Here is a 144179-nt window from a genome sequence, read left to right as displayed (position 1 = left end):
TTTGATTAATACACGTCAGATTTTCTGTTGCAATATGTGTGAGATTCACCCCTTTTCTCTTCACCAAATGCCAATAGAATTAAAAAATATATTTCTGTATATGCACTGTGATGCATCCTATATAGTTTCTGGTTCATTGGGGACAGTGTTGTGTGGACATCAGACAAGAAAACATGCATAAACCTTTTTCTTTTACATAGGCAAAAATTGGAAATTGGTATACTTTATCTGCATTTTTCATTACTTTCCACCACTGGGATTTTGGGGGACTTTTGATATGTTATAAAGAACATATGTATGACACTAAAACAGTTGAAATAATTTCTGTTGCAATTTTTTCCATATTGACCCCTTTTGTCTCATAAAATGCCTGGACTACTGGGCTAGTGAAGCCATTGCTAGCCTCTACCCACAAGCCTCCATTACATTGATCATAAGCCTACTAAGAGAATACCAAGCGGAGTCTTGGTAAGGCTTTTATCATCATGATTTATTAAGTCTTTCAAGATACATGATTTGCATTAAAAAATATAATCTCTCTCACACACAGTCATGTAATCCAGTAAATCTAACTCCATAACAAATTGCATTAGGCCTACGTAACTAGCAAGCTAACTATAGCGAACGAAGTCAATGTAGATAGCTGGCTACGTTATTAATTAGCTTAGCTAGCTACGTAACTAGAAAATGTAAATAGCTAGCGAACTAGCTATAGCGTCATTTCTACCACGCCCTTAGAGAAAGGCGATTCGCCAAATAAAAAGTGATTGACAACCGTTTCAGGCGAAATGAGTTTTTGATTGACAAGACGATTGTCAGCCGGCGATTGGCCAAAGTAAAGATTGATTGACAGTTGACCCGCCCCCTCCAAGTATCCGGCCTGCAGAGATACACACTTGAAAACCAGTCGGAAGAACGGCAAAAACGTATTTTCCACCGATAAACTCAAACTAGTGCATACTACTGTTGTTGTTTAATTGTTGTGGTTAAGTCTATTTCTGCAATAACTGCACTTATAGCTGTATTTATTCTTCTAACGTTAACGATACCACTCTTTGCTTCGGGAGCCGACATGTTTGTTTAGCGAGCGGCAGGGACACGAACCAATCAGGGGCTGCTTTCCACTGTGGGGGCGGGACAGCAGTTAAAACGCAGTCCCTGATTGGCCCGGTATGGTCTGGATTTTGGGATATTCGCTCTGGAGGAGGCGAAGGCCTACGGAAGAGCATTAGGGCCAACAACTGAGTTTATTATTTTTTAAGCTTCTGAGTTTAAAGCCAGAATTTCTGATTTCCAAAAATCGTTTACATGTGCTGCCAGACAGCTCAAGTTTGGATACATTTAGTTGCTGTGTGTATCAGTATCTGCTCTGCTGTTTTAGCTAATGTTTGGTAACGTAACGAATAACATTACAGCTAAAACTTATGAACTATTTGCTAGCCAGCTAGCTAACTGATTTAGCAGGGTGAGTGGGAGACCTCCAACTGACACTCAGATCCGACTTGAGAAGATAACTTTACGCTGCCCGTTTTGTGTTCTCTGCAGGTAGATGGGCAAAAGCTTCCCTTTCTAGGCTAACGGTAAAGCTAGGCTAACGCGAGCTTCTTGTCTTTGAAATTGAGAGTTTAACATGTTTTTGAAAGATTTTTCACGGTGCCCACCCACATCCATTGTATGACCAAAACGGTGGTAGAACAATTATCAGACTTTCTCAAAATTGCTAGTTTTGTCAACTTTTTGATCTGAACCATTGTTACTATGGATGTATTAATAGAACCACAGTTGATCATCCAGGATCACACCCCTGATTCCTCGCTGTCCAAGTTGGTGTCACCACGGTATCGTCAATCAGTAAAATGGTGATGGACAGGTCTCGATGCCTAGGCTACCTTCCCCCGGGAAGAACAGTCAGGTTGAGCTTCAAGGTGTGTCGCCATCCACTCCGAGATGTCAGCCAAACACGCAGCAATGCTTATTGTTGTTTCTGCCTCATATGCTAGGCTAGGGGTGTGTAGGGGTGGGTCGTAGCCTATACCCACCTCCCTTGTTCTCTGTAAAGCACGTTGTGTTGCCTCTGGGTATGAAATGCGCTATACAAATAAAACTTTGATTGATTGATTGATTGATAGGCATTAAGAGGATAAGTAAGCTATACAGTAAGTAAGCCATAACCCCAGGGAAACTCACCTTTTAGTGCTGCTGTCCCTGATGGACCAGCTCTATGCTGCTGTTTCTCAGTAACCATGGAGATGGCATGGATGTCTAGGAGGATAGTACCTGACTGGTTGCTTGACTCCAGATACACACAACACAGACTGACCACAAGCCGCCTGAGAAAACAGTGTGTGGCCATGGAGTAGGTGTACATCACACAGAATCAACCAGATATCTCACAATTCCCTGGTAGAGGAGCACATGGCTGTAACCTATTCAATAATGTTAGATCAAGTTTCATGAAAGGATTTGAGATATCAAACGGGTTCATATCCTTATCGGTGTCTGATGTTCTGTCGCCACCTGGTGGAGATTTAGAGGCTGCTAGAAGTATGAATTCAGGCGTTTTGTAGTCAGGATTTATAGATCTAAATCTCAGCTATCAACTTTTGTTCAAAGCTGATATGACGCTGTGGAGGCCCCCCTGAATTTTCATGGTCACTATTGGAGTTGAGTGTTAAACTAATTTGTGTTGTCAGACCACCGTCTTATTTCGACGTTCCACCCAGTTACTAGCTTATGTAAATTGGCATTAATATTTCAATAGACTCGATCAAATTTGTAGTAGCTCATCTCTGACTAGGCTACATCTGGCAAATATCACACTGCTAATTCTTTCATGGTTTTCGTGAGCTGGTTGAGTAAGAAAAGGACTGAGCCTGACTATTCGTGAGCTGTGTAACCCCCCCCCCCCCCCCACTCAATAATGAAGTGAAACGAAATGGCGAGTCAGTCTGAGTGTCAGGCTAATTGAATATCAGTTTAGCTGGCTTGTCATGCACAATTGTACAATTGCAGTGATTTGGTTTTAAAAGCTGATGTATAATGCTGACCAGATGTACACTCCTAGAACTACCCCCTGTTGACCACTCACTCATCAGTTGCCTGTTATCATTCCTCTTTCTGAAGTGTTAATTTGTCTCCTCAGGTTGGATCCTGCTCATGCAGGGGCAAGGGACTCCAGTCAGACTGGTCTGCCCCACATCTCCAGCTTACCAGAAGCCCATACCCACCCCTGCTACAGACCCCCCAATGCTCCCACTACCCCCAAGCCTGAGACCACCACCCCCAAGCCTGAGACCACCACCCCCAAGCTGTGGAACAGCCTGCCGCCACAAATTCAGTCTGCCCAGACCCTAGACATGTTTAAATCACAGCTAAAGACTCACCTGTTTTCACTGGCTTTCTAAGGCTAGTTAAGCCATACATCCCTGGCCCTCGTATGACTGTGTTGTTTTTAAATGGTGCATTGTTTGTATGTATTGTCTGTTTTTATTTTATTTATACTGTAAAGCACTTTGGTGCAACTTCGGTTGATTTTAAATGTGCTATATAAATAAAGTTGCAAATGAGAAATACAAGACTCCCGCACACACTTTTTCTCTGCTTTAATCTTTTTAACAACGTTTCGGTGTTGCCACCTTCATCAGGACAGATTTTTGATTTTTTCACTTATATAAATAATGTTGACCTTGACCTATCTAGCTCTAACTCTAAATCTTTTTTTCACTCAGTTCAGTTCACTGAGCACAGCCGTGGGAGCGGTGCTTATTAGCGCGTCAGGATACAACGGAGACCCAAACAAAGGCCAAGAATGTTCACAGACTTTATTCTCAAATTAAATGAACATCCAAAACATACATGTAACAACAATTGTCATCTCAAGAGCCTGAGTTGTCACCGTGGCCTCGACATGAGGTTGGTAGGTAGGAAGGCAGATAGGTGAGTGGGTGGCTAAATCGGTGTTGGTGGATTGGTAATCAAGGGGTTATTTGTTATGTCTTGTGTCTCTTCCGTGGCTAGGGTTGGGTGGAACTGGAGTCTGGCTCCTCAGACCTTTCCTGAGGGGCTCAAACGTTGGCCCCACCTGTCTGTCAGAGAGGGCTGGCTGGTCCCGGTCACTTGAGGATGGTGGTTTGGCAGATGGTGCTGCCATCTTCAAAAGAGAATCCGAGCTGGAAGAGGCCATTCCAGGAAAGACTCCTTCCCACTGATCGCGAAAGTGCCTCCGATGGAGAGCCAGCTTCAGGTCCTGCTTCCATTGGTCGTCAGGCGATTGTGGAACCTTCATCTCAGATTTTCCCTTTGAACCTTCACTCTTGTGAGTAGAGGCAGATGCGCTGACACCACTAGACGTCATGCCGGTGGACAGGTGGGTAGACTTTATCGTGGCGGGGCCGTTTCTCCGTGGTGGTTTGGAAGAAAGGGCTGTGCCAGCTGCCCTCTGCATCAGACAGTCCGAGGTAGAAGTGGCCTTTCCAGGAAAGACTCTTTCCCAGTGATCGCGAAAGCGCCTCCGATGGAGTGCCAGCTCCAGGTCCTGCTTCCACTGGGAGTCAGGCGATTGTGGGCGAACCTTCATCTCAGATTGTCCCTTTGGACCTTCACCCTTGTGTGCAGAGGCAGATGCGCCGACACCACTAGATGACACAGCGGTGGAGAGGTGGGTCGATGTTATCGGGGCGCGGTCGTGTCGTGGTGGTTTCGAAAAAGGGACTGTTTCAGCCGCCTTCTGCACTAGACAGTTCGAGCAGGAATCGGCCTTTCCATGAAAAACTCCTTCCCACTTCTTGCGAAAGAGCTGAGGTTGGGGTGGTAGATGAGGAGGACGAGCAGATCTGTATCATGTCACAAGAATGGTTGTGGAACGAGAATGATGGGAGGCTTGTCCCTGTCCAGACGGACTTACCACCAGCTCCACAAGAACTTCTTAAGGTCTTCAGATGCACCTGCAAGACAGACTGCAGCAGCCTGAGGTGCACATGCAAGAAACATGGCCTTGAGTGTTCTGTTGCATGTAGCAGCTGTAAAGGATCAGGGTGTGCAAATTCACATCAGGCGGCATGTGATGATGAAGATGATGATGAATGCAAGTTATTATTATTATTATTATCATCCTGCTCATGTTCTCTTCTCTCCTGAAGTGGACCCTCTAATCGTGTGTGTGTGTGTGTGCGTGTGTGCGCGCGCACGCGCGTGGGATTTTCTCCCACAGGTATCTGAAGTGGACCCTCTAGCACCTGGCTGCTCTGCTATGGACGGTTCTACGTCTCAGACTGTCCTCTCCAGGGTTCTACTGTTCTCTACAGGGCTGTAGACTGTTCTCCAGGGTTGTAGACTGTCCTCTCCAGGGTTCTACTGTTCTCTACAGGGCTGTAGACTGTTCTCCAGGGTTGTAGACTGTCTTCTCCAGGTTTCTACTGTTCTCTACAGGGCTGTAGACTGTTCTACAGGGTTCTACTGTTCTCTACAGGGTTGTAGACTGTGTTCTCCAGGGTTGTAGACTGTTCTCTCCAGGGTTCTAGACTCTTGAGCTATTTGATTAATACACGTCAGATTTTCTGTTGCAATATGATTGAGATTCACCCCTTTTCTCTTCACCAAATGCCAATAGAATTAAAAATATATTTCTGTATATGCACTGTGATGCATCCTATATAGTTTCTGGTTGATTGGGGACAGTGTTGTGTGGACATCAGATAAGAAAACATGCATAAACCTTTTTCTTTTACATAGGCGGAAATTGGAAATTGGTATATTTGTCACATACCTTCCATCTGCATTTTTCATTACTTTCCACCACTGGGATTTTGGGGGACTAACTTATATGTTATAAAGAACATATGTATGACACTACAACAGTTGAAATAATTTCTGTTGCAATTTGTTCAAGGTTATGTCATAAAATGCCTGGACTACAGGGGCAGGGGAGCATCACTACTGATCCATAGCCAGGACTGGGATGTCCTCAGTGGAGGTCCCAAGTCAGTCTTCCAGTCATTCAGCCAGCCTGTCAGTAGATGTGCTCTACTTGTATTGATTTGTTCATACACTAGTATTCCAGCACAGGTTATGTTCTTGAATGCTTCTGGTGACTAGCAGTTCTCTTAGCAACCTAATTTAATCCCTATCACCATTTTCAGATCCACATAGGGGAAACATATGGCTGAGAGATGTGTGGAGGAAAATCAACAGCACCCCACACACACACTTACATAATCAACCAAGCAAGTTCTACCTTTCTATACCACAAATATAAGTTTGAGAACCTAGGATACATGCAGCCCGCCTAAGGGGGTTCTAATGTACTGACCTCCCGGCACAGGCCTGACCCTGCTGGCAAGCTGCCTTGGGCCTAGCCAAGGAACAAGCGTTTCAGCTTCCGCTCACCTGTATGCAGCTTATACCATGCTGACTGGCCTGGACTAGTCACCACATCCACAGTCTAGCCAAGTTAGAGATACCCTTGTGCATTTGACAAAACATGTGTCATACAATTAAGGTTATCATTTGTGCAGCATGTGTGCTATAAGTGTAAAGACAAGATACAGATCATTTTCTCCAGGTTTTATTGAATAGCTTGTAGACCACACTGAAACACTGGGCTGACAGTTCAGTTGTTCAAGGCGGACCTGGGAGACCATTCAGGACACCTTGTTTGGGTCGAGGCTCTGCTTAGTCTACTGGCCCAGGTGAACCATCAAACTGATGTACTGACGCTGAGAATGGAGACACACACGACACAGCTGGCCGACACTTCCTGCACTCTAAGAGGTTAGGGTTAGGGCTAGACTGAATGTAGGTTGGCATAAAATAATACATATTTATTTTTAAATGGATGGAAAGATGCTGCCCATGCCTAGATCTTTATGTCTATTCAGCATGTCTGTTCTCACCCACTGAGGTCCCATCACCAAACGTGAAGCCTCAGATACAATAATAAAACAGAACAGGGGCAGACAATGAAAGATAGAGATGGACAGACAGACATGTAGACAGATAGGTTAAAAAATTAGATTAGAACTCTTAGTTAAAAAATTAGATTAGAACTCTTAGTGTTGTGATCAGACGGTACAACCAAAATGTCACCACAGTGTAGTGATGCAGACAGAGTTATGAACACCTGCTCCTTGATTAGAAGAGGTTATCATCTGCCCTCTGAAACATTCAGGACCAGGGCTGTACGCAGGATTTTTGTAATACCGAGGTCATTTAGTTGTGGTGCTTCAATCTGGTGCACTTTGAGAGCAAAATGAAGAGGCTAGATCTAGAAAGAACAACACGCATCATATTGGATTAATATCATCTTTAACTGAGAGCAGTGGAGGTCATCCAGAGAGGACACAACTTAAGTGAATGTTGATGAGAACACACCATCTATTAGAAACATGAGACTAGCTCCTCCTGTCACCTTTTTCCCAGCCTGGCCTCCTCCACTCTGATGTCCATGTTGGTCTCCTCCTGTCACCTCTCTTCCACTGTGGTGTCCATTTTCATCTCCTGTCCACAAATTAACAAAACATAAACATAAGCTATAAACACACACACACCCACCCACATACCCACCCATCCATCCATCCATCCACATTATTTTTTAAACTTGCCAGGATCTAATTAATGTAGTGTCTCTTTGGCTAACATCAGGTATCTCACCTCTCATCTCTATGTCCTCTCCTCCTGTCCCCCCTCTTCCACTCTCTTGTACCTCTTGGTTTCCTGTCAACAAATTATATATTTTTAACAGAACATAATCATGCATACTGTGTATATACACACCTACCTGTCTATTTGTTTATCTATATAAGCGGCACACCTGATTAATAACTTCCATCCAATGGTATGGGACAGGAAATAAGGATGCCTGTAGAATTTCAGGAAGTAGTGGAGCTTGTGCAAAGAGCCTAATTGCTTGGCAACACCAAACGCCCAGTGTTTACATGAGAAAATAAATATGATAGATTTCTTTGTAGAAGCACTGCTCTGTTTGTGCATGTGCGCAGGTACACCGCCTTGCTAATGTTAACTTGGGTCAAGAACAGCCTACACCTAGCTAGCCACGTTGTGACGGCTAGGATCATGGATGTATTCACTAACTTAGCTATTTAGATAACGTTAGCAGGGGCGGGGTGGCCATCGGGAGGTTGGGGACGACTCCCGAACGGCCGACCCATCCAGGCCGAACCGGCTGGGGAAAAAAAATAAAAAATACATCTTTTTTTGGGGGGGGGGGGCGGCCGGCCGTATGACCTGCTTTGGGAGGAAGAAAAAAAAAAAGACTATCTCTGATAAAGTTGTTATTTATCAATTTCTCGTGTTAGTATTGGTATAATGGGCCGGCCAGCCTGGCCCTCGCAGACACAGAGCACAGAGCAAAGCGGCCTGTCAGACAGGGCCTGGGCAAATGGAATACTTTCAATATTGAGGGGGGATACAAGCGGCCCCTCCCAATTTGGACCGATCCTCGTTTTGGTTGAAACCTGATTGGCTCAGTCATTTTTTCCATCAGTGAACTTAAGTTTTTAGCCAAAATGGCGAAAAGAAAGAGAGACGACAAAGAAATGGGTGGCGCACAAAAAAATAAAAGATACAAAACGAAAGAAGTTACTGCAAGATGCAGCTAAATGCGCCAAACTGACGGCCCTTTTCCGTGGAGGCTTCAAGGTTGCTGTGGCTGAGCCTGAGGGCACTGATGAGGCAGGAGTCGCGGCTGCGGGACCCAGCCATGATGACACGACAGGGGAGCAATGCATGGTTCAATCTTGTGGGCATAGTAGGCTAGAAAGAAGAGAGCTAGCTAGTTTAGCTACCAGGCCCAGGGTGCGTTGGTAAATAGACACTCCGAGCGCCACAAACTGGACCAGCGTTAATCCGAACCAGAATCGACAGCAACATGTTGTTAAAGTAACCGCTAACCCACCGCTAACCCACCGGTGACCCACCGCCGAATCACCGCTCACTGGGCGCGGTGGGTTTAACATGTCCCGGTTGGGTTCGGATTCATTATTTTTAATCTTTGTAGAGCGTTAGATTGGATTTACGAACGCACCCTAGTTAAAGGCAGAATATGCAGCATTGTATAAAAACAATGTAGGCTATAGACTCATAAACTATAATCCCTCAAAATCGTCATTTATGACCCACGACTTGGCAGTATTTATCTGCAGAGACCCTGCCCTCAGCCTGTATTTTCTTATTGTTTTGGTTGTCTTGAATCTAATGTTTTGATGTCAAATCTGTTTGGCTTTTCTCATGTTGATTAAATTATGTCCTTGTTCTTATGTTGATTTACTGTAATGTTGTCTTTGTGTTTTAATACTTTGCAAACTGATGTACTGCTATATAAATCAAGTTTATTATTATTATTAGTCAAGGCCAGTGTCAGCAGCGGGCGTGATGCTGAGGGACAGGATGACCCCAGTCATGGTGGTGATGGTGAGGAGGAGAATGGAGCAGGAGCAGGAACCAGCAAAAAAACTGACAGGTACAGGTAGGTGCAGTGCTGGGTAGGCAATCGTATTATGCATATAATCTATAATTGGATGGAGTCATATGTTTATGCTCCAAGTTCATACAGACATTAGGAGCCTATCCACTAGTGCCTTTATTTTAATGGCCTGCTGAATTATATATCTCTGTTCCTTTCCAATGATAAAATGAGTTACTGGTAATCTTATTGATTACTGATGTTCTTCTCATGCAGATGTAGCAGTGCAGTCTGCACAGGCAGAGGCAGGGTCCAGCACAGGGGAAGCTGAGCCAGGGATACTCACAGTCACAGATGAAGGCTTTGGTTTTTATGCACGCCCGGCCCCCAAAGATTTCGGTCTATTTTTTTCTCACCACCCTCAACAACCCCCCAGAAAAGGCATGAGTATCTATCAAACCAAAGACGGTATTAAGAGAAAGTGGCTCACATACTGTAAGAAAGAAAACTCACTGTACTGCACAGTATGTTTGGCATATGCAAAGCCATCTGCAAGTGACAACGCTTTCATTAAGGGGGGGATGACAGCCTGGAAGCATGTACACCAAAGATTAGAAGAGCATGAAAGAAACCAAGTCCACAGAGAGAGTGCAGAGGCGTATTTTATGAAGGCCAGCCAAGCAGACATAGCAAGCCTACTCGGTGGAAAACAACTCTCTCTTCACCGTGACCAGGTCAGGAAGAAACGGCAAGTCATGGACCGTGTCATAGAAGTGATAAAAGTCATCGGAAAGTGTGGACTTAGCTATAGAGGCACTAAATATGAAGCTGCATACACCTGGGAGAACATTGCTGTTGATCATGGAAACTTCTTGGAGATGATCATCCTGCTGAGCAAATTTGATGTCTCTCTGCAAGAACACGTCAATGAATGTGTACAAAAAAGCAAAAGCCTACACGAGACTGGGGCTAAAGGCAGAGGATCCTTTGTTACACTGCTCTCTAATACATCTATCAACAAGGTAATTGACGTAATCAGCCACTTAGTCAAAGAAAGCATTTCTAGGGAAGTAAGGGAGGCAGGAATGTTTTCTGTGCAGATCGACACCACACAGGACATTACCTCCACAGACCAGTGTGCTGTTATCCTCAGATATGTAACTGATGTGGTCCATGAGAAGCTCATAGGTGTGGTGGAATGTGAGTACTCAACCGGAGAGTATTTTGTGAGCCTACTTAAAAAAACTCTGGCAGAGGTGGACATTGATATTCGGAATTGTGTTGGCAACTCAACAGATGGAGCCGCAAACATGCAAGGCCAATACAAGGGGTTTTCCACTTTGCTGTCATCAGAGTCACCTGACCAAGTGCACATCTGGTGCTATGCACATGTGCTTAATCTCGTTCTGGGAGACACCACAGGTGTTCTGATAGAAAGTGCCTCCCTTTTCTCCATCGTGAATGATGTTGCTGTATTTATCAAGGACTCTTACAAGCGTATGAATCTGTGGGAGAAAGTGAGTGATGACAAGCGTCACAGGCGGCTGTCTCCAATCGGGGAGACTAGGTGGTGGGCAAAGGACCAGGCTCTAAGCAAGATATTTGGCTGTTTTGGTAACCCAGACAATGCCTTGTTTGTTGATTTAATCATAACACTCAAAAGGATACAGGAAGATAGGGCAATGAAAGCAGATGTCAGAGCAAGAGCAAAGGGGTACATGGAGTCCCTACTGAAGCATGAGACAGTGCTGACAGCACAGATATTCTTGCGGGTCTTTGAGATCACCTCACCACTCTCCAGATACCTCCAGACTAGTGGCATGGACTTAATCACAGCTCATCGGCTAGTAATGGGTGCCCAAGACAGCCTAAACAAATGCACTAGGGACATGGATGCTGTCACGAAAGCTGCTAATGTCTTTGTTCAGTGGGCTAACAATGAGCTGGAGGAGAACGGATCCGAAGAGGTGGTTCAGGCGGCTCTACCTGAAATAAAAATCAGAAAGAAGAAGACCATGCCAGGCGAGGTAGCTGAGGAAAAGCAGTCGTTGAGTGCAGAGGGTCAAGGTACACAATGTCATTTTGGACACAGTGACCCAGAGCATTCAGACCCGCTATTCAGCAAATGGAGCGCTTTATGATGATTTTGCGTGCCTCGACCCAAGGAACTTTGGTACACTGAGAGATAGGGAGCTTCCATCTGAATGTCTCGGACAACTCAGTAAATGCCTCCTTAAGTTTGATGACGGAGCCACACCTGAAAGGCTCAAGGCTGAGCTCTGCAGTCTGGCCAACCAGTGGGAGAGACTTAAGATGCCCCATTTGGAGTCATACACTGTCCGGACTGCAGAAGAGACAGAGGTTGGAGAAGACATGGAGATGACTGACACCAGCTGCACCTCCTGTAAAAACTGTGCAGTTTGCGTTTATCATATCCTCTCCAAATACAACCTACTGACTGATGCCTATCATGTAATTGGATTAGCCTACAAGTTCCTGCTGACACTCACTTTCAGTCAAGTGGCCTGTGAGAGGACCTTCTCCACACTCAAGTTTGTAAAGAACAGACTGAGGAGCACCCTGACACAGGAGCGTCTTGAGGCATTCATGCTAATGTGCACAGAGAAAGAGATCCTGATGACTTTAGACAACGATGGAATCATAGACAGAGTCGCAGAGACTAGTGGACTGCTCCGACGCTTGCTGGTGATGTGAGGTAGGACTACTAGGACAGTCTCCACTTGTTTAGGGGTTTTGAGAAGTTATAGTGTGAATGAATTTCAAGTCTCAACAAAGTGTTCTGTTTTCCCCCTTGACTGTTGTTCTAAACTTTGTAGTTCGTCCTCATTGATCAGTCTGTTAGAACTACAAATTCCTCCCTGTGTGACATCACTTCCCTGTCCTCTTCCCCCTGAAACTATGTCACTTCCTTTTTCACTGTATAACCTAACGACCCCGTCCTCACGTGAACTCACACGAGCCCGGATTCACTTCCTGTGCTCTTGTCCGACTCTGCAGAATCGTAACATAGAATAAACTATTGCCTTTGTTTAAAACCAGCTTGATCGACCACTCAGCGTGTTCTTTGACAATCTAACTAAACCAAGGATAAAAATCCTTAACAATAGGCTTGTATACCTTGGCTTGGAGATTGGATGTTTCTGTCTCCAAAATAGACCTATTTGCTTTGATTTTGATAAGCTGCTTGTTTTTATTTATTATCATTATTATTACACACACACACACACTCAGTGGAGACATCACTAGTGTCATTCAGTCCATGTCAGTTTGATAAAGAGGCTTGTTTTTACTTTTTCTTTCCACAGGAGCGGAGGTAGAGAAGGTCGGTGGTGGAGCTACAGAATTCCGCTACCCCATGTCCAGCACATTATGGGGTGAGTTATGAGTTTTGTGATTTGGTTGAAGGTAAAGTTGAACGAGCAGCAGAATAATAACATTTGCCTCTAGACAGTTGAAAATCTAGAAACCGCAAGGCCAACAAATTGTCCATGATCCCTCTGTCACTCTGCCTTTTCCACAGGGACATTTTCTCATTGGGCTTCAGGCCATTTCGCTGGGTGTGTACCTCTGGTGACCCCCTTCTTTTCAGCGTGCTTCTCTGACAAAGTGCTGCGTGTTTGTGCTTCCATATATCCTGGTGCCCGTGCAAATAGCCTACAACAAGACATGTTAACTGTTAGTGTACCAAATACATTCACTTGATGGACAACAGTGGTTATATGTTTGAATTTTTAGATAAATAAAACATTTTATTCATGTCTTCTGCATGGCTCTGGGTGTGTGAGTCACAGGCAGACAGGTGACAGGCTGTTACTGTCCTTTGTCCAAGATGATGGCCCATTGTGACAGATCATGGGGTGTGGTAGGGGTGTGGTCTGGGTAATGAATATTCTGATTGGCTGCTAATTAGCCTGCTAAATTTGGGAACTGTTGTGACTAAACTTTTTTTTTGGAGCTATTTAGATCTAGGATGTTCTAAATATTTTTTACATCATTGCATAACCAAGACTTTGATGAACAACTTTCATTTTGACAAAACAATTCATCACTATCATTTAGGGGGTGTTTTAACAACATTTGTGAGGGCAGAAAAAAATAGTCTTTATAACTTTTGTGTTTGTAGATCTATTTATAAGCTGAATGGTAGTGACCCAACTATTGATGGCAAATGTAGCTGCGATTGTCCTTCAACTAAAAATATAAATCATTCGGAGTAAGTGTGCGTTAAGTTGAGGAAATTTAAATTAAGTGTAGTCCAGTTTAAAAATGCATTCAAGGCAAGGCAAGTTTATTTATATAGCACATTTCAGCCACAGGGCAATTCAAGGTGCTTTACATGAGACATTAAAAGCATTAAAACAAAAAGCAAGACATTATAGACATTTAAAACAAAAGGCAGGACAAATTAAAAGCATTAAAACAAAAAGCAAGACATTATAGACATTTAAAACAAAAGGCAGGACAAATTAAAAGCATTAAAACAAAAAGCAAGTCATTATAGACATTTAAAACAAAAAGCAGGACAAATAGAATACAGGAATAAAAGTTACAGTGCAGTATACTGATAAACATTAAAACACATTAAATAATTAATTTGCGCCATACTTTACAAATTTGACAAGGTACACACAAACGGCTGATGTGACTGTGAAGGACACTTGTTGTGTGTTTAACTGGACTGTGTGTTTAACTGGACTGTGTGTTTAACTGGACTGTGTGTTCCTCCGTGCAGGTCAGCGGGCATCTGGCCATGTTCTACGCGTCGGTCTACGCTCACTATGTGGACAAAGGAGACCCGGCGATGGCCGTCACGCTGACCATCTTCCACAATACGGTGAACGCACGCACACACACACACACACACACTCACTCACGCACTCGCTCGCTCGCACGCACGCACACACACACTCGCACACGCACACACACCCACGCACGCACTCGCACGCACTCACGCACGCACGCACTCGCACGCACTCACGCACGCACTCTCACGCACGCACTCACTCACTCACACACACACACACTCGCACGCACTCACTCACTCACTCACTCACTCACTCACGCACGCACGCACTCACGCATTCACTCACTCACTCACTCACTCACTCTCTCTCTCTTTTTCTCTCTCTTTCTCTCTCTCTTTCTATCTCTCTTTCTCTCTCTCTCTGTCTATCTCTCTCTTTATCTCTCTGTCTCTCTCTCTGTCTCTTGTGTTATAGCTGCGGTGCTGTGGACTGGTGGGTGCGTTGGACATCCTAGTGAAAAAGACGTGTCCTAACCCTAGCTTTCTGGAGACCTTCACCATGCCTGTGAGTATACTAATATGACCTCACTTCACCATGCCTGTGAGTATACTAATATGACCTCACTATACCTGTGAGTATACTAATATGACCTCACTTCACCATGCCTGTGAGTATACTAATATGACCTCACTATACCTGTGAGTATAATAATATAAACTCACTTCACTATACCTGTGAGTATAATAATATAATAATATGACCTCACTTCACTATACCTGTGAGTATAATAATATAATAATATGACCTCACTTCACTATACCTGTGAGTATAATAATATAAACTCACTTCACTATACCTGTGAGTATAATAATATAATAATATGACCTCACTTCACTATACCTGTGAGTATAATAATATAAACTCACTTCACTATACCTGTGAGTATAATAATATAATAATATGACCTCACTTCACTATACCTGTGAGTATAATAATATAATAATATGACCTTACTTCACTATACCTGTGAGTATAATAATATAATAATATGACCTCACTTCACTATACCTATGAGTATAATAATATAAACTCACTTCACTATACCTGTGAGTATAATAATATAAACTCACTTCACTATACCTGTGAGTATAATAATATAAACTCTCTTCACTATACCTGTGAGTATAATAATATAAACTCTCTTCACTGTACCTGTGAGTATAATAATATAAACTCACTTCACTATACCTGTGAGTATAATAATATAAACTCTCTTCACTATACCTGTGAGTATACTAATATAAACTCACTTCACTATACCTGTGAGTATAATAATATAAACTCTCTTCACTATACCTGTGAGTATAATAATATGAACTGTCAGCCAACTACTCTCAAGGATTTATACTCAGAATGACTGTAGCTGTATTAGTCACACTTAACTACAGTAGGTCTGTCTTCTCTATACCACATAAGACAACAAAATGGATGACCAAAGATGCCTTCAGTTGTGATTAAATATCTATTTCTCTAAATGGTTCACCAGATATAGATGAAAAAACTCTCAATTCTAACTCTCAGAGTAAACAGACTGCACCTTAATTATTATTATATCAATTAAAATTCAACATGGAAGATTACAGAATAACTGTCCTAATACTCTCCTGTCCTGTCCTGTCCTGTCCTGTCCTGTCCTGTCCTGTCCTCTCCTCTCCTCTCCTCTCCTCTCCTCTCCTCTCCTCTCCTCTCCTCTCCTCTCCTCTCCTCTCCTCTCCTCTCCTCTCCTCTCCTGTCCTCTCTCCTCCTCTCCTCTCCTCTAGGCCTGTCCCACGGTCATCATGAACCTGTTCCAGGAGAAAGCCCCCCTGGTGATGGGTCTGTTCCTGGGCACGGCTGCCCTGCTGGTGGGCCCACTTCCATACTATACACTACGCACTTCCATACTATACACTACGCACTATACTAGTGTAGTAGCACAATAGAACACACACACGCACACACGCGCACACACAAACACACAGTAGCTCAGGAGGTAGAGCAGCCGTCTGCTGAGTGGAAGGTTCCCGGTTCGATGGCAGCTCCCAGCAGCATGTCGGAGTGTCCTTGAGCGTGCCCACTGCTCCTAGCTTCCTTGAGCGTGCCCACTTCTCCTAGCTTCCTTGAGCCTGCCCACTGCTCCTAGCTTCCTTGAGCCTGCCCACGGCTCCTAGCTTCCTTGGGTCAATCACAGAGGACCCATTCCACCGGTGACACTGCTGTACTTTACTGCCCCCTGGTGGCAACCGAACACCCAGCACCGTACTGCACACTATAAACACCCAGCACCGTACTGCACACTATAAACCACTCCACACTGTCTGTTAGAGCCACGGTACAACACACAGCTCTGAGAACTACTGACCTGTTCACTATGAACTACTGACCTGTTCACTATGAACTACTGACCTGTTCACTATGAACTACTGACCTGTTCACTATGAACTACTGACCTGTTCACTATGAACTACTGACCTGTTCACTATGGAGCAGATGGAGGAGAGAGGGAGAGAGAGAGGGAGGGAAAGAGAGAGACAGAGGGAGGGAGAGAGAGAGGGGGAGAGAGAGAGAGGGAGGAAGAGAGGGGGAAAGAGAGATAGAGGGAGGGAGAGAGAGAGATAGAGGGAGAGAGAGAGAGATAGAGGGAGAGAGAGAGAGATAGAGGGAGGGAGAGAGAGAGATAGAGGGAGAGAGAGAAAGAGAGGGAAAGTCAGTTTGGAAGGCACCAGGTGGTTAAATAACGGTAAATGGTGTAAAGAACCAGTGAGGAGCAGAGCAGATGGAAATGCTAAATGGACGGCACTTTTACCCAAAGCGCTTTACAGCGAAGGCCTCTCATTCACCCACTCACACACACATCAATGGCGGCAGCTGCAAGATGCAAGGTGCCAGCCTGCTCACTGGGAGCAATTTGGGGTTCAAAAGGGCACTTCGACATGTGGTCAGGAGGAGCCGGGATTCGAACCGCCGACCCTACGATCACCGGGTGACCCGCTCTGCCTCCTGAGCTACAGCCGCCCGGACGAGAGACATCAACTCCAAACCTCAAGATTGTTAACATCTCTTTGTTCCCCCTTCTCCTCTCCTCTGCTGTGTGCTGACCCCTACCTACCTGTGTGTGATGACCTGTGACCCCTACCTACCTGTGTGTGATGACCTGTGACCCCTACCTAACTGTGTGTGATGACCCGTGACCCCTACCTACCTGTGTGTGATGACCCCTACCTACCTGTGTGTGATGACCCCTACCTACCTGTGTGTGATGACCTGTGACCCCTACCTACCTGTGTGTGATGACCCCTACCTACCTGTGTGTGATGACCTGTGACCCCTACCTACCTGTGTGTGATGACCCCTACCTACCTGTGTGTGATGACCTGTGACCCCTACCTACCCATGTGTGATGACCCCTACCTACCTGTGTGTGATGACCTGTGACCCCTACCTACCCATGTGTGATGACCCCTACCTACCTGTGTGTCGCTTACATCTCACCTCCTCATCTAATGACTTTCTTCCCTCGCTCCCTTTCTGTCTCCCTCCTTGCCTCTTTCCCCCTCCATCTCTCTCTCTCTCCATCTCTCTCTCTCTCCATCTCTCTCTCCCTCCATCTCTCTCTCTCTCCTTGCTCTTTCTGTCCGTCTCCTCCTCCTCCGTTCTGTTCTCTCTCCCTCCATCTCTCTCCTCTCGCTCTCTCTGTCCATCACCTCTATCTCCTATCCCTTTGTCCTCTCTCCATCAATCAATCTCTCCTTGCTCTCTCTGTCTGTCACCTCCTCTTCCTCCTCCTCCCCCTTGCTCTCTCTGTCTGTCTGTCACCTCCTCCTCTTCCTCCTCCCCCCACCCCTCCTGTCCTCCTCAATGACCCTCCGTCTCACTCCCTCCCCCCCCCCACCCCTCCTCTCCTCCTCCATGACCCTCCGTCTCTCTCCCTCCTCCCCCCATCCCTCCTCTCCTCCTCCCTGACCCTCCGTCTCTCTCCCCCCCCCATCCCTCCTCTCCTCCTCCATGACCCTCCGTCTCTCTCCCTCCCCCCCATCCCTCCTCTCCTCCTCCATGACCCTCCGTCTCTCTCCCTCCTCCCCCCATCCCTCCTCTCCTCCTCCATGACCCTCCGTCTCTCTCCCTCCCCCCCCATCCCTCCTCTCCTCCTCCATGACCCTCCGTCTCCCCCCCCCCCCCATCCCTCCTCTCCTCCTCCCTGATCCTCCGTCTCTCTCCCTCCTCCCCCCACCCCTCCTCTCCTCCTCCATGACCCTCCGTCTCTCTCCCTCCCCCCCCACCCCTCCTCTCCTCCTCCATGACCCTCCGTCTCTCTCCCTCCCCCCCCCACCCCTCCTCTCCTCCTCCATGACCCTCCGTCTCTCTCCCTCCCCCCCAGGTCGCAGCCATCGTGTTGAGCTCAATCCTCAGGAAGGAGATCTGGCGCTCCCACTCCTCCTCCTCCTCCGCCACCTACGTGCTCCTCTCCCCCCCCGCCACCCCCTTCTCCCCCCCCGCCCCCTTCTCCCCCCCCCAGCCCGACCCTTACCAGGACCCCGTGGTCTTCACCCCTCTGACCGTCTCCATGACCACTGCCTCCGCTTGCATCTAACCCCTCTGTCTGCAGACCTGGGGGCAGTTTCATTAGTCTAGGGGCAGTTTCATTAGTCTAGGGGCAGTTTCATTAGTCTAGGGGCAGTTTCATTAGTCTAGGGGCATTTCAGTAGTATTTGTAAATAATACAATACCCAGGTCTGATTTCCCATATCGCACACTACCGGCTTTGTTTGCCTCTGTGTTCAGCTCAATCCTCTGTGTTCAGCTCAATCCTCTGTGTTCAGCTCAATCCTCTGTGTTCAGCTCAATCCTCTGTGTTCAGCTCAATCCTCTGTGTTCAGCTCAATCCTCTGTGTTCAGCTCAATCCTCTGGCTTCTTTTCACTGTTTAGTGACTGGATAATGTTTTCATTCTGTCCTTGGCTTGGGTGAGGGTTTCAGACTGTAGTAGGTGAGGGTTAGGGTTAGGGTGAGGGTTAGGGTTAGGGTTATAGGGTTAGGGTTAGGGTTATAGGGTTAGGGTTATAGGGTTATAGGGTTAGGGTTAGGGTTATAGGGTTAGGGTTAGGGTTATAGGGTTAGGGTGAGGGTTATAGGGTTAGGGTTATAGGGTTAGGTTTAGGGTTATAGGGTTAGGGTTAGGGTTATAGGGTTAGGGTTATAGGGTGAGGGTTATAGGGTTAGGGTTATAGGGTTAGGGCTTGGGTGAGGGTTTCAGACTGTAGTAGGCTGAGCAACTACTCACACTCTCCTGCACCACCATGACCTTCACACCATGACCTTCACACCATGACCTTCACACCATGACCTTTACACCATGACCTTCACACCATGACCTTCACACCATGACCTTCACACCATGACCTTCACACCATGACCTTCACACCATGACCTTCACACCATGACCTTTACACCATGACCTGCACTCCATGACCTTCACACCATGACCTTCACACCATGACCTTCACACCATGACCTTCACACCATGACCTTCACTCCAGAGAATCTCCATTACTTAAAGGAAAATGCTCGTTTTTGACAACCTGGACCTTATTTACGACATATTATAAGAAGTTTGACTCACCGAGATCACTTTTGTGTTGTTCGGAGGCCTGTAGAAGAAATTTTAAATCCAGCGCGAGCCAGTATATCCATGTAATCGCGTCGGACGGGGCACTGAGAATGCAGTTTCTCAAAATCCATTGCTCCAGCACGCATGCGCACAGGCCAGCGCGCAGACTGGCTATTCTCCGGCTCACATTCTCTGCGCTACGATCGTAGTTGGTGTCGAGAATATTGTCGTCGTCATTCGTCAGCAACAATCCGATCGTAGCGCAGAGAATGTGAGGGAGAATAGCCAGTCTGCGCGCTGGCCTGTGCGCATGCGTGCTGGAGCAAGTGGGGGAGAGGCGTGTTAAGATCATATTACAGAGGCTAAAGACCTCGTATTTGAAAACCACTACAATGCCTAGCGTTGAGGAATCTCAACTGTAGATTCTTCCAATCTGATTGATGAAAACAACCGTTTAGCGGCCGAAAATGGATTTTGAGAAACTGCATTCTCAGTGCCCCGTCCGACGCGATTACATGGATATACTGGCTCGCGCTGGATTTTAAATTTCTTCTACAGGCCTCCGAACAACACAAAAGTGATCTCGGTGAGTCAAACTTCTTATAATATGTCGTAAATAAGGTCCAGGTTGTCAAAAACGAGCATTTTCCTTTAACCCTCTCTCTGTCTCCTCCTAGTCCTGAAAGTGTTCAGGGTCAAAGTTCCCGCACCTCCTGGTCCCCTCCCACTCTGCTTAACCCCCCGACCTTGCCCCCCCTCCTCCCCCTCCCCCTCCCGTAGGTCACAGCGTCGGCGTGCGCCGCCGTCCTCATGAAGGAGATAAAGAGGAGCGAGCGAGGGGTGCCGGTCCACTACAGCCAGCCCATCTGCTGAGGGGTGTGGAGGAGGGCCAACCAGTGCAGCCACTGGCAACGTTTAATGCAAACTTGAATGGAGGTCCCCCGCCCGCGTTTCTTCTTCTCCTGCTGCTTTCACTGCTGCTTCACACAGGAAGTGTGGACCCACAAGGGATGTTTACTGTTAAGTAGTTGAGTGTGATTTGCATGGTCAGCTGGTGTGAACCAGAATAGTCTCAGGACTGTGTTCCATGTTCGTACCAGAAGGGCATCGTGTTTCTATGAATCCATTCCACAGGGGTCAGTAAATTGGCTGGCTTTGTGCATTTTACCTTCAATCATTTATTTTTGTATTGTATAGCCTAGCATGCTAGCTTCACTATGACGTTGTCATAACATCTTCTGATGGCCACATAAAGAAGTGAACCTAGTTGTATTATGCAAATAAAAATGCATTTATTTCAGCCTTCCGGGAGTCCGTTTCTAAGAAGGGCCCGGCCCTGTGTCTACTGAGAAGGGCCAGGGTGTCGTTACACTGAGAGAATCCCCTTCCTGCTCCCCAGAATGGCTGTTGAGTGAAGCGACAGGCCGGCAGCCTGTGGTAATAATCAAGGCTTTGGCTGCACAAGCAGTTGATCCCGAGGACCTCGAGTGCAGACAGCTGCTTTTCTAGTGACCAAATGATGCCGAGAGACTCGCCAGTTTGTGTCATCTGACAAAAATAGCCGGTAGAGATTTTTCCAAACGCTTGTTTGTACGTTTGTTACACTGTAATCCAAGTATTTCCGTCCTGTTACAAATGGCTGTATTCTAATGTTGTTCTACTGAGTATCTTGGCCAGTTGTTGAAAAAATAAACATTCTTAAGTGCTTCTTTTCTTTAACGCCGGCTCCTGTCTGTCTGTGATTGAATGAGTGCTTGAGGATAAACATCACAGACCAATGTTGTGGATATACTTTATTTGTAATATTTTTTTTTTTATTGTGCTCATGTATAGAAAAAAAGGCAAGGCAGATGGAGTATTATATGTACATTGATTAACCGAGTAACAAAAAGACGATGTGTACACCATGCAGTCCCAGGATGAGAAGGTCAGAGGTCAGGTGTGTGATGAAGCAGTGATGCAGTCCCAGGATGAGAAGGTCAGAGGTCAGGTGTGTGATGAAGCAGTGATGCAGTCCCAGGATGAGAAGGTCAGAGGTCAGGTGTGTGATGTAGCAGTGATGCAGTCCCAGGATGAGAAGGTCAGAGGTCAGGTGTGTGATGTAGCAGTGATGCAGTCCCAGGATGAGAAGGTCAGAGGTCAGGTGTGTGATGTAGCAGTGATGCAGGCCCTCTTGGCAGGAGAGCACAGGAAGTACACCTGAAGAACACAACACACTGTCCAGAGAGCACCTGATGAGATGCATCACTATACCATACAATAGTGTTTATAGATTAGGACTGAGATGTATTATCTGAGAGGGTGTTGGTTGGAACCCCGGCTCTTCAATGAGCTTTGAGTTGAAGACGAGAGCTCCACAGAGGGCAGTTTGGCCTGGCAGGATGGAAGGGTGTAGCCAAACCAAGCCCTCCTCTCCAGCCTACACAACCTGGCAGCCCTCCTCACCAGTCTACACCACCTGACAGCCCTCCTCTCCAGCCTGGCAGTCCTCCTTCAGTCTACACCACCTGGCACCTCTGTGACAAGCTGACTGCTTTGAAAACAGTCTTTAATTGTGGCCTGTTCCCAACCATCTGATCAACTATAGAAGTTTGTGCCTAAAGCCTAGTTTTCTCAATCCATGCTCAAAACATACACGGCTGGTATACTTCCATCCACTCCCGTCTCTTCCTGGGCGCAGCACAGCAGGAATGAGAAAGAGGGGGGAATGGGGGAATTAATTTGAGTGTGACGCCCTCTAGTGGTGAGAATTGTGAGTCACATACTGAGAACCTAGGTCAAGTACACACACTGTACATTTGACTTGAGGTGCATTAGATTTATCTCTGAGTTTGAGGCCCAAGTATGAGAGAGCTAACCGTCTTTTATCCATATCTGGGCAACATAACGCATGAAAGAAACATGAGACAACTTTAAAGGTTATGTACATTTATACAGTTTCACAAATACAGTACGTCATTAACAGTAATGTCACATGACACACAGACATTCAGATATGGAGCAACATAGAACCATTTGGGGGAGTCGATCGCCTCGTTGAGAGGGGTCAGGGAAGAATTTTTACAGCTCACTTATCTGGCCACCGGGTGATTACTGTTTTTTTGCTTCCCTATGGAATATGTAGAGGTGGGTCGTATGCCCACCTCCCTTGTTCTCTGTAAAGCGCATTGTGTTGTCTCTGGGTATGAAATGTGCTATACAGATAAAGCTTTGATGGAGCAAGCTCCTGGAGTATGTTTGTCTACCAGCTAAGAACATTTATAAAGCAATAAATTACATTTTCAGAGTAAGAGAAGCTAAAAACGACATAGGAGAGACATGGCAAATACTGGTGTGTGTTTGCTATGGCCCAGGCCTAAAGCCGGAAGTGGGCTGGTGTATGTCTGTGTGTACGTGTGTGTGACAGGAAGTCCAGGTAGCTCACTGAGCACAGTCGTGGGATACAGTGGAGATAGGACCCAAACACAGGCAGAGAATGTTCAGAGACTTTATTCATGAATGACATCAGTACAAGCACAAGACATAACAAGTAACCCCAAACTGAACAAACCAAATGTTGAGGCCCATGGGGTAGATGGTGATGGTCTAGATCAGTGATTTTCAACCAGTGTGCCGCGGCACACTAGTGTGCCGTGAGAGATCGTCAGGTGTGCCGTGGGAAATTATCTGTCATCGTGGGGTTATTTGTTATGTATTGTGTCTTGAACGTCTTGTTTCCGGCCAGGCTGTTAGCAGGATGTGACCTTGGATTTTTCCTGGTTCAGAGCCGGTAGCCCACGTTCAAAGACTGCAAGCTTTCTTTTGAACGCTTGAACAAAGGGGCAACTCGCTCTGACAAGCGGGTCTTGGACACAATCAGGTGACATGTGCTGACGGGACTCTTCACTGCGAGCCACCTCCTTCAGCCTGTCCGGCAGCAGCATCCCAATGATGCGGACCATCAGGATGGCTCGTCTCCACAGCCCACGGATGCGCCTTCGACGGAGAGTCAGATCCGGACATGGCCTCCAGTGGGGCTTGGGTGATCGTGAAACGTCCGCGTCAGATTGTCCCTTTACCAGCACCCCACTAGACACCATGGGGGTGGTGATCGCGAATGGTGGTCTAACAGATGGAGCTGTGATAGAAGGGACTGGGTCCGATGGACCTGTGACAGACGGGGCTGTATCAGGTACCCTCTTCATCAGAGAGTCCGAAGTAGAAGTGGTCGCTCCTTCACAGACTTCTTCCCACTCCTTACAAATGAGCCTCCGACGCCGAGAGAGCTCCAGATCTCGTCTCCAGTGGGGCTCGGGTGATCGTGGAGTGTCCGGCTCAGATTGTCCCTTTAGCGCCACCCCACTAGATGCCATGGGGGTGGATAAGGCGCTAGCGGGGCTGTCTCCTGTACTGGTCCTGGTCATGGAAAGTGGTGGACTGACAGATGGCGCTGTGTCAGATGGAGCTGTGTCAGGAGCCCTCTTAACCATAGAGTCCGAGGTGGAAATGGCCGCCCCTTGAAAGACTCCCTCCCACTTCTTGCGAAAGAGTCTCTGACGCAGAGAGAGCTCCAGATCTCGTCTCCAGTGGGGCTCGGGTGATCGTGGAACGTCCGGGTTAGATTGGTCCTTTACCAGCACACCACTACACACCTTGTTCGTGGATAGGTGGCTAGCGGGGCTGTGTCCTCTACTGGTCCTAGTCATGGAGAGTGGTGGACTGACAGATGGACCTGTTACAGACAGGGCTGTATCAGGTACCCTCTTCATAAGAGAGTCCGAGGTAGAAGTGGTCGCTCCTTCACAGACTTCTTCCCACTCCTTACAAATGAGCCTCTGACGCCGAGAGAGCTCCAGATCTCGTCTCCAGTGGGGCTCGGGTGATCGTGGAACGTTTAGCTCAGATTGGTCCTTTACCAGCACACCACTAGACGCCATGGGGGTGGATAAGGCGCTAGCGGGGCTGTGTCCTCTACTGGTCCTGGTCATGGAGAGTGTTCTACTGACAGATGGAGCTGTGACAGAAGGGACTGGGTCAGATGGGGCTTTGTCAGGTGCCCTCTTCATCAGAGAGTCGGAGGTGGAAATGGCCGCCCCTTGATAGACTCCCTCCCACTTCTTGCGAAAGAGCCTCCGACGCAGAGAGAACTTGGAGGAGGACGGGGCCGTGTCAAATGAACCCGTGACAAATGGGGCTGTTTCAAATGAGCCGGTGACAGACGAGGCCTTGTCAAATGAACCAGTGACAGACGGGGCTGTGACAAATGAACCGGTGACAGACGGGGCTGTGTCAAATGAACTGGTGACAGATGGGGCTGTGTGAAATGAACTCATCTCAGACACCATGTCTTGTCCACAGCCCCCCGGATCATAGGAGTCAGAACCTGGATCATCTTGTCCTGGACAGTCCCAATAGCTCGCATGCATCTTCGCATGCAGTCCCAATGGCTCGCATGCATGCATGCACCGGGCTGTCACACTGTCCCGCTGGGCCCTTTTGAGATACAATAAAATAAAATGACTTTTGATGATTTCAGTATACTTGTACAATCAAAATGCATCATACCAGACATTTTACACATAAACACACACATCTCACACATGGATGCACACGCGCACGCACAAACAAACACACATACATACACACACACACACACACATACATAGACACACACATACACACACACACACATACACACACACACACATGGTTGGATACACTGAAAAAAACATTCAACAATCAACTTACCAATCAATGTCTTCAAGGTTTTCATCCTAATTTATAAAGGAAATACAAGATGGATGTTGAGTTCATTAAGGCTTCAGAAAGACAGAGCAGCTTCTGTAATTGTTTGAATTGTAAATGATTAAAGTACAATGAAACTTTGATTACCAACCTTAATGTTTCTTTGGCGATTTCTCCATTTATATAATAGCCAAAGCAAGTTCAGGATCACATAGAGCGCAATAAAAACTCCCGTGCAGAGGAGTTTCACATCAAGATCCAGGAACGGGGTCTGAAAGGGCGTCGCCTCAGGACCTTGGTTTACAGGTCTACTTGAAAATGGCACCCTCTCTCGGGTTCTAAAAAGATCAGTTATTACACTAGCGAACATATTGGCCAAGATAGATCTTTAGCAGCATGTTCCTCTCATCACAAACACCGCACTGAGGCTTGTCCACTTGTTACAGCAGGATATGTACCTTGCCGCTGTGACGTGTACACGTTACGCCGTAGTGCCCGTGATGTCACAGACCGGATATAATTCTATCCGGTCTGTGACATCACGGGCACTACGGCGTAACGTGTACACGTCACAGCGGCAACACTGACTTGACGGCTAGTCCAGGCGGCCAGCTAATTTAAATAAATGTATACTAGATTTAAATAGATTTAAGCTATTTTCTTTTTGCTTGAGACCCAACGATACCCCTTATTTAATACACCCCCACATTCAGAATTAAAAAGGTGCGCTTAAAAGGCTGGTCGGAATCAGTCCGTTAAATCCAGTCGTTAATTGTCCACGTTTTCGATAGAGATGGATAGGCATTATTGGCGAAATTAAATAAAGGTAATCGCTCTCTATGAATCATTCATATTCAAGGGCGTTTTGTTATTTTGAAGACTACTCGTAGGCCAGTAGGATTTGAAAGGAGCCCAAGACAGAGGCGCGCATGCGCTCCTGACCCCCGAGTGCACAGCCCATGATCCCATGAGAGAGAGCGGTGTCGTGTGGCCGATTAAAGCCCCCGGGTCCTGTTATTCTGTTCATAAAGTAGCCTACTTTGAGACACAACCTCAAAGTGCTGACGAAACGGTTTGGCTACTCGTTCCGTTAATATTAGGCCTATCAGTCCCTGAATAGCCGCGAACCCAACCAAAACATAGTTTTGATGAAGACCGTTTGGAGACCAGTGCTATGGATGTAGGAGCACCCTACTGTATACTATTGAAAATTACCCATTTCTCATTCATGTTGTAAATAACCCTTAGTGAGGACTATTTATTAAGTAGTTACTTCCTGCAAGCCTTTATTTTTCTTAGTGCTGTTGTTTGTTGTGTGATTTGTTTCGATCTAACTGTTAAGAAGTATTTAATTCAATTGATGCATTTCTACCTCAATGGCGCTGATGTTACTCCTGATGTTAGATGGAGTTGAAATGAATGGCTGTAACGCGACGGTAATGCGAGCTTTCTTATACACCAATTGATATGGTCTGTTTAAGTTTGTATGTTGAGCTCATTTTATTTCCATCATCTCTCCTGTAGCTCTTACGGTGTTTCTTGAGGAAACTGCAAGGAAGGCATTGTTTGTTTGTTTGTTTATTAGGATCTCTTTTAGCCATCGGCTAGTCTTCCAAGAGTCCTCAACTAAAACATACAGTACAATACAATAATGCAGAAAATACTACAATTCATAAATAGAATTCAAGAAAAAATAGGAAAAGAAAGAAACATGATAGTGAATACAATAATAACAGTAAAATACAATAGTTCAAAAACACAGCTACTTACGAAATCACACATCTAAAATTATTGTAACAAAATATTGTAAAATTGTTCTCCAAAGAAGTTCAAAGAAGGAAAATACAGCACTATGGTCAGTGCAATGAATTCCACATGATCACCATCCTATATATAAAAGTCCGTCTGCCCATTTCCGTCTGTATCCTTGGTTGGGTGAATTTGTCCTTCAGTCTATTCCGCGTATTAACTGCATGTAGATTTCTAATCCGTTGTAGTTCGTTGAATATATCTGCAGGTGTCTTAAGGGCAATAATTCGTTTGAAAAGTGCTAATGACTGCTCTGAAATGAGTTGACTAACTGTTGGCCACCCTGTTGCATTGTGTTCAATATAAGGACGGCTGAACAATAAAAGGCTTCTGGAAACATCAGTGCGCTTCACCGCATTATCTAGTAGGGTTCTACACTAAGAAGGATTTCTGAAGTGTATTTCACTCACAAAAGTATGGAACATGACTTGGAGAACACAATCCTGAGACATGCGGGCCTCATTACAGAAACCTGCTGTCTTATCTCAGTTTAGGAGCACATTTAGGATGTTTGCTATTACAGAAACCTGTTTACAATAACAATGTGCCCAATAGCAATGTTTATCATAGCTAAGCAACCTCATACCAGCTGATAGTGAAGCACAGGTGCAACAGAAAGCTAGCAGCTAACTTCATTAACTAACACTACTACCAGGGGCCGGGTGGCCATCGGGAGGTTGGGGACGACTCCCGAACGGCCGACCCATCCAGGCCGAACCGGCTGGGGAAAAAAAATAAAAAATACATCTTTTTTTGGGGGGGGGGGGCGGCCGGCCGTATGACCTGCTTTGGGAGGAAGAAAAAAAAAAAGACTATCTCTGATAAAGTTGTTATTTATCAATTTCTCGTGTTAGTATTGGTATAATGGGCCGGCCAGCCTGGCCCTCGCAGACACAGAGCACAGAGCAAAACGCGGCCTGTCAGACAGGGCCTGGGCAAATGGAATACTTTCAATATTGAGGGGGGATACAAGCGGCCCCTCCCAATTTGGACCGATCCTCGTTTTGGTTGAAACCTGATTGGCTCAGTCATTTTTTCCATCAGTGAACTTAAGTTCTACATCGTGGAGCTACGCCCCATAGGGGGGCGCTAGCACTCCTATTGGTAACCCATGTTGGCATGCCAACAACCAATCTGAAGATAAACATGTACTCTTATCGTCCTAACCAATCACAGACCCCCCACCTACTATAAAGGTGGCTAAACCCCAGCAATCTCCTCTCCCATTTTCAGACGAGCTTTCAAGCAGCTGAAGGAAGCCTTTCTGAAGAAATGAAGAAAACGAAGAAGAGCAAGAAGAGCGGCGGCGACCTACCTCTGAGGGACTCCGGCGCTGGATCCCCTATGGACGTCCCCGCCCCTCCTCTTCTGGAAGAAGATGCCCCGCGGGTCGAGGACTGTGGCTGTGGTGCCTTGGACCCGGAGGACCGCCACGACCGGTGTGTGGCGTGCCTGGGGAAGAGCCACGCCGAAGAGGGAGTCTCTCCCAACCCGCCGTGCTCCCAGTGTGCGCTGCTGCCCTCTCAATTCAGGCGTGCCCGCCTGGACTTCTGGCGCGCACGGAGTGCCGTCCCCTGTCCTCTCCCCTCCTGCGAGTCCGAGCCTTCCGACGACGACTCTGGGGATAGTAGTGACTCGGAGGACAGTGGGGAGTTGCCCGCCTCTCAGGGCCCCTCCCCACGCACGGGCTCATCTGTGTCTGGTTCCGAGCCCCCCGCCGGTGGCGAGGGCGGCCCCCCAGACGATGAGCCCCGGGATTCCGGTGGGGCCAAGCCGCTCGTATTCCGGAGGGTGTTCCCCGGTATACTTGAGCGCGCGGCGGTCTCCATCGGAATTCCCCTCCCGTCAGAGCCTGAGGCGAATTGCACCAACCTCTGGGGCATTTCTTGCTTCGAGCTCTCGACGCGGAGAATCAAGCGGCCCCTCCCGGTCATGGAACATATCGACAAGTTTGTCGAGAGTACCTGGGTGGCGCCCCTCGAGCAGGCTAAGGCCCCGGTTCGCGCCTGGACTGACGCCACGCGTGTGTCCGGCTATGAACGCGACATCTCCGGTGGCGTCCCGGCGCTCGAGTCCTCCTTTGCCGCCCACTTCGCTCCTGGTGCGGCTGCGTGGAGCAATACCAAGAAGCCTCAGCTTCCCGGGGCGCGAGACCGACAGGCGGCTACCCTCTCCGACCGCATGTATGTCCTCGCTGCCCAGGCCACGGCCGCCGTCTCCTCCATCTCCATCCTGGTCACTACCCTGGCATCGGAGTTGAGCAGCGGTGCCTCGCCATCGCCCGAACGGGTTCCCGACCTCCAGGCTGCGGCTGGAGCGGCCATGCAGCTCTGCCAGGCTGCCGCGATCTGCACTGGCCGCGTCATGGCTAACGCTGTGGTGCACCATCGCCTGCTGTGGCTGGGCGTCTCCTCTGTGAACGACACAGCTCGCACGGCTCTGCTGAACGCTCCCATCTACCGGTCCGGGCTGTTCGGCTCTGCCGCCGGCGAAACCCTGGAACGCCTCGGCAGGGTTGAGGAGCAGTCCAAGCTGGTGGCCAGGCATCTCGGGGTCCAGAGGACCCAGTCTGCTGCCTCCCGTGCCCCCGTAAAGAGGAGGAAGAGGACGGCGAGGTCCGCCCCTCCGAGGTCTGCCCCCGGTCCCCCTCCCGCGAGCCAGCGATCCGCTCAGGCTCCCCGTGCTCCTTCCACCGCTCGCCAAGGTCCTGCTCCGCGGTGGAAGAGAAAGAAGCCCGGCACTAATGCGTGACAATTAACGTCTGCTCAGGCTGCTATTGTTCACGATGGCCCTCCCCTCACGTTAGAGGATGGTTGTGGTCCCTGTATTAGGGGTTCGCACAATAAAGAGCATGTTCATGTGTACACCGGTGGTCACTTGTGTCATTTCCATGCTCGACAGTCTGATGCTATGATTAATGTGTCTCTGGGTTCTGGTTCTGAGATGGTTGCGCCTGCCCCTCCGCTCTCTGCCGAGAGAATTAAGTCGGTGGAGGGTAGCGCTGTTCTGCCCCGTTATCATGTCTCAAGTAAACTACGGGCCAGTTCATCCACTCAGTTGGCTAGCGCTAGCCTGGCTACTCTTCCTACCCCGGCGGGGATATCAAGGAAGTTTGTCGGGCAGCCTTCCCCCTCTACGGGTCAGCTTTCGGCAGCTAGACTTTCCGTTTCCAAGAGAAGGGCTCGCCATAGAGTTAATCCTGTGTCTCGCTTGGTGTGTAATACTGGGAAGGCATTCTCTGCTACTTCTACGGTGAGCGCAGGTATTCGTGTACCGCACCATCGTGAACGGCTGGGAAATGAAGCCCCTGTGTCTCGTTCGACTAAGCTACTCTCGCACACAGCCCGAGAGACGGTTGATGTCGTTAGGACCGTTGAGCGAACTTCATTTGAAATTGAGCGCTCGCTCTGCTATACTTCAAATTTGAATGCTCGTACGTCATTGGTTCCCCCCGTTGCGCTGCATCGGTATGGGTCGTCTGCCTCATTTGCATATGGGAGCAAGATTCCCCGACTTTTCTCGGCAAGTTCAAAGGCGTCTGCCTCCACACAGCCTGAGTCTATGTCGGCGGCGGCCTCATTTGCATACAATGACAGGGCTCCGCTACTTCAGCCGTCTGCCTCATTTGCATATGAGAGCGATGCTCCTTTTCCTTGCGTTGTGAGCGATACAAGGGCTACCGCTACACAGGTTAAGTCGGTGGCCTCTTCATGTGCATACACTAACGCGGCCCCACTGTCTGCAGAGATGTTAGTTGGTTTTCACAACAGCTCGCGGGCTTACGTCTCCAGGCTCTGGAGGACGTTTACACTGTTCTGACATTGATGTTGCCCCCACTTCAAGTAAGTCGGTGTGTGATGTCAGTGTCTGCGGTTCGCCTCCCTTTCATATGCGGCCCCCCTTGGACTGCTGCAGCCCCCACGGGTGGGGAGGTGCCAGCGGTGGCGGTCGGGGCCGTTCTAGAATACGATCGCTTTCTGGCGAACGTCCCGCGCACGGCGGCGGGCCCTCTCTCGCGATGCAGAGTGGCGTGGATGCGGTTGCCATGCCTCCCTCGCTGGCTGTTTCGCATCCTGACATCTGGGTATGCGATTCAGTTTATCGCCCACCCTCCGTCCTTCACCGGGGTGGTGGAGACTGTGGTCTCGGGTCCGCGGCAGGAGAGCGCTCTCCAGTCGGAGATAGCGGAGCTCCTATCCAAGGAGGCGATAGCGGTGGTTCCACCGAGCCGCTCGGGGGCGGGATTTTACTCTCGTTACTTCCTCGTTCCGAAGCGAACAGGGGGGATGCGTCCCATCCTCGACCTGCGCCTTCTGAAAAAATGCGTAGCCAAACGGCATTTTCGTATGCTCACAGTGAGGCACCTGTTGGACTCTCCTCTCCAGGGAGACTTCTTCACAAGCATAGATCTGAAGGACGCATACTTTCATGTTCCCATCAGAGAGGGTCACAGAAAGTTTCTGCGTTTTGCCGTCCAGGGTGTGGCTTACGAGTACACCAGGCTCCCGTTCGGTTATGCGCTGGCTCCTCTGGTGTTTTCCAAGTGCCTGGAAACGGCGATTCTACCGCTGAGGCGCGAGGGCATCAGAGTGCTCGCCTACCTGGACGACCTTCTGATCCTCACCTCGTCAGCCGCTCAGGCCAGGTCGCACACCTCCCAGCTTGTGACTCATCTCACAGGCTTGGGATTCGCCATCAACTGGGAAAAGAGCACGCCGCGCCCGTCTCAGTCTGTCATTTATCTGGGTCTCAGCTTGGACTCTGTCTTGATGCGTGCGTCCCTGGCGGCGCCGAGGCGCGATGCTCTGGCCCGGGCACTCTCTATCTGCCTGCCTGGGAGGGTGGCCACGGCTCTGACGGTGATGCGTTTGCTGGGCTTAATGTCATCGGCCCACGCGGTGGTTCCACTGGGCCTCCTGCACATGCGTGGCTTACAACGTTGGTTCGCACGTCTTCATCTGAATGTCAGCAGGGACAAATTCAAGATGGTGACGTTGCCCGGGTCCCTGGCTGCGGACCTGGTTTTCTGGAGGAACCCGCGCATCATCGCGCGTGGTGTCCCTCTAGGCAGGGTGTCGTTCCGCGTACCAATTTTCACGGACGCTTCCCTCTCCGGCTGGGGAGGGACGTGCCTGTCCCAAGCCGTGGGGGGCCGTTGGCCTCCTGGCGAGAACAGGCACATCAATCTCCTAGAGCTGGAGACTGTGTTGCTGGTTCTTCAGCACTTTGCACCTGCGCTGAGGGGGCTCCCTGTGCTAGTGCGCTCAGACAACCGTGCCACGGTAGCTTACATCAACCGTCAGGGTGGTGTCCGCTCAGTGGCTCTTCATCGCGCGGCGGTGAGGTTGTGGCTGTGGGCGAGCTCAAATTTGAGCTCCCTCCAGGCTCAGCACATTCCGGGCCACTTGAATGTCGGCGCCGACCTCATGTCGAGAGGCGGGCCGCGCCACGACGAGTGGAGGCTGCATCCTCAGATTGTGTCACATCTTTGGGCGCGCTTCGGTCGTGCGAAGGTGGACCTGTTCGCCACAAGGGAGAATGCTCACTGTCCTCTTTGGTTCTCTCTGAGTCGGACGGACAGCCCCCCGCTGGGAGTGGACGCCTTTGCGCACACCCCTTGGCCGGAGGGCCTGCTCTATGCCTTCCCCCCAGTGGCGATCATTCCTATGCTGTTGACCAGAATACGGTCCGAACGTCGGACAGTGATCCTGGTTGCGCCAGACCGTCCCAGTGCGCGATGGTTCGCGGAACTGGTGGCTCTGGTTCAGGTTCGCCCTTGGCTCATTCCGTACAGGCGGGATGCCCTGTCCCAGGCGGGCGGCACGATACAGGCCCCCCCGGTTCTGGGTCAGCGCTTGGTGGCCTGGTTACTGAACGGCGCAGGTTAGCTCGGAGGGGTCTCTCCGCGGCTGTGATCAGCACTATTCAGAGCGTGCGTGCTGGCTCTACTTCTAAGCTGTACGCTGGGAAGTGGGAGTCTTTCGTGCGTTGGTGTGATGGGGAAGATGTAGACCCGGAGACCTGCTCAGTTGAGGCTCCTACCTGCAACATCTGTTGGACCTGGGGCTTGCTGCCTCCACCATTAGGGTGTATGCGGCTGCTATTTCAGCATGCCATGAGGGGTTTGCTAGGACTACGGTCTTTGCTCACCCTCTGGTCGGGCGTTTTTTGACGGGTGTGGTCCGGCTTAGACCACCTGTCAGAGCCTTGGCCCCCCAGTGGGATCTGTCTCTGGTTTTGGACGCACTGTGCAAGGTGCCGTTCGAGCCTTTGGAGCAGGTTGATCTCAGATGGATGTCTATCAAAACGGCATTGCTCCTCGCATTATCCTCGGGTAAGCGAGTGAGTGATCTGTGTGCGCTGTCGACGCAGCCGGGCTGCCTCACCATCACTGGGGACGGCAGTAAGGCCGTTCTGAGGCCCAACCCGGTTTTCCTGCCCAAGGTGGTTAGGCACTCTTATAGTGCTAGGCCTCTGGAGCTGCGCGCCTTTTCTCCTCCTCCGCACTGCTTGGTGGAGGGCGCCCGGTTGCATCTCTTGTGCCCGGTCCGTGCGCTCTCTGTTTACATTAGGCGCACGGCCTCGTTCAGGACCACGCCTCAGCTGCTCGTATGCTACGGTGCGGGCAAGCTGGGCTCCCCCTTTCCAAGCAGCGCCTCTCTCGCTGGCTTTGTGAGGGCATCTCTGCTGCGTATACCGCGGCAGGTCGCCCGTTGCCTGGCCGGGTGCGCGCGCACTCCACTAGAGGTGTTGCCGCTTCGGTTGCGCTCTTTCAAGGGGTGTGTGTGGAGGATATCTGTGCGGCGGCGTCCTGGGCGTCGCCGTCGCCTTTTATCCGCTTCTATCTACTGGATGTGCCATCTAGCTCCCTGGCGGACTCTGTCCTGAGTGTCGCTGCTAGGGCCACGCCCTGAGATGGCGTGGCTGTGTTGGTCGGTAACTCCCGGCCAATTTTACTTGCATGTTTATGCGGCTTGACCATTGTTCCGCCCCCTGTGCGGGGTGCGCGGCCTTTGGTTTTGAGCTCCTGGTGGACACCAGGGGACCCTTGCGTTCCGTTTGCGGTCCTTTGCCTCGTCCGCCCGTCTTATTGCCTGACCGGCCCTCCGTTGGGGTTCGGGTGGAGGGAGTTGCACTTTACTACTGTGTGGTGCTTGTGTACTCCCTTGCCTCCAGTGGGTTGATGTTTTTATGTCGGCCTGGCCCGCGTACATTGTGGGCATCGCTGGAGCTCCGCCTGTTACCAATAGGAGCGCTAGCGCCCCCCTATGGGGCGTAGCTCCACGATGTAGAACGAAGGTTACGTATTGTAACCCCAGTTCTACGAGTGGAGCGGAGCCCCATAGGGTTTTTTCCGGGCCCTGCCTCTAGCTTTCTAGCTCGTCTGACTTAGTGTGGGAGAGCAGATTGCTGGGGTTTAGCCACCTTTATAGTAGGTGGGGGGTCTGTGATTGGTTAGGACGATAAGAGTACATGTTTATCTTCAGATTGGTTGTTGGCATGCCAACATGGGTTACCAATAGGAGCGCTAGCGCCCCCCAATGGGGCTCCGCTCCACTCGTAGAACTGGGGTTACAATACGTAACCTTCGTTTTTAGCCAAAATGGCGAAAAGAAAGAGAGACGACAAAGAAATGGGTGGCGCACAAAAAAATAAGAGATACAAAACGAAAGAAGTTACTGCAAGATGCAGCTAAATGCGCCAAACTGACGGACCTTTTCCGTGGAGGCGCCAAGGTTGCTGTGGCTGAGCCTGAGGGCACTGATGAGGCAGGAGTCGCGGCTGCGGGACCCAGCCATGATGACACGACAGGGGAGCAATGCATGGTTCAATCTTGTGGGCATAGTAGGCTAGAAAGAAGAGAGCTAGCTAGTTTAGCTACCAGGCCCAGGGTGCGTTGGTAAATAGACACTCCGAGCGCCACAAACTGGACCAGCGTTAATCCGAACCAGAATCGACAGCAACATGTTGTTAAAGTAACCGCTAACCCACCGCTGACTCACCGGTGACCCACCGCCGAATCACCGCTCACTGGGCGCGGTGGGTTTAAGATGTCCCGGTTGGGTTCGGATTCATTATTTTTAATCTTTGTAGAGCGTTAGATTGGATTTACGAACGCACCCTAGTTAAAGGCAGAATATGCAGCATTGTATAAAAACAATGTAGGCTATAGACTCATAAACTATAATCCCTCAAAATCTTCATTTATGACCCACGACTTGGCAGTATTTATCTGCAGAGACCCTGCCCTCAGCCTGTATTTTCTTATTGTTTTGGTTGTCTTGAATCTAATGTTTTGATGTCAAATCTATTTGGCTTTTCTCATGTTGATTTAATTATGTCCTTGTTCTTATGTTGATTTACTGTAATGTTGTCTTTGTGTTTTAATACTTTGCAAACTGATGTACTGCTATATAAATCAAGTTTATTATTATTATTAGTCAAGGCCAGTGTCAGCAGCGGGCGTGATGCTGAGGGACAGGATGACCCCAGTCATGGTGGTGATTGTGAGGAGGAGAATGGAGCAGGAGCAGGAACCAGCAAAAAAACTGACAGGTACAGGTAGGTGCAGTGCTGGGTAGGCAATCGTATTATGCATATAATCTATAATTGGATGGAGTCATATGTTTATGCTCCAAGTTCATACAGACATTAGGAGCCTATCCACTAGTGCCTTTATTTTAATGGCCTGCTGAATTATATATCTCTGTTCCTTTCCAATGATAAAATGAGTTACTGGTAATCTTATTGATTACTGATGTTCTTCTCATGCAGATGTAGCAGTGCAGTCTGCACAGGCAGAGGCAGGGTCCAGCACAGGGGAAGCTGAGCCAGGGATACTCACAGTCACAGATGAAGGCTTTGGTTTTTATGCACGCCCGGCCCCCAAAGATTTCGGTCTATTTTTTTCTCACCACCCTCAACAACCCCCCAGAAAAGGCATGAGTATCTATCAAACCAAAGACGGTATTAAGAGAAAGTGGCTCACATACTGTAAGAAAGAAAACTCACTGTACTGCACAGTATGTTTGGCATATGCAAAGCCATCTGCAAGTGACAACGCTTTCATTAAGGGGGGGATGACAGCCTGGAAGCATGTACACCAAAGATTAGAAGAGCATGAAAGAAACCAAGTCCACAGAGAGAGTGCAGAGACGTATTTTATGAAGGCCAGCCAAGCAGACATAGCAAGCCTACTCGGTGGAAAACAACTCTCTCTTCACCGTGACCAGGTCAGGAAGAAACGGCAAGTCATGGACCGTGTCATAGAAGTGATAAAAGTCATCGGAAAGTGTGGACTTAGCTATAGAGGCACTAAATATGAAGCTGCATACACCTGGGAGAACATTGCTGTTGATCATGGAAACTTCTTGGAGATGATCATCCTGCTGAGCAAATTTGATGTCTCTCTGCAAGAACACGTCAATGAATGTGTACAAAAAAGCAAAAGCCTACACGAGACTGGGGCTAAAGGCAGAGGATCCTTTGTTACACTGCTCTCTAATACATCTATCAACAAGGTAATTGACGTAATCAGCCACTTAGTCAAAGAAAGCATTTCTAGGGAAGTAAGGGAGGCAGGAATGTTTTCTGTGCAGATCGACACCACACAGGACATTACCTCCACAGACCAGTGTGCTGTTATCCTCAGATATGTAACTGATGTGGTCCATGAGAAGCTCATAGGTGTGGTGGAATGTGAGTACTCAACCGGAGAGTATTTTGTGAGCCTACTTAAAAAAACTCTGGCAGAGGTGGACATTGATATTCGGAATTGTGTTGGCAACTCAACAGATGGAGCCGCAAACATGCAAGGCCAATACAAGGGGTTTTCCACTTTGCTGTCATCAGAGTCACCTGACCAAGTGCACATCTGGTGCTATGCACATGTGCTTAATCTCGTTCTGGGAGACACCACAGGTGTTCTGATAGAAAGTGCCTCCCTTTTCTCCATCGTGAATGATGTTGCTGTATTTATCAAGGACTCTTACAAGCGTATGAATCTGTGGGAGAAAGTGAGTGATGACAAGCGTCACAGGCGGCTGTCTCCAATCGGGGAGACTAGGTGGTGGGCAAAGGACCAGGCTCTAAGCAAGATATTTGGCTGTTTAGGTAACCCAGACAATGCCTTGTTTGTTGATTTAATCATAACACTCAAAAGGATACAGGAAGATAGGGCAATGAAAGCAGATGTCAGAGCAAGAGCTAAGGGGTACATGGAGTCCCTACTGAAGCATGAGACAGTGCTGACAGCACAGATATTCTTGCGGGTCTTTGAGATCACCTCACCACTCTCCAGATACCTCCAGACTAGTGGCATGGACTTAATCACAGCTCATCGGCTAGTAATGGGTGCCCAAGACAGCCTAAACAAATGCACTAGGGACATGGATGCTGTCACGAAAGCTGCTAATGTCTTTGTTCAGTGGGCTAACAATGAGCTGGAGGAGAACGGATCCGAAGAGGTGGTTCAGGCGGCTCTACCTGAAATAAAAATCAGAAAGAAGAAGACCATGCCAGGCGAGGTAGCTGAGGAAAAGCAGTCGTTGAGTGCAGAGGATCGATACAGGGTCAAGGTACACAATGTCATTTTGGACACAGTGACCCAGAGCATTCAGACCCGCTATTCAGCAAATGGAGCGCTTTATGATGATTTTGCGTGCCTCGACCCAAGGAACTTTGGTACACTGAGAGATAGGGAGCTTCCATCTGAATGTCTCGGACAACTCAGTAAATGCCTCCTTAAGTTTGATGACAGAGCCACACCTGAAAGGCTCAAGGCTGAGCTCTGCAGTCTGGCCAACCAGTCGGAGAGACTTAAGATGCCCCATTTGGAGTCATACACTGTCCGGACTGCAGAAGAGACAGAGGTTGGAGAAGACATGGAGATGACTGACACCAGCTGCACCTCCTGTAAAAACTGTGCAGTTTGCGTTTATCATATCCTCTCCAAATACAACCTACTGACTGATGCCTATCATGTAATTGGATTGGCCTACAAGTTCCTGCTGACACTCTCTTTCAGTCAAGTGGCCTGTGAGAGGACCTTCTCCACACTCAAGTTTGTAAAGAACAGACTGAGGAGCACCCTGACACAGGAGCGTCTTGAGGCATTCATGCTAATGTGCACAGAGAAAGAGATCCTGATGACTTTAGACAACGATGGAATCATAGACAGAGTCGCAGAGACTAGTGGACTGCTCCGACGCTTGCTGGTGATGTGAGGTAGGACTACTAGGACAGTCTCCACTTGTTTAGGGGTTTTGAGAAGTTATAGTGTGAATGAATTTCAAGTCTCAACAAAGTGTTCTGTTTTCCCCCTTGACTGTTGTTCTACACTTTGTAGTTCGTCCTCATTGATCAGTCTGTTAGAACTACAAATTCCTCCCTGTGTGACATCACTTCCCTGTCCTCTTCCCCCTGAAACTATGTCACTTCCTTTTTCACTGTATAACCTAACGACCCCGTCCTCACGTGAACTCACACGAGCCCGGATTCACTTCCTGTGCTCTTGTCCGACTGCAGAATCGTAACATAGAATAAACTATTGCCTTTGTTTAAAACCAGCTTGATCGACCACTCAGCGTGTTCTTTGACAATCTAACTAAACCAAGGATAAAAATCCTTAACAATAGGCTTGTATACCTTGGCTTGGAGATTGGATGTTTCTGTCTCCAAAATAGACCTATTTGCTTTGATTTTGATAAGCTGCTTGTTTTTATTTATTATCATTATTATTACACACACACACACACACACACACACACACACACTCAGTGGAGACATCACTAGTGTCATTCAGTCCATGTCAGTTTGATAAAGAGGCTTGTTTTTACTTTTTCTTTCCACAGGAGCGGAGGTAGAGAAGGTCGGTGGTGGAGCTACAGAATTCCGCTACCCCATGTCCAGCACATTATGGGGTGAGTTATGAGTTTTGTGATTTGGTTGAAGGTAAAGTTGAACGAGCAGCAGAATAATAACATTTGCCTCTAGACAGTTGAAAATCTAGAAACCGCAAGGCCAACAAATTGTCCATGATCCCTCTGTCACTCTGCCTTTTCCACAGGGACATTTTCTCATTGGGCTTCAGGCCATTTCGCTGGGTGTGTACCTCTGGTGACCCCCAAAACCTGCAACTGTCCTGGCTGGAGGAGATTGGTGCCAATGTGAATGAACGCATCAAACAGCAGTACAATGACAACATCTGCTCGATCTGAGAGTCTGGGAAACGCAGCATGGTCAGTGACTTCCTGGACAGCCTATGCTTGCATTTACTGCCACAATACAAATTGCACAGACAAAACAACATACGTTCTCTGATCACCTCTGCTTATTTTCTGTGTTTAGGTGGTGGGATCCCAAGCCAGAATCCTCTACTCTTACCAGAAAGGCAGAGTCTGCATTGCTTTGGATATCAACCAAGCTGTTGCTGATGGAAGAGTTTCAGTAAGTGTGCAGGTGCTCACATAACGTCGGCTCGTGCCATTCGGGCGCTCGTATAAAAGGCCTCTCCATCTCAAGCTCCCGGGCTGAATTTCAGTCCCAGCACGTCCCTGGCAGTAACACATTAAATAAAGTAACCCATTAAATATAGGTTGTCCCATAATGGTAGGGGAAGCACTGAAATATATCCCAAGCACAAAATTATTGTGATAACAGGATAAAATCCCAAAAAGAATTTTCACACACAAAAAAATGAAAATAAAACAAAAAATTGCACTTACATGGCAGCTGCTGCCATTGGTATGTGAATGTATGCATGAATGGGTGAATGAGAGGCCATTGTAAAGTGCATTGGATAAAAACGCTATATAAGTGCAGTCTATTTACCATTTACCAAAGTTTACTCTGGTGTTTTGCCTGATAATCAAATGATAGATGTATGTCTCCCTCTACTGGTGAACTAGAGTAGTGGCGTTGCTCTGTGTAACTCTCGCCCACATCCTCCTCTTCCTCTCTGTGCCCCTGCAGCGGCTGGTTCAATGTGCTGAGTCGCGTCCACAGCGCCAGTCCAGAGCAGCTCACGGAGATGCACCACGAGCAGGCCAACCCCAAGAACGCTGTGGTGAGGGCCACCTCTGTCACTGACTCTCTGTCTCTTTCTCTCTCTCCCTCCCTCCCTCCCTCCCTCTCTTCCTTTATTCCCCCTCTCTCTCTCCCTCTCTGTCTGTCTATGTCTCTCTCTTCTCTTCAGATTCCTTTATTATTACATCCATTGTACAGGTACAGGGGAATACAATTCTTGGGTTCTGGCTCCTCAACCTTGCAGTAACAACAGACTCTCTCTCTCTCTCTCTCTCTCTCTCTCTCTCTCCTCCGACCCATCTGCTAGAGATCCAGCTTGTCGATGGTAGTTTAGAGCTACAGTATGGCATTCTTGTGGATGTAAATATTTCATGTAAATCGGGAAAACAATTTGCATTTCCTTCCAGGGAACTCTGGATGTTGGACTGATCGACTCGGTCTGTGCCTCTGACAACCCTGACAGGTGAGAACCGAGCCATCAGTCACTCTGCTCTGCTGGATCTCATGCTGATGGACCGTTTTCCAGGAAGAACCTGTTTTCTCCAGCAATTATTTCGTTTCAGACTGCAATAGCATGACCTTATGACCTTCGCATAACAACAGCAACAGTTTATTTTGCTGCTCTTACGGGCCCTGTATGTCATATCGGGGCGGCTGTGGCTCAGGAGGTAGAGCGGGTTGTCCAATGACCGCATGGTCGGCGGTTCGAATCCTGACTCCCCCTGTCCAAAGTGTCCCTGAGCAAGGCACTGAACCCCAAATTGCTTCCAATGAGCAGGCTAGCACCTTGTCACCATTGGTGTGTGAATGTGTGTGTGAATGAGAGGCCATTGTAAAAGCGTCAAGGCAGGATGGCGCTATAGAAGCGCAGTCCTTTTACCACGTATGTGATGATACTGTTTTTTTTGCGTCCCTCTGGAATATGTAGAGAGTGGGTCGTATGCCCACCTCCCTTGTTCTCTGTAAAGCGCATTGTTTTGCCTCTGGGTATGAAATGCGTTATACAAATAAAGCTTTGATTGATTGGTTGATTGATTGATGTGTCCCCAGGCCCAACTCGTTTGTGATCATCACAGCCAACCGGGTGATCCACTGCAACGCCGACACGCCGGAGGAGATGCACCACTGGATCGGCCTGCTGCAGAAGCCCAAGGGAGACTCCCGGGTGGACGGGCAGGAGTTCCTGGTCAGAGGTCAGTCCTGTGGTCAGTCTGGGATGCCGGGGCCTGATTATAGGGTTGACTTTTATACGGCAGAGTTGACCGTACTGACTCAAGATGTGATTTGGTAGAACTAGCCTTGGGTAGAACTAGGCTCGCTGCAATGTACGAGGTTAGCGTGATCCTTTGTGTAGGAGGTGCATGTGGAGCCAAATGGACTTTGACAAAATGTATCAAGTCTCCTGTATCGTTATGGATGGATGCGGTTTTCTCAAGCTGTGTTCGGAATCGCTCCCTCGTTCCCTCACTCCCTATTCCCTATATAGGGTTCACCATGTAGTGAACTACCTAGGGAACGGAGAAAATGTAGGGTACATGCACTGTTCCCTGCAAATCAAGGTGAATTGTGGGTAATAAATAGTGAACTATATAGGGAACGAAAATTCCGCGGAGAATTCGGACACTACAAACAAAATGGCTGACGCCCTATATAGTGCACTATATAGTGAATAGGGAGCGATTCCGAACACAGCTTCAGTGTTTCTCAGTCTCCTTCTCTGCCCCCCGTCCCCCCCGAAGCTGGCTGCACAAAGAGATGAAGTCCGGCGCCAAGAGCTCCTCTTTGAAGCTGAAGAAGCGCTGGTTCGTCCTGACCACCAACTCTCTGGACTACTACAAGTCCTCCGAGCGCGGCACCTCCAAGCTGGGAACCCTGGTGCTCAACAGCCTGTGTTCAGTGGTGCAGCCGGACGAGAAGGTCTTCAAGGAGACCGGTGAGTACGGACGCCGTTTTCAATTGTGTTGGCACTCCAAGGGTTGGTTACAATTACAAACACCCCCACCGCAGGTCTAGCCACTTGTAGATAGGAAAGAGTTGGATAGGCATAAGAAAAATGGTGGCAGTAGTAACCTATTGTACCAAGCTAAGTCAGTGCTTTAAAAACAAAATGTCTCCAGCTTCTCTCTGTTTTGACCTTCCCCGTCCCCTCCTTGTCCACCCAGGCTACTGGAACATCATAGTCCACGGGCGGAAACACTCGTACCGCCTCTACACCAAGCTACTCAACGAGGCAATGAGGTGGGCCTCAGCCATCCAGGGGGCCATCGACAGTAAGGTGCCCATCGAGACCCCCACCCAGCAACTGATCAGGGACATCAAGGTACCCCGATCCCCGCCTCCGCTATCAAATCTCACTCGGATCAGAAACACAGCGCCGGGAAACGCTAGCTAGGCCAGGCCTTCGAGATCATGTGTTCATCAATGTGTCGTTGACCTATGACCCTTTTATGTATTGTCGAGTAGCATTCCCGTCTGAGCTCTGTTGTAACCCATGTCCATCTCCCATGTTCAGCTGTGCAGGCCCCTACCTAGGCCCTCCCTGCCTGTGACCAGGCACACACACTGTAGTTAAGTGAGTCACTTGAGTGGAGCTCACTGTGTGTGTTTGAAGTGATATTCCTTTATTTCAGGCTTCAGCCTCCTTCTGTGAACATCGTATTTTTTCCTCTTTTCTCCAGAATGTCTTCATTTAGCTGTGTGCAGTGCTTAGTGCTACCCTGGCTCAAACCACGCCATGCATCCCTTCCAAAGCCGGCGGTTTCTTCCTGTGTTGACTTTGACCTTTGACCTCGCGCTACCACGCTACTAGCTGTCCCTGTAGCCGTCCTCCAAGGCATTACAAGCCGATCCCTGATCCCGCTGCCTCTCTCTCCAGGAGAGCAGTCTCAACGTGGAGGCTGTGGAGCAGACCTACTGGAGGAACCCCATCCTGAGATATACCCAGCATCCTTTGCACTCCCCACTACTACCTCTGCCCTACGGGGACGTCAGCGTCCACTGTGAGTCGACTCTCTGATCCCTCTCCGCAGGGGGCCACTGTTCGTTGATAGTGAAATACACAAAGCTGGAGCTTATGGTCTCTGAACGAGCCTTTAGTAGTGAATATCTTATCTCTCTCAGTATAACTAGCGCTCTCTGTCTATAAACCTTTTTCCATACGATTTTCAAGCGAATTAACGTGTAAATCGATGTAAATTTGAGCGGTATTAGAAGCCCTCACACGGTTTTCCATTCTAGTGATTCTAGCGAGTTAGCTCGAATGCCCCGTGTTGATGTGCATTTTAGTAATTCGTTTTTCTAAATTGGTATTCAATCGATTCAATTATTTTCCCATCAACCATGGCGCAGTAACTTTTAGATGCTTTAGATCTATTTTGAGCAAATTATCTTTTTGATGGAAAAAGGCCTCATCTCTCTCTCTCTCTCTTTGTCTCTCTCTCTCTCTCTCTCTCTCTCTGTCTCTCTCTCTCTCTCTCTCTCTTGTCTCTCTCTCTGTCTTTCTCTCTCTCTCTCTCTCTCTCTCTCTCTCTCTCTCTGTCTCTCTCTCTCTCTCTCTCTCTCTGTCTCTCTCTCTATCTCTCTCTCTCTCTCTCTCTCTCTCTCACAGTGCAAAAGGAGAAGGGCTACGCCAGCCTCCAGGACGAGGCGGTGAAGATCTTCAACTCGCTGCAGGAGATGGAGGCGATGTCGGACTTCACCTCGCTACGTTATCCCGCTTATTATACGGCTAGTTACCAACGTAACGTCAAAAAGTTACACTTTTTATTTCGCCAGGAAAATGGTTTCTGTGTGCTTGGGCAACGGACGTTTTCAGAGATTGAACATAGCAGGCTACAGCAGTCAAACCGTTATTGTTTAGAATTCAAACTTTCAGACAACTTTCAACTGTCGCCCATAGACGTACGTGTATAATGTGTTGCCCTTAGCAGCGGCGAATATCGCTTGTTGCCGGTGAATTATCGAGAAATAATTCACCGGTAGAACGTGCGATTGTCCAATCAGAGACGAGTATTTCAGAGAGCCGTGTAATAAATATATACGATTCACTCTCTCTTCTTGCATCAGTCTTTGTTATTGATCCTGACCGACCTCCTCAGGTTTCCCTCATGGGACAATGAAGAGATTGGTTGATTGTCTGATTGGTTGATTGTCTGATTGGTTGATTGTCTGATTGGTTGATTGGTTGATTGGTTGATTGGTTGATTGGTTGATTGGTTGATTGGTTGATTGTCTGATTGGCTGCCCTCCCCCTCTGTGTCTGCAGGCCCATGAGAGCCTGACCAGCGGCCACTTCCCGGCCCCCGAGGAGACCCTGCAGCACCTGGCCGCCCTGCGGCTGCAGTTCCTCCACGGGGACAAGGCCCGGGTGGGCTGGACCCTGGAGGCCGTCTACCCCGTGGGCCGCCAGCGCAGCCGCATCCTGCAGTTCACCAAGGCAGGGGGCGGGGGCGGGGCCACCACCGGCGGCACGCCAGGCCACACCCTGGAGCGCCGGCGCACCAGCTTCCTGGACGGCACGTTGAGGCGGGGCCTGAAGACGGGCTCGGTGAAGAAGCAGAGGATGGAGGAGGAGCAGATGCTGGAGATGTGGGTGAAGGAGGAGACGCCGGCCACGCGCGCCAGCGTCCTGGAGAAGTGGGCCAGGCTGAGGGGGCTGGACCAGCACCAGGCCATGCTCAAGTACATGACCGTCATCAAGGAGTGGCACGGCTACGGATCCACGCTCTTCGACGTGGAGGTGACTGATCTGACGCGCAGGACTGCAAACACAATACAGCCTTAAGGGGGCGATCACACCTGGGAAAGACGCTAGAAACAAGATGCTAGTAAAACCATTGATTTCCTATGATGCGGCGCGTCTGACTGGCGTTCCGTCGTCTTTTTCGACGGGCGTCTTTTCTTGCAGGCGCGTCAGTTTTGAGTTGTAGACGAATAAAAAAACGATTTGACTACTAAACTTTTTTCAACTTTTTGAGCGTCAGACGCGAGAAGCGCCATTTCGTCATCGTCATATTTGGCCCAGGCATTTCAAGCGTCTTTGAAGCGTCCGTGTTTAAAGTGTCTTTTCCAGGTGTGACCGCCCCCTAAGATGCCTTTCTGACACGGTTTTTATTTGACCCAAGTCATACCATCACACTGGGTTTTATTGCCAGGTAGTTTTTACACATACTAGGAATTTGTTCTGGTCAATCGGTGCATAATACTCATGGAGACATCATTTGACGGGGTGGAAGGACTAGACGGGACAGTGCAAAGACAGGACTGTGCAAATGACAGTACAAAATACAAAATGTTGTGTGTGATGTGTGTATATACAGAATGTGTACAAAGTGTTAATGTGTGTACGATGTTTTTACCCTTATCACGGTGGGTAACAAAGATGATGTCACTTGAAGGTTACCAGACAGTGTTTGTTTGATGTTAGCCAATGTCTCTGACCAGGTGTGTGTGTGTCTGCAGTGTAAGGAAGGAGGTTTCCCTTACGACCTGTGGCTAAGCGTGAGTGCTGAGAACGTGTCTGTGTACAAGAGAGGAGAGCCCCGGCCCCTGGAGACATTCCCCTACGAACACATCGTCTTCTTCGGGGCCCCGCAGCCCAACACCTACAAGATCACCGTGGACGAGAGGGAGATGTTCTTCGAAACGCCACAGGTACTTTCAAACGCCATCGCTTGGAACTGCACTATAAACACATCGTCGTCGCATCGTAGCATCTCTGAGCCATGGTTTTATTGGCTGTTGAATAGCGTATAATAATGTTCCTGTGTGTATTCCACATGTACTGAATAGCATATAATAATGTTCCTGTGTGTATTCCACATGTACTGAATAGCGTATAATAATGTTCCTGTGTGTATTCCACATGTACTGAATAGCGTATAATAATGTTCCTGTGTGTATTCCACATGTACTTGTTCCTGGCGGGTGACTGTGTTTATGTTGTATCATCATCAGGTCGGGGAGATCACCAAGATCATGAAGGCCTACATCAACATGATCGTGAAGAAGCGCTGCAGCGTGAGATCGGTTTCCAGTTACGGAACCAGCTGGATCAGGTGATGGACGGGACAACAGCCCCACCGGGCTCGCAACCACCTTGGGTCGAAAAGTTCGCAGGAAGGAGGCCGCGAAGGCTACAGGGATTAAACTCCACTACCCAGAAATCTGAATTGCAGGGAGTTTTGCTGACCAGAAGCAAATCTGTCCTTCTCGTAGACATTGACTGGCTAGTGAGAATCGTGGGGGTCTCCCTCAGTGCATATGCCAACATTGTAGCATCTGCTTCACTAAAGGCTTTATGGCCCAGTTAATAGTGCTTATTCCCCTAGAGGCTGCGCTGTATTCACACCTACACCATCTGGTTGCAGCCTGATCAGTACAATAACAGTATGAGTATCACATGTCGTCTCAAATTCTACATTCTCTGATCTCATTGGATCGAGACGCAGACCACACTCCGTTTCTCACGTCGCCTCGGTAACTCCCCCCGCCATGAGAATGTTGCGTTTGTTTTTTCCCACGTTGGCATAGTAACTGAGTTATTGACCATAATGAGGTTCTGATACTGTACACTCTTAACAGATGTGTTATTTTAACAAGTCTGTGTGTATAGTTCAGGACGATATAACACATGTTGTTTTTAACACATCTGTGGTAAGAGTGGGGTTTGGGGGCGGGTCTCACTATTATTATTTCTGATATGTCTTGATTTAGCCACTGAATGGAAATGCAGGTTGTATATTTCTCCTGTTGGAAGAGTCCCTCAGGTTCAGTGGGCAATATGACGGTCAGCATTACACCTAGGGAGGTTCCTGTCTTCAACTCTAATGCCTTAAGTAGTTTCACTGCTTCCATCTGTTATTATGGACTATAAGTAATAGTTTCAGTGCAGACTTTGCCTTTCACGAATGGAGGATTAAAGAAGTTGGTTGGTTTTGCTGCACTCTGCCATTGAAATGTGCCTCAGAAGCAGGGTTCTATCCCTGGTGAAATAAAATGCCTTTTACAAGTCAGTAGAAAAAGCAAATTACATTCGCACTCCATGAGAGTGCCTTCATTCTAAGGCAGTGTTGTTCACTAAAAGCAGTGGCTCTACAAAGTGATTGTGTGCTTTTTGTGTAATACACGCTTATAGAACTAGTCCTCAGTATTCAGCTGTTTTGATTTTCTTATGGATTAGAACATTTTTGCATCCTGGTAATGAAATGTATTCTGACTGAAACTGTTGTTCAAAGAAAGCGTTTTTTTTCTTCCTCCAGAAACGAGCATGTTCTGCTTGGTACTTCTGCTACTGAAGGATGTTTTATTTGGGAGGGGGACATGGGTGGGTGGGGTATTTATTATGTGTCATTTTAATGGTTTGGAAGAGAGAGGAGCAGTGAGGAGGACACGTCGTCACAAGCCAATACAGAGAGTATAGTATAGAGTAGCATAGTATAACAGATGTATCTGCCATGTCAGAGAAACGTTTAGGACGAGTCACAGGTGGACCCCTGGTTTGGCCCCCTGGTTTGGCCCCCTGCTTAGGTGGTCTGCAATTCATGATGCAAGCATTTCAAAGAAAGAAGAAAAAAGCTCCTATCCTAAAACCTAGATTCACTATTATTTGGTTGCAAGCATTTTTCTTTTAAATGACCCCGAGACCCATGTTTGTAAGGGCAACGGGTGTCTGCCTGTCAAGCTACGGTGTGATTTGGATGTTAGCCCATGTCTGTACCTCGCTCTCAGCATCGCTGTCCTCCCTGCGTTTCATTGCTCTCCTCTCTTGTTGACTGTTCTGGTCAGCTGCCGGCAGCTACACCAGAGCTCTTAGCTTCCAATTTATAATGACTGTACTTAGGACATTTCTGCTTGTTTGGAGTAAAACAATCACAAAATGATGTTTTATAACTGGATTTAAAAATGCTTTAATAAATTATTGTATTTCATAAGCTATCTGATGTTGTCTGTATCTTGTGGACTTCTGTGATGTAAACACAAACACGTACAACATTATTTATTTCACAACTTGCAGCCATACCCCACCTCCCTATGGCTAAATTATTGTTTTGATAAACAAGGGATTGGCCTGCAGAGGGTATGGGATCAAATTGATGACCAAAAATATTATGAAAAAATATATGAAAATCATGGTTCATCCGGTATATGGAAAAGTATGGAATTTGATTTTAGTAATTTCCAGGTCTTGATAAGCAAGGGGGGGGGGGAGTGGTCTTGGACCTTGCAGGAATGACAGCTGATACAGTAGTTGTGGGTGGATATTAAATCCACTTATAGATTTCCTCATAGCACTGGGGTTCTTTCGCCCCAAGCAAATTGTCTTTGTGCCATTTGTGCAGATCTGATCATATCATATTCTGCCACAAAGAGGCGCCAAATATCTTTATGATTAAATAGAGGGGGGGGTAGCCCGCTACTGTTGAGTGACGGTTTAAATATTGAGGGATACCCCTCCAGCTGAAAGTGGCTGATGTGTCACATATTTATAGGATATATTCTCTTTACGTTGCCTTAATGTTTGTGAAACGATCTTCGTGATTGAGTGTATTAATTGTAATAGGCTTGTTGTGCCCCCACGCCCAAGCCGATCCCAGTCACGTTCCCAGTCCCACTCAGGGCGTCATCATTGAGGTTGGTCCCGCGTCTCCTTCAGCAGCAGGTGTTTCCCATTACCATCTGACCAGCTGAAGCCAATCACCGCCTGGGCTCGGTACTACTTCAGGCTGCTGAAGACAGACGTCGGGCGCTTGAACGTTGACAACTGTTTGGCTCCCTCCGGCTCAAGACCCAGTGTCTCCCCAGCTCCACCTACGTCCTCCCCCGAACTTCCTAAGCCCCATCTCCCCGCTCCTTCCCTCCACTCTCTCTCTCTCCTCGGGACCGCATCTCCCCGTGCTCCCCTACCCAGGACCCTCCCGGACGGGTCTCCCCCCACGCATTCGACCCAGGAACCCACCTCTCGGATTCTCCCTGTCGCCTCACCCCTGCCACTAGGGCTTTTCTTCTGCAGCACATAGCCTACACAACACTCCCCGGTACATTTAGCCTACACTCGCACCGGACACTGACACACACACACACACACTCCATTCATATTCCCACCAGGCACCCATACACAACTAAATAGGCTAGTTTTCGTTTATGTTAGGTAGGGTTTATGATTTATCAAATCGTTGAACTTGGATCCGGTCTTGTCTCTGCTTCTGGGGTCTCTGGCACATTTGGCTAGCAGGCATCGTTGGGTCTTAACAACGCTAAAAGAAAATAGCTTAAATCTATTTAAATCTAGCACTACATTTATTTCAATTAGTTGGCCGCCTGGACTAGCCGTCAAGTCACAGTGTTCTATCCGGTCTGTGACATCACGGGTGTTCGCATGGCGTAACATGCACACGTCACAGCGGCAAGGTACATCCTGCTGTAACAAGTGGACAAGCGTCAGTGTGGTGTTTGCGATGAGATTAACATGTTGCTAAAGATGTGTCTTTGCCAATATGTTCGATAGTGCAAGAAATATTTTTTCTAGAACCCGAGAGAGGGTGCCATGTGGACATACATCCCAAGGTCCTGAGGCGACGCCCTTTCAGCCAAACCCGTTCCTGGACCTTGATGTGATACTCTGGGGAGTTGTGTTCGCTCTCTCTATGATCCTGATCCTGTCTTGGCTATTAGACCAATGGAGAAATCGCCAAGGAAATATTAAGGTTGGTAATCAAAGTTTCATTGTACTTTAATAATTTACAATTCAAACAATTACAGAAGCTGCTCTTTGTGAAGCCTTAATGAACTCAACATCCATCTGGTATTTCCTTTATAAATTAGGATGAAAACCGTGAAGACAGTGATTGGTAAGTTCAAAATGTTTTTTGCAGTGTATCCAACTGTGTGTGTGTGTGTGTGTGTGTGTGTGTGTGTGTGTGTGTTTGTGCTTGCATGTGTGAGATGTGTGTGTTTATTTGTAAAGTGTGTGGTATGATGCATTTTGATTATACAAGTGTACTAAAATCATCAAAAGTCATTTTTTTATTCCTTTATTTTATTCTATCTCAAAAGGGCCGAGCTGGAGAGTGTGACAGTCCGGGTCAACAGCTGCCTTGCCCGTCTGGAAGTACTAATGCAGATGCATGAGCTCCATTGGGACTGTCGAGGACAAGACGATCCAGGTTCATACTCCTATGATCCGGGGGCCTGTGGAGAAGACCCGGTGTCTGAGATGAGTAGAGGCTCCGCCCCCATGCCGTCTGGCGGCGTCGCCGAGCCCTTCCAGACACACAAGGGCAAAAGTTCAAAGGGCACATCTGAGCTGAACGTTCCGCTCTCAGCCGAGGCCGACAGGGAGCGTCTGGTGCTGCCTCGCTGTCAGAGGCTCTGTTGCAACAGCGCAGACTCTCTGGTGAACAGGGCAGCTGTCACAGCCCCGTCTGTCACAGCTCCATCTGTCACAGCTCCATCTGCCAGTCCACCACTCTCAATGACCAGGACCAGTAGAGGAGACAGTCCCGCTAGCCACTTATCCACCCCCATGGCATCTACTAGTGTGCTGGTAAAGGGACAATCTGAGCTGGACGTTACACGATCGCCCGCGCCCCACTGGAGACAAGATCTGGAGCTCTCTCAGCGTTGGAGGCTCATTCGTAACAAGTGGGAAAAAGTCTCTCAAGGGGCGACCACTTCCACCTCGGACTCTCTGATGAAGAGGGCCTCTGACACAGCCCCGTCTGTAACAGGTCCATCTGACACAGCCCCGTCTGTAACAGGTCCATCTGACACAGCCCCGTCTGTAACAGGTCCATCTGACACAGCCCCGTCTGTAACAGGTCCATCTGACACAGCCCCGTCTGTAACAGGTCCATCTGTCAGACTACCATTCGCGATGACCAAGACCGGTAGAGGAGACAGCCCCGCTAGCCACTTATCCACCCCCATGGTGTCCAGTGGTGTGACACTAAAGGGACGATCTAAGCCTGACGTTCCACAATCGCCCAAGGCCCACTGGACACGAGGTCCGGAGCTCTCTCTGCATGAGATGCTCCGTCGCGAATTGTTGGAAAAAGTCGCGAACCTGACACAAACCCGTCTGACCAAGTCCCTTCAATCACAGCCCCGACTTGATGACCCGACTCAATGACCAGACTCAGTGACCAGACTTGATGACCCGACTCGATGACAAGACTCAATGACCAGACTCAGTGACCAGACTTGATGACCCGACTCGATGACAAGACTCAGTGACCAGACTTGATGACCGGACTCCCCAGTTCCCCCCAACACTATCCACTGAACAAACACAAGACGTTATGTTTTGTGCTTTTACTGATTTCATTTGAGAGTAAAGTTTCTGAACATTCTTCTCCTGTGTTTGGGTCATATCTCCATTGTATCCTGATGCACGCTAATCAGCGCCCATCCCACGGCTGTGCTTAGTGAGCTGCATGGACTAAGAGACGTGCAATAAAATGTGTAATAAAAATCAAATTAAAGTCGCAAGCAACAATGAGACGAGGTCCTACGGTTACACGCCTTTAAGACTGACAGACAGGGTGAGACTGACCAGACAGACCTGGTAAATCCAGCAAGACCAGCCAATGACCAGCCGTGGTTTGTAGCTGACTCTCACTGGATTTACCAGTAGAGTATGACATCTAGCCTGTATTGAGGTCATTGTATCACACATTTACCATGGGGGAAATTTTACATACAATCCAGCTGCAGATTGACAAACAGGGTTTTATTGATTGATTGATTAATAATAATAATAATAATAATATTAATAACAATACTACACTATGTAGCCTATATAGCACTTTTCATACAACTAGCTCAAAGTGCTTCAAATAAAAAGACGTCAAATAAACAACAAGCAGGTAAATAAGATGGAAGACAAAACACAATAAGAGATGAAGATAAGAAATCAAGTAAAATACAGTGTAAAATTACAATTTAATAAAATATTGTGCTGGAGATAAAATAAAGAAAAGTACAGTAGCCTGCAAGTGCAAAAGGAGCTAGTTAAAAGCTTAAGTGAAGAGATACGTTTCTAGCTTTCTTTTAAAACTATTTAGCGAGCTGGCTTCCCTGATATCTGTATTGTGTTCCATAGCTTTGGGCCATAATTGACAACGGCTGCACTCCTGATCGGCCGACTGTTGTTGCTGGGAACTTCTAGTAAACCAGCAGTGGATTATCGCAATGTTCTTGAAGGCGTGTAATTGACAAGGGAGTTAGCAATGCTTGGTCCATTAAAGCCCATTAAGGGCTTTGTATATAAGGAGGAGGACCTTAAAATCAACTCTTAATGTTACTGGAAGCCAATGTAAAGCATTTAAGACTGGACAAATGTGCTCTCTCCTCTTGGTTTTTGTTAACAGTGGGCCTGCAGAGTTTTGAATGAGCTGAAGTCTCTCTGCTTTTGGGGGGAGGCCAGTGAAGAGTGCATTACAGTAATCAAGTCGGCTTGAAATAAAAGCATGAATCAAATGTTCTGCATCCGTTTGCATATGGCCGTACCTTAGCTATTTCTAAGGTGGGAATATGAAGTTTGAGGTCACATTGTTAGCTATATTAGCGTTAGCCCTATTTTGCTAATTATGGCTTCGGTAGGGATTTTGATAGCTTCTTCATATTATTATCATGTAATCTCTGGTTATACTGTAGGCTATTGGTAGCTCAGAGTAACTGTAGCCTACTTTGTTTTATTTTTATGTTCATTATGTTCTGTTGTCCAAGTAGGCTATTGTTACATATTAATAACGAGACGGACCCAGATTTACGTTCAACTCTTTAGTACACCATTTGTCAGCCAGCATCACACTGCGCATGTGCGCAACAGTACAATAACTTGACCGTGTTCACCGAAGTCCACAAAGCATTAAGCTACCTAAATAATCATGTGGTCAATATACCACATTATCCTCCCTTTTAGCTGAGAACATCCAACTAAAACATTCCATCTAACAGGAAATATCAACCAACATGTGTTCCTTAACTGAACTACAGTTGTCTAGTGATTCTTAACTAAAACAAAATGTGGCATAGTTTAACTCTAATACATTGCTCTTAACAGTCCATTAAATATGGAATGAGTGTATGCATATGAACACAGTCCATTGTAGTGGTATGCCGTCTTATGGCCTATAGCGCCTTGGTGGTTTAATCTCTCGGTTTGAGCGCCTCAGAGCCACAGGTTCAGGCTCTAGCTGTTCTGGTGTCTGCATAGTAGTGTCAACTATTCCCTGAGAAGTGCTGCAGTCTTTACCCTCAACCTGTGCTGCCTGTGATCCAGTATCCTCTGACTCAGGTTCAACAACGGCTGTATCAGGTTCAGCAATGGCTCGAGCTCGCAGCTGATCTCCATGGCGTCTGTGTACTGTACTGGTGTCCCGCTCTCTGATTTCATACGACACAGGGCCAGTCTGTCTCACCACCAACCCTGGAATCCACTTGAGATCCCCTCCTCCCACTGTGCTACGCAGATACACAGCGTCGTCGACAGCAAAGAACCGGTCTAGAGCCCTGCGAACATGGCGGTCCTTCTGCTGATACTGTTTCCTGCGCACAGACTCCTTGGTGCAAGGCTTGAGGAAATCCAGCCTGGTCTGGACATGCCTGTGTAGGAACAGGTCAGCTGGGGACTGTCCAGTCGTGCAGTTAGGTGTAGTGCGATATTGCGACAGGAACAGTGAAAGCCTGTCCTCGATGTTCGGGTCAGTGCTAGCCAGCTTTTTCATACCGGCCTTGAATGTCTGGACATATCTCTCCGCCAGACCATTAGTTGCCGGGTGCCCAGGAGCACTTGTGGTGTGTCGAATTCCATTTTGCTTGACAAAAGTCTGGAACTCCTCAGATGTGAAAGTGGTAGCGTTGTCTGTCACGATTTGTTCCGGCAGACCATAGGAGGCGAACAGTCTCTTCAACCTAGTAATGGTAGCCTGAGAGGTGATTTGTGACATGCGAAACACTTCCAACCACTTTGTGTGTGAATCAACCACAATCATGAACATGTTGTTCAGGAAGGGTCCAGCAAAGTCCACATGCAGTCTCTTCCAGGACTCACCTGGGAACTCCCACGGGTGGAGTGGAACCTGCTGTGGCATTTTTTGTACCAGCTGGCACGTCTCACATTCCTGTCTGCTCCAGATCCGAGTCAAGGTTTGGCCACCATACATATTTGCGAGCTAGGGCTTATGTTTTCACTATTCCTTGGTGCCCTGAGTGAATCTCTTTTAACACTGCTCTTCTCATCTTTGCGGGTACGATGACTCTGGTCCCCCATAGGACACAACCTTGCTCGGTGGACAGCTCATTTCTCCTTGTATAAAACCCCTTTAGGTTTTCCTCTACTTGGGTGGGCCAGCCTTCCATGACATACTTGTAAACTCGGGATAACTCACTGTCTGTGCGTGTCGTCCTTGCGACTTGTGTGGCGTTGAGCGGTGCCCCTTGAAGATGCTCAGCCAGCAGTGAGTGGACTACAGCTGTAGTCCCAGCAGTTCCCTTGTCACTGGTCTCAGGCAAAAGACAGCGGGAAAGTCCATCAGCATTACTGTGCTCTTCTGACTTGCGATAGACAATGTGGTAGTCATAGGCTGATAAGATTATTGCCCACCGCTGAATGCGTGCAGCAGCCAGTGTAGGCAGACTCTTGTGCTCGCCAAACAGTGTCAGCAGCGGGCGATGGTCTGTAACTAAGTTAAAGTGTCTACCCCACAAGTACTGGTGAAACTTCTTTACCCCATATATCAGACCTAGAGCTTCCTTGTCTATCTGAGAGTATTTATTTTCTGCTGGGGACAGTGTTCAGGAGGCATAAGCTATTGGTCGCTCCTCCCCATTTGGCATAGTGTGTTGGATAACGGCGCCGATGCCATAAGCAGAGGCATCACATGCTAAGGTGAGTGGTAGACAGGGGTCATAGTGGGCTAAAACCCTGTCACTAGTCAGCAGGGCTTTACACTTCTCAAAAGCCCCCTGCTCAACCTTAGTCCATTCCCAAAGTACCTGTCCTCTAAGCAGTCTGTACAGTGGTGCTAAGACTGTGCTTTGCTGTGGCACAAATCTTCCATAGTAGTTATAGAGTCCCAAGAAGGCCTGGAGCTCCTTGACGTTGGTAGGCGCAGGGGCCTCCTGCACAGCTCTCACCTTGTCTTTTGAAGGGTGGATGCCATGCCCATCCAGTACATGGCCTAGGTACTCTACTTGAGTTTTGCCAAACTCACACTTGGAGCGTTTCACTCGTAGCCCATTTTCCTGAAGGCGTCGTAGGACCAGCTGGAGGTTGTGAAGATGTTCCTCCTCCGAGCGTCCCATGATGAGCAGGTCATCCAGAAAAACTACCACAGGTAAACCTTTCATCAGATTTTCCATAATCCGCTGGAATATGGAGGGAGCAGAGCTGACTCCAAAGGGAAGTCTGTTATAAACAAATAATCCCCTGTGGGTGTTGATGGTGGTGTATTTCTTTGAATCATCATCCAGCAGCACCTGCTGGTAAGCTGCTGCTAAATCCATTTTAGAGAAGACCTTACCTCCACTAAGGGTTGCTAAAAGCTCCTCCAAACGAGGCAGGGGGTAGGTATCTGTTTCAACTGCCTGATTTACCGATACTTTATAATCCCCACATAGGCGGAGTGAGTTGTCTCTTTTCACCACTGGCACTACTGGTGCTGCCCATTCACTGTGCTTCACTGGAGATATTATGTTAGCTTCCTCCAGCCTCTTGAGCTCTTTCTCTACTGTCTCTTTCATAGCAAATGGGAGGGTTCTGTGTTTAATAAATTTAGGACGTACATCAGGCTTAACCGTGATTGAGGCTTTTATATCTTTAAGAGTCCCCAACTCCTCATTAAATACCTCAGAGTATTCATCTAGCACTTCACTAAGTGACTTACACTTTGCTTCATTCAGACACTTTATCTGCTGCCAGTTAAGTCTGAGTTTCCTTAGCCAATTCCTGCCACACAGAGTTGATCCGTTTCCCTCAACAACTAAAAGCGGCAAGTCCTCTGTTTGACCCTCATAGACCACCTTGGCTGTGATCTGCCCCAAAACAGGAATACAACCTCCATTATTAAAGCTGCTTCGCAGCGATGAGGCGGGGCCAGGCAATTTCCGACAAGTTTAGGAGCAATAAGCGAGCGAATAGGAGGACAACAAGAAAGTTGACATTCCAATGTTAATTTTGTACATTCATATCGTATCATAAAACATTTGTAAAACATTTTGATGCATTGTAAGCTCGATTTTGATAATTCAACAATCTGGTCAATGAGTTTGTGAATTACAGTCTGAACATCCAGTGGAGCAAGTTGTGTGGTGTTAATTGATTGAAAAATGTGGGATGAGATATGTTTATTAATTTTTACAGGTTTTGTCTGCTTTTCTTCATAATTGACCATTAACTTCAGCAGCTGTGTACTCAGTCAGTTGCCAATCAATCGATTTAGTCATTGTAATCCTCGGCGGGGGCTGGGTAGGGTTGCCAACAGCGATGTCTCCGGAGCTTGCGTTGGATTGTGGGTAATGTAGTTTTCTCTGTATGTAGTGTTGGTTTCAGAGGACAGAATTAAACATATTTTTAAAAATTCAATTTTTGAGATAAAATTCTGAAATAAATCACACTACATCTTAGATATGTGGCCAATGTTGTCACTTTTTATGAGGATGATCAGACATTGATTTGGCGAGAATTAATAGGAACTGTATACAGAACTGTTTACAGTAAAACCTTTTGATGTGCTGTGGGCTCAATTGTTCATATTTCAATAATCTGTGAGGATCATTTGGTACGGACCGTCTGAAGATACAGTATATCAATTTTGGTGTCAATTGAACAAAAGATGTGGGAGGAGATAGGTTTGATAGGTTTTACAGTTTATGAAAAAATCAGAGTGATTGACTTCAAAATTCCTGCAAGGTCAGAGTGTATGAAAGTTTTGTCTCACTTGGTACTACATTCATGTGGTTGTTTTACAGTGATGGCACCTATGGCTGATTTGTTATGATTTTTTAAAGTTTTAAACTTTAGACTGTTGCTGTAGCGCCACCTTCAGCTTTATTGACCTACAATGCAGATTGAGGACTTTGGGTATAGTACTGGAGCTATGTGCAAATGTTGGTGATTTTTTGTCCACAGGAAGTTAGACTTCAGTGGAAGATGGAGAATAATAATAATAAGTAAAACATTTTGATGCATTGTAAGCTCAATTTTGATAATTCAATAATCTGGTCAATGAGTTTGTGAATGACAGTTTGAAGATCCAGTGTAGCAACTTTAGTGTTAATTGATTGAAAAATGTGGGTTACAGGTTTTGTTAGCTTTTTTTTCATAATTGAACATTAACTTCAGCAGCTGTGTACTCAGTCAGTTGCCAATCAATCGATTTAGTCATTGTAATCCTCGGCGGGGGTTGGGTAGGGTTGCCAACAGCGATGTCTCCGATTCGTGGAGCTTGCGTTGGATTGTGGGTAACGTAGTTTTCTCTGTATGAAGTGTTGGTTTCAGAGGACAGAATTAAACATATTTTTAAAAATTCAATTTTTGAGATAAAATTCTGAAAGAAATCATACTACATCTTGGATATGTGGCCAATGTTGTCACTTTTTATGAGGATGATCAGACATTGATTTGGCGAGAATTAATAGGAACTGTATACAAAACTGTTAACAGTGAAACTCTTTGATGTGCTGTGGGCTCAATTTTTTATATTTCAAAAATCTGTGAGGATCCTTTGGTAAGGACAGTCTGTAGATACAGTATATTCATTTTGGTGTCAATTGAACAAAAAATGTGGGAGGAGATATGTTTGATAGGTTTTACAGTTTATGAAGAAATCAGAGTGATGGACTTCAAAATTCCTGCAAGGTCAAAGTGTATGAAGGTTTTGTCTCACTTGGGACTACATTCACGTGGTGGTTTTACAGTGATAGCACCTATGGCTGATTTGTTATGATTTTTTTAAGTTTTAAACTTTAGACTGTTGCTGTAGCGCCACCTTCAGGTTTATTGACCTACAATGCAGGTTGAGGACTTTGGATATAGTACTGGAGCTATGTGCAAATTTTGGTGATTTTTTGTCCATGGGAAGTTAGACTTCAGTGGAAGATGGAGAATAATAATAATTATAATAATAATAATAATAATATAGGCAAATACAATAGGGTTCCGGCAGCTACGCTGCCTGGCCCCTAATAAGCTTTAAGCTTAACATTAGCTCTCTCTAGTGGCAGATGTGAGAATTGCTTCCTATAAGTTCCCTGTGATATGATACTTCTTGCAGCCCCTGTATCTATTTCCATTTATAAATCAACATCAGCTACAGAGACAGTTGCTTTGTACAGTTTAGAATCCTCATTTGTGACAGTCAAAATGGTGAACACATCCAAATCTGAGTCCTCATCAGCTTCCACATATTTTGTGTGTTTCTTTTGCTGTCCACTGCGTTGTGACTTCCTAACACCGTCTGTCTCCATCTTGGCACAACATGCTCTTTTGATGTGCCCAGTCTTGCCACAGTTATGACATTTTGTGTCTTTGAAATGGCACTCATTTGCTTGGTGATTTTTTCCTTTGCATCTGTGACAGTTCATTGTTCCCTGTGTCCTCACCTTGTGAACGGTTGCTGCCCCATCGACGTTCCCGCCTCCCCCTCTCAATTGACGTGCATTCCTGTCGGCAGTCTCCATATTGAGAGCAATCTCAAAAGCTCTAGCAAAAGTGCGATCATTTTCCGAGAGTAGTCTCCTCTGGCAGGCTTCGTTCCTCATTCCACTGACGAACCGGTCACGTAGCGAGGAGTCTAGGTTCGCGCCGAACTCACAGTTAGCTGCGCATTGCTTCAACTCAGCTACATACTGCGCCACTGGCAGGTGAGCCTTCTGGTTCCAACGATTAAAACGAAACCTTTCCGCGACCAATAAAGGCTTTGGCTCATAATGTCCCTTAAGAACGGCCACTATTTCGTCAAACGTTTTGTCTTTTGGCTTGTTCGGCTGCACTAAATTTCTCAAAAGTCCATAGGTGGCTGCGCCCATTACACTTAGCAACGTAGCCACATGCTTTTCCTATGTCGTTAGCCTCAAAAAACTGGTCCATCCGTTCGATATACGCCGACCATTGCTCATTTTCTGGCTTGAACTCATCAATTCTTCCAAACAGGGCCATTGTACTCAATAGTACCGACACCGTGTGTCTCACCTGCTGGAAAAGTTTTTTTTATTTTTATCCCCGTCGCCACTTGTTACATATTAATAACGAGACGGACCCAGATTTACGTTCAACTCTTTAGTACACCATTTGTCAGACAGACAGCATCACACTGCGCATGTGCGCAACAGTACAATAACTTGACCGTGTTCACCGAGGTCCACAAAGCATTAAGCAACCTAAATAATCATGTGGTCAATATACCACACAATGGATGTGGGTGGGCACCGTGAAAAATCTTTCAAAAACATGTTAAACTCTCGATTTCAAAGACAAGAAGCTCGCGTTAGCCTAGCTTTACCGTTAGCCTGGAAAGTGAAGCTTTTGCCCATCTACCTGCAGAGAACACAAAACGGGCAGCGTAAAGTTATCTTCTCAAGTCGGATCTGAGTGTCAGTTGGAGGTCTCCCACTCACCCTGCTAAATCAGTTAGCTAGCTGGCTAGCAAATAGTTCGTAGGTTTTAGCTGTAACGTTATTCGTTACGTTACCAAACATTAGCTAAAACAGCAGAGCAACACACAGCAACTAAATGTATCCAAACTTAAGCTGTCTGGCCGCACATGTAAACGATTTTTGGAAATCAGAAATTCTGACTTTAAACTCAGAAGCTTAAAAAATAATAAACTCAGTTGTTGGCCCTAATGCTCTTCCGTAGGCCTTCGCCTCCTCCAGAGCGAATATCCCAAAATCCAGACCATACCGGGCCAATTAGGGACTGCGTTTTAACTGCTGTCCCGCCCCCACAGTGGAAAGCAGCCCCTGATTGGTTCGTGTCCCTGCCGCTCGCTAAACAAACATGGCGGCTCCCGAAGCAAAGAGTGGTAACGTTAACGTTAGAAGAATAAATACAGCTATAAGTGCAGTTATTGCAGAAATAGACTTAACCACAACACTTAAACAAGAACAAGAGTATGCACTAGAGAGTTTATCGGTGGAAAACACGTTTTTGCCGTTCTTCCGACTGGATTTGGCAAAAGTTTGCTGAATGCTTATTGGCTGAAGGTGTTTGTCTGTCAAGGCAAGTAGCCCCGCCCACATAATCGCTCTCTATGGGGCGAGGCCAGACCGATATTGCGGAGCGAAGCAGTGAGCTCGCTAGATCGAGATGGTCATCCATGGGATGGTCATACTAGGCTAGCTTGAACCGTCACTGGAATATCCGGTCTGTGACATGGGTGTTCGCACTATGACGTAACATACACGTAGCAACGGCAGGGTATATAAAGCTTTGACAAGGGGACAAGCGTCAGTGCTGTGGTGTTTGCAGTCTGAACATGTTGTCAAAGACATGGCTTTGACGAATTAAGAATATGTTATATAGTGAGACTAAGAATGTTTTTAGAAGCCGAGAGAGGGTGATAATTCAACCACAGTTAGTCGGTGATGTGCCAACAAGCCTGTTCCAGGGCCTTGATGCAACACGGCTCTGCTGGGGACTTCTGTTTGTGCTCTCCCTGGTCGTGGTAGTAAATTTGATACTAGATCAGTGGAGAAAGCATCAAGGATACACGGAGGTTAGTAATCAAATTTTCATTGTAATTTAATAATTCACAATTCAAACGATTCCATGAGTTGTTCTGTCTTTGTGAAGCCTGTATAACTTCACCAGCCATCTTGTCTTTTCTTTCTAAATTAGGATGGAATCTGTTTAAACATGGATCGGTAAGTTTATTATGTTTTTTTTTCAGTGCATCCAAAACAATGTTTGTGTGTGTGTGAGTGAGAGAGAGAGAGATATGTGTGTGTGTGTGTGTTATGTGTATAATGAGTGGTATAATATGATGCATTCTGATTATATATATGATTAGGGCTGTCAAATGATTAAAAAATTACTCTAATTAATTACATGATCTGTAATTAATTAATCACAGTTAATCACAAATTGATCCTATGTCATTTTTGTTGCTGGCAGAAGCCCCCAAATGAAGATATTTCAACAGACCTTTCCGTTCATTTTTGTGTATTAATTTTGTATAATTATTTAATCTAATTAACATGTTAAATTGACAGCCCTAATATTTAAATCTATTGAAGTAATCAAGTCATCTTAGTTTGTATTTTATTCTCTCAAAAGGGCACGGTGTGAAATTGATGTGACCGCATGCGACAAGTGCTTCGGCCATGTGGAAGCGCTGCTGGAGATGGACAGCCGATCTGAAGGCAGCTCACACTCCAGCAGCTCACACTATCATCCCTGTGACCCGGGGGACGACTGTGAAGACGACATGGTCTCTGCCAGGTCTCGGTTCAGTCGAGGGAACAGCCCCATGGCGTCTGGTGGTGTCGGCGAGTCCTCTAAACGTCAGGTCGGGTCAAAGGGAAAACCTGAGAAGAACGCTCCACCGTCACTTGAGGCTGACTGCAAGCTTGGTAGGAGGCTCTTTCGCAAGAAGTGGGAAGGAGTTTTTCATGGAAAGGCCGATTCCTGCTCAAACTGTCTAGTGCAGAAGGCGGCTGAAACAGTCCCTTCTTCCAAACCACCACGACGACACGACCGCGCCCCGATAACATCGACCCACCTCTCCACCGCTGTGTCATCTAGTGGTGTCGGCGCATCTGCCTCTGCGCACAAGGGTGAAGGTCCAAAGGGACAATCTGAGATGAAGGTTCGCCCACAATCACCTGACTCCCAGTGGAAGCAGGACCTGGAGCTGGCACTCCATCGGAGGCGCTTTCGCGATCACTGGGAAAGAGTCTTTCCAGGAAAGGCGACTTCTACCTCGGACTGTCTGATGCAGAGGGCGGCTGGCACAGCCCTTTCTTCCAAACCACCACGGGGAAACGGCCCCGTCTCGATAAAGTCTACCCACCTGTCCACCGGCATGACGTCTAGTGGTGTCCGCACATCTGCCTCTACTCACAAGAGTGAAGGTTCAAAGGGAAAATCTGAGATGAAGGTTCCACAATCGCCTGACGACCAGTGGAAGCAGGACCTGAAGCTGGCTCTCCATCGGAGGCGCTTTCGCGATCAGTGGGAAGGAGTCTTTCCTGGAAAGGCCGCTTCCAGCTCGGATTCTCTTTTGAAGATGGCAGCACCATCTGCCAAACCACCATCCTCAAGTGACCGGGACCAGCCAGCCCTCTCTGACAGACAGGTGGGGCCAACGTTTGAGCCCCTCAGGAAAGGTCTGAGGAGCCAGACTCCAGTTCCACCCAACCCTAGCCACGGAAGAGACACAAGACATAACAAATAACCCCTCTATTACCAATCCACCAACACCGATTTAGCCACCCACTCACCTATCTACCTTCCTACCTACCAACCTCATGTCGAGGCCACGGTGACAACTCAGGCTCTTGAGATGACAATTGTTGTTACATGTATGTTTTGGATGTTCATTTAATTTGAGAATAAAGTCTGTGAACATTCTTGGCCTGTGTTTGGGTCTCCGTTGTATCCTGACGCGCTAATAAGCACCGCTCCCACGGCTGTGCTCAGTGAACTGAACTGAGTGAAAAAAAGATTTAGAGCTAGATAGGTCAAGGTCAAGGTCAACTTTATTTATATAGCACATTTAAAATCAACCGAAGTTGCACCAAAGTGCTTTACAGTATAAATAAAATAAAAACAGACAATATATACAAACAATACTGAATATAAAAGTGCACCATTTAAAAACAACACAGTCATACGAGGGCCAGGGATGTATGGCTTAACTATCCTTAGAAAGCCAGTGAAAACAGGTGAGTCTTTAGCTGTGATTTAAACATGTCTAGGGTCTGGGCAGACTGAATTTGTGGCGGCAGGCTGTTCCACAGCTTCGGGGTGGTGGTCTCAGGCTTGGGGGTGGTGGTCTCAGGCTTGGGGGTGGTGGTCTCAGGCTTGGGGGTGGTGGTCTCAGGCTGGGGGTGGTGGTCTCAGTCTTGGGGGTGGTGGTCTCAGGCTTGGGGGTGGTGGTCCCAGGCTTGGGGGTGGTGGTCTCAGGCTTGGGGGTAGTGGGAGCATTGGGGGGTCTGTAGCAGGGGTGGGTATGGGCTTCTGGTAAGCTGGAGATGTGGGGCAGACCAGTCTGACTGGAGTCCCTTGCCACTGCATGGGCAGGATCCAACCTGAGGAGACAAATTAACACTTCAGAAAGAGGAATGATACCAGGCAACTGATGAGTGAGTGGTCAACAGGGGGTAGTTCTAGGAGTGTACATCTGGTCAGCATCAGCTTTTAAACCCAAATCACTGCAATTGTACAATTGTGCATGACAAGCCAGCTAAACTGATATTTAATTAGCCTGACACTCAGACTGAATTGCCATTTCGTTTCACTTCATTATTGAGTCTGAACAAGCTCCCATTGCAGACGTTTTCCGAGATGGGCGTAGCCAAAGGGAGGGGGAGGGGGGGGGGGGGGGTTACACAGCTCACGAATAGTCAGGCTCAGTCCTTTTCTTACTCAACCAGCCCACGAAAACCATGAAAGAATTAGCAGTGTGATATTTGCCAGATGTAGCCTAGTCAGAGATGAGCTACTACAAATTTGATTGAGTCTATTGAAATATGAATGACAATTTACATAAATTAGTAACTGGGTGGAATGTCAAAATAAGACGGTGGTCTGACAACACAAATTAGTTTAACACTCAACTCCAATAGTGACCATGAAAATTCAGGGGAGCCTCCACAGGGTCATATCAGCTTCGAACAAAAGTTGATAGCTGAGATTTAGATCTATAAATCCTGACTACAAAACGCCTGAATTCATACTTCTAGCAGCCTCTAAATCTCCACCAGGTGGCGACAGAACATCAGACACCGATAAGGATATGAACCCGTTTGATATCTCAAATCCTTTCATGAAACTTGATCTCACATTATTGAATAGGTTACAGCCATGTGCTCCTCTACCAGGGAATTGTGAGATATCTGGTTGATTATGTGTGATGTACACCTAATCCATGGACACACTGTTTTCTCAGGCAGCTTGTGGTCAGTCTGTGTTGTGTGTATCTGGAGTCAAGCAACCAGTCAGGTACTATCCTCCTAGACATCCATGCCATCTCCATGGTTACTGAGAAACAGCAGCATAGAGCTGGTCCATCAGGGACAGCAGCACTAAAAGGTGAGTTTCCCTGGGGTATGGTTTACTTACTGTATAGCTTACTTACCCTCTTAATGCCTACTAGCATATGAGGCAGAAACAACAATAAGCATTGCTGCGTGTTTGGCTGACATCTCGGAGTGGATGGCGACACACCTTGAAGCTCAACCTGACTGTTCTTCCCGGGGGAAGGTAGCCTAGGCATCGAGACCTGTCCATCACCATTTTACTGATTGACGATACCGTGGTGACGCCAACTTGGACAGCGAGGAATCAGGGGTGTGATCCTGGATGATCAACTGTGGTTCTATTAATACATCCATGGTAACAATGGTTCAGATCAAAAAGTTGACAAAACTAGCACTTTTGAGAAAGTCTGATAATTGTTCTACCACCGTTTTGGTCATACAATGGATGTGGGTGGGCACCGTGAAAAATCTTTCAAAAACATGTTAAACTCTCGATTTCAAAGACAAGAAGCTCGCGTTAGCCTAGCTTTACCGTTAGCCTAGAAAGGGAAGCTTTTGCCCATCTACCTGCAGAGAACACAAAACGGGCAGCGTAAAGTTATCTTCTCAAGTCGGATCTGAGTGTCAGTTGGAGGTCTCCCACTCACCCTGCTAAATCAGTTAGCTAGCTGGCTAGCAAATAGTTTGTAAGTTTTAGCTGTAATGTTATTCGTTACGTTACCTGTAGTCTAATACTAGTGTCTGCTAGTTGCTGAATTGTAGAGATGCGTTCTGATTGGCTGAGTGATGTTATGGGTGGTCGTACCACCAAGTTCAGTTGTCATGCGAGAATGCAAAGTAGAGAACGAAATATAAACGTATGACTGAAACCTATCTCCGCCTGATCATTTATATTAGTAATACCAGTATGTAAAGTAACCAGGATATTACAAATGGCGACGAGGATGGGATGGAACTTGCGTAAATGATAAGAAGACAGAGCAGTGCACTTATCGTGAAGAAAACGCTGAAGAAAGCTGAATGAATAAGGCACTAGCTACTGTGTTAGCCTAACCGGAGAAAAAGATGGCTTTCCTGCACGTTGGTCGCGTGGACGAGTTCAAGGAGTCACAGGAGTATTTCGGGAACTACATCGAACGGCTGGGGCAATGGATGATTGCAAATGATATCAAGGATGATAAAAAGGTCTGCGTGTTTCTTTCAGTGATTGGTGCAGAGACCTACAAACTGTTAAAGAACTTGATTTCTCCTATGATACCGAGTGAAGGGACGTATGAAGAATTAACAGAAGTTTTGCTTGCGCATAACATGCCAAAGCCTCTTGTTATTGCTGAGAGATTTCGTTTTAAGCGTTGTGTGCAAAAAAAGGGTCAATCTGTGAATGATTATGCTGTGGCTCTGAGGCAGAGTTCAGCTTATTGTGACTTTGGGCAGTTTTTAAATGATTCGCTCAGGGATCAGTTTGTTAGTGGACTGTGCTCAGAAGCTATGCAGCTAAAGTTGTTAGCGCAGGAAAATTTGACCTACAAGAGGGCTTTAGAGCTCGCGCTGTCTATGGAAATGGCGTCCAAAAACACAAAGGAGATTTCAGGGAAGGGAAACGAAACACAGCAGGTACATGCAGTCAATGATGGAAAAACATTTCCCAGGAGAGGGAAAGGAAAGTTTAAGAGACAGTTCCCAAAACAGGAGAGAAATTTCCAAAAGCAAGGGGATGCCGGTCAACAGTTGTGCTACAGGTGCAAAGGGAAGCATGCGGCCCGGGACTGTAGATTCAAAAACGAAAAGTGTCATGAATGTTCTAAAGTGGGCCATATAGCACGTGCATGCAGGAACAGAGCGGCTGCCCAGGCGCAGTACGTGGAAAAGGAGCAAAATGTGGAGGATGAGTCAGAGCTTTTGGGAGCGTATGCAGTGTACACTACCTCCGCTGGAAGAAAGGGACTCACAGTGGATGTCATTTTGGATGGAAAAGAGATGAACATGCATTTGTGACCGCCGCTGGTGATTTGGTCCTCAACTAGGCATTTTCATTTTTCAGTTTTTTACAGATTATGAAAGTGCAGATTGTAAGCTTTCAAATGAGGTCTCATACATTGAAATCTGAACATATTTGAAGAAGATATGCTTATTTGAATGCTAGTACTGCCAAATCAACTTAGCTGAGAAATCGCCCTCCAAAGTTCTCCAACATTTTCACACCTCTGACTGCCAGGTAATGGGCGTGAACAATAGCCTGGTAACCGCACCCCCAGCCACTCCCCCAATGGACGATCTGTCATTATCTGTCAGAGTGGCTGTCAACTTGGGGTATTACCTGAGAGTGGCTGCCAAGTGAGGTGCTCTCTTCACTGATGATCCCACACTCTTTGAGTCAGTATTAATCTTGTGTTGTGAATGCAGTTAAGAACAATATAAGATGAAGTTCAAATTTAACGTTCTTTATTGTCAAATACATGATATACATTACAAGCATAAGTAGTAAAGTGTACAAAAAAAGGCAACAGTCTAAGTGTTAAAGTGTACAGTCAGTTGTATAGACAAGGTGCATAGTGTTCATTGTGATCAAGTGCACAACAAAGTAATAAGGTGCATAGTGTTCAATGTGATCAAGTGCACAACAAAGTAATAACAAGGTGCATAGTGTTCATTGTGATCAAGTGCACAGCAAAGTAATAACAAGGTGCATAGTGTTCATTGTGATCAAGTGTACAACAAAGTAATAACAGTCCCCAGCTCAATACTCAAGGTAATAACAGTACTCGGCTCAGTATTCAATATTCGAACAATGCAGTCTGTGCAAGTGTGCGCAAGTCTGTGCAAGAGAACAAGCAATGCTTCAGTATACAAACAGGAAAAGGCTGTGGCCTTTCTCCTGCAGTGCTGTCCATCCTGATGATCTGCAGTGAATCTACAAGCGGACAGTCTTGTTCTGAGCTGCTGTGGAGTTTGGCGGGGGACATGTGACGTCTCGTCCCTCATCAGAACAGAACTCTCTGATCTTGTTAAAGAGATATGTCTGTCTGGCCATGTCCAGTCCGGGTGGGGCTTGCACAGGAAGACCTTCTCTGGGGGGCAGGACATCAGGCTTGCGCAGCAGCTGAAACTCAACTGTTGGTGCATCACGGTGTTCTCTGGCCACAACCATGCCAGGTCTCTCTGCATCAAAACTGCAATAGAATAGAAGGAAGAAAGTACATTAAACTATTGCCCACAGTACTGGCACTCCATATACATAAAATAGTACCAGAAAGTGTTGATTAAATAGACTAGCTAATGCATGATAATTACCTGAAGTGCTGGTAACTCGAAATCTGTGGGAGTGCCCGGAAGTAGGGTTTCAGATGCTCTTGCCAGTTGTAGCATTCAACAAGCACGGTGCCGTCTTCCAGTCCAACAAGCTGGGGGATGTTGACGTGCTTCACAGGAGAGCTGTCCCTGACGACTCCAGCAATGGCAGACAGAGTGTCCACTCTGGTCTTCCTGAAGCTCTGCTTGACCAGGCCGAAGCACCAGTCAGGGCCAAACTTGGTGTGGCCTGCAATCAGGAAGTGGACGTCCAGCTGCAGGTGAAGCTTGTGCATGGTCCGCCAAGCACAGTACCACAGCACAAAATTGTTCTTGTTTTGTCCACGGCAGTTGTCGCAATGCTGCTCCTGCTTCTTCAGCTTGGCTGATTTCACGTTGTCAGGCAGGTTGGCACTTCGGTAAACTTGATAGTTGTTGCTCTGACACAGCCAGCAGAGATCTGTCCGGGGTTTGGTGCTTGCTATGTGAGGGAGCAATGACTTCCACAGCCGTCTGAAGGTGTCCAGAGCCACAACACGGTGTTCTGAAAATAAATAATATTTTATTAGTATGATATTATTGAATTAAATATGTATGTTTTTAACCATAGGATGTCAAAGTATGTATGTATCCAACTTTTACATACCAAGCTTTTCCACAGCATCTTTGTAGAGCCGCCACACTGTAGCTTTGGAGACATTGGATGGCAGCAACTTTGCAGTTAAATCCCTGTGACCAGGGTGTCTGCCAGGCAAGACAATGGCATGGTCTTCAGCGTAGTTGCCGATGAACGTCACAACTCGTTCGATGTCCTCTTTCTTAAGGAAGTAGCGGTTTGTACGTGGACCCTTCTTCCTTTCTCGCACTTGTCCACCATTCTCCTGGTAGTCTTGGGCTATGGCCTGGAGCTTGTTCTTGCTCATGCTGTAACCAAAACAAAAAACAAGGTGTCAGACTAACATACCTCTCATGCTCTCTCATTCTGTTTCTCTCTGTAATAGCTACCTAGCTAGCTAGCTAGATATTAGCTGCCTCGCTGGGTAGTTTAGGAACACAGGGCTAGCTCAGCTAACTAGCATGTTAGCTAACGTTAGCTAGCTAGATATTAGCTGCCTCGCTGGGTAGTTTAGGAACACAGGGCTAGCTCAGCTAACTAGCATGTTAGCTAACGTTAGCTAGCTAGATATTAGCTGCCTCGCTGGGTAGTTTAGGAACAAAGGGCTAGCTCAGCTAACTAGCATGTTAGCTAACGTTAGCTAGCTAGATATTAGGTGCCTCGCTGGCTAGTTTAGGAACACAGGGCTAGCTCAGCTAACTAGCATGTTAGCTAACGTTAGCTAGCTAGCCTTTGTTAGTTAGTGCTAGATTTGTTATGCTAGCTAGACTCAGTCACTTGTTTAGAAAGGAGCTACTGCTAAACGACTAACGTTAATGTAAACAGCACAGATAGTATAAAGATAGCTTACCCTATAGAAAAGCAGAAAGCTTGGCGGCAGACAACCGTCGTGTGAATCTGGTACGTCGTTCGCCGCAACTTTCGTTTGGCAGCCACCTGCTTTGTTGAAACAGTCATCTCTGTATCACAGTTCAACACGTACAAAACTGCGTGTATGAACGAGTCCTGCTCTCCTGGATTTCTAGCTGCCATGTTCAGTCTCGACCGGTAAACCACTTCAGGGTTCACTTTGCGAAGGCAAGAGGTAGGAGCCACAGCAGAATTCTCCTTTCGTCTCACTTGGCACTTGCAATCAAAGTTTTTGATCCTGTCCATTTCTTCTGTTTCACAGTCGATGTTCACGGTAACAATATCGATTGCTCGTAAAACTCTTTCCATGTCCTGGATGTCATCCCCGTCTTCTCCATCTTCGTCGACTTCCAGCTCGAGATCAGAAGCATTGTCCTCTTCTTCACTACCACATTCCGAGTGTGTACCATCGTCAACATCCATGTAGTCCTTTAGGTACGAATCCATAAGTTCTCCATTGTCGAATCGTCGAGCGGCGTTGAGCAGATCTTTGTTCAGAGCTTTCGCAAAAGCTGTAGCATCCATGGTTAAACGTGGAACTGAATGTAAACAAACAAAGCGTGCTGTTCTTATGGGCAGGGTGGGGGGCGGAGAACCCGGAACCAATAGCCAATGAAAACAAATCATGCTAATCGATCTGCCCGCCCCCAAGCCCGGCTCGAAATCAGCTAAAAACGAGCTTAGTTTGCAGACTAATTAAACGTATTTCGTGAACCTAAAACTGTTGTCTGTTATAGTAAGTAGGTTCTTCACAACTTCAACTTTGGTAATACGCAAAAAAACAAAAAACGAAAAAAAAAGTTTTTTTAGCTATTTTGCCCTCTAGCGCATTTCGGGGTTTGCCGAGTTGCGGACCAAATCACCAGCCGCTGTCACATTTGGACACAGGAGCAGCGGTCTCGCTGTTGTCAGAAGTGAGTTATAGAAAGGCTCTGTCCCACCTACCACTCAAGAAAACCAACTTGCAGCTGACTACATATTCGGGAGAGCCCATCCCAGTGTTAGGGTGGGCACAGGTAGCAGTGCAATATGGTGAGCAGAAAGAAAGTCTACCCTTAGTAGTGGTAAAGGGGGACCGGCCTGCATTGCTTGGTCGTAACTGGCTAGAGAAGATTAGGTTGAACTGGTCGATTATCTTTACAGTGAAAAAGGGCTCAGACACAGATCAGGCAGTCAAAGTGGTCTTAGAGCGCCACAAGGGGGTGTTTGCAGAGAGCCCAGCCGTAATAAGAGACTTTAAAGCAGTCATCAGAACAAGCCCAGAGGCGCACCCCATCTTCCAGAAAGCCAGACCAGTGCCGTATGCGCTGAAGGAAAAGGTAGATAAAGAGCTAGATAGGCTAGAACAAACCAATATCGTTTCTAAAGTAGAGAGGAGTCAGTGGGCAAGCCCTGTAGTGATTGTTCTGTAAAGGATTTTTATCCTTATTTTAGTTAAATTGTCAAAGAACACGCTGAGTGGTCGATCAAGCTGGTTTTAAATAAAGACAGTAGTTTTATTCTTAATACGATTCTGCAGAGTCGGACCCTCGCACCGGAAGTGATTCCAGGCAAGAGTGAGAGTAGTGAGGAGGGGTCGGGGGTTTATACAGTGAAAGAGGAAGTGACAGTTTCAGGGGGAAGACAGGGAAGTGATGTCACACAGGGAGGGATTTGTAGTTCTGACAGACTGATCTATGAGAACGAACTACAAGGTTTAGAATTACAGTCCAGGGGGAAAACAGAACACTTTGTTGAGACTTGAAATTCATTCACAATTCCCCACTTTGTGGATTAAATATCCACAACTATAATAGAAATGAAAGAATCAACAATGTAAAATCAAATTATAAAATAGGCCTATCATAAAAATAATCCAACATCTTTGGCAAAAACCCTATTCTACACATATGGAAAGGAAGTAATCTATTTCTCCACTAGGTGGAGCATAATAAAGATTTAACAAACTCAAGTTATTTAACACACCAAGATCATTTTCTTCTCATATGCAATCACTTACCAAAACTCCTCACCTTAATTTGGCATAAGCAAGGTAAAAAGATACCATGATTATTAATCTAAGACATCATATATTCATGACTGAGTGGGAAAAACCCTATTTGTTTTAGAGGAAAAACCCTTAAATTCAAATTAGAACCAACAGATTATGTATCAAAATATTCCAAATAGTCAATGTCAATGGCACAGACATAATCAAGATCTTGAATTGAATTAATAGTAAATTTAACTTTTTCTATCATTATTTAGGCAGCATAGGCATATCTGGAACAGCATTTAAACATACACTTAAGAATATTTAAAAAATAATAACGATGAAGAACATACAACTGAAAACACACATATTTGAGAATATCGAGGATCTGAACTAACCGAACAGCAGATATAGCCAGTACTCTCTCTAAGGGAAGTCTATTTTGTAGCACAATTTTTTCCATGTAATTTACTTCTGTAGCTAAGGCTGAAATTACTTGGTATTGTGCGATCATGTGTCATGCGTTCATGGAGAAATAATATACTGAAACTAAATTGAAAATTCGAGACAGCTCTATGGTGTCTAGTTTGGTTGCTAATGAATTCCCTGCATTTGAGTGTGATCAATCTTCTTACTCCTGGACATTACATGAGCAAGATAACATTCATATGACACTGTTGCAATTTAAAGTTGAATACGCTATTTCCCTATAGCTCAAAAATACGCCATTTGGAATGGCTCTCTGAACCTTAATTTCACATCTCATAAATCTGCTTAAACACTAATTTGTCCTAATCTATGTGTTGTATCTGAAAATATTAATACATGCTGTGATATATTGAAGAGGTCACTTCAAATTGTTTAACTCGCTTTTCAAGTTCAGCCCTGTGGATGCAATTCTGTTAGGCTTCATTTTAATACTTGGTTGATGTAGTTAGGTGCATAGCAGTTAAACACAGTTAAACACAGTCCCCTGAGAATAGTCCGGAACAGCTTCTACAAAGATCAACTTTATAATTATGAATTTTCAATACTTCTATACCCACTCTAAACTAAACTCCAGTCACAGTTTCAACAGTGTAACCTGGAAATCTCTGTTGCTTTCAAATCTTATATATGCAGAATGTAGTATTTTCCATTCATCTTCGTCTCAACAGTCAAGTGGAGTGCAACATTCAAATAGGACAAACGCTTGTCCACGTTGCCATAATGATCCTGAGAAGGAGGTGACAGGCAAGGTCACTTCTTTCAATAGCTCCTCCTCAGAGGAAGCCACAGTGTGGTGGCCCATGATTGTGTTTTGCTGAAGTGGCGCTCAGAGTTGTCATCCTGACAGCAATGAGGCGTTATTCTTTGTCTGATTCCTCATCTGAGACCAGAGAGTGAGCTTTCGCCCTGGTGGTGACACAGGATATTGCATCTTGGTTGTTGGAATTCTCAGGCCGGGTGGCCTCGTCCTGGTTTGGAACCAGCCTGCAGTGGCTGGCGTGTACCCGCAAAGTCCTCTCTGCTACGTCTGAGTTAGCAGCAGGAACTGGTACGGGCCCAGCCAACGGGCACTCTGGTTTCAGGTCTCTGCTCACAACCCATTGGCCTGGTTGGAAATGATGCAGGTCGGCTCTCTCAGGTCGGCAGAGACCTGTGAATCCAGAGATGAGACAGAGCATAGACAAAACAGGACAGCACCGCAGCTTTTAGCAGCGGAGTTAGCAGCCATACTACCTATGGACACAGGATCAGAGATTTCAATAGGAGCTTGGCCTTTGCCACCATCTTAAAATATTACACATTAAGTTTCTTCTTCAGCTCTGCATCTTGTTCTTTCAACTACTTTCTAATTTCCTTCAATTCAACCTCCTCACTACCTTCAATTCAACTTCTTCATTACCTTCTTCACTACACTGTAAAAACTAACTTTGTGGTCTAGTAAAATATATAAAGAAAATGTTGATAATATCTACATTGTAATATTAAGTTTCAGTGAGAACTTAATAAAATTGTGAATATGTACACATTTTATTAATGTAATAAATAAATTGCAATATAAGAGTAAGTTTTATTATAGATTTACTCATAAAATTTACGCTATTCATAGACACTGCGCATAAACCAAAAAATATGAAGTACATTTTAATCGAAAATGCAGCCTGTTTGAATCTGCGCATGCTCATTGGACAACCGCGCGAGACCTCGAGCAGTCTGAGCGTGTCAGCCGTTGACCCCGTCGGCAGTGTGGAACAACCCAGTGAGACGGGATCTGATGCTTGATGTCAGTAGCCTATTTCATGACCAGGTAAGTAACTCGAACTTGAATTACTTATCCTCTGCATTTTCCCGACCCGTTTAACTTTTTCAGTTCCATAGATAAGACTGTTAACGTAAGTTACATGCCTGCCGGGCCGCTGTCTTAGCAGTGTAGCAATATTACACTGCTAGCTAGCACTAGTCCACCACGTTTCGAGCCTTGGTACATGACTGCTATAGTCATGTTCAGCGAGTCCTAGTTTGAAATTAGGACGAACAGAGACACTTCCATAGACCGATACGCTGCCAGCTCGCTATTATTTTAGCACTGTCATGTTGGTGCTAGCTAGTAGCTAGCTGGTTAGCACTAATCAATCAACCACTTTCTAGCTACCAGCCAGCTTTGTTTGTCGTCAGCCTGCGAGCTCTAGCCACGAACAGACAACATTCGGATATCACTGAAGGTTCAGCTTGTGATTATTGCCAAGATACAGGTCCATTAATTTCGATTATTTGATTGGGCTTGATTGAATTGTCGAAGACAATGCTTCCACTCGTTAAATGGCTTTTCCAACCTCATGTTGGCCAACGCCATTGGACACGATCCGTTCTCTCTCTTAACCATCCGAAATAAACATCTCTAATTAACTCTTGATACAGTGCAGTGAAAACGTAATGTTTTGTATTGTGATGAAATTATTGCACTTAAGCTAATATTTTTCTGTGTTATTTTAGCAGTGTAATGTTATTGTCGTTATTTGCCAAAATTGCTCCCAATTGAACTAGGCGCACGTGCAGCTTGCCGCCATTGGTGCCATATGCGGCCCAGTTAGGTTCTATTTAGTTAGAATAATCAAGTTACACTCATCAAAAAACTAAGTAAATCTTATATGCATGTAATGGTTACAGTTATGAAGTAAAGAAGTAGATTTAATTAATTTTACTTTTTTCTGTTTGACAATAACAAATGTATCAAGTAGCAATTTAATAGAATCAGGCAAATGTTACTAAATGTGTTGAAATAAATGTGCCTATAATATTTTGTGGTACAATAAATGTGTGCAGACCTCATTAGCAAGCCTGCTAGTCACCTGGTTATGTGATGTAGATAGCAAACTAGTGTAGAAAACTAAACTATTTCTTTCCATCAACAGAAAATCAGTGTATCAGTGAGTGGGGTCTTTGAGGCAAGAACTGGGAAAACTGTGATTAAGGCAAGTACAAATTGATGCATTCTATTAACATTGATGTGGTTTTCCAATGTTGTCTGTGTAATTGGGGCAAAGCGGCATAGGCTTTGGCCACCATTAAGTTTCTACCTTATTATTATTTGTGTGTGTAGAAGGTCAAGACACACACACAGGCTCAATGGTTTAGGTCTTTGTTTTAATATGACACATTTTCTGTTCTTTTACAGGGTCACTTGTAGGAGGAGACAGTGCAGTGGACAGTTGGTTTAGTTTTATATAGGCTAATGACAATAATGGTTGGTGAGTGTAGAACAGGTTTTACACAACATTACATACTTTACAATTACATCCCCAGTTTAGACAGGTCTATATTGGCTGGTTTGAACTATGCTATGAGATGGTCATGCAAAAGTTGCAATTTTAGGACATCAACCCGTTTAGAGCTCTTAAAGCATTATAGATTGAAACATTTACACACCAGTCAAGGCCGGTCACTACCCTGCTTGTACTCGGATTGTCCTTGTTCGTTTAATGGTTGGGGTGCACTTCGCACACATTTGTCTCGAGATCATCCAGAAACTGAACAGTTTGGGTATTGGCATGATGTTGGCATATGGCTCCACTGGGGGGTTGCCCGACTTTGCTGAAATACTGCAAATCCTCATTGTTTGTGACAGTGTAGTGTTTGTACTGAAACTGCAGAGTGCATGGTATTGGGAGCATTTAAGATGTTTCAAGTTGGAGTCCACAAGCACAGTCAAAGTCATGGAGCAGTCTCAACTCACTGACACTTACACATTGGCTGCCTATACGTGGGAGGCGATCGAATGGTTTCTCTAAAACACCACATCTGCTTGTCAAACTAGGTAAAGTACCATTTTAAAACTTGAACCCATCCTGTTGTGATGTATGTGATGTATCATGCCAAAACTCAATGGGAAATATTGTGAGATATATATATATACACAATATTTCCCATCGAGTTTTGTCATGATACATCACATTATTTGCGGAGAAAAGCAAGTACAAATATCAGGTGTAAATGAAAAAGCGTGTATGCACAATGATAGAGGGGAAACACTAAAAGTCAAACAGATTTTTTTATTAATTTAAATCCTAAAAGTGTACAGTCTGTCTCTGCTTGCCTGTCTCTGCCTACTTGTCTCTCTGCCTGTCCCTTCCGGTCTCTCTGCCCGCCTGCCCATCTCTGCCCGTCTGTCTCTCTGCCAGTCTGCCCATCTCTGCCTGCCTGTCTCTCTGTCTGCCCATCTCTGCCTGCCTGTCTCTCTGTCTGCCCATCTCTGCTTGCCTGTCTCTCTGCCTGCCTGCCTCTCTGTCAGTCTGCCCATCTCTGCCTGCCTGTCTCTCTGCCTGCCTGTCTGCTTGCCTACCCATCTCTGCCTTCCCATCTCTCTGCCTGTCTGCCTGTCTCTGCTTGCCTGCCTGCTTGCTTGTTAATGTTACTTATTGGTTCCAAATAGCTAATTTGTTGCTGTTGTCAACATTTTGAATCAACCGACCCCCCCCCCCCCACACACACACACAGGCCATCAGCATAGCCTATTGTGAGGAAAATATTATTTGCTCTGTCTAATCAAATTATCTTTTTTTTTCTCCTGCAGTTACTACTGCTTGCCCAGGGCTGTGATGATGTCTGCCCCCATTCAACTGCGTGTTATCATTGAAGACACTCAAGTCCACAAGTTGACCCTACCAAGTGGGGTCCCTAGCACTGTAGACAAACTTTTGGCAGCGGCACAGGAACAGTTTCAACTCCAAGGCAGTTTTACCGTGATGCACATGGACAAAGAATTTGATGACCAATTCTTCACTCTACTGTCAACCGAATTGATCAAGGACAAAGACACAATCAAAGTAGTTAAAAGAGAAGAACCTTCTGTTATTCTGACCTTAACTCCTTTTGATGAGGCGGCTGCCTCCTTACATTCAGACCCACTGGAATCATCTTTCCAGGATGATAGTTCCTCAGCTAGTTCATCCGGCACCATCATTTTACCACAGTCAGCGGAGTATCGATCCCAACCGTGGCCAACTGACTTTGTGATACCCACCTTTTCTCCTCATGTTGAGATGTGCCTTCAAGCAGGAAATATGGCTTACGAAAGTGATGGCTCACTGCTTCAGAATCCAAGTATGAACTCTGACGTACTAGAGAAACTTGCTGAAGAAATATTCTGCTACACTGCCTATCCCTCTGGTCTTCAAATACATGCAGTTGCAGAAGCCTTGGTGAAGAAATATCCCTGCCTAAGGGAGCCCGGGACATCATTCTCCGGCATGTACGGGTGGCAGCAGCGACTCAAGTACAAGATGGCCAACTACCGGTCCAAAGTGAGAAAGCGTAATGTGCCATGTCCTGAGCTTGAGATCAACTCCTTGAAGAGGAAAACCCCTGGAGAGAAGTATCCCGCGAAGAACTGCAAGAGGCCGAGGAGAGCAGAAGTGAACTACCTGCCTCCACATCCAAGTGGAGAAACTGGCGACAGTCTGGAGGTATGTTGGTTTGGGTGTGTAGGTGTAAATGAGTCTGGGGGTGTGTAGGTGTTGGTCTGGATGTCTGGGTGTTGGTCTGAGTCTGGGGATGTGGGTGTTGGTCTGGATGTCTGGCTGTTGGTCTGAGTCTGGGGGTGTGGAGGTATGGGTCTGGTCTAATTCCCTTCTTGTTCACTTGGAGCTGGAGAGGCGGGAGCTCCTCAATGACATAAAGAAGAAGGACAACACAAAGGTCATCCAAGAAAAAATGACCAAAACCTTCTCCTGCCGAAGGCTGGAGGTTGTGAGCAGTAGTCCAGCTGCCGCTGACTTCAAAGAGCGATGGCCTGCTTTGTTTTGTGAAGCTGAGGTAGGCAGATTTAAAAGTGTTTATTTCTCCATTGGGAACTAGCAATTTGTTTTCAGAATGTACAAGTGCTGTTCGGGATTGATCACATTAACATTAATACGCTTTAAATGCTCTTCGCTTAATGTTGAAATTGGAAGCTTTGTGTGCCTCTTTTTACTGTTTTAATGTCTGTAGCTGCTTGTTTAAGGTCATATGTTAATGGACGGTGGGTAGGGACGCTATATGCACAATCGCGCTTGTTGAGTTGATCATTGTAAATGAGCACAAATTGCGCATATTGACATGGTGGGCTGGCGCCTTCTATGGGTCACTCAAATAGGGCCGTATGTCACATAAAGGAGTGAGTGATCCCCTTAAATTAGCAGCTTAGGTCCTTTAATATATGTTTCAACATGATTTAAAATGCTGTATACAGAATTTACCCTCCCTTTTGCATCAGACTATTTTGGCCAGTTCCCGATAATGTTCTTCAATCTTGTAAATAATGTCTCTGCCTTTCTGTCATGTGTAAATCCTATGTCAATTCAGATCAAGGAGGAGTTCAGGAGAATTACTACAATTCCCCTGGAGCAGAGATTCCTGTCCAAACTGGACCTGTACACACCAAAGCTCATTGCCTTGATGAAGACCAAGGGGGGTACTGTGGGGACCAAGCTGAGGCCTCTCTTGAGCAAACTGAGTCAGGTCAGTGTGCTTGGTTAAAATTGTGCTTGTCCACTTTTTTTGCATGGAGACGATACTGTCTCTCAACACACTGCCCCATACGTACAGTATAGTTGCATAGCAAATCCCGTCACACGTTGACTCCAATTGCCTATGCTCCCATCTTCCACTCATTGCTCTTGCTCCCTGTAAATCATGGCACATGCTACTTTGTTCTCACCCGTCAGTTCATTGTATTTAAAAAATGATTCAGTATTAACACACTATTAATCTGTTCACAGAACCTAAGTACTGAAGCAAGACGTGAAGCCGTTATCCGCGCTCTCATACTGTACCTTGGCGAGAAGGAGGAGGACCTTTTCGAAGATTGCTGGGTAAAACATGATTTTATTTAACAGGCACGAGTACATTTGGTGAAGGCAACGTAGGTCACTGGTGTGCCGAAAGACGCCACTGGCTTGTCATTCATTTGCCATTGGCGCCATCGAGTTGCCAGTGTCGCCACGGGTCTTTGGTACCATTTAATGGCCATGGCAACTCATCCCGCTAGACCTCATTGTTATGCCTCTGTGCGGCCTAGCTGTGCCCAGATGGCATTGTTTTACTCAATTCTGGTTAATTGGAAAATAGATTTGACTCCATTAAACTTACGTTGAGCCATCTTGATGGTCCATTTTAGTATATATTGAATGAATGAATGAATGAATGAATGAATGAATGAATGAAAGACAGTTATTGAATATGGACATTACAATTACATTAAAATAGTCCGTGGACAGACCAGGTGCATTGTATAAGTACATGCATTGCATAGCACAAGTGCAGTAACTTCAAATTATTTAAATGGTTCTATTTTTTATTTGTTTCTGAATACAATTTGTCATTTTTCTTGTTAATTGTATGCAGCAGGACAACCGCAGTGATGCCACTCAACACACCCTCAAGATCCTGGTCGTCCATGGTGCTGATGGAGAGCATCAGGTGGATGCATCCATCCTACTTGAAGGACAGGAGATGTTGCCTGGATGTGGAGACACTGCCAAAGCGTGCATGCTGCTTATGGGACTGATCTATGCCCTCAACCTGGCATACCCTTGTCCAGGAATTTACATCCAAACACCTTAAGCCTTTGTCTTTGTAATTTTATCACCTCCCCCCAAGTCCCCCGCAAACCCCAGTTTCAGTCTAATGTAAAACACCAACTCTCCCCCCTTTTGTAATTGTAAACACACTCTGCATAGCTCTGCCTCGCTCTTTTGTCCAAGTCAGAAAGGCCACACCTTGTCCTTCCTGCCCTGACTCAGACCTTTGTCTCTATTCAAAGCCATATTCAAAGTGAGTTTCATCCCACATTCCTTTCTTTCTTGTGTGATATCCGTCCCCTCACGATGACGCATAGACTGAATATAAGCCAGGGCAGAAGTGACTGACTTCACTTCGCTGACGAACCACTCGTTGTTCAGGAAGTCCTTGCGCTCGTATGTTTTTCACAATAAACCAGACTTAACCTTTTGAGCGAATCTTGGTAAATCATTTTTACTAGAACAGTAATTTCCATAACAATTTGGCGACTCGGGACGGGATCGGCTACTGTGAGGTTCGCCTGGAGTGAACAACGAAGGAAGCCAGACGTGCGGAGCAGTAGCGAGCTCTGGAAAATCTTCTCTCTTTGCGCCTATTGCATTGGTTCGGAGAAGTCCGCCTCGTTGGTTTCACTCGGCTAAACTCACGGTACGTTGAAAAACGAATCCTTTTATGCTTGGTATTTGCCTTGGTTTCGTTTCAGATTGTGTTGTGGGTCTGGCGTATTGTTGAAAGCAAACTCCCCGGGGAAGGTGGTGGCGAAAGGCGTTGGTTTTTAACAATGGCAATTTAGGATTGGTGATATTGCATTGTTCTCTGACTTCGTCCTTGTTTAGGCTACCGGGGTTCTCTTCAGAAGAGGTGTAATTTTGGTTTTGGGACTCGCTCCCTTACAGTTGATGTAGACTACAGTTTAGATTGTTTGTCGGCTCGGCTGTAGTTAAGAAGTGAGAGTGCACTTCTAGGATAACGTTTTGGGTTGCTTTAGTTCGATGTTCCAGAATTAGCACAGAAGGGAACCTGTTGAAGTTCGCAGATAGTGCGATTTCCACAGGGTTGAAGTTCGCAGATAGTGCGATTTCCACAGGGTTGAAGTTCGCAGTGAGTGCGATTTCCACAGGGTTGAAGTTCGCAGATAGTGCGATTCCCACAGGGTTGAAGTTCGCAGTGAGTGCGATTTCCAAATGGGTTGAAGTTCGCAGTGAGTGCGATTACCAGCTAATCTCCGGAGTGTCTGTTTTTGTCCCCGAACGGGGTTGTTCGTCTTATGTGTTCACTGTTTGAGCCTCGGCTCTTGATTATTGTTTGTTATGCGCGCCATGGATCCAGGTAAAGTATTGTTTTGTACACTTTTTAGACTGTTAAAATTTCTGCTAGATTCCCAGTAGGCTAGCTAACTGGTTGCCTAGGAGACGCCGGAAAACAACTCCCGGTGATCCGCCTTGAGCCAGAGGGAGAACAAAGAGATTCCTGACTGAGTGAGTACTAAGCGAATTTAATGTCTTAATGTGTGTTTCTTTCGAAATTGTATTCTTTCCCGCCGTGAGTTAACCATAAGGTTTCCTTTCGTTGCTATTTTGGGGTTTTTAGCCTGCGTCGTAGTTATTAGGGATTTTGTTTCTTTAAATTTCCCCGCGCTGCCAAAGACAACTTCCGGGTCATACATGCAACATTTTGGGATCACCACTAGGTGTCCCTGTAACCCCGGCTAATAACATAGGGCTAGAGGAGGTCACAGGATTCTACTGCTAGCCTGAGGAGATTGTTGCGCTGAAGCATTACTCTGCGAGCGTTTGTTGGCAGAATTTCGTTATGTGCTAAAGCATTTTCGATTTCTTACATCCACATCTGACATTTTAGTGTTAAATTCTAAGATTCGGGCTCAGCTAGAGGGTTAAGGGAAAAGCCTGTTACTTCTCTAGACTGGTCTGTTTTTAAGATTTGGGAGAGTAGAACGAGAGTTTTTTTTTTTTTTAGGTCAGGAAGGAAAGATAAGGAGATTCAGCAAACAGTCTCTCCACCATTTCCCCAGCAGAATAACTCTGATTTAAAATTAGATTCCCCCCTCGACTTGTTGCGCCATTAGCCACGCCCCTTCTTTCTACGAGGTATTTGTCCGAACAGGGCCGGAAGGAAGAGCCTCCGATTTTGGGGTCGAGCGCCACCTGCTGGAGTTCCCTTGAACAACCCATAAGGGAGATTTTAACTAGCCAAGATTGAGAGATTTTTTTTTTTTTTAAGATAATGGTGGCAGGATGAAATAGATGTAGAGCCTTTGAGTCTTAAGTTGCTGTTAATGTTTCTGAGCAGATCTTTTAGGTAATAGTGGAGAACTCAAAAGTCTGACAGGGTTTTGAATGTGTGTTTGATTCAGGAGTTGTTTCAATAGTCAATGAATGGCCATAAGCTGTTCGTGTTATGCATTCTACTGTATGAATTTTCATTCATATAATGATAATGTGTTTTGAGGAGTTGGCTCTAGGCCTTCTCCTCTGCTATTGAACCCAGTCTGTGTTTTGAGTCTTAATTTTCAGGTGCTATGGACCCTGGGCGGCAGGTCTTTGAGGAGCCTGGATCATGCCTTCCTGGGGACATTGGAACCTGCTGTTGGTCTGTTTAACTGTTGTTTGTTTTGTCTCTCTTTCTGATATGTAGCTTAAAACATAAGGTTTGTGCATAATAGTGGGGGGAATAGATAAGGGTTGCTAGTGTCTTAATCTGAATGCAGCATCTCATAACCCAATTATATATATATTTTTTTAAATGAGTATGTTAAATATCTCATGTTTATAGTTTGAGGCACATTCATCGGGCCTGAGTGTTTTTTCTGAGTGGTTTTTTACAGACAACTGTCGTTCCGGGAGTGATGGGTGAATGCCGAACCAGGAGACGGGCACAGACCGGAGGTGGAGATGGAGGTTACTGGCCTGTTTCCCTACAGATGGGCGATCTGGGGTGTCACCAACTCACTGTGAGCGACAGATAAGTATGAAACGGAGAAGAGACCATTTTGTCCGAAGCAGTGCCCAAATACTCTGTCCTCAAATGCAGAAGAATGTGGGTTTTAGCTATACAAATGAAGCTTTGATGGAGTTTTTTTTTGATTAGTTAATTGTAAATGAAGCCAGTTCAATTTTAGTGTCATTTTCTTTGCCTCATCTCTATTTTTATCCTGACTTCAGGAAATTTTTGCTTTCACCCTTAGGGGGTGTTGTTTTGTTGAGACGAGAATATGGTTATTTTATTTTCATAAAATCGTGAGAGAAATGCTAGAGCCAAACCCAATTGCCTTGATCATGACTGGGGACTGGGCGTGTTGAAGTCATTCTAACGCTGCCCTTGATGTCACTATAGGCTACTGCAGACTGGCTCTAAATGACACTTGAACAGTCACCCTGTTTAAGTTTTCCTGACAGAATAACAACATTTTTTCCCCAAAGCAGGAGCTTGCGCTTAACCATATTTCTGAGTATCTCCTACAGACTGCTGATAACCGTTCCTGACCAAAGAAGGGAACAGGGAGACCAGACCAGAGGACTCTCTTTTTGCTCTTCTGTTTTGTCTCTGTTTGTCTCTCTCATCTGTGGATCCACAGATGGAGCACTTCATCAGCCTGTACTGGGGGAGCGCCGAGGTGAGCCCTCCAGCAGCACGACCCGGGCCGGCCCTACGTGGAGCAGTACAGGGATGGACCGGGTTCAGTTCAAGAGCCTACATTTCTGACCTACAAGCATCTGCTCCACCTGCGGAGAAAAAGAAATGAAGGACTAAGTGCACATTTCCACCACCAAACTAACCTGTATCTAGGGCCTAATGACAAACCTGTACTACCTCGTTCATGTTTTCATTATGCTTTCAAACTAGCCCACGGGCCAGATCATGTTTCAAAAACAGGGGTGGCGGAGGATGTTAACAGATGTCTCCAACAGAGTGAGGACCGCCATTTCCTGAGGCTAAGGAGGGGTTCCTGCATCACATCTCTCCTGGGGATTGGGTCCTGGTCCACGACCACAGACGAAGGAGCTGGAACTCGCCGAGGTGGCTCGGGCCGTACCAGTTCCTACTCATCACGCAGACAGCGATCGGAGAGGACTTCGTGGACCCATGCAAGCCATTGCCGACGGGTCCAAGCAGCAGAGGACGGTCCACCAAGGGATCGCAAACACCAGGAGATCAGAATGCAGCTGAACCAGAGGGCTCAGAGGCCAAAGCTATGAGCTGCCACAACTGTCCTCTCCTCTGACGAGGAATCGGAGGAAAAATGACCTTGCTGGTCACCTCCTTCTCATGATCGTTATGATGGCAACATGGAGAAACTCCACAGCCATGACCTCACAAGATGCACCACACACGCACACACACCTGCACACACTAACATTGAACATAACTGATTTCGATCAACGCGACATTGAAGTTGCGATCTAGAAGAGAAGACGCCTTGCATTCCCCAAATGACATTCTATTGCCCAAAAGAGAAGTGCCACCTAAATGACTGTTGGGATACACTGTGAACAAGAGTGACCTTGACAGTCACCGCCACACTCTCCTCTCCTCTGATGAGCAATCGGAGACTGACCTTGCCGGTCACCTCCTCACAAGAATGAATGAACTTTGAAATAATCTGAAAAATATCATATTTGTTTACAAGAATTGCAATGGTTGAAACATGAGTTGATAAATAAGTTTGGGTTTTTCCTCTAAATTGACCAAGAGGTTTTTTGCCCCTCTTACACTGGTAACCATTTTATCTTTTTTTTTGCCTTGTTAAATCAAGTTTGTTTTTTGGTGAATGGTTGTCCACTCTTAGACTATAAATAGTATATAATCATGTCATTTTTTTTTATCTTGTTTCCTGTCAAATTTCTGAAGCAAGGGGTTTTGGTGTGTGATTTTGCACGTTGAGAGGAAATAATTAAAGTTTCCACCTAGTGGAGAGATTATTTCCTTTCCACATGTATAGCATAGCTGACTGTTTACACTGTGTTTGGATTTTATATTTTATTTTTGTGTGCCTGTTCAGGCACAAATGAGGGATTGTCCAGGAATTTACATCCAAACACCTTAAGCCTTTGTCTTTGTAATTTTATCACCTCCCCCCAAGTCCCCCGCAAACCCCAGTTTCAGTCTAATGTAAAACACCAACTCTCCCCCCTTTTGTAATTGTAAACACACTCTGCATAGCTCTGCCTCGCTCTTTTGTCCAAGTCAGAAAGGCCACACCTTGTCCTTCCTGCCCTGACTCAGACCTTTGTCTCTATTCAAAGCCATATTCAAAGTGAGTTTCATCCCACATTCCTTTCTTTCTTGTGTGATATCCGTCCCCTCACGATGACGCATAGACTGAATATAAGCCAGGGCAGAAGTGACTGACTTCACTTCGCTGACGAACCACTCGTTGTTCAGGAAGTCCTTGCGCTCGTATGTTTTTCACAATAAACCAGACTTAACCTTTTGAGCGAATCTTGGTAAATCATTTTTACTAGAACAGTAATTTCCATAACACCCTACAACACTGCACTACACTTTTGAGGTATTTCAGAAACTTTTCCTTGAACTGGATGGGATCAAGCTCTCCCCAAAAGTGCAAGCTTTGAAGGTGAAGTTGGTGTCATGAAACAACATGGCACACACACACACACCTCTCAGACACACATAACCACCTCATACATACATACATCTGTTCCCTTTTTTCCTTCTCTTTTTGACACTTGTTGGTCTTAAAATGGTCTTAAAGAAAATGCATTGTGTGAAAAAATGCTTTATGGAATGCATTATGGTTTTAATAGTGCAGTAGTTTAGACTCCAGAGTGACTGTTTGAATGTTGCAATTGCTGGTGGCACACAAATATCCAATGTGTAAGACATTGTGAAATTACTTAAAGGGCAATGCTCGTTTTTGACAACCTGGACCTTATTTACGACATATTATAAGAAGTTTGACTCACCGAGATCACTTTGGTGTAGTTTGGAGGCCTGTAGAAGAAATTTAAAATCCAGCGCGAGCCAGTATATCCATGTAATGACGGTGATCGGGGCACCGAGAAGGCAGTTTCTCAAAATCTATTTTCGGCCGCTAAACGGTTGTTTTCATCAATCAGATTGGATGAATCGACAGTTGAGTTTCCTCAACGCGAGCCATTGTTTCGGTTTTCAAATACGGGGTCTTTAGCCTCTGTAATATGATCTTTACACGCCTTTCCCCACTTGCTCCAGCACGCATGCGCACAGGCCAGCGCGCAGACTGGCTATTCTCCGGCTCACATTCTCTGCGCTACGATCGTTGTTGGTGCCGAGAATATTGTCGTCGTCATTCGTCAGCAACAATCCGATCGTAGCGCAGAGAATGTGAGCCGGAGAATAGCCAGTCTGCGCGCTGGCCTGTGCGCATGCGTGCTGGAGCAAGTGGGGAAAGGCGTGTAAAGATCATATTACAGAGGCTAAAGACCCCGTATTTGAAAACCGAAACAATGCCTCGCGTTGAGGAATCTCAACTGTCGATTCATCCAATCTGATTGATGAAAACAACCGTTTAGCGGCCGAAAATAGATTTGAAAAAAACTGCCTTCTCGGTGCCCCGATCACCGTCATTACATGGATATACTGGCTCGCGCTGGATTTTAAATTTCTTCTACATGCCTCCGAACTACACCAAAGTGATCTCGGTGAGTCAAACTTCTTATAATATGTCGTAAATAAGGTCCAGGTTGTCAAAAACGAGCATTGCCCTTTAATGTTGAATTTGAAATGTGTTGAGGCACTTGTTGTTCTTAGTGTTCTAAACATCCAATTTGTAATAAATTGTTTAATTACTTGAAATGTTGACTTTGAAATGTGTTGAGGCACTTGTTGGTCTTTGTGTTAAAATATATATTTTTATAAGAAAATAAATTGGTTTTAAAAGTGCTCTACTCCAGAGTCAAAATGTTGTCATTGCACAATTTAGATGCGACTAACCACACAAGAAAATGAGAAGTCAAAACTAAACAGCAGGCATGTTTTTTTTATTTTAATTTTATTTTATATACATGCCATTAATGTATACATTGCCTGATATTTAAAATAAAGTATTGCATTGAGAAAATGATTATTTATTGTAACATTTATTTCAACAAATTTAGTAACAACTACCTAATTATATTGAATTATAACTTGATACAACTAAGTAATTGTCAAACAGAAAAAAGTTATTAAATCTACTTATTTGCTTTATAACGGTAATCATTACATGTATATAAGATTTACTTAATTTTTTGATGAGTTTAACTTGATTACAATAACTAAATAGAACTTAACTCAAGTATGTAATGTAGTAAGAGTTGCTTACTGTAATGTAGTAAGAGTTACTTAAAATATTCATAAATGTTATGTTTAGTTGCAAGTATATTTTACTTGATACTGGTGAGTGAGTTGTACTTGATATTACAGCAGTAAAATTTACTTACTTAGAGTGAGTGCAAATTGTTACGAGGATTTTATTAAGTAAATCTTACAAGTTATTTTTTACAGTGTACTACTAGTCTGTTTCATTAGCAACAACCAGTTAACTTGATAACATCCTTTACTCCCCCTCTTTTTTGAAACATGATCTGGTCAGTGTGCTAATTTGAAAACATAATGAAAGCATGGAAGATGCAGTATAGGTTATGCTAACTATGAAATGAGCATTCATTCAAAATCAGAGTGAGGAGAATATCTGAGAGGTTTGAGCGTGGCTTAATTGATCTCGTTCAATATGTTGAGTCATGTCTCTCTGCCTTCTGGAGGAGGAAGCAGAGTTAAGAACAGTGCATCTTTGAAATGTACGGTCAACAGTTCATTCTTATTAAAGCAGCAGCCACGCTGTGTGTAGGTGCGATGTAAATTATGAATAGTCACAACATGCAGGACATGGACAAAATCGCTTGCGCAATGCTACTAGGTCTAAAACAGCGTCAGTGGTAGCTGCCACTGGTTTCAAGTAGGACCCAAGTCCTTTTAACAGAGTCAAGTCTTTTTAGTCAGAAATACTTAAACAGAGTGCATTAGTCATCGTTAAAACCAGTCGGGCTCGTCAGTCCATGTAATCTTGTCAAGTGGAGCTAGCTTTTGTCTAATGAGGGTTATGTCTGCTAAATCAGGGATAGACTCTGCAGTAGTCTAGTCCCAAGCAGTGCACTTGTTTATTTATCATTATTAAGTGATCAAGGTAATTAACCTGCTCACGCACCAATTAGATTTAGTTCTTAGAAATTCTATGGCCATTTCCTAAAATAAAACAATACATCCGTCTCATCAAACCATGAGCCCTTGTTTCTAACAAGAAATTGTTATTCAAAATAATCATTTAAAAAGGGGAGCGCCAACACATTATGTAAAACAGCGCCCTCTAATGGTAAAAACAAAAATTCCCTTAAATCAGGGTGAACAAATGGAAAAAATGCATTACTCAAACCAAAAACAATAAATGAATAACTACATATGGGGTTCTCAAACCATAAACAAATATAATTTATCTAAACCCTTCTCGAAAGAACACTAGGGGTGTTATAAGTTGATGCTCAATTTCAAATAACCACATTTCTGCGTTTGAGGACAGAGAGTTATGAGCACGCTCAGGACGTGATGGTTCCTTGGGTCTGACAACCACTTGGTTACTATTCTTAAATTATCCTAGATCATATCTATCTCTTACCCACAGTCAGTTGGGCAACGTGGGGGTGAGGCGTTTGACCAGCGTCCCCACGAACCAAGGTGTCAGCCCATATAAATGGGAATTCGGTTACTCCGGTTGTATCCAATTCTTGGAGTAGCCTCCATCACTCGTCCCGTGCCTGTGTCTACTCTGTAAACAAACTTCAGAAATAATACGTGACACATTTGTTTTACCATGCAGCTGTCTCTGTGGGCCATCAGACTCACAGACAGAGCTGCATGGGCAGTTTACATACAATAAAAGACAGACAAAATAAAAGACATTTCAATTTCTCACCACTCTTGTGGGTAACACCAATTCTTAGAAATTATGCGCCGGAGGCACATAAACATAACAAAATAAATCATAGACCGCAGTTTTGATAAATTGGAGTGATGTCTTTTCTTTTTTTTTCTTTTCAAGAATATGTATCTGAGCATATTAAGTTAACATGACAATACAGTGAATTGAGTTTGAAGTTAGCAACATCTAACACAACTTTAAGTGGCAGTCATTTCAAATTATTAAAATACTTGCGGTTCCAACCGGTTTGGCATTTATCCGGTAGTCCAGGAACGTCAATTCTCTGTAAAACTCAAAACCAATGAATGTGCATCTGAAATCAGTAAAACATGAAATCTTAAACAAAACAAAATTCTCAAAATTGGGTTGTCAGACAAATGTATCAGACTAAGATATTGGCAAATATGAATGATTTTTATCATCATTTTTTCTTTCTTTCCACCCTGTCACGTACACCCTCACTCTCCCTAGACGTCCCTACAGAAACCTATCTGTCCCATCTAGTCAGTATCCATCTCCCTGTGGAGAACTGACAGAGACCTCATTTGGGGGTGCTGGACCCCATTGATCAGGGGGAGACTTATGCTTTTTAGCGTATAGTCTACACTCCCTCCGGTAGTGCCCTTTGCGGCCGCAGTGATGACAATGCTGATTAGATTTGTAAACCCTGCTGTTTTGTTGTGAATATCTCTGATTCTCTCTGTATTCCCTTGATTGTTGCAGTTCACCCGTCTCTGGTTGCTCAGTGCGAGCGTTGTTGAAGTACCTAAACTGTGCAGCTTGTAGTCTCGCGTCAGAGTCTTTCTTCTCCACGGCCTCCCGCTGTTCTTTGAGTAGATTGAAACGTTCTGCAAATCTGAACACACCCACCACCTGCTCTAGGGGTTGAGTCTCCCAGTTCACACAAGAAGTCCGGACTTGGTCACTGAGGGCAGGGAGAGAATTGTTCATTAATTGTTGTTTCAAAACCGTTTTGTAGTCATTGGCATGGTTGTTCATACCAGAGTGGAGAGAAAAGGTCTTCTCCAGGCGTTCATAAAAATCATCAAAAGACTCATTCAGTTTCTGCTTACAGGAGGAGATCAGGTCCCAGTTAGTTTGAGGAGGAAACCGGAGCCTGATTCTTTGCAGTAGTGCCAACACCTGAGCAGCAAATCCAGGATCATCAAAAGTCAACTTATCATCAAAATTTCCCCTGAGATCAGCCCATTTGAGACGTAGCGCAAGCCTCATTACAGCCTCAAGTTCCTCAGAGTGCAGTCTGTACATCTGAACGGCAGCATTCACATCTCTCTCAAAACTGTCAATGTCTTTAGCTGGATCAGGTAATGAGGAAGCAAGCTCCCGAAGCTCATCACAACGGAAAGGTCTGTAGACATCAGAAAAAGGGCTCCATGCGGCGTGACCTGGTTGGCCCGGAGGTGGTTGAGGTACAGGATTAATGCATCTAATCATTGGCAATTGCAGATTACCTAATGCAGAAGAGAGCTGTTGTTCCTGAACCTGACCAGTAGACCTAAGACTATAATGTGGCTGGTCCTCTAATGTCTCAAGAGCAGGGGCAGGAGTATGATCAGGGGGATTTAGTAAAGGAGGTGCGACTTTGACTGAGGTGTCATCAGGGTTTATAGAGCCAGTAAATGGAGGGGATGCCACAGAAGAAAGGGACGTCTTAGGAACAGTAATAGCCAAATTAGCTTTAGCAGTGACAGAGTTCTTTCTAGCCTCCCTTTTGATGCGGGCAGTTTCAGCTCTATCAATTGAGTCATTTGCAGTTGTCTCCCAGGCAAGAAAGTGAGACCAGTTAATGGCATTCTCTGACTTCCTACCTAGCTTAGTTAATTGAAACTCCTTAAGCTGTCTCTTAACTTTCCCTAGCAACTTAACAGACAGTGTACCAGAGACAGGAAAATCACTATTTTTAGCCCATAAAGTAATTTGCTCACACACACTCGGATCATACTTTAATGCCACTATCTTGGCAGCGCCCAGTAAAGGTTCCCGTTTTGGTGTACTAGCAGTAGTTCCCATTTTACAAATACAAACAAATGTCAAAAGTACAGTAAAAAAACAATAACTGCTGTGTTGAGAGGGTTTTTTTTTTTTCTGTTACTTTTTTTTTTTTTCCCAAAATGGCAGACTTCAGAAACCAAAATGGTGGATCCTCAAAATGGTTGAGGAAAAACAGGACCTCTCTCTCTCTTTTTTTTTTCACAAGCAGCAAAACCGGAAGTCAACCACGTGCGCACAAAGTTAGCTAAGCACGTGGGCTAATCAACATGTGGAACCAACCATGTGGATGAACTAGCCAGCACAGGGAAGCTTAGCAATGAAACAATAGAACATCGAAAACCATAGCTAACAGAGAAAATAGCTAGTTTGGAGCAGAACAAGAACAGTATGCTCAGCTAGAATGCAACCAGCATGAAAATGAATCACAGAAACATACACAAACCAAAACCAACATAAAACCAAAGAAGTCACCACCACAGAACATAGCCAGCACAAAACGAGAACTGTAGCCAGCAGAAACATGGATGTAACATCAAACAAAACAGAAAACAGGACCATAAATCCCCATACAAGACTAACAACACAGACAAACAGAACTCAAACAAAACGAAACCAAAGCCTCTTCGTGTCATGTAAATCATAACACTGATATCCTAACCAACCTCGAAATATAACAAGCCCTTTACAGCGTTATGCCCGTCATAACACAAGTAAAACAAAATCCAACCCTATTTATAACAGGGTTCCTTCGAGCCGCGCAACATCACAGCCCTGATATCAAAACTATACCTTAAAACACAAGGCCTCCGAGTCATGCATCACCATAACCCTGATTAACCCTAAAATAACAAGGTTCTTCGATTCGTGCAACCCCACAAAACTGAACGCAAAACAAAACTAAACAAGGCTTCTTCGAGGTACGGACGCAAATGCTTCGCTAACAAGAAATCCAAAACCTGGTACATTTACAAGACGTTCTTAAAGCGAGTACGCGGCCAACAGCCAGTATATCACATACATAGCAAAACAACCAGTGTAACATGCCCTTACAGACCAGCACAGCTACTCTATAAGGACACACGCGTGAGATGGAAACCGGTTCGAAGAAAACTACAGTCTTAAGTCTATACAGCTGAGCAAAAATGCAGGACCACTATGAGATTCGATCAACGTACCAGGTTTCTCAGCGAGCCTCGGAACAGCAGGCTCCGGGAAAGTACACCCCCATGCTACGACGGTGCCCCGGAGTCGTTCCGCAACTATAAAGTTGACGTGGGCCCACGTTCCTCCTCCTGAGCTCGCTGAAAAACCGGCAGATGTCCCTAAAGTGACTCAATTCTCTTTTTCCTCGTCGCCATATTGTAAAGGATTTTTATCCTTATTTTAGTTAGATTGTCAAAGAACACGCTGAGTGGTCGATCAAGCTGGTTTTAAATAAAGACAGTAGTTTTATTCTTAATACGATTCTGCAGTGATTCCAGGCAAGAGTGAGAGTAGTGAGGAGGGGTCGGGGGTTTATACAGTGAAAGAGGAAGTGACAGTTTCAGGGGGAAGACAGGGAAGTGATGTCACACAGGGAGGGATTTGTAGTTCTGACAGACTGATCTATGAGAACGAACTACAAGGTTTAGAATTACAGTCCAGGGGGAAAACAGAACACTTTGTTGAGACTTGAAATTCATTCACAGTTCCAAAAAGTGATGGATCGGTCAGATTATGCGGTGACTACAAGGTTACCATCAATCAGAGTCTAGAAGAGGAGACGTACCCGTTGCCCAACGCAGAGGACCTGTTCGCGACACTAGCCGGGGAACCTCGTTCACCAAACTGGACCTCTCCCATGCGTACCAGCAGCTGCAGCAGGACGCCGACTCTGAGCAGTATCTGACAATAAACACACTTCGCGGACTGTATCGCTACCACAGACTCAGCTATGGGGTCTCCAGTGCTCCCTCAATATTCCAGTCGGTCATGGATCAGATTCTACAGGGACTCAAACATGTCACCTGTTTCCTGGATGATATTCTCATCACAGCTCGCTCAAAAGAGGTACACCTACAGAGGCTGGAGGAAGTGCTCACACGTCTGGAGAGGTACAATGTGAAGGTGAAACTGTCAAAGTGCAAGTTTTTCCAGAGCAGTGTGGAGTACTTGGGCCATCGGATCGACAGAGAAGGTCTGCATCCGACGGAAGAGAAAGTGGCAGCCATTGTCAAGGCGCCCAACCCCAACAATGTCACCGAATTACGATCCTTCTTGGGCTTACTGAATTATTATGGTAAGTTCTTGCCCAACCTGTCGAGTCTTCTGCAGCCCATGCACAAGCTACTACGAGACAATGAAAAATGGAGCTGGACTGTGGAGTGTGATGCAGCTTTTAAAAAGGCCAAACAGCTGCTTCTGCAAAGTAAAGTACTCATGCATTACGACACCGACAGGCCATTGAAGCTGGCCTGTGACGCCTCCCCGTATGGCGTGGGAGCGGTGATCTCTCGCATAATGGAAAATGGAGAAGAGCAGCCGATAGCGTTCGCCTCAAGGACGCTGTCTGACGCCAAAAAGAACTATGCCCTAATCGAAAAAGAGGCGTTGGCTATCATCTATGGAGTGAAAAAGTTCCATAAATATCTATATGGAAGGAAATTTACACTGATAACGGACCACAAGCCACTGCTGGCTATCCTGGGACCCAAGTCCGCCGTACCAACGCTGGCTGCACTGAGAATGCAGCGCTGGGCCATCATCCTAATGGCCTACAGTTACAGCATCGAATACAGGAGGTCCTCTGATCATTCAAACGCTGATGCGTTATCCCGGCTACCACAACGAGACGCAGACAGAACCGCGGAGGAGGCGAACATCTTCTTCTTCTCAGTCGTACCAGAGCTGCCAGTGTTAGCAAAAGACATTGAGCAAGCCACCAGGAAGGATCCGATACTGAGTAAGGTGTGGAGTTACACGGTGAACGGGTGGCCTAACTATGTGCGAGAGGAGGAACTGACACCTTACTTCATACGCCGCCATGAACTGTCTGCAGAACAGGGCTGTTTACTGTGGGGCCTGCGAGTCATCATTCCCCCACGGTACAGAGAAAGGTTACTGGAGGACCTGCACCAAGAACATCCAGGTATGTGTCGAATGAAGGCCCTAGCCCGTGGCCATGTTTGGTGGCCAGGACTAGATGGAGGAATAGGGAGCAAAGTCCAAAGCTGCCGGGTCTGTCAAGCAGTACAAAAGTCACCGGCAGTCGCACCTCTCCATCCGTGGAGATGGCTGGAGAGAGTGTGGCAGCGGATTCATATAGACTTTGCAGAAAAGGACAAACAGTACTTCTTAGTACTGGTGGACAGCCACTCCAAGTGGTTGGAGGTGGTGCACATGACATCGATTACATCAGCCAACACCATCGACGTGCTGCGAGATCTGTTTGCAACCTACGGCTTACCAGAAGAGTGTGTAAGTGACAACGGCCCTCAGCTGACTTCTGCCGAGTTTGCTAGGTTCATGAAAGAGAACGGAGTCAAACACACACTGGTACCAGCATTTCACCCAGCTTCGAATGGGGCAGCTGAGCGGTCAGTTCAGATTCTCAAACGAGCGCTGCTCAAGCAAGCCCTGGAGGGAGAGAAGGGCACGGTGTCACTGAAGCGTCGGCTGGCCAACTTCCTGCTTACGTACCGCAGTACGCCGCATACAGTGACCGGCCGGACCCCTGCAGAGCTTTTCCTAAAGCGACAGCTACGCACACGGCTCAGCCTACTCCGACCAAATCTGGCTGAAACCGTGGAAGAAAAACAGGCAAAACAGAAACAAAACCATGATCATGGCAAACTACGACTACGTGAGTTCACAGAGGGCGAACGCGTCCGAGTGAAGAACCTCAGAGGAGGTAAGGAGAAATGGACTCTGGCCACTGTCATCCAGCGAAAAGGCCCAGTCACGTATCTCATTCAGGACGGACCGAGAAAACGTACTGTGCACGTGGACCACATGTTGCCATGGAGGGGCAACTCTCAGGAGACAGTGCCGGAGGAGGAACAGCCGCCTGTCGAGGTGGAATTGCCAAGGCACCTGATCCCCATCCAGGAGCAAACACCCAGAATAACACCACAACAACAGGTGCAAGGTAGCCCCACTGCAGGCATGTCCACGCAGCGTGCACCAGAGACTGAGGCAGTTCCATCTTCATCGCCTTTAGTCCCCAAGAGTGTGTCAGCACAGCCTGCAGTGCGCAGGAATTCTGAGCGTACTAGAATGGCTCCAAAGAGACTGAATCTGTAACAGAGTAAGACACTGTTGAGTTCCGAGACAGATGTTTTGGGTTTTGAAAAAAAAAAAGTTATTGAAAAGTGGGTTACGATGGGCATTGCATAGTCTTAAGGTTTGAAAGATGGTTAGTATGGGCTATGTTAGATTTGTTTGGGAGCAAACAATCTTAGGGGGAAGGAGTGTAATAGTCTAATACTAGTGCCTGCTAGTTGCTGAATTGTAGAGATGCGTTCTGATTGGCTGAGTGATGTTATGGGTGGTTGTACCACCAAGTTCCGTTGTCATGCGAGAATGCAAAGTAGAGAACGAAATATAAACGTATGACTGAAACCTATCTCTCCGCCTGATCATTTATATTAGTAATACCAGTATGTAAAGTAACCAGGATATTACAGGAGTGTATTAAATAAGGGGTATCGTTGGGTCTTAAGCAAAAAGAAAATAGCTTAAATCTATTTAAATCTAGTCTACATTTATTTCAATTTGTTGGCCGCCTGGACTAGTCGTCAAGCCACAGTGTTCTATCCGGTCTGTTACATCACGGGCACTACGGCGTAACGTGCACACGTCACAGCGGCAAGGTACATATCCTGCTGTAACAAGTGGACAAGCCTCAGTGCGGTGTTTGCGATGAGAGGAACATGTTGTTAAAGATGTGACTTTGCCAATATGTTCGCTAGTGGAATAACTAATCTTTTTAGAACCCGAGAGAGGGTGCCAATTTCAAGTAGACTTGTAAACCAAGGTCCTGAGGCGACGCCCTTTCAGACCCCGTTCCTGGATCTTGATGTGAAACTCCTCTGCACGGGAGTTTTGATTGCGCTCTCTGGGATCCTGAACGTGTTTTGGCTATTAGATCAATGGAGAAATCGCCAAAGAAACATTAAGGTTGGTAATCAAAGTTTCATTGTACTTTAATCATTTACAATTCAAACAATTACAGAAGCTGCTCTGTCTTTGTGAAGCCTTAATGAACTCAACATCCATCTTGTATTTCCTTTATAAATTAGGATGAAAACCTTGAAGACATTGATTGGTAAGTTGCTAATGTTTTTTTCAGTGTATCCAACCATGTGTGTGTGTGTGTATGTGTGTGTTTGTTTGTGCGTATGCATGCATGTGTGAGATGTGTGTTTACGTGTAAAATGTGTGGTATGATGCATTTCGATTGTACAAGTGTACTAAAATCATCAAAAGTCATTTTATTTTATTGTATCTCAAAAGGGCCCAGCTGGACAGTGTGACAGCCCGGTGCATGCATGCATGCGAGCCATTGGGACTGCATGCGAAGATGCATGTGAGCCATTGGGACTGTCCAGGACAAGACGATCCAGGTTCTGACTCCTATGATCCGGGGGGCTGTGGACAAGACCCGGTGTCTGAGATGAGTTCATTTGACACAGCCCCGTCTGTCACCGGTTCATTTGACACAGCCCCGTCTGTCACCGGTTCATTTGACACAGCCCCGTCTGTCACCGGTTCATCGGTCAGACCTCCATTCTCCATGACCAGTAGAGGAGACAGCCCCGCTAGCGCCTTATCCACCCCCATGGCGTCTAGTGGTGTGCTGGCAAAGGGACAATCTGACCAGGACACTCCACGATCGCCCGAGGCTCACTGGAGGCAAGGTCTAAAGTTCTCTCTGCGTCGGAGGCCCTTTCGCAAGAAGTGGGAGGGAGTCTATCAAGGGGCGGCCATTTCCACCTCGGACTCTATGGTTAAGAGGGCCCCTGACACAGCTCCATCTGACACAGCTCCATCTGTCAGTCCACCACTTTCCATGACCAGGACCAGTAGAGGACACAGCCCCACTAGCTACTTATCCACCCCCATGGCATCTAGTGGTGTGGTGGTGAAGGGACAATCTGAGCCGGACGTTCCACGATCGCCCAGGGCCCACTGGAGGCGAGGTCCTGAGCTCTCTCTGCATCATAAGCTTTTTTTTTTCTTCTTTCTTTTGGAAGGAGCCTTTTAAAGTCCCAGTTAACCAAAATCAGAGATTTGCTTGAAAACACATTCTATGTGTTAGTGGTGCATTGCTGATAACATGTGAAAATGGGATGAACCATGTGTAGTACTGAATTGTGAAGTTAGACCAGTTTTGTGTTTTTGACCAGTTTTGATTTCTGGATTTTCTGGGCGGGCTTAAAAACGGTACCGGATGACGTAGAGCGGTGTTCTTAGCATATCCCCGCCCTAACACTATATAAAGCTAGAACGGATTTGAATCTTCGGTTCTCCTGCTCAATCTTGAGTCTAGAATTAGCTAGTTTTAACCAACAGTCTAGAATTAGCTAGTTTTTCTTAGTTAGCAATGCCTATGCATTAGGGCTGTCCCTAACGACTATTTTTCTAACGATTAATCTAGCGATTATTTTTTCGATTAGTCGATTAATCTAACGACTAATTTAACGATTATTCTAACGATTATTTTTTTACTGTTCGATTAATATATCACTTAATTTTCCCCAAATAAATGTCAAAAATTCTCTTATTAACATTTCAGTATTTTATTCAATTATTCTTGTACAAATATATAAATTATGCTTCTGCACTGCAGGGCAATATTCCACAACAAAGAAAATCCTCTCTGTCTTACAGTCCAACATAAAATATAATATTATAAAATATAAAAGTTAACTTCAAATAAAAGGAAAAGTGCAAGTAATGCAGTAGGCAAGTTCAAGTCATTTTCAGGAGGAATACCAAAATAAATACCAACATAAAATCCTCTAATTAGTGCAATTCGAGTGCAATTCTAACCGGAATACCGTAACTATACCTCTCAGTAACAATAACGATCTCAGTAACAATATAACATTCTCCCCCTCTCTCTGCTCTCCCTCTCCCACGCTCCTCTCTCTCCCCCCCTCCTCTCTCCCCCCCTCCCCTTCTCTCTCTCCTCCTGCCTCCTCTACTCTCTCCTGCTCTCCTCTCTCCCCCTCACTCCTCTCTCCCCCTCTCTCTCCCCCTCCCCCGCGCACCTCTCTCCCTCGTCTCCTCCCCTCTCCCCTTCTCTCTCCTCCTGCCTCCTCCTCTCTCCTGCGCTCCTCTCTCCCCCTCCCCCTTCTCTCCTGCGCTCCTCTCTCCCCCTCCCCCCCTGGTGCGCTCCCCTCTCTCCCCCTCCTCTCTCTCGCCCTCCCCCCTTCGCTCTCTCCCCCCCTCTCTCCCTTCTCCCCCCTCCACCTTAGGCATTACTGTGGAGGAATGTGAGCATGTCCACATCTCTTTCTTTCTTTCTTCTCCATCAAATTTGTGAAGTGGTGCCTGGAGGGAAGTGTATACCCTGGGTGAAATGTGTTGATCATCTCACGGAAGCCTTGACCCTCCACAATAGCAACAGGTCTCATGTCCTTGACGATCATCTGTAAGATGCAGTTAGAAAGCTGAGCAGCCATCTGGGGTGTGCATGGAGTTGTGTTCTTTTTGTGGAAAAAGTCCTCCACACTGCTTTGCCTCCTGAAAATATTAAGCACATTAGTTAATTAAATAGCTAATGCTAATAGTGGCATATTTAAAAAAATAAGACTAGTTTTAATGTTTTCTCAGGTGAGAAAGTAACCATGTAGATTCCCAATATGTGGTCAGTTTATCCAAATAACCTCTGTTTTCGGAGATTTTAGCACACCGTTCTTCAAAAGCTCCGGTAGCTTCCCTGTTGCCTAGCAACATGTGCTTGTAAACAAAACGCTCTGCGCCCTACCTCGCGCAAAGCACACATTTCTTATCACGTGTAGGCCCCTTAATTTCCACCTCACTGCTATGTTTAGCCAACTTGAATGCCAACATGGCCATTTAGAAGTCTGTCCATCACCACAACACATAGCTAGCTAGTAGCTACATGGCTAGCTAACGTTACTCTCGCTGCTATGTTATGATTTGCTAAATTGATGCTAACGTAGCCATTTAGGTGCGAGCACCATAATGACAATAGGCTACCGTAGCTAGCCAGCTACATAGCTAACGTTACTAACACCAGAAGACATACAAACTGTGGTGAGCTACATTGCTTGTGTAACATTAGCTAGTAGCTATCCATTTTTCACTCATACACGGCCGGAAAAGTGAACAGAAATACAACGCGGTGACTTACGGTGCTATCTTGCGGCTGTCTTCACAAAGAGCTCCGGGATGCTTTCGCTTCAAGTGCTCGTTCATTGCAGATGTACTGCTGTGATAAGCCATTTCAATTTTGCACAGTTTACAGAGCACCACATTGTTCGGTTTTTGTCTGAAGTACTCCCACACTTTGGACGATCGTGGGCGAGGTTTTTTAGCTGCCGGCTCTACTCCGGGGACCTCCATGTTTGTTTGTGTTTCCACTGGTCGCAGCCATGTTGTTTATTTGCGACGCATCGACGCACATTACGCAAGTCGACGTATTGACGTAGTCGATTACGTCGACTACGTCGACGCGTCGTCCCAGCCCTACTATGCATAAAACTAAACGAAAATGCATCCTTCCTGGATGCCAGCAAGAATGGGATGATAAGGTCTCCTTCTTTCACTCCCGAGTAAAGCTGAAATGAGAAGCAAATGGTTAGCATTTTTGAAGAGCCATGGTGTCTGTCACCGCTAGCGCCCGCCTCTGCAGCAAACATTTCACTCCCGAAAGCTTCTGCAATTATAATATGAGGCTTTTGGGTTTCACGGACTCACGACTGGTCCTGGTGAATTCGGGGGAGCCAACCATCTCTCTCCCCGGCCTCCATTCTCCTCCTGTCGCATCAACCTTTGGTGCCGACACCGCTGCCTTGTGTGCTTATAGCTCATTAACGTTATAACGTTAGCTAGGTAACGTAAGCAATAGGAAAATACACTGCTACGTTAATCTGCAAAATGTGTCTTGACATTTATGTGGTAATGTCAGCTATGATGAATTATATGTAATCTTAGGAGGAATTATAGCTAACATTAGCTATGTAGCTTGTTGCAGATGGGAGTGTGTATATATAGTCTAGCTAACATAGCTAGCAGCACCGACCAGGCGACCACCCACCAAATAACGTTACGGATGATATATTATGACTATAAGCGTTAACTATACAGAAACTGCCTGCCATATTTGTGGCACCTGATGTGCGTATGGGTTCACCGGTTATGGTTACAGTATATTTCTCCAGCGGGAGACCGGGAGGCGGGAGCGAGGGGGATGGTTAGGTAGACCAGCTGCAGCTGGAGAAAGACGCACCCTCTCCCAGTGAAGCGGTGCTCGGCGGCTACTGGCTGAACATTCCAGGGCCGCGTTTCCCAGATTTGCCGAATTTCTCCGCACTACGACGCTTCTCAAGGTATACCTTGGCGAAATGACAGAGTTTCCTACGAGTGTTTCCCAGACTATCCCTTAGCGTGCGCGTGAAGATACATCGTTAGGTCCGTCCCAAGATACATCGTTAGAGGAGCTGTCCCTGGGCGCGGTGCTGAAAAAAGAATTAATCGATGCCGCACACATCGATGGCCATTCGTAAAGTCACTGAAATGACGTGACAATATAATACGTGTTGTGTAAATCATTGTCATTGCAGCCTAATATTACCAAAAATGAAGTCCTGCTCCCGAAGCTAATCTGCGAATATATCTAAGAGTCAAGGCGAGCCCGCGTGATAGTCACAATGCATAGCCTACTATTGCATCAAAGTTAATATACCAGCAATAACATGGATCGGATCGGGTCATATAAGCCTCGTCTGGGATGTCTTGAAAGGGCATGAAAAAATACATGAATAGGCAGTGATGATCGCAAAATGAACACCAATTTAATCATCACACAAACTAAGGTTTAATGCTCATATGAATAGCACCTGTGTCAGTAGCATTCCCATGTTAGAATCCACGCGGATACGATGACTAATTTAATCTATCAGGCACCGGTGTTGGCGCATGTGGCCTATAAAAAAAACAAGGGTAACTGCACATATTGAGCGACATGGCAGATATGAAGAGGAAGCGTGTGATAGCGTTCACCAAAGAATAACTAGTGATCATGCTGGACGAGGTGGAGCAACCGAAGGCCGTCCTGTTTGGCGGCTACCAGTAGGGCCTATGCACAACTCCAGTAGGCTACTTCCTGAAATTAGACATGCTTCTCTATTTCCTGACCTACACTTTGGATGAAATGATTATTCAGGAATTCCTGAATAATCATTTCACCCAATAGTGTAAGACAGGAAATAAAGAAGCATGTCTAATTTCAGGAAGTAGCATACTGGAGTTGTGCATATAGCCCATTGAAGAAGGCTGCATGGGCGAGCATTGCAGCGCTGATGGCTGCTTCCACTCCTGGGCCACCCAGGGAGTGGACAGTCGTCAGCAAGAAATGGCAGGACTTCGCCAGTCAGGCCAAAAGCCGGGTGGCGGCAGTGCGCCGAGAGGCAGAGCACCGTGCCTTCCCTCACCCCGGAGGAGGAGAAGGCCCTATCGATCATCGGCCTCACAGCCTCCCAAGGCATCACTGGTGGCCTTGATTTGGAGTCTGGAGAGGGCCCCTCCAACATCCAGCCCTCAGCTGAATCACTCCAAGCCTCTCGGCCCTCAGCTGAATCACCCAAAGCCTCCCAGTCCTCTGGAGAGGAGACCCCAGCGCAGTCAGACTGCTCCACCCCGTCGACACGCTCTCCCCACACACCCCATGACTTCCCCCCCCACCCCGTGAGAGGCAGCTGAACACCACGGATGCGAGGTGCGACTGCAGCGAGGAGCTCCTGGAGGTGGGGAGGCAGAGGCTGGGTGTGCAGCGTGAGAGGCTGGACCTGCAGAACAGGCAGCAGGCCCTAGCAGAGGCACAGTTTGTGTGGCCCTCCATATCAGTGCCCATCATTCTGCCAACTCCAGGTAGGCTAAGTGTGTATTTTGTATACTCTGTCTATTCACATTCTGAATGCATTCCATTCAATGTCACTAATTGAATTTTCCTCCCTTGCAGATGATGCAGATGCCTGAGACACACTGCACACACTCACCACACACACTACATACACTTACCACACACACTACACACACTCACCACACACACTACATACACTTACCACACACTGCCCACCCACCACAGTACACTGCGCACACACACTACATACACTCACCACACCACTCATCCTTCCTACGTGTTGCTACCTTGTCGTGGTGGGAAGGCTTGTGTGCCTCCATGACCATGAAGGCTATATTGGAGGGGGGTCACCCCCCAGCAGGTTCAACCATGCCGGGCAGGTTCAGGGTAGAGGCCAGACGAAAAGCAACAACTGGCCCTCCAGGTTGGGGGTTGGGCATGGGTCTAACAACCCCACCCCGGAAAAAGACAGCCTGTTACAGGACAAAAGTCTGAAGAACAAACCTGCCCATGTTTTTTCACAACCAATATTAAACAAGTTCCCTTCATCCTGTATATTTGTTGTTTCTTGCCACATTACAACAGTAGAGGTTTTGAAGAAGGCACACAATATAACAAACAGCATTTGTAAGATCACTAAATACTGTGAATCTGTTAGCAAAGTACACTATAAGGACAACAGTATTGGGCCACCTACACATTACACCTATAGCAACTTTCATGACATCCCATTCTAAATGAATAGGCATCATATGGAGTTGGTCCCCCCTGTGCAGCTATAACAGCCTCCACTGTTCTGGGAAGGCTTTCTACAATATTCTGGAGCGTGTGTGAGGATATTTGACTATTCATCTAGATGGCCTCATTGGATTAATCAATTCGTCAGGATATCTGTCTGACAATATATAAAGACAGACAGAAAAGTCATGTCATCAAATTATCCCTTTACATAAGAAAATGTTGTTGTTGTTCACAAAGTGGATTATATTAGGCTATGGATAGTCCGTATATGTTGCTTGGCTCAATAAAAGTTTTAAAAACAACATTCCCATGATGTGTTCTGTAGGCTGACATTATTTTCATCATTCAAGTTAATTGTATTTTGTGTACACTATGTGAATCGCGCAGGTAGGATAGATAGATGTGCGCTGTATTGCAACTCTCCTTTTTAAAAGTGTAATTTAGCTCGAATCGAGCTAATACTATGACGGGATGAACGGAGTGCATCGCCAAGGTACACTAACGATGGGTTCAGACCGCCCTTCGTAACGTATCCCTTGGCTGTGGTATACCTTGGCTAAGAAGGCTCTGGGAAACAGCGCTTCGGCTCCAAGGTAGGCTAACGATGTATCTTCGGAAGGTACATCGTAAGGGCGATTTACGATGTACCTTGGGTGGAGCTGTTTCCCAGAGCCTTCGTAGCCAAGGTATACCTTGGCTTAAGAAGGTTCTGGGAAACGCATCGCCACCTAGAGGTGGAGCTAACGACGTTCTTAAGAAGCACGTAGCGCTACGATGCCTTAACGATGCCTCTGGGAAACGCGGCCCAGTTCTGTTGGATATGTTGCGGGAAAGTTGAAGCCGAGTGCTCGTTATTCTCACACATAACATTGCCAACGAGAGTTGATGAGTCTGTCCCGATTATCAACTCCGGTAGTGTACGCTTCTTCGCGCTATCAGCGCTGTTCAAGCCAGTGACTAAAAGGTACATTTTAAACAACTTTTTCCATTGATCCCAAGGGACGACAGGATCGCCTGGGAGGGATAGGAATGGGTCCGGAGGTGGCAGGGAGAAAATAGGGACAGACTCATACATTCCTCGTTGCCTGTTTTTGTATTTTGCATCTAAGGGCAGTAACACTGGCGCGTTGGTATAGAGTAGCTACAGTTTTACCTGTGTTGTTTGTCAGGAGGTAGGTTAGGAGGAAGCATCTGTGCGTTTGACTCATTAGACAAGTGTCATTTCAACTCCTCTCTGTTTTCACAAAGCTGTGCCTTCCTACCACAAAAGAGACGGCGTGCCAGTGTGACAATATGCAGACCAGAGAACGGTACTATTTGACAGGTTCTTCCCTCCATACCCCCTCCCCACGCAATTGGGTGTGGCTTCGGTGCCTTCAGCAGACACGCCCCCACAGTCTCAGACCAGAGAATGCTGCTGATTTTTAACCGATTTTGAAGCCTTATTTTATATACTTAGCGACATTTTTAATCACTCAGATTTGGCTGGGCGGTTAATGACATGTTTTCCTGTGGTGTGTGAAGCTCATAACAAAAATTTGAACTGGGTTAACCTGGACTTTAAAGAGCGGCTACTTCCACCTCCGACTCTCTGATGAAGAGGGCACCTGACACAGCCCCATCTGACCCAGTCCCTTCTGTCACAGTTCCCTCTGTCAGTCCATTACTCTCCATGACCAGGACCAGTAGAGGAGACAGCCACACTAGATACTTATCCACCCCCATGGCATCTAGTGGTGTGCTGGTAAAGGGACAATCTGAGCTAAACGTTCCACGATCACCCAGGGCCCACTGGAGACGCAATCTGGAGCTCTCTCGGTGTCAGAGGCTCATTCGTAAGAAGTGGGAAGAAGTATGTCAAGGGACGGACACTTGCACTTCGGACTCTCTGATGAAGAGGGAACCTGACACAGCCCTGTCTGTCACAGCTCCATCTGTCAGTCCACCACTCTCCATGACCAGGACTAGTAGAGGAGACAGCCCCGCTAGCCACCTATCCACGAACAAGGTGTGTAGTGGTGTGGTGGTAAAGGGACAATCTGAGCTGGACGTTCCACGATCGCCCACGGCCCACTGGAGGCGAGATCTGGAGCTCTCTCTGTGTCAGAGACTCTTTCGCAAGAAGTGGGAAGAAGTCTGTCAAGGGACGGACACTTCTACTTCGGACTCTCTGATGAAGAGGACACCTGACACAGCCCCGTCTGTCACAGGTCCATCTGACCCAGTCCCTTCTATCACAGCTCCATCTGTCAGACCACCATTCGCGATCACCACCCCCATGGCGTCTAGTGGTGTGCTAGTAAAGGGACAATCTGACAGATATACACAATCAAGGACAATCAAGACACAATACATAACAAATAACCCCACGATGACAGACCGACCAACACCGATCTACCCACCCACCCACCTACCAACCACATGTCGAGGCCACTGACATCCGTCCTCACATCCTGGTCCAAACTACCAGAGTTTAGTTCATCAGCACTGTAGACAGGATTCTTCTTCATCATATCCACGTATGTTGTCTTCAGAGCACCATGTGTGGCTTTACCATGCTTGGGTTCCCAGAGGACAAGGTTTGAAGTGATGAGGTCAGGGCGTTCGCTATGGTCAGCTATCCTTATTCTCCACCAATGTATCTGTGTTCATCAGCGGTAGACCAACGTAGAGGTCAACAATGTTCATGTGTTCCATCCACAAGATGTCCTCGGCCGTACAGAGGTAGGTGTAGACTACCCACCTACCTACCTCCATGGTACATCCAAGATGTAGTGTGATTTTTTTTCAGAATTTTATCTCAAAAATTGAATTTTTAAAAATATGTTTAAATCTGTCCTCTGAAACCAACACTTCATACAGAGAAAACTACATTACCCACAATCCAACGCAAGCTCCACGAATCGGAGACATCGCTGTTGGCAACCCTAACCAACCCCAGCTGAGGATTACAATGACTAAATCGATTGATTGGCAACTGAGTACACAGCTGCTGAAGTTAATGTTCAATTATGAAGAAAAGCAAACAAAACCTGTAAAAATTAATAAACATATCTCATCCCACATTTTTCAATCAATTAACACCAAACTTGCTACACTGGATCTTCAGACTGTCATTCACAAACTCATTGACCAGATTGTTGAATTATCAAAATCGAGCTTACAATGCATCAAAATGTTTTAGAAATGTTTTACGATACGAATGTACAAAATGAACATTGGAATGTCAACTTTCTTGTTGTCTTCCTATTCTCTCGCTTATTGCTCCTAAACTTGTCGGAAATTGCCTGGCCCCGCCTCATCGCTGCGTAGCAGCTTTAAAGGGCAATGCTCGTTTTTGACAAACTGGACCTTATTTACGACATATTATAAGAAGTTTGACTCACCGAGATCACTTTGGTGTAGTTCGGAGGCCTGTAGAAGAAATTTAAAATCCAGCGCGAGCCAGTATATCCATGTAATGACGGTGGACGGGGCAACGAGAATGCAGTTTCTCAAAATCTATTTTCGGCCGCTAAACGGTTGTTTTCATCAATCAGATTGGATGAATCGACAGTTGAGATTCCTCAACGCGAGGCATTGTAGTGGTTTTCAAATACGGGGTCTTTAGCCTCTGTAATATGATCTTTACACGCCTTTCCCCACTTGCTCCAGCACGCATGCGCACAGGCCAGCGCGCAGACTGGCTATTCTCCGGCTCACATTCTCTGCGCTACGATCGGATTGTTGCTGACGAATGACGACGACAATATTCTCGGCACCAACAACGATCGTAGCGCAGAGAACTTTGTGAACTTTGTAACTCTGTAACCATCTTCAACATCATGACATGTATGTTTAGACCACAGTATGATCACGATTAAGCAACCTTTTTCATTAGACAGTCTCTATACATCATCATAATCATCATCGCTTTCGTGCGTCACAGCTTGAGAATCATGATTGTTCTGGTACTGGCTGATGACTCAGTATGGCCCAATGCAAGTGTCAATCTGACTGTTCTTGCGGAGTGGAGGGCGGAGGCAAGGGCAGAGGATGGACAAAGAGAGGAAGGGCAGAAGAGAGAGCAAGGTGGGCGAGGGAGAAGCTGAGATGATGGAAGAGGGACTTCCGGTCCTTCCTCTTTTAAGATTACTTATGATCATATACAATGGTTCAGATAAAAACTAGCACTTTTGGGAAAGTCTGTTAATTGCTCTACCACCGTTTTGGTCATACAATGGATGTGGGTGGGCACCGTGAAAAATCATTCAAAAAACAAACTTCCAGAAAACTGCAGGTCTGCTGCAACTCTTGGTTCTTTTAAAACGAGCCTGAAGACTTTTGCAACTGCTTTCTAAGAGGAGTTATGTTTATCTGTATACTGCACTGTAACCTTTATTCCTGTACTCTATTTGTCCTGCTTTTAGTTTTAAATGTCTTGCATTTTGTTTTAATGCTTTTAATGTCTCATGTAAAGCACCTTGAATTGCCCTGTGGCTGAAACGTGCTATATAAATAAACTTGCCTTGCCTATTATGTTGACAATGCACTCCTAGACGGGGAGGGAACATAGGATCCCAAAAAACCTGGGGAACATAGGATCCGGGGAACATAGAACCCTTTTTGGGGGGGGGGGACATAGGACCCGGGGAACATAGGACCCGGGGAATATAGGGATGACCCCAACGGGGAAGCACCTCAGGGCGGCCAAACCACAACGAGATGCACATGAAAACCTGCTGGTTTGAACACACAACAAAGATATATTTTTTATTTGCATTAAACCAACAACTCAATAATCAAAAGCCGTAGTGGACTATGGATTTCAAAATCAGCTTTCCGGAATAGCGAACCTTCGGAATAGAGACATTTTGGAATAACGACATGTAACCTCTAGGGCAGGCATCGTCAACTGGCCCCCCAAAGCTTCCCATCCGGCCCTCAGAAGTATTTTGAATATCTAAAATAAATAATCGTCCAATATTGAAGCAACACCAAAAATAGTTGTGATCAAAATAATTTAATTAGGAATGATTTATCGATCCCAAATATGTGGTTTTGACAGTGGGTTCTAAAAAATGTCATATTATTATTAGCCAGTAGCCTAGCCTACATAACCCGATGCAAGAAATTAAGACAGGCTCACTCGCAAAGTTGTGCTCGCTTCCAGTGTTGCCAACTCTTCAGTAAGGGAAGTAGCTATTGGCTGTCCCAGAAGTCGCTAGAAGTGGCTAGATTGCGGGGGGGGGGGGGGGGAGAGGATACAAACGAACTATTTACATATTTACAAACTTGCTCTTTTTTTGTTGCTGTATAACATTAGCTTTATTTTTTTTATTTTTTTTTTACAGTGCAACCCTAGTAGCCTACATCAGCCATGTGATGATGATGGACATGGAACAAACTATTGACTTATTTACAAACTAGTTTTTTTGTTGCTGTATAACATTAGCTTTTTTCTTTTAAACAGCATAGGTCTGTAAACCTAAAGAATAACAGGAAAAAATATAGCCTACATGGCTTAATTAAAACTTAACCTAACGTCACCAGTATCTAGGTAAACTAGCCGTTTCTGACAATATGATTGGTTGTTGCGGGAGGGATCCCAGTGCGTGTGGTGTGTGTGGGCGAGCGTCCTGACTCGTGAGCTGAGCTTGCTTCCTTGTCAACACAATAATTCCCCAAATGACCAGGGCCGCGTTTCCCAGAGGCATCGTTAAGGCATCGTAGCGCTACGTGCTTCTTAAGAACGTCGTTAGCTCCACCTCTAGGTGGCGATGCGTTTCCCAGAACCTTCTTAAGCCAAGGTATACCTTGGCTACGAAGGCTCTGGGAAACAGCTCCACCCAAGGTACATCGTAAATCGCCCTTACGATGTACCTTCCGAAGATACATCGTTAGTCTACCTTGGAGCCGAAGCGCTGTTTCCCAGAGCCTTCTTAGCCAAGGTATACCTTAGCCAAGGGATACGTTACGAAGGGCGGTCGGACCCCATCGTTAGTGTACCTTGGCGATGCGCTCCGTTCATCCCGTCATAGTATTAGCGCGATTCGAGCTAAATGACACTTTTAAAAAGGAGAGTTGCAATACAGCGCACATCTATCTATCCTACCTGCGCGATTCACATCATTAGTGCACACAAAATAAAAAGAACTTGAATGATGAATTAAATGTTATGGCGCCTACAGAACACATCATGGAAATGTTGTTTTGACTACTTTTATTGAGGCAAACGACATATAGGGACTATCCATAGCCTACTATAATCCACTCTGTGAACAACAACAACAACAACATTTTCCCATGTAAAGGGATAATCAAGATGGCTTGTCTGGCTGTCATCATACTATGTCAGATAGCCTACCAATTGATTCACCTACTTAGACCCACAGTAGGGTAGGCACAGGTGGAATTAATCACATCAATCAGAGTTTCCTTCTATTTAAGTGTGTCACAAGCAACTCGTGCCTCAGGTAGACATCATGGCTGCATTTCAAAGGATCATTGTGCTCAACCAGAGGAACCAACGGCGACGCCGTCCGCGTAGCGATTTGGTTCATGTGAACCATCACATCCGCACAAATCTCTGCCCTCTGGATGTCCTCTCGGACCGTGCCATCATAGCCAAGTACCGGCTACCACGTGCGGAAATCCAGAGCCTGCTGGAGATTGTGCGACCCCACATCACCAGGGCCACCAGGTGCAACTTCGCCCTCAGCCCCGAGGTACAGCTCCTGGCAGCCCTACGGTTCTACGCCGTGGGCAGTTTCCTGGAGGTGGTGGGAGATGGACTGGGTCTGAGTAAGGCTTCGGTGTCCCGGAGCGTGGAGGCTGTCACTAATGTCCTCGTGCGTCATGCGCGCACGCATATCAGTATGCCGGCGACGAGGGAGCGTGGAGGCTGTCACTAATGTCCTCGTGCGTCATGCGCGCACGCATATCAGTATGCCGGCGACGAGGGAGGACACACTGGCGCGACACCGGGCGTTCCACGCCGTGGCGGGCATCCCCCATCGTGGATGGGACCCTGATCCCTGTCACCAACCCGTCCATGTTGGACCAGGCCTTCATCTGCCGGAAGGGGAACCCGGCCATAAACACTCAAGTGGTAGTGGACCACAACGGGCTGTTTATGGACGTCGTCGCCAAGTGGCCAGGCAGCACCCACGACAGCTTCATCTGGGCCAACTCGGGTGTGGGACAGAAGGCTGCCAGAGGGGAGTATGGTAGGGGTGTGTTCCTTGGGGACAGTGGCTACCCTCTCCGAACCCACCTCATCACCCCTGTGGCGGATCCCCAGACCCCAGCTGAGCGGGACTTCAACTCCGCCCACTGCCGTACCAGGAGCCTGGTGGAGCGCACCATTGGCCGGTGGAAACTTCGGTTCCGGTGCATCCATCGGTCTTCAGGGGGGCTGAAGTTAAGACCTGCGAAGTGTTGCGCTGTCATCGTGGTCACAGCAATGCTGCACAACATCCGGGCACGAGCAGGTCTGATGGCGGAGGAGGAGGAGGAGGAGGAGGAGGAGGAGGAGGAGGATGGTGATGACGACGGCGGTGACATCCCTCTGCCTGAGCGTGCAGCGCTTTACAACGCGGGTTTCCAGGCCAGGCAGGACATCATCAACATTTTTGCCTGAACCCCCGTAAGTGTGTATCTTGTACACTGTCTATTCCCATTCTGCATGCATTCCATTCAATGTCGCTAAATTATTTCCCCTCCCTTCCTTGCAGACGATCCAGAGGCCTGAGGCACACTGCACACACTCACCACACCCCACCCACCCACCACACTACACACACTCACCACACCCCACTCACACCACATGCACTCACCACACCACTCATCCTCCATGACCTTGAAGGCTATACCGGCGGGGGGGTAACCCGCCCGCTGTTGGCGCTGCTCCTGCAGCCTCTGACGGTGGTAGCTGGCGGTGTCCAACTGCATGTCCCGCGCCACAGCCAGCCTCTGCCTCTCCACCTCCAGGAGCCCCGCACTGCAGTCGCAGAGCACGCCTGCCACGCGTGTCTGTGCACTGGCAAGGCCCCCTCGCATCCGTGGGGTGAGGCCGCCCCTAACGGGGGTGGGGGCATCACGGGGGGTGTGGGAGGTGTGGGGAGAGCGCGAGCACGTGGGGCGCTCCGTGTCTGTGGTGTCCTCTCCAGAGGAGTGGGAGGGTTGGGGTGACTCAGCTGAGCAGCTGGAGGATAGGGGAGACTCAGCTGAGCAGTGGGAGGGGTGGGGTGATTGTATGTTGGAGAGGCCCTCCGCAGTGTCCACATCAACGCCTCCTGTGATGCCTTGGGAGGCTGTGGGGCCGATGATGGCCAGCGCCTTCTCCTCTTCCGGGGTGAGGGGAGGCACGGTGTTCTGGCCACCACCTGTCCTCCCCGCCTCTCGCCGCACCGCTGCACCCCTACTCTTTGCCTGGCTGGCAAAATCCTGCCATTTTTTCCTGATGACGCCCCACGCCCTGGGTGGGCCGGGAGTGGAAGCCGCCATCTCCGTGGCGATGCTGGTCCAGGCGGCCCTTTTTAGCTGGTTGGCATTGGCGGTGCGGAAGCCGCCAAAAAGGACCGCCTTCCGCTCCCCCACCTGATCCAGCATTATAGTAATCTCCTCCCTGCTAAACGGTATCGCCCGTCTCCTTCCCCTCGTTTCTGCCATGTCGCTCAATGTGTTCAATTAACCTTGATTTTTTATAGACCGCGTGCGCCCACACCTGTGCGTGATGAAGTGAATTAGTCATCGTATCCGCGTGGATTCTAACGTGGGAATGCTACTGACACAGGTGCTATTCATATGAGCATTAAACCTTAGTTTGTGTGATGATTAAATTGGTGTTCATTTTGCGATCATCACTGCCTATTCATGTATTTTTTCATGCGCTTTCAAGACATCCCAGACGAGGCTTATATGACCCGATCCGATCCATGTTATTGCTGGTATATTAACTTTGATGCAATAGTAGGCTATGCATTGTACTATCACGCGGCCTCGCATTGACTCTTAGATATATTCGCAGATTAGCTTCGGGAGCAGGACTTCCTTTTTGGTAATATTAGGCTGCAATGACAATGATTTACACGACACGTATTATATTGTCACGTCATTTCAGTGACTTTACGAATGGCCATCGATGTGTGCGGCATCGATTCATTCTTTTTTCAGCACCGCGCCCAGGGACAGCTCCTCTAACGATGTATCTTGGGACGGACCTAACGATGTATCTTCACGCGCACGCTAAGGGATAGTCTGGGAAACACTCGTAGGAAACTCTGTCATTTCGCCAAGGTATACCTTGGGAAGGGTGGTAGTGCGGAGCAATTCGGCAAATCTGGGAAACGCGGCCCAGAAAAACTAGCTAGATTTGTCGCTAGTCGCTTTTCATGAAATAAGTCGCCAGGAGGGTCTGGAAAAGTCGCTAAATCTAGCGACAAAGTCGCTAAGTTGGCATCACTGCTTGCTTCGCTGTTTGAATAGCGGTAGATTGACAAGTCAGTAGCCTATCTTCATGTAAGAATATGGACAACTCATAGGCTCATTTAACATTTAATTTTACTTTAAACACCACTAATGTTAAAACTGTAACATATACCCACTTCTTTACTCAGAGTTACCCGCGTAGGCTATTTAGTCACCACTACACCCCTGCTAAACAGGGACTTCTGCTGGTCATCTTAGTAAACTGACCAGCGCGGCAACAGCACTTGCTATTTCCAGGCTATTAATTCACACTTTAACTAAATAAAATAGTGTGTACATTAAATCCATTGGATAGACTGGGCCACGTGACCAACAGACCACGTGATTCCATTTATTAATTTCACCGTTCGAAACAAAATAATGAATATAGTGATGGATAACTGTGGGTACACGAGCCGAGAACCAAAAAAAGGCCATTTTGGAAGAGGTGTTTCCATTATTGGTTTAGACACAAAAAACTGAATTATGGTCGATTTACTGTTTATTCGTTTTGAAATTATAATGGAATAAGGAATAATACGATGATACCCTGACCGATTACCTTTATTTAATTTAGCCAATAATGCCTATCCATCTCTATCGAAAACGTGGACAATTAACGACTGCAGCGCTGAGTGACGGACACTATCGGTTGTTATCCGACCAGCCTTTTAAGCGCTCCTATTTAATTCTGAATGTGGGAGTGTATTAATAAGGGGTATCGTTGGGTCTTAAGCAAAAAGAAAATAGCCTAAATCTATTTAAATCTAGTCTACATTTATTTCAATTAGTTGGCCGCCTGGACTAGCCATCAAGTCACAGTGTTCTAGCCGGTCTGTGACATCACGGGGACTACGGCGTAACATGCACACGTAACAGCGGCAAGGTACATCCTGCTGTAACAAGTGGACAAGCCTCAGTGCGGTGTGTGCGATGAGAAGAACATGTTGCTAAAGATGCGACTTTGTCAATATGTTCGCTAGTGGAATAACTCATGTTTTTAGTACCCGAGAGAGGGTGCCGTGTGGACATGTACACCAAGGTCCTGAGGCGACGCCCTTTCAGACAATCCCGTTCCTGGATCTTGATCTGACATTCCTCTGCATGGGAGTTTTGTTCGCTCTCTCTTGAATCGGTTGCGCAGGACGGGCGAAAGCATTTGCCAAGAATGTTTTCGTTAATCAAGAACTAAAGTCGGAGGTTCGAAGACGATCAGATACCGTCGTAGTTCCGACCGTAAACCATGCCGACCGGCGATCCGGCGGCGTCCACACCTACGACCCGCCGGGCAGAGCACTGTCTGTCGCCGGTTCATCTGACACAGCACCGTCTGTCACCGGTTCATCTGACACAGCACCGTCTGTCACCGGTTCGGTTTTGATCCATATGTAGGCTAGTATGTATGCCCTGTGTATTCTGCATAGTAGACATGAGGATTAATTTGCCTTGCAGTGCCTTCCCTTCTCATTTGAGTGTAGACTGGGGTCATTTGTGCCAGTGCGTGTCTGACGGAAAAAAAAATGCATCCGTCTTTTGTGAAACGTTTATTATAGTGAAATGAAACCTGCTCTATGAATCACTCAGCCCGTCTCGAACTTCCACAATGTAGACTATACGTATTGTTACACTAGTTGAGCCTTATATATGATAATTAATGTCTACCGACTCATACAGGCTACTACTATATATATATATATATAGGCCTATATATATATATATATAAAGTAGTTGTGTTGATAAATATGCATACTATTCATTTTCATGTACTGGGCGAAAATGTTTTCTATTTTAATTATGTTAGCTCATCGTAACATTACGCAGACAGAAATATACTGAAAATAGTGCCAGAAACAAGCCGGCGGTGTGATTGGTTGATTCCGCTGTCACATTTGATGACGTGCAGAGGAGTTCCCGTCCCCTCCCTCCAGATGAAGCGAAAAACAGGAAATACTCCAGTTTTCTGACCTGCGTCAATATTTCTTTTTTCAAAGGAGCGTATGCAAAAATCGACAATTGGAAAAACGAGTCCAAATAGTCAAATTTATATTTAACATCAGGTATTGCAACCAATTACGTATTATTCTATTTAGTCACGTCATTGATCAAATTAAACTGATAAACGTTACACGGACCATGGCACCACTCCAAAACTCCGAAAATTACAGAAGGTCCACCATTCCGAAAATTACCTAAGGTCCGACACTCCGAAAAATTACTTAAAGTCCAGGTTAACCCAGTTCAAAATTTTGTTATGAGCTTCACACACCACAGGAAAACATGTAAAAATGTCGCTAAGTATATAAAATAAGGCTTCAAAATCGGCAGCATTCTCTGGTCTGAGACTGTGGGGGCGTGTCTGCTGAAGGCACCGAAGCCACACCAAATTGCGTGGGGAGGGGGTGTGGAGGGAAGAACCTGTCAAATAGTACCGTTCTCTGGTCTGCATATTGTCACACTGGCACGCCGTCTCTTTTGTGGTAGGAAGGCACAGCTTTGTGAAAACAGAGAGGAGTTGAAATGACACTTGTCTAATGAGTCAAACGCACAGATGCTTCCTCCTAACCTACCTCCTGACAAACAACACAGGTAAAACTGTAGCTACTGTTGAATATTGTTGATTTTCAGAGAAATGCCTTTTAATATGATCCTGTTAGCTATTTCCTAATTATGATGATTGACCTCTGAGTATGGCTGTCGGTTTGAGTTTTCGGTAAGAAGTGCCCCTCTTCCATAGACTTATGAGATAAAGACATCCATGTTTGGTACACTCTGGGCCAAACACCATTGTTGTGGTTAGAGATAAAGGCCTGGGCGCCGAGGCGGCGTAGGTTAACGTGACAAAGCAAGGCCACAGAAGAGACCAGAGAAACAGTCTTATCGGAGAAGAGACGAGGGAGGGGGGACACTCAAACCACATAAGAACGTTGCAACAAGGGCAATGCTTTGATTTGGGTTCAGACAGCATACAGAGAGGTCAACTGTACATTAGGCATGCCATCGTCTTTTGTATGTAAAACCTTCTGGAATAAATCGCTTTTGCTGAGGCTCAAATCCCGTGTTGGAGAGATTCATTTGAACACCTGAGAAAGGAGTCACTGGACTGTGTGGTATATTAGAGATTGGGGGTCCGTCTTTTATTGGAAACAAGAAAACACAACGCAGAGCTAATCAAGGACAATAATAAAAGACAAAGAGATTCATCAATTGGTGCCGTGACCCGGATCGGACATCCAGAACCTGGACGAGCCCAAAGACCGGTCGAGCAGAACAGCCGCAGCTGGGAAAGCAGGGGACGCCTTGTCAGCAGCTGTGACCTGATCCGCCTCAGAGACGACCAAAAACTACAACGGGTGAGTGGGTTGGATGTCCCGATCCTAAAGAACCAATCAGTAAATCTAAGAATGCCACACATAATCTCTCAACACGTAAAACAAAACCAGTGCTGGATGTAAATGTATGTCTATATGTAGCTACATGTCTGCTGTTTGGAATGCTAGAGTACCTGCCACGGTGCTTGCATGTGTTTTGTTATGTAAAGTAGACCAGCAGGATATTTGTACATCCTAGAGTACCTGCCACGGTGCTTGCATGTGTTTTGTTATGTAAAGTAGACCAGCAGGATATTTGTACATCCTAGAGTACCTGCCACGGTGCTTGCATGTGTTTTGTTATGTGAAGTAGACCACTTCCTTGTGTGTAGGCCTATGTGACCTTTAAGGAATTGCCTTAAAGTAGACCAGCAGGATATTGGACATCCTAGGGTGCCTATCGCATGAAATACTGTGTACAGGTGTATGAGGCCCTTAAGATTTTCTTAAGGAAGACCAGCAGGGTTATCACCCTGGGGTTGCCCGTCCATGGCGAGAGATCGGTGGAGGGTATTTCACTTCTAAGGATTGCGCAGTCCTTGAGAGGGCCCCCGTGAAAGACCGGGGTGTTGGATGGGTGTGTGATGCATGTGTATTGTCGCACATGGATTCTAGATGTACATGATATATAGTCTAGGGAAGTGTGTGATGTATGTGCATTGTCGCCCAGGGAAGCGGTTTGGTTAGGTCACTGTGATAAAATCATACTGTGTGAACCAAGACCTTAGTTGCTCCAGCGGAGTGCTGGAGCCGTTATTTCTCACTCCCGACTCAGCCCCTCCTTTACACAGCCACAGAGCTAAACTACAGTCAGCCAGTCGCTTGACTATCAGTGAGAGCAGAGTAGGCTTAGCGAGGAGAGTCGGAGGAGGAGATAGAACACCGTCGAAGACGGTCCGATTTATGCTTATTGCTGGGTATGGAAACTAGATGTGTATGTATGTGTGCATAGGCCTGTGCGTATGTATATATAGTCTAGGGTGGCATATTTGGTTACGCGCTGGTTTAAAACACGCCGTATTTTGATACATTCTCTTTTCGCCTCAGCAGAGTTGGCCAAACGCCCAGTACACACGACTCAGCCCCTCCCCTACAGCACAACAGAGCTAAACTAGTCAGCCAGTCGCTTGACTATCAGTGAGAGCAGAGTAAGCTTAGGAGAGGCGATGTGTCTCAGGTCCGCAATAGGGCCACGGTCTGACACAAACTATATACGAGGAAGAACTCGGCTTACTAGACAGACGCTAGAGCGCATGTGTAAGAAGCCATCACAGGCTGCTTCTAACTTGCGCCCCCTGAGGATGGGAGGTGACACTACTAGCACACGGGGGATACACTCTTATGTCCCAGCTAAACCACAATACTTAGAGCGTTGGTCAGCTATTATTAAACACCCACGTGAGGTGGGTATGGTGACATGGGACGAGATAGACCGTTTGAGAGGGTTTTATCAGTTACACCCAAATGAAGCAGTAGCCATAATGTGTCCTAGTCTGTCAATAATGGAGCGTGATGTGTTGAGAGCCAGAGTCGACGCAAACCTAGGGTCCCGGGGCGACAACGTCAAGGCCGCGTGGGACGCAATTAGAACATGGATAAGAGAGGAAGCAACAGTCGACATCGACTGGTCTAAAATTAGCCGCTGCCAGCAAAAGGCTTCAGAGGCGTTTGCCGATTTCGAACTCAGATGGAGACAGGTGTTCCTGCGACACAGTGGGTTGCCTGATGTGGACGATGGCAACATAGCAAATAGCAGTCACCCACAGATTAGTGACACGCTTGTTAAAGCCATAACAGACAGGTTAGGAGATGCTTTGGTAATCAGTTTACCAGACTTTAAAACAACGGCCTATGGGGAGCTAGTGGAGCACCTCACAGCCCTGGACAAAAACATGGGTGTACGAACCCGATCAATGGCCGCAACTAAGCAGCCAGAGGAGCCAAAGGTAGAGAGAAAGGTTAAGAGAGTGGAGTCAAGGCCCAAGGGGGGTTTTAACAAAAAAAACACTCATGGAGGCCTGTACCCCTCCCCCTCCCTCTCCGACGGCCGTGACACCACGCACGGCCCCCTCCTCTCTGCCCTCCTCTCAGCCCTCCTCTCGGCCTTCCTCTCAGCCCCCCATTTTTAGTTGAGCCGTCGCTCCGCGCCCTTGAGGCGGCCCTGATACAGACTGATGGCGGCCTGTATATCAGGGGGGTCCTTGAATGAGCGCAGACAACTTGACTTCCTCCTCAGTGCCTATCAGGAACTGACATTAAACTAACTAAACAGGAAGTGTGCATGCATGGGGCAGGGGGAGAGCCGATATGGGTAAAGAGAACTAGGCCATTCTTGCTGGAATTGGGACCTGTATCTCTCACCACTTCTCTTTGGGTGGGGGATGTAAATGAAGCCCTATTGGGCCTTGATGTGCTGACACAAATTAATTCACCCCTTCAGTTTCAACAAGGGAAAGTCAGATGGAATCTAAACCAGGTAACAAAACCTGATTTAGCAAATTTGCCAACCTGGGCAAAAGACAAAGTCCTTCAATATGTGGATGATGTTCTATTGGCCAGTGCGACTGAGTCAGAGCACGAACATGACCTCAAAGTCCTGCTGACACATCTTTATGAGCAGGGCCACAAGGCCAGTCTGGGGAAAGCTCAGATTATGCAGGAACAGGTCATTTATTTAGGGCAGAGAATATCACAAGCAGCAGAATAGACACAGAGACATAGACACAGCCAGCATAGCCCATTTGTCCTCAGCCCAATCTGCACCCCCGTATCAGATTGATACTGTCACTGACCACAAGGTGATGCAGTTAGAGACTGAGAGGGGGGGAGGTGTGTACTTGGATGGAGAATGGGGCAGATATGAACTCAGACGAGTGTGGCGACAAGGTCAGAAATTGGTTGCACCACAACGGTTGCTCCCTTATCTGGCAACACAGATTCACTTCACTGTTCTTATCATCCTCAGAGCAGTGGACTCAGACTGAAAGGATGAACCGTGTCATCAAAGAGAGACTCACCAAATACCACCAAGAAAAGGTGGCTTGGCCCGATGCGTTGAGTCTTGTGCTCTGCTCCATTCGAGCAACACACAATCGGGAAACTGGACTTAGTCCGTTTGAGGTCATCTGTGGGAGGCCCATGCCAGTCCCCGGAGCCATCGACCTTAGAAAAGCGGATGTACATCTCACTAGCGACACTTTGATGATGTACTGCGAGGAGTTGAGCAAGGCTGTGGCCAAGGCTCACAAACAGGTACTGGCAGCCTGGAGCGAAATCCCCGAGGGGGGACATGCTCTTATCCCAGGCCAGTATGTCATGATAAAGAAGTTTCAGGGGGAGACTTTAGAGGCAAAGTGGGATGGACCTTATCAGGTTGTGCTCATCACCCACGCAGCAGTAAAGGTAAAGGGAAACCCAACTGGACACCTCCAGTCAATGCAAGGTGGTTGTGCCACCAGACACAGATTAGACTGAGTACACCTCCAGTCAATGCAAGGTGGTTGCACCACCAGACACAGAGTAGACTGAGTACACCTCAAAGCGAACACACCCTTGTAGTACTGCATCAGATAAATTGAAGAGCCAACCACTCCAGACTTAAAAACATCGGGTAGAATAGCGTTCAGGCTTAGCACCCCAAAACTAGGGACAGCCGTGGCAGCTGTTGTTCGAGCAGAGTCCTTGAGCTAAAGAACCATACGTCTAGTGATGGGGGCCGACTCGGGATGAAGACGACAACTTAGAGAATTACGACGTAATGCTCTATACCTGTGCCCACTGCTCGGATGACTGTAGCGCTGCTAAAGGGACAGGAGAATGGGTGTTAAGACCGCAGGCAGGCTTAGAACGGACCTTCTCGGAGGGTCACAGTCTGGAGTGGAGAGGGGGGTTTTTCTAGGAATTAGTAATGCTAAAATTAAGAATTTTGTGAAACCATAATCTCTAGGTCTGGTCTGAATGAGAGAGTGAGTGAGAGATATATGCTGTTACAAACTGAGTTTTGGAATACATGATACTGTCGCAGTTTCTTGTGTTTTCCTGTGTTCACAGGTGAAGTTGGAGAGAAGTACGCCTGGGCTAACTGGGGACACGCAGACCGCGGGTGCTGGAGCAAAAGGGAAGACCACACCATCTCGGGCGGAGAGCGACAGTCACGACAGACACTTGAACTTCCACACCACACACCATATATTATAACCATTTCCTCCTACATTTATAGCTTGCTGGTCGGGGACAGGACGTCAATGCCAGCAATTGTGAAGTGTATGAGTGGTCGTTACACTGTGAATAAAACTCCAGGTTGCACTTGAGATATACTCATGAAACGGAGACAGGGGTTTTGGGACGTGTATTTTGTTAAAAAGGTCATTTAGTTCTGGGTCGGGGACACTCGGATTTTGAGTAAATCTTCCTTTCACAGCAGAGATACACACAGCAATTAAAGATCATCTCTCAGGGAGAAGACACTTTGATTTCGAACTAACAGACTAGGTTTCAGGTTGCTATAATGAAGGGTTTGTGTTTTATCCTCCTGTGGCTCTCCGTGGTTGGACTCACACAGTCAGCCGTGGAGAACCTTGCTTTGAAATTGGGCTTATGAGGTAGCTACGTCAGTGAGGAATGTTTCACCATGTTTTGTGTGTATGCAGATCCCAGACTCCCAAGCGAGCGGAGTGCCTCAAATGGCACACCCCTTTAACTCTACTTTAATGCTACGATACATCAACTGTTCCAGGGAAGTAGCAGACGCTGAATTAGAAAAAGGGATTGTTCAGATTGATGGTTAGATTCCACTCTGGAGGGACCTACAGAGAACGTGGGGTTAGGACCGCAAAAGTGGGCTCAGATCAGTTCACCAGTTTCTCTTCCGCAGAAAACCCAGGGTTGTTTTGTCTACAGAGAGAGAGAGGAGCAGGGAATGTGGGGCACAGCCAGTGTCTGCATACTAGGCTTTGTACTGCTCCGAAATGTGGTAGATGGAACTTTCACCCTAGGGGGGGGTCTACTGGGTTTGGGGGAAACGGCCTAGACGGTCCTACCAAGGAACTGGACAGGTTCCTGTTTGTTTGGGGTTGCCTTGCCAGGGGTGGTTACCCATCAGGATTGCAGTACTCAGCGGTAGGAGGTTAAAGGGATAGTGGGAGAAAGACCGATTCAACATTCTGAAATCCGCCATACTAGGAGAGACTAGGGCGGGGGTTGTGGACGGCCTACTCACTCACATGGGGTCTAGAAAGATAGTTTGCTTTTCTTTTTCGCGCATAGCATGGGGGTCGAATTATTAGTGACGGACATTGAGAAACCTGCAGTGGCATTTGGGACGTTGTCCAACAGAACAACTGATGCTTAGGGTTTGACTAATGAGGAGATGTCTAGCATGCGGAAGGCAGTGTAAGAAATTAAGGCGAGGTGTCTCATTTCGCAGATCTGTTTGTTGGTTGCAGGGCAATCCGCTCATATCTTTCTTACTGCAGCAGCTAGCGACACTTGTTTACAGATCTTGCTGTATCCTTAGCAGGGCATGTTCCGGAGGGAGGTCACGTTCATACGTCAGTAGACTGGAGATGAGATCCAGTGCCAACAGGTTTTCTGTAGGACACGTGAAGCTATTCTATATAGGGTGTACCTGTATGGATGTTAGGTTCATACATGAAGTAACCTAATAGATGGTTATTTTGTTTTCCTTTGAAATTGTAATCTTGCTGGGGGAAGCAACGATTGGGATATTATGTAACTGTTCATCTGTTTATCTTAAGCACGCTTTTCTGTTCAGTTATTCTTTTTCTTTCTGCATAATGGCTGTTCAGGTTTAGGTTTTGGATGTCAACATTTCTCTTGATCATTATGATTCTGCGTGTTCACGTATAATCTTAGGGGGGATTGTTGAATATTGTTGATTTTCAGAGAAATGCCTTTTAATATGATCCTGTTAGCTATTTCCTAATTATGATGATTGACCTCTGAGTATGGCTGTCGGTTTGAGTTTTCGGTAAGAAGTGCCCCTCTTCCATAGACTTATGAGATAAAGACATCCATGTTTGGTACACTCTGGGCCAAACACCAATGTTGTGGTTAGAGATAAAGGCCTGGGCGCCGAGGCGGCGTAGGTTAACGTGACAAAGCAAGGCCACAGAAGAGACCAGAGAAATAGTCTTATCGGAGAAGAGACGAGGGGGGGACACTCAAACCACATAAGAACGTTGCAACAAGGGCAATGCTTTGATTTGGGTTCAGACAGCATACAGAGAGGTCAACTGTACATTAGGCATGCCATCGTCTTTTGTATGTAAAACCTTCTGGAATAAATCGCTTTTGCTGAGGCTCAAATCCCGTGTTGGAGAGATTCATTTGAACACCTGAGAAAGGAGTCACTGGACTGTGTGGTATATTAGAGATTGGGGGTCCGTCTTTTATTGGAAACAAGAAAACACAACGCAGAGCTAATCAAGGACAATAATAAAAGACAAAGAGATTCATCACTACTCTATACCAACGCGCCAGTGTTACTGCCCTTAGATGCAAAATACAAAAACAGGCAACGAGGAATGTATGAGTCTGTCCCTATTTTCTCCCTGCCACCTCCGGACCCATTCCTATCCCTCCCAGGCGATCCTGTCGTCCCTTGGGATCAATGGAAAAAGTTGTTTAAAATGTACCTTTTAGTCACTGGCTTGAACAGCGCTGATAGCGCGAAGAAGCGTACACTACCGGAGTTGATAATCGGGACAGACTCATCCACTCTCGTTGGCAATGTTATGTGTGAGAATAACGAGCACTCGGCTTCAACTTTCCCGCAACATATCCAACAGAACTGGAATGTTCAGCCAGTAGCCGCCGAGCACCGCTTCACTGGGAGAGGGTGCGTCTTTCTCCAGCTGGTCTACTTAACCATCCCCCTCGCTCCCGCCTCCCGCTGGAGAAATATACTGTAACCATTACCGGTGAACCCATACGCACATCAGGTGCCACAAATATGGCAGGCAGTTTCTGTATAGTTAACGCTTATAGTCATAATATATCATCCGTAACGTTATTTGGTGGGTGGTCGCCTGGTCGGTGCTGCTAGCTATGTTAGCTAGACTAAGGCTATATACACACTCCCATCTGCAACAAGCTACATGGCTAATGTTAGCTATAATTCCTCCTAAGATTACATATAATTCATCATAGCTGACATTACCACATAAATGTCAAGACACATTTTGTAGATTAACGTAGCAGTGTATTTTCCTATTGCTTACGTTACCTAGCTAACGTTATAACGTTAATTAGCTATAAGCACACAAGGCAGCGGTGTCGGCACCAAAGGTTGATGCGACAGGAGGAGAATGGAGGCCGGGGAGGGAGATGGTTGGCTCCGCCGAATTCACCAGGACCAGTCGTGAGTCCGTGAAACCCAAAAGCCTCATATTATAATTGCAGAATGTTTGCTGCAGAGGCAGGCGCTAGCGGTGACAGACTCTGTAACACCATTGCTCTTCAAAAATGCTAACCATTTGCTTCTCATTTCAGCTTTACTCGGGAGTGAAAGAAGGAGACCTTATCATCCCATTCCTGCTGGCATCCAGGAAGGATGCATTTTCGTTTAGTTTTATGCATAGGCATTGCTAACTAAGAAAAACTAGCTAATTCTAGACTGTTGGTTAAAACTAGCTAATTCTAGACTCAAGATTGAGCAGGAGAACCGAAGATTCAAATCCATTCTAGCTTTATATAGTGTTAGGGCGGGGATATGCTAAGAACACCGCTCTACGTCATCCGGTACCGTTTTAAGCCCGCCCAGAAAATCCAGAAATCAAAACTGGTCAAAAACACAAAACTGGTCTAACTTCACAATTCAGTACTACACATGGTTCATCCCATTTTCACATGTTATCAGCAATGCACCACTAACACATAGAATGTGTTTTCAAGCAAATCTCTGATTTTGGTTAACTGGGACTTTAAGCTCTGCCATTCCGAAATTATGATTTTCAAGGCCATGTCAGCTATGTGATACCAATTACTGTATGTCTACATGATTTGGGGCGGGACATTACACTCCATTTCCAGCTTTGTATTCCATGCGAGTGGGGTAATAGGCCTATTTGAGCATAGTAAGCAGTCTGCAGTGATGCCAATTTAGCGACTTTGTCGCTAGATTTAGCGACTTTCCAGACCCCCCTGGCGACTTATTTCATGAAAAGCCACTAGCGACAAATCTAGCTACTTTTTCTGGTCATTTGGGGAATTATTGTGTTGACAAGGAAGCAAGCTCAGCTCACTCATTCTATTAATACAGCCATGCTCACGAGTCACGAGAGAACCTTTTTTTTTTTTGCTGCCTTCACGTCCTCTCTCCCTCGCTCGCCCACACACACACCACACGCGCTGGGATCCCTCTCGCAACAACCAATCATGTTGTCAGAAACGGCTAGTTTACCTAGATACTGGTGACGTTAGGTTAAGTTTTAATTAAGCCATGTAGGCTATATTTTTTCCCGTAATTCTTTAGGTTTACAGACCTAAGTTGTTTAAAAGAAAAAGGCAAATGTACAGCAACAAAAAAAAAAAAATGTTGTAAATAAGTCTATAGTTTGATTGTTTGTTCCATGCCCATCATCATCACATGGCTGATGTAGGCTACTAGGGTTGCACTGTAAATAAATAAAAAAAAAGAAAGAAAAAAAGCTAATGTTATACAGCAACAACAAAAAAACAAGTTTGTAAATATAACCCCCCCCCCTCAGTTTTCGGAGTGGCAGACCTATTTTAACTTTCAGAATAGTGGACCCTTTCCAATAAAGAGAAAGGGCTGCCATTCCGATGAATTGAGGTCTTGTTTTCGGAGTAGCAGACCCTTTCCAAAAAAGAGAAGGGGCCGCCTTTCCGATGAATGGAGGTCAATCATCGGAATGGGGAACCTTCAGAAAGGCAGTTGGTTCCCGTGCTCAGTTAGCTATTTTAGCCACCAGATGTGCTCATTTAGCTACTTTAGCTATGATATCTAAGTAAAGAGAACTGTTTCTAGCTTGAAAACAAACTTCAAAACACAACAACTGTACATAAGTGTAACACTCAACTGTGCTCGGTAATCTTATAAACAAAATACTTACTGATATTGCTGTAGGTCAGATGATCTCTCTCTCCGCAGACCACACTGAGTATTCAGACTTTGTATGCGACTGTCCTGTTTGTTAGTGTAACCCCCTCTTATTCGGCAGACCATGCAGACAACAAGCTCCAGGTTCACAGGCCGCCGACTTTATTTTAGATATCCGAGGCAAAACAATGCAAACAGTTTTGCGGTTGGCTCACAATCCTCAGACAACTCAGCTCCAGCCATTACCCGTCACTGTCATATCAGAAGGGCCAAGGTCTTGTGTGATCGTATAGTTTTCTCTTCAGACCAAGCCCCCAGAATTCGAAATCTAAAGTGAAGCCCTATTGAACCGCGCCATCTTAGCTAAATTTGTAGTCATTTGGCTATTTCCGGTGACTTTTGTACTTGCTCAGTTGTGCTTTTCTGTCCTAGGCGCATCCACGAACAAGTTCTGTGAAATGCAATGAAATGAAAACCGGCTTGCATATTAACCTGTTTTTGTCAAATATATCCATTGGAGACATTATTTTTTATCCAGGCATCTTAGTTTAAACAGGTTAATTATATCTGAACATGTTTTGTTTGCTAGTAGAAGGTTTCATTCCATTCGCGATAACGTTATTGCAGCCAGGCTAAATTCCTCCAGGGAGCCAGTGACAGGCGAGTTGAAAAGCTTCACTCCCCGCCAGCTGAGTTCGTGGCTGCTATTTCACATTCACACTTGTCGCCATGCCTACAGTTTTAACAGCTCATACACATATTATACATCAAAATGTTCACACAGCTGTGCTGATTTGTACAATGTAAGTATCTAAGCTGTGTGACTTACCGTTTTTGAGGTATGACGATTTGTTCGGCAACTGCGCTCCCCATTTAAAAATATGGTGCCGCACTAACTTTTGAGCTGCTAATTTTGCATTTTTACCCTTTTTATAACTTGTCACCATGCCTACAGTGTTATACGGACATATTATACATAGAAATGGATTCCTATGGTATCAATATATAAGTTGTAACATTTATAGTTTTCGCGATAGAGCTGTCTGAAGCGGACCATGTTTAGGATCAGAGTGTCAGTTGGGATTCAATTGCTTTTTTTGAATTTGTGTGCATGTGCAGCCTCTCTTATAGGTACAGGCACCCTATTATTACTAATGCAGTAGCACAGAACTCAGCCAAAGTGGAATAGAGACACATGATCTTCACTGGTGGGGGCCGGAGGGTAGCCCGGCGAGGAGTACACCGTCCCTGACTAGCTATGACCACACCACTATTCACGCCACAGAACCCACTTTTCAGCCCATGAGTGGGCTAGAGACACACAGTCTTCAATGGTTGATGCATGGAAATTGCCCGGAGGTCAGTGTACTGTCCCCAACTAGCTGTGACCCAAGGGGACGGAGCCTAACCAGCACGCCACTATCCACGCCACGGGCCCCACAACTCAGCCCCTGAGTGGGTTAGAGACACACGGTCTTCAATGGTTGATGCATGGAAATTGCCCGGAGGTCAGTGTACTGTCCCCAACTAGCTGTGACCCAAGGGGACGGAGCCTAACCAGCACGCCACTATCCACGCCACGGGCCCCACAACTCAGCCCCTGAGTGGGTTAGAGACACACGGTCTTCACCGGTGGAGTCAGGTAGGTTGACCGGAGAGGGGTACACTGTCCCCGACTGGCTGTGACCCAAGGGGGCAGAGCCTAACCACCACGCCACTATCCACACCACTGGCTCCACAACTCAGTCCCTGAATGGGCTAGAGACACATGGTCTTCACCGGTGTGGGCGGGTAGGTGGCCCAGAGAGGGGTACACTGTCCCCGACCAGCTAGCAAAACAACAAAACAACCCAACATTAGAACAATTAGAGCAAATGATAATAAATAAATGAAATGACAGACAAGTTGTCGTGTCTTAGGCTATTGCAGCCTAAACAACCGATGTAGGCTAACGTGGCCTAGGCTGTAGGCTATTATTTAACAAATACAGTAGGCTAATGTACATGCCCACAACACGTCTGTGTTCCTGAAGTCCATTAACTGGGAACGAATAATGACTCGATGCTCCTCTGCTTCAGGTTGATGACGCGCTTTCTGGCTACCAAAGAATGCAGCTCTCGCGCAGCAGACTCGTTTGCGTTTTGCACTCGGCATTAAAGTAACAAAGAAATTACACGTTACAGTAGGCTACAGCCTACAGGCAACATGTAGGTCTACAGTTCTGTTTTTATTCACAGCAGGATACAGTATGTGTTTATTATGACAGATTTAAATGCAAGTAGGCCTACAATACTGTAATGAAAATCCCACCAGTAACCAGATAGCAGGCTCGAAAAAAAAAAAGTTTTTTAAGCCTGTCCGGTAGACCGGGAGGTTCGGAACTCTTAAGTTCGGATGAGTGGGGTCCTACTGATATAACACGTTACAAACCACGACCAGAGAAACCCAAAGAGGCAAAAACAGAGACAATAAGCCCTCAGGCGTATTTAATGGGAGAATCCAAAAAGGGGAATGCGGGGGTATATGGTGCGCTCGGTAGAATTGTTTGTGGCGTGTGTAATTTACTATGTGTGGTGCGGTGTCAGACTATGTGTCAGTGTTTGAGTGTCTTTTCAAGTAGGCAACGTTTTATGGCAAAACATTGTATCTGGCACTCAAAACGTAGCTAGTTCTACATAGTTAACAGATGTTAGTAGGCTATATAGTTCCCCTAACAAAAGGGTTGCCAAGCAACTACAATGCATTGGATCAAATGGGAGGTGCAATTAATACTGAAAATGAAAAAAATAATAACTAGAAAGTACATTTCCTGGAGAAAATGTGAGGTGGGCTAGCTGCTGCAGCTGTATCTAACAGATACTGCTAGAACTACTACGGACCGGGCAATCTCCATGCACCCACCGTCGAAGACCGTGCGTCTCTAGCCCACTCAGGGGCTGAGTTGTGGGGTCCGTGGCGTGGACAGTGGCGTAGTGATGAGACTCCGCCCCCTCAGGTCAGAGCTGGTCGGGGACAGTGTACCCCTCTCCGGGCCACCTACCCGCCCACACCGGTGAAGACCATGTGTCTCTAGCCCATTCAGGGACTGAGTTGTGGAGCCCGTGGTGTGGATAGTGGCGTGGTGGTTAGGCTCTGCCCCCTTGGGTCACAGCCAGTCGGGGACAGTGTACCCCTCTCCGGTCAACCTACCTGACTCCACCGGTGAAGACCATGTGTCTCTTACCCACTCAGGTGCTGAGTTGTGGGGCCCGTGGCGTGGATAGTGGCGTGCTGGTTAGGCTCCGTCCCCTTGGGTCACAGCTAGTTGGGGACAGTACACTGACCTCCGGGCAATTTCCATGCATCAACCATTGAAGACTGTGTGTCTCTAGCCCACTCATGGGCTGAAAAGTGGGTTCTGTGGCGTGAATAGTGGTGTGGTCATAGCTAGTCAGGGACGGTGTACTCCTCGCCGGTCTACCCTCCGGCCCCCACCAGTGAAGATCATGTGTCTCTATTCCACTTTGGCTGAGTTCTGTGCTACTGCATTAGTAATAATAGGGTGCCTGTACCTATAAGAGAGGCTGCACATGCACACAAATTCAAAAAAAAGCAATTGAATCCCAACTGACACTCTGATCCTAAACATGGTCCGCTTCAGACAGCTCTATCGCGAAAACTATAAATGTTATAACTTATATATTGATACCATAGGAATCCATTTCTATGTATAATATGTCCGTATAACACTGTAGGCATGGCGACAAGTTATAAAAAGGGTAAAAATGCAAAATTAGCAGCTCAAAAGTTAGTGCGGCACCATATTTTTAAATGGGGAGCGCAGTTGCCGAACAAATCGTCATACCTCAAAAACGGTAAGTCACACAGCTTAGATTCTTACATTGTACAAATCAGCACAGCTGTGTGAACATTTTGATGTATAATATGTGTATGAGCTGTTAAAACTGTAGGCATGGCGACAAGTGTGAATGTGAAATAGCAGCCACGAACTCAGCTGGCGGGGAGTGAAGCTTTTCAACTCGCCTGTCACTGGCTCCCTGGAGGAATTTAGCCTGGCTGCAATAACATCGCGAATGGAATGAAACCTTCTACTAGCAAACAAAACATGTTCAGATATAATTAACCTGTTTAAACTAAGATGCCTGGATAAAAAATAATGTCTCCAATGGATATATTTGACAAAAACAGGTTAATATGCAAGCCGGTTTTCATTTCATTGCATTTCACAGAACTTGTTCGTTGACGCGCCTAGGACAGAAAAGCACAACTGCGCAAGTACAAAAGTCACCGGAAATAGCCAAATGACTACAAATTTAGCCAAGATGGCGCGGTTCAATAGGGCTTCACTTTAGATTTCGAATTCTGGGGGCTTGGTCTGAAGAGAAAACTATACGATCACACAAGACCTTGGCCCTTCTGATATGACAGTGACGGGTAATGGCTGGAGCTGAGTTGTCTGAGGATTGTGAGCCAACCGCAAAACTGTTTGCATTGTTTTGCCTCGGATATCTAAAATAAAGTCGGCGGCCTGTGAACCTGGAGCTTGTTGTCTGCATGGTCTGCCGAATAAGAGGGGTTACACTAACAAACAGGACAGTCGCATACAAAGTCTGAATACTCAGTGTGGTCTGCGGAGAGAGAGATCATCTGACCTACAGCAATATCAGTAAGTATTTTGTTTATAAGATTACCGAGCACAGTTGAGTGTTACACTTATGTACAGTTGTTGTGTTTTGAAGTTTGTTTTCAAGCTAGAAACAGTTCTCTTTACTTAGATATCATAGCTAAAGTAGCTAAATGAGCACATCTGGTGGCTAAAATAGCTAACTGAGCACGGGAACCAACTGCCTTTCTGAAGGTTCCCCATTCCGATGATTGACCTCCATTCATCGGAAAGGCGGCCCCTTCTCTTTTTTGGAAAGGGTCTGCTACTCCGAAAACAAGACCTCAATTCATCGGAATGGCAGCCCTTTCTCTTTATTGGAAAGGGTCCACTATTCTGAAAATTAAAATAGGTCTGCCACTCCGAAAACTGAGGGGGGGGGGGGTTATATTTACAAACTTGTTTTTTTGTTGTTGCTGTATAACATTAGCTTTTTTTCTTTCTTTTTTTTATTTATTTACAGTGCAACCCTAGTAGCCTACATCAGCCATGTGATGATGATGGGCATGGAACAAACAATCAAACTATAGACTTATTTACAACTTTTTTTTGTTGTTGTTGCTGTACATTTGCCTTTTTCTTTTAAACAACTTAGGTCTGTAAACCTAAAGAATTACGGGAAAAAATATAGCCTACATGGCTTAATTAAAACTTAACCTAACGTCACCAGTATCTAGGTAAACTAGCCGTTTCTGACAACATGATTGGTTGTTGCGAGAGGGATCCCAGCGCGTGTGGTGTGTGTGTGGGCGAGCGAGGGAGAGAGGACGTGAAGGCAGCAAAAAAAAAAAGGTTCTCTCGTGACTCGTGAGCATGGCTGTATTAATAGAATGAGTGAGCTGAGCTTGCTTCCTTGTCAACACAATAATTCCCCAAATGACCAGAAAAAGTAGCTAGATTTGTCGCTAGTGGCTTTTCATGAAATAAGTCGCCAGGGGGGTCTGGAAAGTCGCTAAATCTAGCGACAAAGTCGCTAAATTGGCATCACTGTGCAGACTGCTTACTATGCTCAAATAGGCCTATTACCCCACTCGCATGGAATACAAAGCTGGAAATGGAGTGTAATGTCCCGCCCCAAATCATGTAGACATACAGTAATTGGTATCACATAGCTGACATGGCCTTGAAAATCATAATTTCGGAATGGCAGAGCTTAAAGTCCCAGTTAACCAAAATCAGAGATTTGCTTGAAAACACATTCTATGTGTTAGTGGTGCATTGCTGATAACATGTGAAAATGGGATGAACCATGTGTAGTACTGAATTGTGAAGTTAGACCAGTTTTGTGTTTTTGACCAGTTTTGATTTCTGGATTTTCTGGGCGGGCTTAAAACGGTACCGGATGACGTAGAGCGGTGTTCTTAGCATATCCCCGCCCTAACACTATATAAAGCTAGAATGGATTTGAATCTTCGGTTCTCCTGCTCAATCTTGAGTCTAGAATTAGCTAGTTTTAACCAACAGTCTAGAATTAGCTAGTTTTTCTTAGTTAGCAATGCCTATGCATAAAACTAAACGAAAATGCATCCTTCCTGGATGCCAGCAGGAATGGGATGATAAGGTCTCCTTCTTTCACTCCCGAGTAAAGCTGAAATGAGAAGCAAATGGTTAGCATTTTTGAAGAGCAATGGTGTTACAGAGTCAATCACCGCTAGCGCCCGCCTCTGCAGCAAACATTCTGCAATTATAATATGAGGTCCTGGTGAATTCGGCGGAGCCAACCATCTCCCTCCCCGGCCTCCATTCTCCTCCTGTCGCATCAACCTTTGGTGCCGACACCGCTGCCTTGTGTGCTTATAGCTAATTAACGTTATAACGTTAGCTAGGTAACGTAAGCAATAGGAAAATACACTGCTACGTTAATCTACAAAATGTGTCTTGACATTTATGTGGTAATGTCAGCTATGATGAATTATATGTAATCTTAGGAGGAATTATAGCTAACATTAGCCATGTAGCTTGTTGCAGATGGGAGTGTGTATATAGCCTTAGTCTAGCTAACATAGCTAGCAGCACCGACCAGGCGACCACCCACCAAATAACGTTACGGATGATATATTATGACTATAAGCGTTAACTATACAGAAACTGCCTGCCATATTTGTGGCACCTGATGTGCGTATGGGTTCACCGGTAGCGGGAGGCGGGAGCGAGGGGGATGGTTAAGTAGACCAGCTGGAGAAAGACGCACCCTCTCCCAGTGAAGCGGTGCTCGGCGGCTACTGGCTGAACATTCCAGTTCTGTTGGATATGTTGCGGGAAAGTTGAAGCCGAGTGCTCGTTATTCTCACACATAACATTGCCAACGAGAGTGGATGAGTCTGTCCCGATTATCAACTCCGGTAGTGTACGCTTCTTCGCGCTATCAGCGCTGTTCAAGCCAGTGACTAAAAGGTACATTTTAAACAACTTTTTCCATTGATCCCAAGGGACGACAGGATCGCTTGGGAGGGATAGGAATGGGTCCGGAGGTGGCAGGGAGAAAATAGGGACAGACTCATACATTCCTCGTTGCCTGTTTTTGTATTTTGCATCTAAGGGCAGTAACACTGGCGCGTTGGTATAGAGTAGCTACAGTTTTACCTGTGTTGTTTGTCAGGAGGTAGGTTAGGAGGAAGCATCTGTGCGTTTGACTCATTAGACAAGTGTCTAGTGTTTTGTTGAGAGGGGTCAGGGAAGAATTTTTACAGCTCACTTATCTGGCCCCCGGGTGATTACTGTTTTTTTGCTTCCCTCTGGAATATGTAGAGAGTGGGTCGTATGCCCACCTCCCTTGTTCTCTGTAAAGCGCATTGTGTTGCCTCTGGGTATGAAATGCGCTATACAAATAAAGCTTTGATTGATTGATTGATTGATTGAAGTGTCATTTCAACTCCTCTCTGTTTTCACAAAGCTGTGCCTTCCTACCACAAAAGAGACGGCGTGCCAGTGTGACAATATGCAGACCAGAGAACGGTACTATTTGACAGGTTCTTCCCTCTACACCCCCTCCCCACGCAATTTGGTGTGGCTTCGGTGCCTTCAGCAGACACGCCCCCACAGTCTCAGACCAGAGAATGCTGCCGATTTTGAAGCCTTATTTTATATACTTAGCGACATTTTTACATGTTTTCCTGTGGTGTGTGAAGCTCATAACAAAATTTTGAACTGGGTTAACCTGGACTTTAAGTAATTTTTCGGAGTGTCGGACCTTAGGTAATTTTCGGAATGGTGGACCTTCTGTAATTTTCGGAGTTTTGGAGTGGTGCCATGGTCCGTGTAACGTTTATCAGTTTAATTTGATCAATGACGTGACTAAATAGAATAATACGTAATTGGTTGCAATACCTGATGTTAAATATAAATTTGACTATTTGGACTCGTTTTTCCAATTGTCGATTTTTGCATACGCTCCTTTGAAAAAAGAAATATTGACGCAGGTCAGAAAACTGGAGTATTTCCTGTTTTTCGCTTCATCTGGAGGGAGGGGACGGGAACTCCTCTGCACGTCATCAAATGTGACAGCGGAATCAACCAATCACACCGCCGGCTTGTTTCTGGCACTATTTTCAGTATATTTCTGTCTGCGTAATGTTACGATGAGCTAACATAATTAAAATAGAAAACATTTTCGCCCAGTACATGAATATGAATAGTATGCATATTTATCAACACAACTACTTTATATATATATATATATAGGCCTATATATATATATATATATATATATATATATATATAGTAGTAGCCTGTATGAGTCGGTAGACATTAATTATCATATATAAGGCTCAACTAGTGTAACAATACGTATAGTCTACATTGTGGAAGTTCGAGACGGGCTGAGTGATTCATAGAGCAGGTTTCATTTCACTATAATAAACGTTTCACAAAAGACGGATGCATTTTTTTTCCCGTCAGACACGCACTGGCACAAATGACCCCAGTCTACACTCAAATGAGAAGGGAAGGCACTGCAAGGCAAATTAATCCTCATGTCTACTATGCAGAATACACAGGGCATACATACTAGCCTACATATGGATCAAAACCGAACCGGTGACAGACGGTGCTGTGTCAGATGAACCGGTGACAGACGGTGCTGTGTCAGATGAACCGGCGACAGACAGTGCTCTGCCCGGCGGGTCGTAGGTGTGGACGCCGCCGGATCGCCGGTCGGCATGGTTTACGGTCGGAACTACGACGGTATCTGATCGTCTTCGAACCTCCGACTTTAGTTCTTGATTAACGAAAACATTCTTGGCAAATGCTTTCGCCCGTCCTGCGCAACCGATTCAAGAGAGAGCGAACAAAACTCCCATGCAGAGGAATGTCAGATCAAGATCCAGGAACGGGATTGTCTGAAAGGGCGTCGCCTCAGGACCTTGGTGTACATGTCCACACGGCACCCTCTCTCGGGTACTAAAAACATGAGTTATTCCACTAGCGAACATATTGACAAAGTCGCATCTTTAGCAACATGTTCTTCTCATCGCACACACCGCACTGAGGCTTGTCCACTTGTTACAGCAGGATGTACCTTGCCGCTGTTACGTGTGCATGTTACGCCGTAGTGCCCGTGATGTCACAGACCGGCTAGAACACTGTGACTTGATGGCTAGTCCAGGCGGCCAACTAATTGAAATAAATGTAGACTAGATTTAAATAGATTTAGGCTATTTTCTTTTTGCTTAAGACCCAACGATACCCCTTATTAATACACTCCCACATTCAGAATTAAATAGGAGCGCTTAAAAGGCTGGTCGGATAACAACCGATAGTGTCCGTCACTCAGCGCTGCAGTCGTTAATTGTCCACGTTTTCGATAGAGATGGATAGGCATTATTGGCTAAATTAAATAAAGGTAATCGGTCAGGGTATCATCGTATTATTCCTTATTCCATTATAATTTCAAAACGAATAAACAGTAAATCGACCATAATTCAGTTTTTTGTGTCTAAACCAATAATGGAAACACCTCTTCCAAAATGGCCTTTTTTTGGTTCTCGGCTCGTGTAGCCACAGTTATCCATCACTATATTCATTATTTTGTTTCGAAAGGTGAAATTAATAAATGGAATCACGTGGTCTGTTGGTCACGTGGCCCAGTCTATCCAATGGATTTAATGTACACACTATTTTATTTAGTTAAAGTGTGAATTAATAGCCTGGAAATAGCAAGTGCTGTTGCCGCGCTGGTCAGTTTACTAAGATGACCAGCAGAAGTCCCTGTTTAGCAGGGGTGTAGTGGTGACTAAATAGCCTACGCGGGTAACTCTGAGTAAAGAAGTGGGTATATGTTACAGTTTTTACATTAGTGGTGTTTAAAGTAAAATTAAATGTTAAATGAGCCTATGAGTTGTCCATATTCTTACATGAAGATAGGCTACTGACTTGTCAATCTACCGCTATTCAAACAGCGAAGCAAGCAGTGATGCCAACTTAGCGACTTTGTCGCTAGATTTAGCGACTTTCCAGACCCTCCTGGCGACTTATTTCATGAAAAGCGACTAGCGACAAATCTAGCTAGTTTTTCTGGTCATTTGGGGAATTATTGTGTTGACAAGGAAGCAAGCTCAGCTCACGAGTCAGGACGCTCGCCCACACACACCACACGCACTGGGATCCCTCCCGCAACAACCAATCATATTGTCAGAAACGGCTATTTACCTAGATACTGGTGACGTTAGGTTAAGTTTTAATTAAGCCATGTAGGCTATATTTTTTCCTGTTATTCTTTAGGTTTACAGACCTATGCTGTTTAAAAGAAAAAAGCTAATGTTATACAGCAACAAAAAAACTAGTTTGTAAATAAGTCAATAGTTTGTTCCATGTCCATCATCATCACATGGCTGATGTAGGCTACTAGGGTTGCACTGTAAAAAAATAAAATAAAATAAATAAAGCTAATGTTATACAGCAACAAAAAAAGAGCAAGTTTGTAAATATGTAAATAGTTCGTGGTAGGCTAGGCTACTGGCTAATAATAATATGACATTTTTTAGAACCCACTGTCAAAACCACATATTTGGGATCGATAAATCATTCCTAATGAAATTATTTTGATCACAACTATTTTTGGTGTTGCTTCAATATTGGACGATTATTTATTTTAGATATTCAAAATACTTCTGAGGGCCGGATGGGAAGCTTTGGGGGGCACGTTGACGATGCCTGCCCTAGAGGTTACATGTCGTTATTCCAAAATGTCTTTATTCCGAAGGTTCGCTATTCCGAAAAGCTGATTTTGAAATCCATAGTCCACTACGGCTTTTGATTATTTAGTTGTTGGTTTAATGCAAATAAAAAATATATCTTTGTTGTGTGTTCAAACCAGCAGGTTTTCATGTGCATCTCGTTGTGGTTTGGCCGCCCTGAGGTGCTTCCCCGTTGGGGTCATCCCTATATTCCCCGGGTCCTATGTTCCCCGGGTCCTATGTCCCCCCCCCCCAAAAAGGGTTCTATGTTCCCCGGATCCTATGTTCCCCAGGTTTTTTGGGGGGAACATAGGACCCGGGGAACATAGACATGTTCCCTCCCCGTCTAGGAGTGCATTGTCAACATAATAGGCAAGGCAAGTTTATTTATATAGCACGTTTCAGCCACAGGGCAATTCAAGGTGCTTTACATGAGACATTAAAAGCATTAAAACAAAATGCAAGACATTTAAAACTAAAAGCAGGACAAATAGAGTACAGGAATAAAGGTTACAGTGCAGTATACAGATAAACATAACTCCTCTTAGAAAGCAGTTGCAAAAGTCTTCAGGCTCGTTTTAAAAGAACCAAGAGTTGCAGCAGACCTGCAGTTTTCTGGAAGTTTGTTTTTTGAATGATTTTTCACGGTGCCCACCCACATCCATTGTATGACCAAAACGGTGGTAGAGCAATTAACAGACTTTCTCAAAAGTGCTAGTTTTTATCTGAACCATTGTATATGATCATAAGTAACCTTAAAAGAGGAAGGACCGGAAGTCCCTCTTCCATCATCTCAGCTTCTCCCTCGCCCACCTTGCTCTCTCTTCTGCCCTTCCTCTCTTTGTCCATCCTCTGCCCTTGCCTCCGCCCTCCACTCCGCAAGAACAGTCAGATTGACACTTGCATTGGGCCATACTGAGTCATCAGCCAGTACCAGAACAATCATGATTCTCAAGCTGTGACGCACGAAAGCGATGATGATTATGATGATGTATAGAGACTGTCTAATGAAAAAGGTTGCTTAATCGTGATCATACTGTGGTCTAAACATACATGTCATGATGTTGAAGATGGTTACAGAGTTACAAAGTTCACACTTGCTAAATTTTGAACTTGTAAGACATAATCTGTTAACTCCTCAATGAAAAGTGTAAAAATGCATTTAGACAATTCTACCTTATTTTTGTTGGCACTACTGGATTTGTCAACCCTGGAAATGTAGGTTTAGCGGTTAAAATCAATGTTCCACCTTAAATGTTTACGGCAGCCATTTTGTAAATTCCAAGATGGCCACCACATAGATATCCGGACAAAAACATAAATTTTCTGATTCCTTACACAATACCCTTTCCAAAAATTTAGTTTTGCAAATCCCCCCCAAAATCCAATACATAATTAAAGCTGCTACGCAGCGATGAGGCGGAGCCAGGCAATTTCCGACAAGTTTAGGAGCAATAAGCGAGAGAATAGGAAGACAACAAGAAAGTTGACATTCCAATGTTCATTTTGTACATTCGTATCGTAAAACATTTCTAAAACATTTTGATGCATTGTAAGCTCGATTTTGATAATTCAACAATCTGGTCAATGAGTTTGTGAATGACAGTCTGAAGATCCAGTGTAGCAAGTTTGGTGTTAATTGATTGAAAAATGTGGGATGAGATATGTTTATTAATTTTTACAGGTTTTGTTTGCTTTTCTTCATAATTGAACATTAACTTCAGCAGCTGTGTACTCAGTCAGTTGCCAATCAATCGATTTAGTCATTGTAATCCTCAGCTGGGGTTGGTTAGGGTTGCCAACAGCGATGTCTCCGATTCGTGGAGCTTGCGTTGGATTGTGGGTAATGTAGTTTTCTCTGTATGAAGTGTTGGTTTCAGAGGACAGATTTAAACATATTTTTAAAAATTCAATTTTTGAGATAAAATTCTGAAAAAAAATCACACTACATCTTGGATGTACCATGGAGGTAGGTAGGTGGGTAGTCTACACCTACCTCTGTACGGCCGAGGACATCTTGTGGATGGAACACATGAACATTGTTGACCTCTACGTTGGTCTACCGCTGATGAACACAGATACATCGGTGGAGAATAAGGATAGCTGACCATAGCGAACGCCCTGACCTCATCACTTCAAACCTTGTCCTCTGGGAACCCAAGCAAGCTCTGAAGACAACATACGTGGATATGATGAAGAAGAATCCTGTCTACAGTGCTGATGAACTAAACTCTGGTAGTTTGGACCAGGATGTGAGGATAGATGTCATCTCAAGAGCTCGAGTTGCCCCAGTGGCCTCGACATGTGGTTGGTAGGTGGGTGGTTGGGTAGATCGGTGTTGGTCGGTCTGTCATCGTGGGGTTATTTGTTATGTATTGTGTCTTTATTGTCCTTGATTGTGTATATCTGTCAGATTGTCCCTTTACTAGCACACCACTAGACGCCATGGGGGTGGTGATCGCGAATGGTGGTCTGACAGATGGAGCTGTGATAGAAGGGACTGGGTCAGATGGACCTGTGACAGACGGGGCTGTGTCAGGTGTCCTCTTCATCAGAGAGTCCGAAGTGCAAGTGTCCGTCCCTTGACAGACGTCTTCCCACTTCTTGCGAAAGAGTCTGACGCAGAGAGAGCTCCAGATCTCGCCTCCAGTGGGCCGTGGGCGATCGTGGAACGTCCAGCTCAGATTGTCCCTTTACCAACACACCACTACACACCTTGTTCGTGGATAGGTGGCTAGCGGGGCTGTCTCCTCTACCAGGGCTGGACTGGGACAAAAAATCGGCCCTGGCATTTTTGGCCCAGACCGGCCCACCACAATCGGCCGGACACCACCCACCAGTACGAAATCCTTGCGGCCCCTTTAAATATGCAATACCACCGTACTATTTCCCCAAACCACTACAAAGATGAGTAAGTTCCGTGGACAAGTGTACCAGTGCAAATGGACGAGTGTACTCACTCACTCTTGACTCCCTGGTGGTCAGACGTGGCCGTGGAGTACACAATCTCCATACTCAAGTAACAGTTACAGTAGAAGTACAAGAAATTGTCAAAGAAAAAGCTCTGATAGAAGTCAAAGTATAATTTCAAATTATTTATTAAATTATTATTATTCAAATGTAAGTATAGAAATATGTACAAAGTATACAAGTAACTCAAAATGTTGCCTGTGAACTCCACTGGGCTGATAAGATCTCCTCCTCAAACAAGGCAACCTTTAAAAGAGGGAGAGGGAGAGACAAAGAGAGAAAGGTGAGAATGATAATTGATGGAGTTAAATGATCACAGTACTGGTCCAGTATCTTCAATTGAGAACAATGTAGAGAGATAGTTGCATGTATTTGATACTTACTTAGTAATAAAGGCTGCATGGCCCTCTGGATACCCTCAACAATAATGGCATCTCCTGAGAGAGAGAGAAAGAGAGAGAGAGAGAGAGGGGGGGGGGGGAGAGAGAGGGAGAGATGAGACATGATCAATGATAAGTCATACATGATTAAATGACAGATTCAGATGATCAGAGTTGCATGAATTGTATACTTACTTGCTGGAAAAAGGCTGCATGGACCTCTGAATACCCTCATCAACAATGGCATCCTGAGTGAGAAAGAGGGAGGAAGAGAGATGAGACACGATAAGTGAGATAAACTATAGATTCAGATAGTAACAATATCTTCTAGAAAATGTAAGCAGTTGCATAGATTGTAAACTCACTACTTACATAAAAAAGGATGCCTGTGAAGTCCACTCCAGTTAAAAGCAAAGTGCTTCTTTTCAAACAAATGAGGGCAACCTTTGATAGAGAGAGAGGGAGAAAAGGGGAGACAGAGAGAAAGGTGAGACTAAGACATTATAATTGATTGAGTTGATCACAGTACTGGTAATTACATGATCATAATACCTTTATCTTTACTGGAAAAGGCTGCATGACCCTCTGGATACCCTCAACAATAATATCCTGACAGAGAGAGAGGGGGGGGGAGTGAGAGAGAGATGAGACATGATCAATGATCATTTTAAAATTATAAATGATTAAATGACAGATTCTAGAAAATATAAAAACATAGTTGCATGTATTGTATACTTAGTGGAAAAGGCTGCATGGCCCTCTGAATACCCTCATCAACAATGGACAATGAACCACACAAGTTAGGGCCGGGCATCCTTTGAGAGACAGGGGAGGGGGGGTAATAATGAGTCACATGATCACACTATCTTCAGTCTAAAAAGCTGCTACATTATTATGAATAATTTTATTATAATAATAACAACAATTTCATATCAACTTACTATAAGTTTCCTCAGTAGCTCACTCTTCTCTGACACTTTGTCAATGACAGTGTCTGTGTCCAAAGCAACAAGGACGTCTTTTTCAGTGGCCATCAACATGAAGGCTTCCAATTTGCTGGCAGACAGCTGCTCCTCAGTCTGCTTTTGATATATTTCAGTGTTGAGAATGACTTTTTTAACCTAGCCCCTTAGTAACAGTCCTGAAAGGAGCTAGGCTTACCAGTCAACTGGCTGGTAAATTATCCATTACCAATAGGTTTTTAGCAGCCAGCCATTGGCTAGTAAATGGCTAGGGTTAATTTTGGACCATGGCCACACACAGCTAACGTTAGCCTGCTCCTCTTTTTCTTCGAAGATATAACGTTAAGTAGCCCAGCAGCAGCAACACTGCTAGGCTAGGCCAGAATAGATAACGTTCGTAATAGCGCTAGTGCTAATTGCCAAGCTAACGTGCTAACGTTAGCACTACTAGTACTGACGTTATCTGGCTGGCCTAGACAAACAGTGTTAACGCTAGCTAGCTCAAACGAAGCTAGCTACGACCCGGTTTGCTTGGCAGGGAGGTGGGAAGCTAGATAATGCTAGCTAGCTGTACCTAGCTAATGCTAGCTGGCGCTAGCCAGCAGATAGCCGTCACCCATATTCATATTTAGCTATAGCTTTTTTAGCTTTCAGCTATATTTCCTTACCGTTTCAACTACACACTCCTCCTGCTCACTCTGTCCCTCCAGGGCCCTGTCATGTCTCTGTCCCTCCTCGGCCCTGTCATGTCTCTGTCCCTCCTCGGCCCTGTCATGTCTCTGTCCCTCCTCGGCCCTGTCATGTCTCTGTCCCTCCTCGGCCCTGTCATGTCTCTGTCCCTCCTCGGCCCTGTCATGTCTCTGTCCCTCTTTGGCCCTGTCATGTCTCTGTCCCTCCTCGGCCCCGTCATGTCTCTGTCCCTCCTCGGCCCCGTCATGTCTCTGTCCCTCCTCGGCCCTGTCATGTCTCTGTCCCTCCTCGGCCCTGTCATGTCTCTGTCCCTCCTCGGCCCTGTCATGTCTCTGTCCCTCCTCGGCCCTGTCATGTCTCTGTCCCTCCTCGGCCCTGTCATGTCTCTGTCCCTCCTCGGCCCTGTCATGTCTCTGTCCCTCCTCGGCCCTGTCATGTCTCTGTCCCTCCTCGGCCCTGTCATGTCTCTGTCCCTCCTCGGCTTCCCTGTCCTGCTCTCGGCCACGATGGCCACCAGCCACCTCTCCTTCAAGTTCGTGTTCAACATGGTGTTCTGAGGCTGTAGATGTTGAAGCAGCCCCTGGCGCAAACATATCAGTAAGTTTTTCACATGTTGCAGCATCCGCCTCAAGACTTTTAATCTTTTTAGCTCGTAATTTCTCTGCGCCCCCCTTGCGCTTTGGTTTACTATACTTGTCCTTATCCATCTTTCTCCATCCACTGACTTTTGGCTCTCTAACGGCCCACGCAAATGACACCTGAAACTAACAGAGGGAGGGGTGGGGCCTACATATGATTGGGCCAGACCAGTGTCAGTATAGAAAATGGACCAATGGGCCGCTGTCCCTGCTCTATGGGCCGTCCGTTAGCCCCCAAAGAAAAACTTTTTTTTCTTTTTTTTAGGTCGGCCCACAAGTAGGTCCGGCCCACCGGGCATTTGCCCGGTACACCACATGGCCAGTCCAGCCCTGCCCACGGCCCACTGGAGACGAGATCTGGAGCTCTCTCGGCGTCAGAGGCTCATTTGTAAGAAGTGGGAAGAAGTCTGTGAAGGAGCGACCACTTCCACCTCGGACTCTCTGATGAAGAGGGAACCTGACACAGCCCTGTCTGTCACAGCTCCATCTGACACAGCACTGTCTGACACAGGTCCATCTGTCAGTCCACCACTCTCCATGACCAGGACCAGTAGAGGACACAGCCTCGCTAGCCACCTATCCACGAACAAGGTGTGTAGTGGTGTGTTGGTAAAGGGACAATCTGAGCTGGACGTTCCACGATCGCCCACGGCCCACTGGAGACGAGATCTGGAGCTCTCTCTGCGTCAGAGACTCTTTTGCAAGAAGTGGGAAGAAGTCTGTCAAGGGACGGACACTTGCACTTCGGACTCTCTGATGAAGAGGGTACCTGTCACAGCTCCATCTGACCCAGTCCCTTCTATCACAGCTCCATCTGTCAGACCACCATTTGCGATCACCAGGACCAGTAGAGGAGACTAGAACTGTAGTAGCTGTCTAGTTAATGGTAGCTAACGTTATCTAGCAGCTAGTTTACCAGAACGGTAGTTGGCTGGTTGCTAGAACTGTAGCTAGCTGTCTAGTTAATGGTAGCTAACGTTATCTAGCAGCTAGCTAACCAGATCGACTTGTTACCAGAATGTAAGCTTACTAGTGTTAGCTACCTAGCTTAGCACTTTCTTCACACACTAGGCTAACGGCTCTCGTTGTCATAGTTAATGTGAGACCGCGGGCAACTGACCGACCGTCTCAGCTAGCAACATAGCTACTCTCACCTTTCTTGTGGAAAAAATTGCTTATATGCTGGGCTCCCGCTCTGCTGCCTTTTCTCCTGGCCTCTCTCCACTCTTTTCTGGTGCCCGGATTTATGTATGGGCATGATGTTTATGATTTATCGTTAGGCTATTAGTGCTAGTATTTGACAGCCAGCCGGTATAGTGACGTTAATGTCAAAAGAGGTGAGACTTGCCAGCGTGAACCATGGCATGGACCAAACCATTTAAGAAGGGGGATATTGCTCAGGAAATTAAACGTTTTTTCATCTGTATTGCATTATTTGTGGCTTAATTTGAATTCTGATGCAGCATTAGTGACTGATCTACATGCAGAATAATTTCATCATAGAAAGAGGGACCTCTTGTTTTTTTTGTGGGCCCTGCTTGCTTGTGGGCCCTTATAATCATCATCACCTTTCACCGCTCAACAACGGCCCTGGTTCTAGTGCTCAGGCATCCATTTTCTGTCTCTGCTCCTGCTGATGTCACACAGGGAAAAGGGGAGCTCAGGCTGACGGCCTGGGGCGGAGCAGTTCCCCTCCGGGGGTCGTCCTGGGGGTTGGCCAGGGGTGGAGCAGTTCCCTTCAGGGGGTCGTCCTTGGACTGGCCAGGGGTGGAGCAGTTCCCCTCAGGGGGTCGTCCTGGGGGTTGGCCAGGGGTGGAGCAGTTCGACTCAGGGGGTCGTCCTTGGACTGGCCAGGGGTGGAGCAGTTCGACTCAGGGGGTCGTCCTTGGACTGGCCAGGGGCGGAGCAGTTCGACTCAGGGGGTCGTCCATGGACTGGCTTCTGAAATGGTTTGAAAGACTGTTGTCCAAAACTCAGATAACTAGGGACATGAAGGAGTGAGGCAGGTGCACTTTTATGATCATTTTTATTTGTATTTTATTCATCACATGTAGAGTTACTTTAATAAAACTTTAACTTAAATGGTCTATAACACACAACATCAAATGTTCACGTAGCAGGCTCCTCTCGCCCCCCAAGCTCTCCTGGTTTGTGGGTAGTTGAGTCTTTCGGCAGGCCTGACTGGTGACTCGGTTCAGGTGTGCCTGATCAGCTCATCAGATCACTCAGCTCCCAATCCCCCAGCGTGAGGGGTAATGGGATCTGTAGTTCTAGTCAGGGCCGTTGCTAGGAATTCTGGGCCCCCTTAAAGAATATTGGTGTGGGCCCCCACCCCTCCAACTTTTCGTCACCACTTTTTTCAACCCCTTTTTATTTTATTTTTTATTTTTTTATTATGTATCATTTTGTATTTATTTTTCTGTTTCTCTATGTTCTTTTTCAAATTAACCTCTCCATAGATACTGGGTATAATTATATACATAAATTATGCATTGTGTATTATCTGTGCTTGGACTGTCCCTGTCATGCAGTTTCATGACTGGAACTCTGAGCCTCTTCACTCCCTTCACTCTCTGTTTCTGACTGGCTAGGACCTGGCTCTGTAGACAGGAAGAACAGAACAGTGTCTTCTTAAGACATGGGAATAAATCTATGTAGCACTAGATAGTTTTCAGGAAGCTGGCTAGGCGGCTGTTGATTGGCTAATAAACGCCTCTCTTATTTCAAGAGCAAATACCCTCTCTAAAATAAAATAAAAAATAAACTGAACAAATCAGCATTTAAACTGAAATCAACTCTATATGAATTTCTATGAATTAACACCACTATTTATTTAGTTATTAACCATTAATTTCTTTATGTAATGTAACTGTTTCATATGTAGGCTATCTTAACCTGGATTACATCTACATGTTGCTATTCAGTACATTAGTTCAGTAATAAGTTTAACTAGCCAACCAGTGTCTACCTCACTCACTCACCATCTAAAGCATCTTCTGGGGGCTGGGGGTGGGTGTCTAGATCAGACGAGGCCACAGCTGATTCTGTGAGTAGCAGGACATAAAGGTTTTACAAAGAAATCAACTCTATATGAATTTTTATTAATTAACTTAACACTATTTATTTATTTATTGGCCATGAATTTCTTTATGCAATGTAACTGTTTCATATGTAGGCTATCTTAACCTGGGTTAACTTACATCTACATTTTGCTATTCATAGCAGTACAGTAGTTTAGTAATAAGTTTAATAGCCAACCAGTGTCTACCAGTCACTAACTCACCATCTAAAGCATCTTCTGGGGGCTGGGAGTGGGTGTCTAGATCAGAGGGACCACAGCTGATTCTGTGCACATAAAGGTTTTAAGAAGACATGTCAACAGGACCGGCTAGCTAGCATAGCACATTATAATATAAGCATTCATAAGAATGGAAACATGTGTCCTTGCTGCTGCTACTGGATTTGTATTAGATTTAATATTAGAACTGTAGTAGCTGTCTAGTTAATGGTAACTAACGTTATCTAGCAGCTAGTTTACCAGAACGGTAGTTGGCTGGTTGCT

This window comes from Borostomias antarcticus (assembly GCF_949987555.1).
Source record: "Borostomias antarcticus genome assembly, chromosome: 25".
Lineage (NCBI taxonomy): Eukaryota > Metazoa > Chordata > Actinopteri > Stomiiformes > Stomiidae > Borostomias > Borostomias antarcticus.
This window is presented reverse-complemented; position numbering follows the sequence as displayed.